The sequence below is a fragment of the Crassostrea angulata genome, chromosome 7, assembly GCF_025612915.1.
Source record: "Crassostrea angulata isolate pt1a10 chromosome 7, ASM2561291v2, whole genome shotgun sequence".
Lineage (NCBI taxonomy): Eukaryota > Metazoa > Mollusca > Bivalvia > Ostreida > Ostreidae > Magallana > Magallana angulata.
Window position 1 is genome coordinate 15,041,041 of NC_069117.1, and position 113,305 is coordinate 15,154,345.

At 33.5% G+C, this 113,305-nt stretch overlaps 10 protein-coding genes across 13 annotated transcripts; 5 read left to right on the forward strand and 5 right to left on the reverse strand.

The window, feature by feature from the left end:
* Positions 1-22,784: 22,784 nt before the first annotated feature.
* On the reverse strand, positions 22,785-25,957 carry LOC128156998 (tripartite motif-containing protein 2-like). 2 transcript variants are annotated; one of them, XM_052819342.1, is made up of 2 exons: positions 25,705-25,957; positions 22,785-24,083 (listed from the first exon to the last, which is right to left on the reverse strand). In XM_052819342.1, exons 1-2 carry the CDS (start codon positions 25,888-25,890, stop codon positions 22,941-22,943), a joined length of 1,329 nt encoding a protein of 442 aa, XP_052675302.1. In that variant the 5' UTR covers positions 25,891-25,957; the 3' UTR covers positions 22,785-22,940. The 2 variants fall into 2 exon arrangements, with proteins under 2 accessions (XP_052675302.1, XP_052675301.1); XM_052819341.1 differs by lacking the exon at positions 25,705-25,957 and adding an exon at positions 24,871-25,018.
* A 159-nt stretch (positions 25,958-26,116) lies between these two features.
* On the forward strand, positions 26,117-31,422 carry LOC128155169 (aminoacyl tRNA synthase complex-interacting multifunctional protein 1-like). Of its 2 annotated transcripts, none has more exons than XM_052816752.1 (7): positions 26,117-26,253; positions 26,454-26,560; positions 28,058-28,171; positions 28,361-28,552; positions 30,189-30,391; positions 30,614-30,782; positions 31,127-31,422. In XM_052816752.1, exons 2-7 carry the CDS (start codon positions 26,455-26,457, stop codon positions 31,291-31,293), a joined length of 951 nt encoding a protein of 316 aa, XP_052672712.1. In that variant the 5' UTR covers positions 26,117-26,253; position 26,454; the 3' UTR covers positions 31,294-31,422. The 2 variants fall into 2 exon arrangements, with proteins under 2 accessions (XP_052672712.1, XP_052672711.1); XM_052816751.1 differs by having other exon boundaries at positions 26,195-26,291.
* LOC128155170 (ganglioside GM2 activator-like) lies at positions 31,408-34,305 on the reverse strand. Its single transcript, XM_052816753.1, has 4 exons — positions 34,113-34,305; positions 32,113-32,274; positions 31,750-31,920; positions 31,408-31,659 (listed from the first exon to the last, which is right to left on the reverse strand). The coding sequence occupies exons 1-4, from the start codon at positions 34,287-34,289 to the stop codon at positions 31,522-31,524; spliced, it is 648 nt and encodes a 215-aa protein (XP_052672713.1). The 5' UTR covers positions 34,290-34,305; the 3' UTR covers positions 31,408-31,521.
* Positions 34,306-34,651: 346 nt separating this feature from the next.
* LOC128155172 (uncharacterized) lies at positions 34,652-42,076 on the reverse strand. Its single transcript, XM_052816754.1, has 8 exons — positions 41,840-42,076; positions 41,256-41,420; positions 40,872-41,042; positions 40,503-40,630; positions 36,829-36,997; positions 35,452-35,622; positions 35,130-35,300; positions 34,652-34,828 (listed from the first exon to the last, which is right to left on the reverse strand). Exons 1-8 carry the CDS (start codon positions 42,011-42,013, stop codon positions 34,691-34,693), a joined length of 1,287 nt encoding a protein of 428 aa, XP_052672714.1. The 5' UTR covers positions 42,014-42,076; the 3' UTR covers positions 34,652-34,690.
* Positions 42,077-43,752: 1,676 nt separating this feature from the next.
* Positions 43,753-51,090, forward strand: LOC128191794 (patched domain-containing protein 3-like). The gene is made up of 4 exons (XM_052864095.1): positions 43,753-44,009; positions 46,287-47,252; positions 47,518-47,724; positions 48,088-51,090. The coding sequence occupies exons 2-4, from the start codon at positions 46,295-46,297 to the stop codon at positions 49,479-49,481; spliced, it is 2,559 nt and encodes an 852-aa protein (XP_052720055.1). The 5' UTR covers positions 43,753-44,009; positions 46,287-46,294; the 3' UTR covers positions 49,482-51,090.
* A 513-nt stretch (positions 51,091-51,603) lies between these two features.
* Positions 51,604-57,195, reverse strand: LOC128191797 (leucine-rich repeat-containing protein 59-like). Its single transcript, XM_052864099.1, has 7 exons — positions 57,037-57,195; positions 56,352-56,411; positions 55,496-55,759; positions 54,935-55,007; positions 53,616-53,759; positions 53,398-53,454; positions 51,604-53,186 (listed from the first exon to the last, which is right to left on the reverse strand). The coding sequence occupies exons 1-7, from the start codon at positions 57,124-57,126 to the stop codon at positions 52,849-52,851; spliced, it is 1,026 nt and encodes a 341-aa protein (XP_052720059.1). The 5' UTR covers positions 57,127-57,195; the 3' UTR covers positions 51,604-52,848.
* Positions 57,196-57,368: 173 nt separating this feature from the next.
* LOC128191799 (mitochondrial import inner membrane translocase subunit Tim16-like) lies at positions 57,369-60,094 on the forward strand. Its single transcript, XM_052864100.1, has 4 exons — positions 57,369-57,510; positions 57,907-58,077; positions 58,416-58,538; positions 59,117-60,094. Exons 1-4 carry the CDS (start codon positions 57,388-57,390, stop codon positions 59,201-59,203), a joined length of 504 nt encoding a protein of 167 aa, XP_052720060.1. The 5' UTR covers positions 57,369-57,387; the 3' UTR covers positions 59,204-60,094.
* A 306-nt stretch (positions 60,095-60,400) lies between these two features.
* LOC128191795 (heat shock 70 kDa protein 12B-like) lies at positions 60,401-65,292 on the reverse strand. The gene is made up of 5 exons (XM_052864096.1): positions 65,153-65,292; positions 64,287-64,603; positions 63,466-63,684; positions 63,176-63,338; positions 60,401-62,009 (listed from the first exon to the last, which is right to left on the reverse strand). Exons 1-5 carry the CDS (start codon positions 65,160-65,162, stop codon positions 60,907-60,909), a joined length of 1,812 nt encoding a protein of 603 aa, XP_052720056.1. The 5' UTR covers positions 65,163-65,292; the 3' UTR covers positions 60,401-60,906.
* LOC128191796 (uncharacterized) lies at positions 65,128-68,247 on the forward strand. Of its 2 annotated transcripts, none has more exons than XM_052864097.1 (7): positions 65,128-65,267; positions 65,476-65,686; positions 65,788-65,876; positions 66,035-66,266; positions 66,440-66,526; positions 66,635-66,721; positions 66,805-68,247. In XM_052864097.1, the coding sequence occupies exons 1-7, from the start codon at positions 65,251-65,253 to the stop codon at positions 67,381-67,383; spliced, it is 1,302 nt and encodes a 433-aa protein (XP_052720057.1). In that variant the 5' UTR covers positions 65,128-65,250; the 3' UTR covers positions 67,384-68,247. The 2 variants fall into 2 exon arrangements, with proteins under 2 accessions (XP_052720057.1, XP_052720058.1); XM_052864098.1 differs by lacking the exon at positions 65,128-65,267 and adding an exon at positions 65,339-65,385.
* Positions 68,248-70,355: 2,108 nt separating this feature from the next.
* On the forward strand, positions 70,356-110,075 carry LOC128192260 (transcriptional regulator ATRX-like). The gene is made up of 31 exons (XM_052864816.1): positions 70,356-70,452; positions 73,990-74,003; positions 74,253-74,341; positions 74,674-74,772; positions 75,462-75,577; positions 75,852-76,035; positions 76,214-77,989; positions 80,469-80,645; positions 80,775-80,896; positions 81,285-81,384; positions 81,493-81,670; positions 82,055-82,259; positions 82,523-82,687; positions 83,448-83,601; positions 87,138-87,247; positions 87,902-88,045; positions 88,638-88,815; positions 89,077-89,214; positions 91,648-91,823; positions 91,969-92,211; positions 92,842-93,047; positions 93,140-93,195; positions 93,601-93,754; positions 94,508-94,676; positions 98,664-98,782; positions 99,048-99,225; positions 99,430-99,612; positions 105,469-105,649; positions 105,774-105,925; positions 106,048-106,152; positions 108,753-110,075. Exons 2-31 carry the CDS (start codon positions 73,990-73,992, stop codon positions 108,960-108,962), a joined length of 6,081 nt encoding a protein of 2,026 aa, XP_052720776.1. The 5' UTR covers positions 70,356-70,452; the 3' UTR covers positions 108,963-110,075.
* The last annotated feature ends 3,230 nt before the right edge of the window (positions 110,076-113,305 follow it).

A 113,305-nucleotide genomic window follows, 5' to 3' on the forward strand; every position in this document is an offset into this window, starting at 1 on the left:
ATTTTTACCTATCATAAACTCTCATTGTAGAGATGTTAAAGACGGAGATTATGAATTCTTGAATAAATTTTGGTGTTATTGTAAAACAAATTTTTATTTTTCACATTGTTATATTTTTGCATGTCAACAGACTTTGTTTGAGCTACTAGACATCCACGATGCAGTGATCGTTGTGATTACAAATTAATGTGCAACATATGGTATTGATTTTTGAAACTTTACCACAATTCTGATTCTAATTCATAATTGACACCCAATGCCTTTTGTAAAATGACTCAATATACCCAAATTATGTTTGATTTACTTTAGTCAAACGAAAGTCAGCCACTCTTTGCATAAAACGTGTGAAAAATAAAATTGTCCTCCAGACAAGCAATATTGATAAATTATTTTTTGGTTGTTTACTATTTAATATGGGAGCTGCATATTTTACTTTAAAATATCTTTTTTCGACAGTAGCTAAGTAACAATTGTTTGTCCTTATTATACAATCTTTTATAACTTTATATATCAATGCGTGCAGTTTTGGTAATGTCATATGCTTAATGTAATTTACCCTTGTTGACATTACAGTAAAGGGATTCCTTTAAATGTAAAAGGACTAGATGCCTTACTATGCGTAGCAGTTCTGTATACAGGGCTATTTTCACTCTGTGTTATTTTCGCTCTTCTACACTTGTGACGGCTTCGCCCCGTCTTGAATTCGCCCGGATGCAGTTGTGTTGAACAAGACATTATTTGCGACAATTGAAATCCCCCAGTCTTAAATTCGTTCTCTGACAGTGAGTACGAATGGGGTGAAAATAACGGGGCGAATATTTCCCTGTATACAGTATTTAAGACATTTCACATTTACAATTTATTTCAAGGGTTTTAAAGTTTTATTTATCTTCTTTTTCTTCTTTTTTGTTTGTAGATTTTGCATCTCTGAAGGCCTATATTCCTCACATACACGTGTTCGATATCATTTATACAATATGTTACTGAAACGATTAGTTGCTTCCTAGCACTTCAGCAGCATATGACAAATTCATGCCGCTAGTGCTTCGTTGGTTTCGCTCTTCCATGAAATTCACAACAATTGAGATCTTTCATTTATGAAGAACACTTTCATAAAAGGCTTATTATGACGTTTTGCCAAATTGAAACATGTTTTCGGCATATACTTTGAGGTGTGAAATGCTACAAATTTATATGTTTGAAAACCACAGTTAAACCATGTTCACTACATCTAAGACACGTTATTTAATTCCTAAAGAACAAAATTTCTAGAATTTACGGGATAAACTTATGTAAAAAACCACCTTAATTTACACAAACATACTAAATATTATCTAGTTTTTGTTATAAAGAGATTAATAAATTTCAAGGTTCAACGGGTTTGAGATGGCATTTGACTTAGTAAATGTTATTTGTCTTTTAAACACATGTATGTTATTTTTTGAAGGTGTGATGTTTCGGACACTTCATAACCTATAAGTAAAAAAAAAATCAAAATATCTTCGATTCAAAATATAAATATTTTCCTATTTCCTCATACAGAGCTCTTCTTCTAAAAGAGATTAATATAGTCTAAAAATGGCCATCCAGTCTTCATACATGTATTGGCATTTCAAAATATATTTGTTTAGACTTTTGGGACACGTGTTGAAATGAAATTGGGCGTCGACTTTTTATTGCAAACAAGTAATATTAGATTCCTCTTATCTCTTTAAACATACATAGTATAAGCATACACGACAGCTCTTCTTAAAATCTAGACACACCCCCAATCTTCCTTGCCAAAATGACTGAGGTTTCCTATGAATGACACATCAACAATTCGTTGTTGTTGTTTTCTTCAGACTCAAAATAAATTAGTTTTTCTTTTTCAGTAGATTAGTTGTTTAAGTGAGGAATTAGTAAAATCTTGATTGATACAGTTGTAAGGGTCAGATAATTTATGCCTCTGGAACTCAGAATGATTACCTTGCACTATTGGCTTACCCACGTGACCACTCTATGTAGACACCGTCTGACTTCCCCGCAGAAGGTCTAAATACTCTCGATTAACTTACATATTCTTAATGTACATTTTGGGGTATTTCTTTTCTTGAGTGATATAAACATGTGGCGTTCATTTTTTTAATGACAAGTTTGTCGGCATATACAACATTCAGGTAGAAAAATTGGTTGTTGATATTGTAGAAACCATTAGGTAGCGTTATTTTTCATGCTAGCTTGATGAACATATCTTGATGCATTTCAACAGGAATCACTCTAATCTCGTGTCATTATTCCTATCGAAAAATCACAGACTTCGTTAGATGCTTGCACGAGGTCAATGTGATTTACGACACTAATTAAATGTAACATTTTTGTCGTTAAAAATACACAGCATCCACGCAGTCCCATCATCAAATACCCAGTCGATTTTTACTCCATAATTGTATCTTTATGACTCTCTTGATTTATGCCGTGTTTCCATGCAAAACTCTTGAAGATGATATAACATATTTAGGGTTTTATAAAATTGGATCAGGACTAATTAAAGCTCTTTGTCAAAGGCTCTTTCATAGCTTAATCAATATTTGCCAACGTGATATCTCCCATGTCTTCTGCTTATCAGCGTTTTGAATTCATGGAGCTGCCTCCATTATCTGTTGATAGCCGAGAACAAGGGATCGACAGCCGAGGGATTCCGACTGAAAGTGGAAAGTTCCGAAGGGGAAAACGGAACCACATCTCGTACTCTGATCACGCACAGAATATCACACATTATTCCGTCCGGACCAAGCTTGGTTTGACTTTTACTGTCAGTTTTAATTTTTGCATCAATTCTTTTTTTGATGTTGAGGTAATTTACATATCTGTGGCAATGAATGTGGGGAATGCAATTTTCTCTACTACGTAAATCCTTTACAGTTTCAGAAAATCATAAACACTTTCATAAAAGAGACTTTTTTTTTTACTTGGAAACAAATAAAATCCGCACTTTGGCATTTTTACGCTGTGATGAAGGAACAACAAAGTTACAGAAGAAAGATCATCATCCCTGCTAGACCTGACAGAGCTGATCGTTTAAATCGATGAGTATAATGAAATACGGGTTCCTGGATACGGTAAAATGCGAGTGCAATCTGTCGGACTCTCACAGATAGATATCAATATCGCACAAACATTTAGAACAGGATGTCCCAACATCAAAGCTGAGTTAAACAATGATTTGTTTTTAATTGAAATAATCAACCTTTCAAATAATTATGTAAGCTGCATATATGTTTTTAATGATTTCAAGATTCCTAAATTGTCAAGAAATATAATTCTTCTATTAAACTCGTATTTTGTAATGTTATTCAGGTTCATACTCATCTCACGAAAACAAAATTGCCTACATATGTACATCTGTATGTAAAAAATTTTCTTCTCATAAAAGTAAAAATATTTTGAGTATAGTTTTAAATTACATATTTTAGTAATTAAATAATATTACTGGCGAAATAAGAAATTTAAGACATGTAAATGACATCTAAAATTAATGCCACACTCTGCACTGCACTTCTCATTGGCGCTATAAAAATGATGTATCAAAATTTTTGTAAGCAAAATTTTAATTCGAATTAAATTTCGTTGAATAATTTAAAAGATACCATACATTTATTGCAGGATTGTGAGGGAAATATGAAGATTTATTTCCCAATGAAAAATCTTATTTCCCTCGGGCGTTGCCCTCGGGAAATATGATTTTTCTGGGGAATAAATCTTCATATTTCCTGAACATTCATGCAATAAATTATTTAATATTCCAAACGACAGGTATTTATATAGAACATCGATTTCTAATCGTTTTTCAATTATTGTAAAGCAATTACGTTGTTTATGTTTACCAGTTTCTTTCTATCAATGACAGCTTTCGGATTAAAAAGAAAAGATTTAAAACGATGTTTTAATAAAATTAATCATCGTATGCTCATCCTCGGGATTTTTCATAAGCAAGGAATGAAACTTTGAGCGGGTGAGATATGATAAAAAATATGACAATGACAGGGAAATATGTAGATTTATTGCCCTGGCACGTGATTGTCTGGAACCAATCAGATGTCGCGTTATATAGATTAATCATATTGAGGTATAAAAATAATTTTTATAATATGATATATACGTCAAATCGCCGCATCATGAATTAACGAGGCCCGAGCTAGTTCGACCTTTGAATCATTGCAGCTCGAATGGTTTCCGGTTGGCGTTTAGCTCTGGCCTTAAAGGTTTATATTTCAGAATAAATGCTTCTGTCATGTTGTAAATTTTAAATTTACTGGGTGGCAGTAAATACAAAATTTACAACATGACAACTTGGTAAATTCAAAATTTACAACATGACTCTTCAATATTTGAAAAAATCCAAAGACTACTCCATCTATCACAAAAAGATTACGTACTTAATAAAAAAAGAAGAAAAAATGTGCGTAGAGCATCATTTATTTAAGGAATTATGAATCATTCCTTGAGTATTATGAGGTGATCAAATACGGTCGGGGTGCATGTTCAAATCCGATAAAGCCCAAAGTGCTTTATGATAGATTTGATGATCCCCAAATGACCCCAATCGTATTAAATTTGATCACCTCATAACATTCGAAGAATGATTTCTTTTTTAAATAGTCATTGATGAAATGTATTGGACTATACATTACAAAATCGATTTGTAGTGTTATCACAGACAAAGACACTGTGACGGGAAAATGTAAATATAAAGGACTAAATTATGAAGTTCTACCAGAACGCAAAGGGCTCAGAAATGACGTCGCTGGCTACATTGTAGCTAGCCTTACCTGTCGCTCTATAAAACATACTATCTTCAGAAGTAATTGTCATAATGCACTAAATTTGTAGATCTAAATCGAAATAGGTGGATATCTCAAAGCGTGAATTTTGTTATTTTAAACCGTTATTTTTCACAATTTTATCGCTTATGGCATTAAGGATCAACCCTCGAATCATCGAAGAACAGTTTTTACACTCAAATATTTACAATGTATGCTCATACCCCCGTCCCAATAACTCTACTGTTTATCTCTGATGACTTAACATTGGAGAGAAAAATTTTCAAGTACCTTTTTAATAATTCAATGATATAGAAAGGTGACAGCATATTTTATTTTACATTTTTAACGCCTGTAGTCTTCTTATCAATTCTTGACTTAAACATTTACATGTATGTGCACGACAAATGTCAAAATAAATAGTTAAGCGTAAAGAATGGTACAGTTTCTTGTGAATCGTAAGCCTGGGGAAAAAACATTCACAAAAAACGACATCATGAAAGGTTTCAGAAAATCAGAATTATTTGTGATTTTTATGATTTAATGCATAGCATTTGATTTTCTTTAATTATAACTTAACATGATGTATTTTGATGCATAATTTAATACATTATGATGTTTCATTGTGTTCAAATTTGGATGCTTAATATTTGGACAATGTGAGCTGAGGCTCACTGTACAGAAAACCAGCGTGTAAAGGTTTTTACTAGTTTAACCCTTTTAGTAAGATTATAAGTTGTTGGATGTCCAAAAAGATCATTTGTTGATTTAAAGCCAAAGAAAAACTTCATTTAAAACTCATTGTCATATACGCATCAATATCCCTTGTTTAAATATCCCTTAGGTAAAACCTCCATAGAGACCCTCTATATACTATTATATCTAAAAATACGTCACTGTATATTTTTTGTGCACTTTTCCATGATTTTCTTTTCATTTTCTTTTGTCTATTGCATTTGTATTGCTTTTTGCGTATTCTCCAGATGACTATAGAGTCCAAGAACATTATTATAAAAAAAAATACCAACATGATTTAATTTTGTGGCAATGCTCTTCTTTTCTTCCTCTTCCTCACAACATAAGAAAAATAATCAGAAATGATTTAGGACTGTGGTTCCACATTATTTCCGACACTTGATCCGCCTCGCATGCAGTTAATTTTAGATACCTTGTGAAAATTTATTGATTGTGATTTTTATGCCGTTTTTCTGCACAACTGCATTGGGTAGTCTGCGATAGAGGAAAAATATTGAAGTGGAAAAAAAACGCAGACCAATTTCGTAAATTTGAACGACATCCTCCAGAGAATGACAAAAATGTTTGCTCATCATTTTTATTAGGGGTTTTTGCATGAAATCAAGCAATGTCACTGTGGGATTTTGATTTACAAAATGCGCATTATTGATTTGTATTGCAGTGATAAATGTCAGTGGTTTGTTCAGTATCCCTATCCTTATTCATCTGATTTTCAGACGAAAAAAACCCCATAAATATGACAGAAAAAACGGCCGCGTATTAATATCATTTTAGCTGAACATTTTGTTAAAATTGAAAGAAATTTGAATCTAGCTAGATTTTTAGATTTAAATCGCTTGCAACAACATGTTGCATTTTTATAGGAATTTGTTGTCATCTGTTAATCCGTGGAATGAACTTTTCCGTAACAACTAAACTACTTTCTACTTATTGCAACAGTTCCAGTTCATAATTCTAATTTTCATTTTATCAACACACATATATATATATATATAGAGAGAGAGAGAGAGAGAGAGAGAGAGAGATCATTATGAAAAAAACTATCTTGGACCAATAAAAGAACACTTGGAATCGGCGCCATGTTTACTTTCAGTGTGTAACACAATATAAAATTGAATTATTAACATCAAATTGTCAAAATCTAAAACTGGAATGGTTTTGATTTGGAGAACCGTGTAGTACAAAATACAAGAGACCTTAAAAGGCAATCTTCCTAATTGATAATAAAAGAAATGAAACACTTATCATTAACACTAACGCGCCGCATTAAAACGTCGTTTCTTCATGGCTTCCGGGATTAGCGTTAATTGTTGCTTTGATTTCTGGTATGTCGCAAACTTACAGCAATCAAATAAAAACCATTCGATGGGATGAATGGATAGCAAATGGTCGTATTGACAAATTCTGCGACCCCTTGATAACGTAGAGGTCTGAGATGGTCTTTGCAGTTTGTGCTTGTGTTGGAAGTGAGGTGATAACATGGAATAATGGGATTTCAAATGTAGAACACGTTTTTATCCGTGATACAACTTTAATACATGAACATAAAACATTTTATTAGTATTATTAAGATAAAACCAAATACCAATTTGTTTAAAATCTAATTTTTCATTACATCATGTGAGATGGATTGGCGTTTTCCATCTTATGGATATTAACGTAATATTACCAAAACATTTTTTAGATTTACATGCACATTGGAAATGGTCTATTTTGAATACAATAAAGGCTGTAAAATGTCATTAAACTATGCACGCGTCCGTTGGCATAATGCGTTTGTTAAGGTCGTACTCAATGTCAGGTTGACACGACAGCAGAATCTCTTTAAAGATACTGGGATAATTTTTTATTTAAATTCCCAATTCCCTCTTTATCTGTGGATATATATTATTTGTTATCTAACTTAAAATCAATTTAAGAGTCGTACAAATGTTGCATCAATGTCACTATATGTACGTTATAAAATACATAATAAACGAAGAGGCCAAAAACTTGTCTCCTCGCTACCAATGCATTATCGATGGCGTAGTAAATTTTCTTCCGGCACAGAGGCACGCGGCTGGCTCCGGACGCCACATTTCTTCAGCCCTGTTTTTGCGTTCCGTTGCAAACGATATCTGACTGTAAAAGCAATTCACAGTTCTGTCGTCCATCATAATTATGTGACACGCCGTTCATACAAAAATGGAGAAGACGGTAGTGAAATGACATTTTGTAGAATTCATTAAATATGACACTAGACAGATCTATCAATCTGCTATAAAGAGTTATTTGACGATATTCACAGCGATGTCGCCATAGCATACGTCTGCAAGCATTAGTGAGATTTTCTATCAATATCTGGTCGATGTTCCAACGAGGTACTGAAATATCACAGTAGTTACTGGGTCGTTGGACGGGTACTCGCTTTAACTTACCATGGGGAATATAGAAGAGTGATAATCAACATTCCAAATACGAGGCCTTGCAGACTAAATTGAAAGAGTAATGAATAAAAGACGCAGTATTTGATCTAAAATTGGAGTGAAAAATGGACAGAATAATGAACATGACCCTTATATCGTCCGTTATTAACAATTATACAATTTTCTTTCCTTAAAACAAAACTAAACGAAGAAATGTGCATAAAAAATGGAAATATTTATCAAAATGGTCATTTTCCTCTCAAGGTATTAAATGAAATTACTAAATTTTCCATTGCAGCACATTTATATGTGACAGTAGCAATTTTTCTTTCATATCATGATATTACATTTATTGTCTGTTGTCGATCCCTGATGATTCCCGACTCAATAATCATGATCACAATGTATATTAAACTTCCAATTTCACACACACAAACACAAAACAAGAGAAGTGTACCTTATCTTTGACTCCCAAGTTCCCACGTTGTCTAATATGGTTCACCGAAACTCACAGAAGAAACATCAAATTCTTCTATATATATGAGATGAAGTATTTTCAAAACATTTATCACGGAAAATTAAACATCCTTCATTTAAATAAACTAGACTTTGACCCGTGCGTGCACGGGTTGACATTGCATAATATGATATCGGACATTTATCATATAGATACATCGACTGTCCGTATTGTTGCCATTTACATAACCAAGCTTTAAGCCTAAAATAATGCTATTAATTTCACTACACTCTGCTTTAGTTAGAAATCACCACAGTTAAAGCTAAGCTTCCCATATACCCGTCATGTAGCAAAAAATTGCAGAATCGCTCCGAAACGATTTTGGAGAAAATTAATGAAGCTGCATTAAAAATAACAGTTCATAACAAATCATTTTGAGGCTGTAAATACCTCTCATCTAAAAATTTCAATTCGAATTTAACATTTTTTTCACCAACGTTTTTGTTACTCCCTTCAATATTGACATTCGGAACTCTCGGGATTTTTCATAATAAATGCACTGAGTTAGAGTTATCTCCCGTATTTTCTTTGATGAACAGAATCTTTCTCTCACCAGAGGTCGTGCTACACAAGCTTCGCTTATAGGGAAAAGAGTACCAATTCATTTCCCATAGGGCTCAATGTTAACCTAAACCCACCTGGCTAGTTTGCTATTATACTTACAGACATATTCTTCGTCACATTTGAAAGTTCATTCCAAACACTAACACAAAATCAATGGAAATACATAGGGTCCCATGGCGTTTATAGGTCAAATTTGAGCTTGTTTACAACTTACAGCGATCCGCAGCAAATAAATCCAAGTCCCCAAATTGACACCTACCCCCTATTTCAATCCCTCTTATTTCTTTACTTTTTGCAGTACTTCTTCAATCCATTATTTATTTGAAACACTGATAAATTTACTTTGAAATAATCATTATTTCAGCAATTAATTCACCAATCACCTTAGCTATACCTTTTTCTGCGCGGCTCAATCTTAACACTTCTCTGATATCAACATCCGGTGCATTGACTCTCATTCCTATTTACACCTCTGTCAACGCCGGAAAAATAGTCTGTCACATGATTGCTAGCGCTCGAGAGCGCTAGCAACTACGTTAGTCTTTTTCACTGGAATACGCATGCTCGACTCCATAGTAGGGGATTCTGGGACTACTACTGTAGATAAACTGTACCATTTGAATTTCGTTTTATCATCTTCACATAAAGTTTTTTGTTTATTGTAAAAGTCAAAAAGTAACAGTATCTTAGGTATTATAATGCAAAGTAATTCTAAATATATTATAATAGATAGCTAGTTTTATCTTAAATTTCCGGCAGGCTCGGAAAACAACCTCGGATATATGTTTACCGAGCATGCCGGAAAGGCCCTAGAAGATGCGATTGTTATAAAACAGCACCAATGCAATGGTTCTTGAAAATTTTCACCTTGAAACTGAAATTACAGTAGATACATAATGATAATAAGGCACAGTCTATGAGCTATGCCATTGCCGATGTGAAGCCCACTCTAGATTCAGAACCCCACTCAAGCCCGACACAATTCTATTACACCACTGTGCCTTCCTATTGTTAATTAATCGATTCAGAAATTTAAACTAATTTTTTTTTAGAAATCTGCTTCTAAGTTTCACGATGGCTACAGCGCTAGCTCACCAATCTTTTTTAAAAGATAAGCTTGTCAAAACAAGCATGGCGAGCACATGGCATTGTTGAATCGCTTCTTCTGTACAATCAGCTTGAAGGGAAGTCATCGACGGGCGATGACTTTGAGGACACGTTTAAAAACATCACAGGAGATGACATTGATGCTGATTTATGTACAATCATCGATGAATCGGTAGCGTACAGAAACTGATTTTTCAAACATCTGTCAAACTAGATCATGTGATCATATTTTAATGTTTACCTCCGCAAAATAGTTCTCCCAGTAACGTTGAAATAAAAATGAATAACGGCGTAAAAGATTTAAATTTAATTATTCATAATCATATTCATAGACACAAGGAACAATTACATAGATTTTAATTACATTTTGTACAAGAATCTTGTACTTCGGGCATTGACAGAGGTGTAAGCGAAGCTTGTGTAGCACGACCTCTGGTGAGAGAATGGAACAGAATACGGTGTATAGCAAATTTTCAATAAAAATTTACAGTACACGTATTTGTATAATCGTTTCTGAGTTTAGCCATGCAAAATGTGATATTGTGGAAACATAAACTAAAGAGCCTCTGGTAATTTAGCGTGAATGTATGTAGATTTCCGGATTTTTGTTTGGAATTTTCGTTGATCATTAATTAGTGAAGATTGATTGAGAAAAAATAAAAACAAATTGGTAATCTTCAGGTATCAATGATGTTTGAAATATATATAAGAAAACACAGTACTCTTCTGATTTGTCGGTATTAAAGCCCAAAAATTCGAGTCTATTATTTTAGCAATATAGATATAGATACAAGTAGAAATTAATGCAGGTTAGTGAACAGAAAGTTCATAGGGAACATGGAAACATCTATATTTAAACTTTTACATATTAAAGTCTTATGGAAGATCAGTTTCTTAGTATCATGAACGCGATACATTAAACTTTTTACATTTTCCCGTGCTTCAGAGATCTATTTGTTATGTACACCTGAAGTGATCTCGGTTTTGAACTAAGATTGGCAACGACCTTCCGGTCCTCAACAGGCAATTTTGAAAATTCTGTTTGTCGCCCTTGTTTTGGAATTTTTTATATAAGGTTATAACTATTTATTCAACATTGATAGGTTATTTGTATTTTCAAAATAATTTTTCGTAAACTTTAAGGTGGCAGGGGATAGTTTCGAAGGAAAGACCCGGTCAAAATTTTGAAATAAAGGGAAAATTTTGAAATAAAGGGAAAACCTGAGGTTTGGCTGGTTATTTGAGGGGTATAAGTTGCTAGAATATTTATTGCATTCATTTTGTGGATAGAAGAGCTCATGTCAATTTCATTAATATATGACACTTTAATACTGGTAGCACTTTTCATCAGATATGGAATGAAAATGCGAAACTGTGGCCAAAATTTTCACTTTCGGTTTTGTGCTTGAAAAGGAGTGGGTTCAGAACACGAAATGTCACTCGAAAAGAAGGTGATTGACCCCCAATCAACTGGTGATTATTTGCATGGGTATACATTGAGCTACCAATCCTATGTTAGTTTATGGCAGTTGCTCGGGACTGGAGCGTGGTGCTGGACTCGTGAAAAAGTGAAAAAAAGGGCAATTTTTCAGAAAATTTTGAGACCGTCCCCGGGTATTCTTATATAGTGCTATATGTAAGTTGTACTTGTTTTATTCTGAAATGATTAAAAATTCTCAAGAGTCGGGACCATGTGTCCCTGCATGCAAACCAATTTTAGCAAATTTAAAAATGCACTGAAAAATTAAATCACATATATGAGCACTACCTGCCTCACATTTCCTCGACCAAAAAAACTATCCCCTGCCGCCTAAGTAAAATAAAGAAAGATAACTCTGTTTTTGAGAAATATTTCTTTAATTTTGTAAAGATGTTAAAGCAACAAACGCAACCAAGAAAACACCGAGTCAGTTTTATTTACAAAATCAAATACATAACTTAACAACACAATCATTTCAGAGAAAGCATGTTTTCCTTAAGCAAGAATTTCTGCTGTTTTTGAATCATTATCTTTTTCTCATTTTTTCTAATTTTAAATCTTATTAGCATAGCAACATGAGTTAATTTTAAATCTTATTAGCATAGCAACAGGAGTTAATTTTCTCATCTAACATGTAAGTTTTAAAAGCAGTTATTAAATTATTATATAATAAATTATATAAACGTTTAAAACGTACTTGAAAGTTGCTAAGATTTATAGTTTTTCTGAGTTTCCGTTACCATGGCAAAAGTTGTTCTTAGAAACAAATATATGGTATCCTGATAATTTTTACATGAATGTGTATCCATGTATGCAATCGACCCCTACACTCCTTTCTTGCAGGGCAAATAAATATACTTTGCCGAATTTTCAGTAAGTAGACGTGTATGAAACAATTGGAGTTATGTCATATTTCACCAAACTATGTCATTTTGCCCTGCAAAAGAGCAGTACCATAGTTACAGTGAAAAGGTCTATAAAAATGGTGATTATGCCTTCAGGAACCATAAACCTACATTGTTTTCTGACACTCAATTCATCAAATGCTATTTTTATTTTGAACTTGCTAATCAGCCGAAGTATGGAAAATTATGAAAATGTTTTGTTTTATTGGTTATCGAAAATCTTTTGACGAAATTTTTAATTCTAATATTTTTTAGTCATCGAGAATGCCAAATGTTGAATAAATCTGTGTCTGTTACCATAAAATCATGTATAAGATATGAAAATCAGATGTCTGGGATTTTTAGCTGTCAAGACGGTTTTATGCAGGGTGAGACTCTGTCACCTTTTTATTTTCACATACTGAACGTAAATGATTTTGAAAAATGAATTTATGAAAAAACAATGTATTCACCAGTTAAAATTAGACATATCGCTGTATTAGTATTTTTGTTAATGTAAGAGGACGACACTGGACATTTTAATCAAGAACAAAGCAAGGTTCATCAGAGAGGTTTGTTCGTTAATCATTATGGCCATCCACATCCAAGTGGAAGTTAAAGCAGAAATAAACTGGTGTTGTATTCAGATAGAGCGAAACGCTAAAAATTATTTTTTTTAGTAGTATGACAATAACTGCAAGTGTGAAAATTTTTATATAGCTTGTTGTAACTTAATTTCAATGAAAATTTTTTAAAAGGGTACTTGCATTACAGAGTAGAAAAGGGCTATCTTGTTTAGTAACCAAAATGAGGATATTGTATTTGAATGTAAACACAAAATTGTTTACAAGTTGAAGTTGAAATACTGGTTGAAATGAAAGAAGTTTAAGCAATATATTACCAGAACTTGTTGAATGTGAAACAGAGTTGTTTCATAATTAACTTTGTGCTGTGACATTTCATCTTGCATTCGTGCAATGATACAACTGGCCTAGAGAGTATATATCCAGTTTTGTTTTTAGTGTGTCTCACCTGACATATTTAACTTTTAAAAATTAATATTCCATTGGAAAATAATATCAACCAGAGAAAAAAAAAATACTACAGGAAATATTGAAAATCATTAAGGGGTTTTAAAAAATCCTAAAGAAATTTTAATTCCTACAGGAGAAAAGTATTTACTACAGGATTTTGATTTAGAGAGGTAGTTTGTCTATAGGAAATAAAGGTTTCCTTTTGGATTATAAAATCCTTGGGGAGTTTTGTTCAAGTTCTTTCGGAATTTAAATTCTTATAGGGAGTATTCCCTTTGGAAATTCCAAATATCCTCTACGAAAGAGTTTATATCTATTGGAAAATTTTGCTGTATGAATTCTTTTAATGGTAATTATCTCACCTGATAGGTACATATTATATTATTTGACAAAACCAATACCTAATGAATACATGTACAGTTTCAGGAATATAAAAAAATACCATGTGTCTTTCCATCAGTCGAGATTTGAACGAGAAATATTTCATAATATTCAAAACAGCAAAAGATTTTGTAAATTATGTTCGCCATCAGAGATTGAAGATGACTTTCATTTCATATTAATCTGTCCATTTTACAAAGAAAAAAAAAAAAGATTTTATTTTCAAAAATAAAACCTATCTGCCTATAAACTTGTTCAATTGTTGTCAACAATTATTGTCAGAGTAATCATGTTTTTGGAGGTAAAAAACTTTTACAAGTAAAAAAAAATATTAAGATATAAAAAAATATTTGTTGGCGATCCTCTTTATTATCATGTTTTTATTACAATTATTGTTCCTTATTTATTTTATCATTACCAGTTTTAAATGGTGTCTGAAAAATATTTTTTTAATTTCTATCCCGCGGTCGTGCGTGATCAAATCTATCATTTAAAATTATACAATACAAATGAAAATTAAGACAATGCTAATGGAAAATTGTAAGATACAAAGAAAAAATTATAAAATACGAATAGAATTTCATGCTTTACAAAATAAAGTTATTTATAATACAATTTGAATAGATCATAATTTGCACCCCTTGACTTGCAATTATAAACAAAACAGTACAATGCTTTTGTTATTAAACATCTCTTTACAACTCATTTGTTTAGTCTGTTTTTTATTGACCAAAGGAGCCATGTGGCTCATAGGCATATAATACATACAATTGACAGGAGAATGGCGGGGGATTCTACATGGTATATATATCAAATGGTGTACAATATTATCAATATATAATAGATATGTAAATATGTGTAAGACAGATAACATTATAAGGAATTAACATATTAATTTTTCTCTCAGCTTCGAAGCTTTCAATAAATATTGGCAAAGTTTCTGAATAGATTTGAAGTTATCATAACTGTATACATTTGAAAAAGGAAGGTTTCTTATAGTAGTAAGGTTTTATGTATTTTTATCGAATATTCGAAAAAGCAGGACAGATCAGAACAAAATATAATTCGTCCTCTATCTCTTGAGAATTACACAAAGTACATTTACAGTCATTTCTAGGTATGTTTTTATACCTTCCGTTTTCAACGTTTAAGGAATGCGCTGATATTCTATATTTACATAACAGAGACTTTTCTTTATATGACAACCGTACGCGTTTCAAAAGATATTTCTGTAAACTAAAATGTGAAGCTATTTCCTTGTACACTATACATTTTGAAGAATTTTCAAAAACACTATAACAGTTCTGTATGAACGCGTCCGTAAGGCGCTGTTCAACTAGTAGAACAAATTGTTTTTACATTAGTAACTTCTTGTTGTTCCCAAAAATTTCTAACTCCCAGACAATAAAGTTCATTTCTAACTAGGCTTACCTTTTTACATTTTTGCTGTTGTTTTTCATATACATATAACAATTCCTTATAACCGTCAGGTCTGAAGTATACAATTAATATTTGTTGTCAGCAAGCTACACCAGTGTTTCAAACTACGAAGTGTTCTTTGTACATACATAGGGTATCTACCAAATTCAAAGTAAACCATAAAATTATTGGTAGATTTTCGAAGCGACATAATTCTTTTCAAAAAATCAGTATGTATTTTTTCAACTTGTGGGGCTTTAGTCTACAAGTTAAAGTTAGGTCTCAGAAGTGTTTATTTGCAATTATTTCATAGTAATGATCATATTATCGATACATGTTTATATTGGTAAAATAAAAAACAAACTTGATTTTTAAATAATACTGATTCATAGGAGGAAGCCAGGATGCTGAGAAGTCTAACAGCATCACGTGACCTTTATGCAAGGTATTAAACATCCACCTGTACATCTACCTGATCATATAACATGCATCACGTGAATAACAACGCACAAATAAAATAAATTTCAAACTGTAGAACATAAAGAAAAATTACCTCACGTGAGTCTATGCCCTGGCTCGCACGTTTTTTGTTTTTTGGTTTTTTTTTATTGTTTTTTTGGTAACTTTTCAACCAAAGAGCCAGATTTATAATATATAAATATAAATTTTAATATTGTTTTAAAAAAAAGCATTCCTAGAGTATGGCATCAGCAATACATGTCCCCAACCGTCACCCCAAATGTCGTTTATAAGCTAAATAAGTTGGGGTTTTGTTTTTGTTTTTTTTTTTTAGAAAAATCCTTGAAAGATTTTTTTGAACAATGCAATTGGAATTGATTTCTTTTTGTCAGCGTGCGTCGTCTGTAGTATGTCGTCTGCTAATAATTATAGATTTTTAACTTCTTCTTGAAAACTACAAGAACAATTTTTACCATTTTTGGTTTGAAGCATCTATAGGACAAAAGGATTCTAAATTAAAAGGATTCTAATTATTATTTGCGTTCTAACAGGCGGGACAAATAGGCAAAAGAAGGCCAAATTAAAAAAATCTTCTTCTCTACTCCCAAAAATGTAAGGTAAAAAACTAAATACATGGTGTAGACGTCCATTAATTCCGCTACCAAAATTGTGAAACTCTTGGCCCCTTAAGTCGGGATTCAGACCCTAGGACGGGGTCAATGTCGCCATTTACTATTAGTGACCACGTATTTAGTCTAAGAATATCATCTTATTCACTCCAATTATGATATATTTGAGAAAAACTAAATGCATAGTTATGATGTTCATGAAGTCATCTACCTTAACTGCGAGTTTCATGGCTCCTGGGTCAGAGGTTAAGCCCTAGGGTGGGGCCAATGTAGCAAATATAGTGAAAATGTTATAAATTCTAAAAAATATTTCTCTTTTCTCCCATGGTTATATATTTTAGAAAAAACAAAAGCATGATAATGCTTTCCATAATGTCCTCTACCAAATGGTAAAATTCATGACCCATGGGCCAAGGGACCAAAATTGCCCTCTAGTGAATATTATTAACCTTTGAAAATTTTGAAAATCTACTTCCATATCAAGGGGATATAAACTGAAAACATGGTGATGGTGTCTATGAAACCCTCTACTTATATAGTAAAGTTCATGACCCCTTAGACAGGGGTTCAGGCCATTAAGTAGGGCCAGTATGGCCGCATGGTGAAAATGTAAAAGAATTCTATAAATATTTTTTTCTGTACTTTTAGGTCCATGATGTCTTCTTAAATCGTAAAATTCACTGCCTCATGGACAAGGGTTCAAACAATACAAATGTGGGTAACCATCAGAGGAATCTATTTAGGGTTTTGATTATAAAACGAAGCTTTTGAAAAACGCAAACATAAGACTCCGTTACAGATCCATCTACGAGATATAGTTTTCAGGTAATCGTCAATTCAAAGGGATCTCCTGTTTACAAAGTTTTTAATAAATTCTAACAAATATGTCAACTTAACAGAAGAAGATTTTTTTTAAATAATAAAATTACAAAACTGCCAATTTTTTTCATCTGAAGAGATATTTTTTAGGATACAGACATTCATTTTGTTTATGATGTAGTTTTAATAGAAAAAAATGTGCAATTTTCTATTTTAGAAATCATAATTCAAAGGCATTAGGCACTGCCACAAATGGTAAGTGAAGATATTTTACGACTGTTTACTCGTTTTTTAAGATTTCTTTTCGAATGATATTCATGTAAAATAATTTTTATAGTATATTTTAATTACTGACCTCAATATTCCTATCGTGCTTTCTTTGCTATTCATAACAATTATTAAAAATGACAGGTCAAAAACCTGCGTATTTTGATACGAGTAACCGGTCAATCGGTCGGAAGGAAATGTGATTAATTGATTAGCAATTGTATCTTGTAACCAAACATTCAAGTAACCGTTGATGGTTGTTGACTACAAAGCTTCCTTAATCTAAATAAACATAGGGCATAACCCTTTATTTTTCAGAATATCATATCTAAATTAAAATTCGAAATGTGTATGAATCTTAAGAATTTGTTGTATAAGTATAACAAATTAAATGCACATTATTATATTGTATATTTTGGGTTACATTTTTGATAGCTCGAAAGAGTATTCCGGGCTAGCAAAGAGGAATCTTTTTCATTCTTATTGTTTGCAGGCACGTAGCATCGTTTTTGAAAGGGGGGCCAGACTCATCCCAAAATATCTTGACAAGCAAAAAAAAAAAAAAAAAAAAAAAAAAAAGGGGGGGGGGGGAATATAAGGAAATATAAACTTTCCCAAAATCTTCAAAATCCTAATCCGTTGGGTGGGGTGGGTTGGGGGGGGGGGGGGGCTGGCGTTGTATATCACTTCAATTTCCTTATTTTCATATCAATTTTTTACATACTCCCAGAAAAGTGGGGGGCCAACTCCATGATTATTCATTTTTTCATATGTAATTTTTACATATTTGTTACTGCGAGAAAAAGTGGGGGGGGGGGGGGGGCTGCCCCCCCCCCCCCCCCCCCCCCGATGCTACGTGCCTGGTTTGTACTTCAGGTGAGACACTTGTTTTTATATTGGTTAGTACGATAATTTATTGAAGATAAAAATATATCTAACATTTAACAAAACTGGTATTTTCCAGACTCATACAATGCGTTGTGGCTCACGTGATATACTCACGTTTACCCATTTACCATACAGATAAGATGTAATAGATTATATAATAAATACCATCTTCATATATTCCACGTGTCTTACTTAGTTAAAAACAAGATCAGTCGAACAAGAGTCACGTTAAATTAATAATATACTATATAGTCTGTTCCTGTCACTTTTTGGCGAATTTGAACGAAAAAACACATAAATATACATGTAAAAGAAGTTCAATTGAAATCATTGACATCTTTTTATACTCGGAGAAATTAACATGAACGAAAACAATAATCGTGCAGAATTGGAAATGTTGACATTCGGAAGTACTTCGGACATCTCACATAGTTTTTCAACGTTATCATTTGGGTGCGTTCCATGTAGTGTGCAAAATCCCCGTAGACTTTATTTTTGGTTGTGGTTTTTCATTCTAGTGTATGAAGCGTAGTTGGAACACAAATGTATTTATGATTATCGTAGTAAGAAAACAACGGTGGAATCAAAAACTTGGGACAGAGTATATGTAATTCTGATCGAGTTAGTACAATATTTCAAATGATTTTTGAAAATTGTCATAACCGAATTTATATTAAAAAGTGTCATGTTGGATTTCAATTTAGGCATCTTATTTCTGTTTAAATACACTGATCAATTATACGTGATATAACCACGTTTCCACGTCATTATGTGCATTGCATAACTGCATGTATACAATATTATAATTACATGTGGTTGAAGTCTATTCTCTGACTTTTTACCACGTGACGTAATGAACGTGGGAACAAAACGTGAATGAAATGGACTCACGTGAGATAAATTCATAGCACGATACGGAGTGTTCACGCATAATAAGCTACTGTAACATGTTTATATAGACCAATAGACGGACGTAGTAGTATCGCATGGACAAGAATTTGATACGAAATTTGGAAAATGTGCTTTTGAATAACTTAAGGATGACGTTTACTCAAAATGAAAAAAAATTCCACTGATGATAATGAAAAGCCAACTATTGTGTGTTATGGACCTTTTATTGTAGTGTTATTTTTCATTTTCAAAAAAGTAGATTGACCTACTTTTTGAGTTAATGGCCATTGTATATTTTTGGAAAATTAAAGGAAAATCACTTAAAATTTTACACTATGATTGAGATTTTCTTAATTGTGAAAATAATACAAATTGCTCAACACTTTTGAAAATGAAATACAATTTATGAATGGCAGTGACACTAAATACATACAAAGCATTAAGTTTTCCTTCACAATTTTTTTAATATTCCAGTCCGAATTTCCTCTATCACTTTTCAAATTCCTACCCATTTTTGATCCAATTTTACAAAAAATTGAATGATGATAATACAAAAACATTTATAGTATTAAACTACTTATATTGATCTTATTCTGTTCGCATATAATTTATATGAGGTCAATGATCAAAATTTTGAGATTGGTGTCTTTTCATGTTTTTAAGTATATTTCAATATTTTTTAAATTCATGCCATAAGGTTATAATAATGAACAAATGAGGTAAAACTACCTGAAAATATGCAAAATTATATAGACTAAAATATAAAATCTTAACTTTTAATATTAGAGTACTTCCAAAATTGTTTTAGCAGAAAACAAAATCTGCAAAATTTAGTCCGAATTTCCTCTGTTTGGCTAAAAGTCTATTTTTGTTTTGGCATAATTCCATAATATAGTAGAAATATCGAATGTTATGTCAATAAGAATTCATTTCGCAGATACCTTTTGTGTTTAGAACAAATTTTACTCATGACACTGAACTTTATAACAATCCGGATTCGAGAACTCAAACCCTGAGTAAACAACACCCTTAAAGATGATTTAGAATGAGTTTTTTCCTTGAATTAGATCACACTTTATGATAGTTACTACCAAAAGGGTGTAGGAAGACACCCCCCCCCCCCATTCCGCAAAAATGGAATCTGGATTGGGTTTTGTGTAAATGGAATCCTATCAGATTTTAATTTTTTTGTGGAGAAAATTGAACCCTTGAGCAAATTTTACGGGTGACAATTTTGAACTATAATAAGCTTATTGACTTTAAAATTTAAGGGGGAAAGTTAAGATCAACCTGAAAGGAGTCTAAACATAAGCGTTCACTGGTTCCGACACATTACACAGAAAAATTATGTAGGCCGTATAATTTGTCCACGTGACAATTTGCATGTACACGGGTGTATTTGTAGAGCGTATGTAAATGATTGCCATAATAGAATTACACGCGTTTCTGGATAAAAAAAAAAGTAATAATACTATAGTTTTACTAATTAACACTACTGTGTTTTAGGTCAATGACTGCAGGACAAGAACATTTGTTGGTTATTACGTAATGTCACGTGTGCATTGCTACATGTAGCTTAATTAGATAAACGTTTGTATCAGTTATATAAGGAAAATGTTTTTCACGTGCACGAAAGTCAATTCCAGAAATAAATGAATGACGGCTGTTTGTATAGAAGCTAATGCTAGAGGATGTATCGGATTAATATGAGATCAATAAAATTATTGTTTGTCTGGTATTGCCTTCCGCCTCATTGAAATGTCCCCTGCAGATAAATTTTCATTATTTATATTACATTTTTTTTTTACCAATTTTTAATTAGTTAGACTTCAAGTTTGAAAAAAAATCCCTCCCTCATTCCTTAGCCTGCAGACCACCTGGCGGAAATTCCAAACAAATATATTTTTAAAGATGGCCTAAGACGTTTTAATGAATCCATAAACACATTTTAATTCAAGATACTATTTAATCTGAAAATGAAATATGTATTGGTAATTTTTGATATCACATGCCGATATGCGTTCAACTATACACGAGGATAGGTGACTAATGCGAGACCAGACACTAGGGTATAGAGGAGCGGTGTTTGTACAAAAACAAATTATGATGAGAGTCTAAAATGCCCTTATTAAAACATCGAGCGTAAGACTGCACAAACACAATATTTTCATCAAAGACGTATAAACATACAGGTGTCCAAGATTCAATGATTACAGTAATAATATGCTTGATCAAAGCTGAGCTCTACGTTTCCCATATAAAAATAAATTTTAACACAAAAATAAGACCAGCAGGTACAAATGCACATGAGGAAAAATTGATAAAAACATGAGTTTTATTATACCTGTCAGCATGTTTGAGTATTGGATATCTAACAAAACTCTTTTTTTTTCAAAGACACAAAGAGAATCAAACCTAACCGATTCATTTCTTAAGAATCCATTACACTTTCCAATAAAGCCGATGGTGCATTGCAGCTCGTGCACTCGTGAGTGGGTGCCTTTATCAACATCTCCCTCCGTGTATAGAAGCTTAAATTGTGTTCAAGCCCTATTTTGACAACGTAGACTCTATATATATATTTCTTGGCAGAACGCTCTTGCTCAAATCAAAAGCGTGGATACAGATCCATGCAGTTTGCAAAAAACAAAGCGTTCTAATGGCATGCGACTATCCATGTACGGGGCCTTCAACTTTGTCGCTGGCAAATAATCTCGAGTGGAACATAAAATGAATTCTTTGCACTCTAAATACATGCATGACTCGCCCAAACATGTTTGTTGCTTTGGACATATAATTGTTTTAGTTGTTGATAAATTAGGATTGGGCGCATGTTTTTTGTTTGTTTTTGTTTTTTTTTTGGGGGGGGGGGACGTCTATACTGGGTACATGAATTTATTGGCCACAGAAAACAATTTTCAATATTCAGCACATTGATAGTTTCATCGATACTGACATGACAAGTTCATTTTTAATCATCTATTGCGGCGATCAAAATTTTTATCAACATAGATTTTTAAATGACATTTTTATTTGTGTGTGTGTGTGTGGGGGGGGGGGGGGGGTAGCGTAGCATACCTAAAACTTCAATCTTCAATATCATTTAATTTCCTTCTTTTCATTACAATTTTTTACATACATGTACTCCCAAAAAAGTAAGGGGGTGCTTTAATTCGGGATACTTCAATTTTTTTTATATGTGAAAAGAAAAACGATGTTTCAAAAATGATGCGAGAAAAAGTGTGGGGGGGGGGGGTCTGACCCCTCCCTGATACTACGTGCCTCATGGTCATGACTAATTTTGCAACCCCCCTCCCCCGTTCCGACGCCTTTGTTAATACATGTATATACATATGTTTCATAAAAATTCTTTTATTGTGTGACAAAATGGGGTGGTTTACATGTCATATCTTTTAAAAACTACATGTACGGTCTTAGACAATTCAAGGTTTACAACCTTACTCTATGACTAACGGCGAAACCTTTGGAATCTTTTTTTTAATTATATTATGTGCTATACATTTTACTCAACAGAAATTAAGTGCCTAGACAATTGTTGCATTATATGTGGTATCACAGCTATGTCTACGTACAGCACCATTAAACGATTTGAATAGTTCGAGTGCTCAGCAGACAACTCAAATATCATCGTACGACAAATTACTGGACAGACACGGACAACAGCACCCCAGCAGTCCGCCGGGCGCTGGCTGTTTTCTACCTGTCTTTGCTGACTGGGAGTACTTTGAGTCGTCCCAGTCGTAGATTTGTAGAAGAGAAACACGAGTCCCGCGTAAAGCGACAACGAGGCGGTTATCTACGACGATTACGTTGGTAGGTTTGACGTCGACGCCGAATTCGTACGTATTCTCCACTGGGGTGGATAGGTATTCCCCTTCCGGTGAGAAAACCTGAACTCTGAAGTTATTCGCGTCTGCCACGTAGATATTGTCGTGTTTGTCTACGAATACACCTTGTGGATAGAAGAACTCTCCACTTTGAGAGCCTTGTTGCCCAATCACGTGAAGAACTGTGCCGTCATTTTTGTGGATTTTGAGCCTATGGTTCCCACTGTCCGAAACAACTATGTCGTCTCGGCTATTGACAGCGACGTAATACGGCAATAAGAAATGATTCGAACCACTACCTCTTGAGCCAAATTTGAACGATGGTTTCTTCCGTTCTGTAAAGATGTGGATATTGTTGTGTTGCAGACTAGAAATAATGACTTTCCCCATTCTGGACACACAGATACCAAACGGGTTCTCGTATTTGTAGAAGGAGCCGTAAGAGGCGATGACGTTGCCCTCGTATCCATACTCCCTCATTATAGCGGAACCAGCGCGGCTGACAGCCAGTAGGATGGATCCGTGAGCAGTGACTGCAATATCACGAATGGAGCAGTCACACACGAACCCTCCACGATAATCCCCAGATTTTGAGTATGCAAGAACTTTGTTCAGACTACAGTCAGCAACCAATATATCCCCTGTCATTGAAGAGTAAGTTAGACCCGAGATGTGAACCAAGCCATCTTGGTCCAAGCCAAAGTGACCAAATGTCTTCAATAACCTTGGGGATCCCGGTTTAGTAAATCGCACAGAGTATTTGTCCGGTTGAAGTAAAGGCAGAGACAAGTCTTCGTTTCTTTGATGATAACTGTATTCAAAACTACCAGATTCGGTGTTTTGGCTACTTGAGTGGGTAACAGTGTCTTGTAAACTGAGGATAAAGTGGTTGTCGGGAAATCCATACACTCCATTTGGAGGGATATACACAAGCTAAGAAAAAAATAAAAAGTACTCAGTTCAACAAAATCGTTTATAAGTAAAAAGTAAACAAAATTAATTTGCAATGAAAGTCAATATATCGGCCTCTCAATGCTGTCAAACTACTACTTATACATTTGATTCTAGTATATTTTGCAGAAAGCAAAGACTTGGTGAAAAGCGGCGCCAGCGAGCATCTTGATTATATTGTAGGCCTATAATTATTTTTGCCTCTTGCATGGGTATAACTACATGTATTTGTACATAAATCAACACTTAAGTACTTGAAAATCTTAAATTTCATTTTCAAGCATTCTAATAAAAATATGTAGACGGATAAATTAAGATTTATACAGAGAAAGTTATATGAATATTCCATTAGTAAAATTGTCATGCATGTCTTACACATGTAAATTACAGGCCCGAAGATTGCAAAAGCGAAATTTTACAGCCCCCTTCCACAAAATAAACCCAATTAAAAAACACTCCAAAAACAAAAACAACAGTTATATTGTTTTAATCAAATCTTAGTAGTAAACAAGTAATTTAAGACTTTTTAATCATTCTCCCATACAAAGATACACACATGGTTTTTTTAATGTAAGTATTTACATGTTTAAAAAATTTACTTACTGTGCCTTACCCTCAGTTAAGCAGCCGGCCCCACCCCAACCAATACGGACCTTTAGATCTAATTCTTATTCACATATTGATCAGATGTATTATCAACAAAGAATGTTCAAATATGTCTCACTCTGAAATATTTAATTAAAAAAGAAAAGAAAAAGAAATTGAATACCTGTCTACAGATGGGACAAGGAAACTGGCCAGCTGACTCAAATCTGCTGACAATATAATCTCTCAGACAATCCTCGCAAAAGGTGTGCAAACATGGCAGAGCCTTTGGCTTTTTGAAATGTTCCATGCATATTGAACAGGATAGAAATGCTGTCAAACTACTACTTATACATTTGATTCTAGTATATTTTGCAGAAAGCAAAGACTTGGTGAAAAGCGGCGCCAGCGAGCATCTTGATTATATTGTAGGCCTATAATTATTTTTGCCTCTTGCATGGGTATAACTACATGTATTTGTACATAAATCAACACTTAAGTACTTGAAAATCTTAAATTTCATTTTCAAGCATTCTAATAAAAATATGTAGACGGATAAATTAAGATTTATACAGAGAAAGTTATATGAATATTCCATTAGTAAAATTGTCATGCATGTCTTACACATGTAAATTACAGGCCCGAAGATTGCAAAAGCGAAATTTTACAGCCCCCTTCCACAAAATAAACCCAATTAAAAAACACTCCAAAAACAAAAACAACAGTTATATTGTTTTAATCAAATCTTAGTAGTAAACAAGTAATTTAAGACTTTTTAATCATTCTCCCATACAAAGATACACACATGGTTTTTTTAATGTAAGTATTTACATGTTTAAAAAATTTACTTACTGTGCCTTACCCTCAGTTAAGCAGCCGGCCCCACCCCAACCAATACGGACCTTTAGATCTAATTCTTATTCACATATTGATCAGATGTATTATCAACAAAGAATGTTCAAATATGTCTCACTCTGAAATATTTAATTAAAAAAGAAAAGAAAAAGAAATTGAATACCTGTCTACAGATGGGACAAGGAAACTGGCCAGCTGACTCAAATCTGCTGACAATATAATCTCTCAGACAATCCTCGCAAAAGGTGTGCAAACATGGCAGAGCCTTTGGCTTTTTGAAATGTTCCATGCATATTGAACAGGATAGAAATGTCGTCTCTATCTGTCCTGCAACTGAAGAGTTTGCCATGTTTTCTGGATATTACGCATTGTACACTGTTTTGTGTACCGTAGAGAATCATAGGCACATGATCAAAGTGTTCTATTTTTAGATGGGTGCGTTGAGTTGGAATATCATATTTTCTACACGGCCTATGGGTCATAAAGGATTGTTGTTGAATTAACTCATATTTTCTATAATTTTGTGAAACGTTTTACCTATAGTTTATAATGTCTAAATATATTTTTGTCCATTACTTTTATTCATTTCAGGATTTTAATATTCCGGATTTATCATACTCATTTTGAGTTTTATAATTAATCGGGGTTTTTTGAGCGTTTTAGACGTGTTACTCCAAATTTCCTCCAACCAGCCGGTAGACATAATAAACGGGTATTGCTACATGTATAGTTACACTCACTGTATACAGTGTATGATAACTTGTCGTAAATTATATTATAAAACTGTAATTTTCGTATTTTATGTAACAACTGCTGTTCTATTATACATAGTATCGCGTTCATATTAATTTAAATTTTTAGATTTATAACCGCTAACGTTTCAACATGTTCAATATGGGTTTTTTATTTTAGAATGGCATCTGCATCTGTGCTGCAGCGTTTGACACAGCGCGCTAAACAGGCAGAATCTATGATAGCTGCCTTGAAGCAGCAAATTGAAAACATCAGACAGAATGCAGGTTTTCATTATTTTTAATTAGACATGAATGTATGTTCAAAAGGGGTTAAACAGCTGTTAAACAGGTTGGGACCAATCTCCCAAATGGGATATAATAGCCTGTTTGGGATATAATAGCTCAAATGGGATATAAATTTAAAGTGCAAAAAATAATTTTTTTTTATTTTAAAATTTTTGATATAAATCCGCATTAATGTGAATCAAATGCAACAACTTTTGGTTAAGAAGTTTTTCTATATGTCTATAGTTTGTAAGATTGATCCCCAAGAAGTATTGGATATACTGAGGGATCAATCTCCGTAATAGTACAGTTACAGAAAAAGTTGTTTACCAAAAGTTGTTGTATTTCATCTATTCTAATGCGGATTTATATCAAAAATTTCAAAATCAAATTTTTTTATTTTTTGCACTTTAAATTTATATCTCATTTGGGCTATTATACCCCAAACGGGCTATTATATCCCATTTTGGAGATTGGTCCCAAACTGTTAAACAAGTTTGGACCAATCGCTTAGATGGGTTGTAACAGCCCATTTTTTATATACGTGTACATTTGTGACACAAATTTGAAGTGCACAACAACAACAAAAACATTTTGTATTTTTTTTTTAAAATCGTTTAAAAATCTTTATAAAAATTATCAAATGCAAGTACTTTTACAAGTTTTCACTGCAAGAAAATCCCTAAGAATTTTTGATCTACTGAAGGATAAATTTACGGAAACTGGTAGCCAGTAAGAGTGTTTTTTTTTATTGTATTTATTGCATAAATAATAATTTCCATTTCTTGCATTGTAACATTGCATCCTGTTTGGTATTTATATCCCAAATGGACTATTAAAACCCAGGTGTCCAAGTAGCATACTGGACAATGCACTCGCTTCTCAGTGCTGTGACCCGAGTTCGATCCCCATGATCGACAGTGGTTGTATGTGATAGGGTATGGCAGTCACCTGCTTGGACATGTGGGTTCTCTCCAGGTACTCCGGCTTCCTCCCACACCAATGACCCTCTTGCGCTAACATTTGTGCCAACAAGAGATATTAATATAAGTTGTAGAACTTGTTTATCAATCATTGTAAAATAAAGAAAGTTCAGGGTTTTTTTAAAACCCAGTTTGGCAATTGGTCCAATCCTGTTGAAGACATACATTTGTTATAAATGATATTTCTACAGTGCTACCATTACAGTAAACACAGACTACTTACTGTCTTTGTCCGTAATAAAATGGATTCATTTGGTGTTTTTTTTTCTTCGAAAAAAATAAACATATCAGAATAATCACTATCAGATTGATTAGAACCCTCTTTAACGATAAAGTTATTTGAATTTTGATTTGTAACTTGATTTCATTGTCTTGACCAAATATACTGGTTAATGTGTCATTGTTTGGATTGTGGAACAATGTAAATATGTACCACGCAATTCACACAGTTCAAGTGAATGTAATATTTATTAATCATGTATACATGTACATTGTATCCTAATTATACTTTCAGCCATCTCTGTATCTAAACCTGAGGAAGGGAGATTAAAGTCAGAAAATCAGAAGTTAAGAGCTGAGGTGGAAACATTGAAATCTCAACTGATTTTGGCTGAAATAAGGAATGGAGGTAAGATCTTATTAAAATGAATAACTTATATCATCAAAGGCAACTAGATTGGTTTTGTTTGGTAAGAGTTCAAAAAATGGAAATTTTGTTACAAGTATGATAAGATTTATATGAGAAGACAACTCAGTTAATATTAAAATGCTTCTTTGCCAGTTCGCTTAGTATTGCACGTAATATTTACATTTTCAGTAAAACAAGTTAACCTACCTACAAATAGGAGTGTTGTCAAGGCAGAACCCCCCAAAAAAGAATCGGCAGCTCCCCCAGAGGTCAAACCAGGGGTCAAACAGGCACCTGCTGCTGGTGACAAACCAGCTCAGAAATCTGAGAAACCCGACAAAAAGGAGAAGAAAGATAAAAAGAAACCTGCAGCTGAAGGGGGTAAAGATTTTTGTAGACTTATTTATTTTTTGGTATTTTTTTTTGTATGGTTTAAAATATTATACCCAGTTTGCCTTGGTAATGTATAGCAGTAGGTTATTTTATTTCCAAGTGTTGAAATTTTAATTCCTTTTTAGCCCACCTGAGCTGAAAGCTCAAATGAGCTTTTCTGATAAAAATTTGTATGTTGTCTGTCGTTGTTATTGTTGGCATTGGCGTTCTTGGAAACTTTTCACATTTTCATCTTCTTCTCCTGAACCACTGGGCAGATTTCAACCAACCTTGGCACAAAGCATCACTTGGTGAAGGGGATTCAAGTTTGTCCAAATGAAGGGCCACACCCTTTTTAAAGGGGAGATAATTTAGAATTATTGGAAAATTTGTAGGTATTTTTCAAAAATCTACGTCTCAAAAACTATTAGGCAAGAAAAGCTGTACGTAACTTTTATTGAAGCATCCTCAGGTAGTGTAGATTCAAGTTTGTTCAAATCATGGTCCCCGGGGGTAGGGGGGGGCCACAATGGGGATGAATTTTTACATAGGAATATACAGAGAAAATCTTTAAAAATCTTCTTCTTAAAAACTATTTGGCCAGAAAAGCTCAAACTTGTGTGGAAGCATCCTCAGATAGTGTAGATTCATGTTTGTTTAAATCATGGTCCCTGTGGGTAGGGTGGGGCCACAATGGGGGGATGAATTTTTACATAGGAATATATAGAGAAAATCTTTAAAATATTCTGGGAAAGTTTTCAGTCCAAAAAGCAGTACCATAACTTATGTGAAAGCATAGGTTGTGCAGATTAAAGTTTGATCAAACCATGATTCCCTAGAGAAAAGTTGGGCCAGAAAAGGGGGGGGGTGGGTTATATAGAAATAGAAAAAAATCTTCTTACAGATACAACAACAAAACAAAAGGGGCTTGGTATTTACCATAACAATATGTGGATAAAAATCGGCAGATGAGCAAGATCTACAGTACTTAGTTGTATTTATATATATATAAATATTTTGATATTGATACTGTAATGCTAATTTGATGACAGTTAAGGCTATTGTTGCTCTGGTGAGCGATGTGGGCCTCTTGTCTCTTTTTGTTCTTTGAATTTTCTGATCAACATGCCCATGATTGCTGTTTTTAAGATTTTGATTTTTACAATGATTATTCTATCAAGATGAATCATACATGTATTATCAAGTTAAAAATAAATGTGTTCTTCTGCTTCTTTTATTTACTTAATTCTATCCATTTATAATGAAGATTTTTAAAAATTACTATCATACCTATTACATGTAACCGTGTAGTTATCAATAACTGTATTTTCGACTTGTTTAGAATGGGACACCTCCAGTTTGTAATGTGCTTTCCTTCAATATAAATGCTGAAATTGACCATAACTTTACATTCTTTATTGTCAATAATTTCTTTGTCCAGCAGTGATGCACGGTTGGTTTTAAAGCATCTGCTTGTGATCTTTGAGTCACGAGTTGGAGTGTAAATAATGTAAATTTTAGGATGGAGATTACATTTAAGATTTGAAATATGTCTTCCATATTAACAACTGTCAGTCCCATTCAATCTACTGGTATAAAAAACCACATGTAATGTTAAAGAATCCTTTCCTTTTTTTTTGTGTAGAGCCAAAAGCCAAGAAAGGTAAGAATGAGCCTGTGGGTGAGGAGAAGCTAGACGTGTCCCGCCTGGACTTCAGGGTGGGGCAGATAGTGGACGTGAAGAAGCACCCCGACGCTGACACCCTGTATGTGGAGGAGGTGAACCTTGGGGAGGGGAGGAACCGCACAGTGGTGTCTGGCCTGGTTAATCACATACCTATAGAGCAGGTAATGGTATGACTAATGGCAGAGAAAGCAGATACACATACCTTAGAATTATCTTCATTGCTAGTGTGTTGATTAGAGTAATCAAATATTTTTAAATAAAAGGGGGGGGGGGGGGGGGTTACTGTAACTATGAACAGCCATTCATTGGTATTTTGAACTATTATTATCATTATAATTTTTGTAATAGTTTATCTATAATATAAACATTATTTTTGTTGCCAGATGCAAAACAAGATAGCAGTATTCATGTGTAATTTGAAACCAGCCAAAATGAGGGGGATCCTTTCGGAAGCTATGATCATGTGTGCTAGTACCCCCGAGAAAGTGGAGATTCTGAATGTGCCTGCAGGTTCTGTGATAGGGGACCGGGTCACCTGCAAAGCTTATCCAGGTACATGTAGATCTTCATTTGAAACTCTAGATAATAGTGTTGATGATTAAGGGACGTAACCTCTTTCTACATTAATGAATTTATTCAGGATCTACAAATCGAACTGTGATAGTTATCTCTCATATCAAAGGAAGGTTGTTGTTTGTTTTTTTTTTATTGAATTGCATCATCTTTCCATTCAGTAAAGTACTAATTTTGGAATCCTTTATGAATTAACTTTAAGAAAAGTGCATTTTAATATTCATTGTGTTCTAATAAATCAATGAATAATCCATTCAACCGCATTGTCAGTCACATATTAAAGTCTTAGTTTTGTACATAACAATCCAATATTTAATTCCTAGGAAATCCTGATGCTCAGCTGAACCCCAAGAAAAAAGTGTGGGAAACCCTGGCACCTGACCTGAAGGTCAACAAAGAAAAGGTGGCCGAGTTCAGAGGGGAACCGTTACAGATCGAGGGCAAGGGTGTGCTGACATCGACTACTCTGAGTGGCGTAAAAATTAAATGACTTCTACATCTAGCTATGATATAATCATTGTCAGTCTTTAAGTCAGAAACATCTCTGATAATTTATGACAATTTTGAGAGGATCATGCGCAATCAGAAATACACACAATAAATGTTCTGAGTTTTGAAATTTTTATTTCTTTTTTTTTTTACTCATGGAATAGATGGTAAATTATCAGTAAAATGTATGCTAAACTCTTATGAGTCTATCATTTCAAAAAACAGCGCTTTATGAGGCAATGGTCAGTATGACCTCAAGACATGCTACGTATTTCCCCTGGTAATGTAGAGTGCCCGTTAGGTTGTAGTCTCCTGTTGGAAATCCAAACGATCCATACATATTGATGTTGGGAATGCTGTAGTTACCCTGTGTATAGTAAAATCAAATCATTAAATCATGACTGAAAAGCCACAGGTATTTTCTGTTTAAAAAAGTTTTATTTGCCCTCTTTTATACCTGTTTAAATGGACACTGACAACCAAGTCCTGATGTTTTGATTGGTTGGGGACAGTCCGGTGCCATATCAAGGATTTGACAGAAATCATCATAATCACAAGAACCAAAGTCGCCAATACACGGTATTTTGACCCAAATGCCAGCTGCCTTTTTATGGATCAAGAGTGATGCCTGGAGAGAAAGTAAAACTAGCTTTGGTTAAGATCAGCTAAAGTGGCTTTAGTTCAGTTATTTCGAATGTTCTCAACACATTGAATTGCTTGTGAAAAAGTTGTTTGAGATTATACAAGTGCAACATTTTTTCTAGCTCGGGGTTTTTTCAGAGTGTTTCAGATTTGAAAAATGATAACATTGTGGGATAACCTGTAATGGAGAATCAAGAGCTTCCTTGATGTATCCCACAGCTGATACGTTGATGTTTCCCGGCAGCTTCAGGGGGTCGGGAATTACTTGAAGTTTTGTCAGCCCTGCAAAATCTCCACCACAGTTCTTGAAGCTAAATGCTTGCACTTTAATTGTTTTACCCTTTTATAGATAAAAAAAAAAGTCTCCTTTAAAGGGGCATGGTCACGATTTTGGTCAAAAATTATTTTCCCGAATTTAATGTTTACAATGCTTTAGTAAGGCATTTTTAATAGGCAACCAAAGTTTAAGTGTTATTCGTTGAGTTATAAGTGAGTTACAGAGCTTACAATTCTTTGCTATGTAAACAAAGCATTTGTTTACATTTTATACGTTGAAGTGAAAACTCCAGTTTTAGACCGAAATGAATGTGGTAAACGTTAAGATCTGTTTGTTTATGCTTAAAATGAATAATATGATGGAAAAATCAGCTTGGGAAAAAACTTTTACCGGTATATTGAACTAATGTAAACAATAACAGGGCACAAGCCTTGTTTACATGACAAAGAATTGTGAGTCCTGTATCTTGCTTATAACTTCACTACTGGCTCTCCAATTTCATTTGATCATTGGAAATGCATTCCTAAAGCATTGTAAATAATAAAAACAGGAAATAGAATTTGACCAAAATCGTGACCATGTCCCTTTAACACCTTTTTGTATAGTCTGCTCTATTAGTAACACACCTTTGATCATTCTTTTACAAGTACTCTCAAAATCATAACAAAATTTCTGGGAAGGTTCAAGCCTTTTTTATTAGCTCACCTGAGCTAAAAGCTCAAGTGAGCTTTTCTGATCACATTTAGTCTGTCATCTATCTGTATGTCTGCCTGTAAACTTTTCACATTTTCGACATCTTCTCAAGATCTACTGGGCCAATTTCAACAATACTTTACACATAAAGCATCTTACACATAGGGGATTTAAAGTTGTGAAAATTAAGGAACATGCACATTTTCAAGGGGAGTTAATTAGGAGTTATTGAACATTTTTGAGAAATTTTCAAAAATCTTCTTCTCAAGAGCCATTTTGCCAGGAAAGCTGAAACTTGTATGGAAGCATCCCTGTGTAGTGTGAAAATCATGACCCTCGGGGGTAGAGTTGGGCCAACTTGGGGGGGGGGGGGGGTCAAATATATAGAGTAAATCTTTAAAAACTTTTTCTCAGAAACTTATTTGCCAAGAAAGCTGTAACTTGTGTGGAAGCATTTTCAGGTAATGTAAATTTAAAGTTGGGAAAATCATGACCCCTGGGGGTAGGGTGGGGTTACAACGGGGGTCGAAATTTTTACACAGGAAATATATAGAGTAAATCTTTTAAAATCTTCATAGAAACTAATTAGCCAGGAAAGCTGAAACTTGTGTGGAAGCATCTTCAGGTAATTATAATGTACATTCAAAATTGTGAAAATCATTACCCCTGGGGGTGGGGCCACAATGGGGGGTCAAATTTTTACAGAGGATTATATAGAGTAAATCTTTAAATATGTTCTTCTCAGAAACTTATCAGCCAAAATTGTGCAGACTTTGGCCCCTGGACAATTCTTAGGCCTCACAAGAAGGTTAAGATTTTGATGCAGATTTATATCCCATATACATAAACAATTGTTTAGGGTCTTTTTGAGAGCTGCAATGCTCAACATGTGTTATGACTATAAAATTATCCTGTTAGAAATACGACTAATGATACTAAGAATAAGAATATCCAAGTGGAAAATGGATTTTTATTTATACAGGATCTACATTTATTATACAACATAGTCCAGATAGTTTGTATTATGATTCCATTAAGCTGACTTTATCATACCTATTGTTCCTCTGGTGAGCGATGTGGCCCATTGGCCTCTTGTTTTCATCTTTTTTGGTATTTGATATCCGTTTCAAGTGTCTAGATTCAGCGTAATATAGTACTAATTTCTAGTGCGACCTACCTAATTTGAAGAGCACCTTACTCCTACTTACAATTTTCTTGAAGTACTCCGGTCCGCGATAGCGTTCCGGTAGAACATCGTTTCTCAGAAAGTTTAAGAATAACTCGGTGTCATCCACGATTGGTTTTCTAAGATTTGCAGAACCTCGGATTGCTAGAGCAGCAATTAGAACGATAGCTACGCCCGTGACCAAGCGCAGTCCCTGCATTTTGTCAATTGATAACAGTATTGTTGGTGTATGCTTTTAATATCTACTCGATCGACATCTCTTCAAACAGATAGGGTAGGCAAGTTTGTCTGATATTAAGGTCCGATACATCTTACTAAAGAAAAGGCCAATCGCAGTGATTATAACGTTGAATAAATACTATGTTTGATGGGAATATTCGTTAAAGATCCGATATTTAAGGATACAATAATACAAATCGACTGAAGTTCAAAATACATGTTTTAGAAATTCGTAATTTGTTTTCCTTATTGTATAATTGATACATGTACGTGTATAGACTTTACATTTTTAACACATGCAGTTGGTTAGAAGACCATGATAAAAACCAGCCAAACAAACAATACTTTATAAATCAAGTTTATTATATAAATGAAATGATATTAACTGATGGTAATGATAATCTCGACACAGGCTGCCTCTTTTCCTGCTGTCGTCAAAGATCCCCTGATTTTGTAATCTCCGGACGGGAAGGCAGAAGCATCCACATCAAAAGACACGCCATTTACATCAAAGGTTCCCTGGAATAAAAACAAATTATTCTTTTTTTTATCGTGTTCAGGATAAAAATGAATGGTACCTTAATCAACATTTTAAAAAAAACCAGATCACGCCGCAATTAGGCTTTATTTTACGTGATTTCGCGCCTGGTTTTTTGTGTTTTCATAAATAATGCAGGTAACGAGTAGAAACCACCAAGTAATATTTCAAATTTATTCCGCGAGCCATCAAATTACTCGAACCATCAAACCGCGCGAGCCATGAAGCATGGAAATCCATCCCGTTTGCGTTTAGTACTAGTAAGTGATGCGGTATACTCACGGATTTGAAGGGGCATTGGCATCCCAGACCAGAGGAAGTAATCGGATCAGGACAGTCGCCTACGCTACTCAAGATCTGACACAGGTCGGGGTAGTCACATGACCCAAAGTTGTCTATACAGGGGAGCTTGATCCAAACTCCGGCGGCTTTTTTGGATATCACGAGACTAGCCTACATTAAAATACTTTTTAAATACTTTCTAAATTGTGGAAAATATAAATAAAGAAAGATATGTAATTCTTTAATCTCATTTGGTAATCTTGTAAGAATAAAGAGTAAATATGTAAGAATTATCCAGCGTTATGGCGTAGTAACATCTTACCGGAAGTGGTGCTGCAAACGACGAGTTGAACTGGAGCTTGCCAGCGATGTTGACAGTGCCAGGGAACTGTAAGGGGTCAGGGGTCACGGATAGGCTCATCACAGTGGCGGGGTCGTTATTGCCACAGTTCTGCCACTGAAAAGCCTCCACCCGGGATGACTTCTTTATACCCTGAAACACATAACTGGCGTGAGGAATAACCTCTAACGTTTACCTATAATAGCTATCAAAAAATAGGAGCACCGTTGATTGAACAATCAGTATATATATACGATAATATATATCTATAGACGATAATATGAGGAATCGCAAGAAATATTTTAAAATTAACATCTATTTAGATAATACCATACTGCAACATTTCATTCTTCATGGTTTTTTTTTTTTTTTTTTTTTTTTTTGGTTCAAAGTTTTGGTTTTTAACTGCAACTATCCTGACGTTTACTCAGAATGAAAAAAAATTCCACTGATGATAATGAAAAACCAACTATTGTGCGTTATAGACTTTACATGGTAGAGTTATTCTCCACTTTCCAAAAAGTAGGTCAATGACCTAATTTTTTAGTTAATGGCCATTGAATATATTTTGAAAATTTTAGAAAAATCCAGAAAAATTTTACACTATGATTGAGATTTTCTTAATTGTGAAAATAATTCAAATTGCTTAACTCTTTAACAAACGAAATACAGCAAATGAATGGTAGTGACATTAAATAGATACAAAGCATTAAGTTTTCATTCACAATTTTTATAGATATTCTAATCCGAATTTCCTCTATCAGTTCTCAAATTACTACCCATTTTTGATTCAATATAACAAAAAACTGAATGATGATAATGCTAAAACATTTATAGTATTAAACTAAGTATATTGATCTTTCTCTGCTGGCATAAAATTCATATAAGGTCAATGATCAAAATTTTGAGATATGGTGTCTTTTATCATTTTTAAGCATTTATCAATATTTTTGTAGTGTGTGCCATACGATTATCTGAACAAAAAATTAAGATAAAACCAACAGAAAATATGCAAAATTATGTTGACTAAAAAATAAAATCTTAACTTTAAATATTATAGTACTACCAAAAATATTTCAGTGGAAAACAAAATATGAAAAATTTAGTCCAAATTTCCTCTGTTAATCTAAAAGTCAAACTTCGTCAGAGCCTAATTCCATAATTTAGTGAGAATATCGATTGTTATGTCAATAATAATTCATTTCATAAATACTTTTTGTATTTAAAATCAATTTTACTCATGAAATTTAACTTTTCAACAATCCGGATTTGAGAACTCAAACCCTGAGTAAACAACGTCCTTAATTAAGCATACATAAAATCAACTAAAACGTTGCCAAGAAAGCACTTTATACATACAACTGTTTTGAAATAATCTTCTCCCCTGAATCTCTCGGGGAGGGCATTGCGGAAGAGAAGGTCCATTAGGAGTTCAGACTCATCGTTTAATTTCATCTGATGCTCGTCTACCAGATAGGCATCATGTTCCTCGGGCTCCACGATGGGAAATTCATGTTCCAACTCTTCACTAAATGCCCCAACAATTAAGGCAAGAACTATCAAAAATTTCATGATTGTTTATATTATCAACAAATGTGAAATGGACCTTTCTTCGAACTTGCTCAAAAACACAATGACGAAAGGGGGCAAAGATTGCGATGGTCAGGCCTTTATCGGTCAATAATCCAATCAACCGTTATCAGTTGTTTATCACTTGAAGGGGGTAAAGGGTTGGAAATGTTTCAAAACGCGATTCATATAACATAGTTACGTAATCATAGCAAATTTAATTAGTTAACAATTCTATGTATTTTTGTAAGTTTTTGGTAAATGAATAAAAAATTGTATTCCGTTAAAAATTGTTTTTCTGCTCGTTATCCTGTGTGGTTTTTTTTTTGGTCTTTGTGAAACGAAGTAAACCAAAAAAACCTCGGTGAATATGTTTTTAAACAGAGAAATTTAAAGAAAATTTTTATCCTATGACCATATCTATTGTTCAAAACGTTTGTTAACATCGTCAAAATTAACAAAACAAATCTCCATATGTTTGTTCTCTCATGCAAGTGTCGCATATTTTATCGGGCATCTGTATTTATGGGTACACACGGGACGTCGTGGATTAAAAATTTGCTCCGACATGTACTAGAGATGATAACAATTCTAAAGTACTTGGTACATATAGTACGTACTGTTGTACTGTCCACTTGAACGATCAACGGGTACTCTTGCTATGTATAAACATATTTACACAGCCCGGTCATATTTTCATCAAGAAATCATACATGTATATTTTCCCTATATACTTAAAAAAAAATACACTTTATTTTTCCGTTGGAGTTGTTATACTGCTATTTACCATAAAAAGTTTCTTCCTTGAGTGACTAAATATACAATGAATCGTGATCAACGATGCTGTTTTCAGGCAAAATATCCTTGTTTCAATTACATTTTGTAGTTCAAAATTGCATTCGTTTTCCTAGTTTTTTTTTTTTACATCTTCAGCTTGGTTTATATCGACGATGATTATCATTATGAAGAGTTGAGAGAATATGTGGCACTCCCAGTGCCGCTTGGCGAGCATGCAAGGGAAATAAATATAATATATTAAAACACAATTTTAAAAGTGAATATAAAAAACTCCAAATGATTATCATAAATTAAACATATCAAATTTACGGGTCTTATGCATGTTACACATTTAAGTAACGATATTCACTCAACAAGGATATAATCAACATCAATGAACCATTGTAATATATTTAGGTGACAAAATAACCACAACAACCATCAACTTCCTGTTTAACAGGAATACAAGGGGTATGTGTCTGATCATTAATTTACCCGCAATAAGACTTCATGTATAGATTATGTAGAGATGGACCCCTACCTTACGAAAAGCTGACTATAGAGTGTAACTTCTCTCCGGAAAAGTTACTCTGGATATTGGTTTTCTTCACGGAGTAGAACTAGTCGCTCCATAGTTTGCCTTTCGGGGGGGGGGGGGGGGTCTTCCCTAGCTCTATATACATACTCTAAATGCCATCTTTAGCTCTTTATAGAAAGTATTCCTATAGTTGTATGTAGATAATATCATCCCTAGCATTTGCAGCAAAATTGTTAACATTTGGAGTTTCATGGAAAGATTTTTACGATAAGAAAACCATTCATTCATTTACGACAATTTTGATTTTATTACAATTTTATCTGGCATTACATTGAATTTTTGATTGGTTTGTAATTATTATTAATTCAGTCATTTGGTCGATTATTCTTTCGTGAAGAATTATTAAGAATTATTTATTCATCAGCTATAAAAAGTTTTAAAATAAACCAGTATCAAAATTCCTAGGGCAATTGAAATTTTTTGTTAAAATTTCAATAAAAGGATTTGTACAAATTACCATTCTATGTGACTTTGTAAATAGATAGGCCTATAGGAATATAGAAAGACTTTCCTCATTGTGAAACTAAAGTGCACGGTGGTGGGATTCTCGTTTTAATTGGCGGAAGAACAAGAAGACTTACATAGCGAGTCTACCCCTTAAAGACTGACTACAAAGAGTCTCGCCATTCGCGCTATCGTCAAGTGTAACCACACATCACCTGTTTGGTCATACAAGTCTCTAAAAACTGGTTAATACTTTGTAAGTTCTGTACTTGATTTGCAATGGCATCAAACAACAATTCACTCAATATTGTTTCATTAATGTATTGGTTGAACCAACCCGTGTGTCTCTCTAAAGTACCTCACAATGGATCGACGGAAGTGTTTTAAAACATGAGGATATAATTTAGTAGAATACAGCAAGATCCTTGTTTCCAGTCAAAACAGTTTAATGAGCCTAATTAATATAAAAAGAACCCAAACACCCATGTCGTTTTGGTTAGTATTTTAATTTCCAAACGACTTTATAAAGAAAGACAGTGCAGAAAATCACTATTGTTTTTGTGAAGCTAATATAGAAATCATTTAATATCAAACAAACAGTACAGATCTATAATAATAAGTGAGACTCAATTTCTGGTAGAAAGACATAATAATAAAACATCTTCAATGAATTACTACGAATGTTAAAAAAAAAAGCACTAGTAAGTTCCGATAGATTGCACCAACAATGAAAATGGTAAATGTTGAAATCTGAAGGAACCAGAATGTCACAATTTATGTTGCATAAATCAGCTGCTTCTGATGAATAGAAACATTCTGATATTTCAACTCTCAAATACAAAACATGATTACATCACACCAAAAATCACTCTGACAAATAAGCAAAGATATACATGTATACATGTACATTGTTGAATAAATATGCGGCAGAAATAAAGACCATTTATAAAAACAGATCTAAAAATAACTTTGAAAAGAAGTGTCAAGAATAAAAAAATTAGCTTTGTACAAAACAATTAAGTTTAGCAAAAAGAGATTTCTAAGGCTCAGCATATCAAAGCAACATATTTCATAAGTATTTCCTTTTCAATTTTCAAATGGAAAAAAAAATATGCAAGAATGTTTTAGAAGGAAAAGTCCCTCTTTTATACATAAATGTAAAATTACTTCCAAAAGCTGTTTCTGTAAATGAAAAAAAATAATTCTTGAAATAAAAAAGAAACCTTGTAGTAACAAATTTTGAAATGAAGCCATCATATGTTATATTCTTCATCTCTTCACCAAATAATGTCAGGAATGTATACGTTACCTGCTGCAAGTAAATGTATGTAAATTTCAATTTCATCTCATTTCACATCCAAAACTAATTTTTTTCAACCAAACATCTTTACATGAAAAAAAGAGATACAAGTCACTTTAAGAAGTTTGGCTTCTCTAAGTAATTTCAGTTTTAAAATATTTTTTACTTTTTTATTTTTGTGTATCATATCATCTATCTTTTACATAGATTTCAAATAGAACAGACAATATTTAATAAGTTCGAAATATTTTTAGTGTTGAGTGCAACTTAAGAAAATCTCTCCCATGTAGTTTCTCAACTTTGAGTATATCAACTACCATATTGATGGTTTCCTAGGCAACGGACAATTGGACCTCCAGACAGGCCGCCACTTTCCCGTCCTTGTCAGTCACCGTACCAGTGACCTCGTAGTCTCCCGATGGAAACGCTTCCGCCCCAATGTCCTGGCTCATACTTGGTAAGGTATACTTGCCCTATATTAAAAAAAATACACATTAAATCAAATAAAGAAGAAGAAAAAATATCTTCAATTGGTAAATTTGATTTGAAGAAATATAAATACAATGCCTGAAATTAACTGAGAAAGATTATTGGATCATTATTTTTCTACTATCAAAATAAATGAAATTTATAGAGTACAGGTACACATGTAATGTCTTTATTTAAATCATGCCTATGATGATCAGTTACCGTAGGGACACAATCTAAACTTACTGCTTTAATGGGACATTTACAATCAATGCCGATAGCAGTGAGCTGAGGGGGACACTGGGTAATCTGCTCCAGCAACTGACAAATATCACCATAACTGCATGAACCGATCTGGTCAATGCATGGAAGTGGAACCCAAATTCCAGCAGCTTTCTTCTTCAGTTCTATTTTAGCCTGCAAAATTAAATGTCAATCCTTAAATCCATTTATCTACAATGATACATGTATTGTTTTTTCAATGCAGTATACCTTGGATATTCTTTTATGTCCCTCATGCTACCAGTATGAAATGAGTCTACAGTATCTTTGATATAAATTGTTACCATATTGTTCATTTTTATTGCAGATTGCAAGATACAAAATTCAAAATGAATTATAAATATTTACATTGAGGGGAGCTGAGAGAGTGGTGTTGAGGGCAGCACTAGCGCTGAAAGTGATGGTTCCAGGGAACTGGAGGGGGTCAGGCTGCACTGACAGGCTTCTTACATCTATCATTCCTCCACAGTTCTTGAAGGAGAAAGCTGTCAACCTCTTGCTGTGGTCCAAACCCTAAAATAATTCAAATCAAAAATAGAATGCAAATGCATGTACATGTACCCGCAGTTACATATTTCAAAACTCTTTAGACAACCATTTTTTTTTTTGTCAAATAAGTCGCGGTGCTGTAGAAATCAATAAAATAGAAATCAAAGGGATAATTTTTTGGTTTGAATTATAGATGATTCTGTTGTTCTTTCGTTAACTCCATTTCATCTCGTCGTGACCGACATGTGCATGTTGCATAGTAGGCTAATCAGCTCCAAAGCGCTGTCCATTATCATTTTTTTTAAATGCAAAAAAGCAACAACAAAAACCACATCTATATAAATGAATGATTTCATTCGGCCCTACATTGCATTGACACACATGTATTTGCATATCCCTAAAATCATTTATATTTGCATGTATAAACAGATAACACAAATTACCGCTTTCTGAAAGAACTCCAGTGTCTTGAAACGCTCTGGTAAGAAAGGCTTCTTCAGAAAGTTGATGAATTCATACACGTCATCTTCGTAATGTTTGGTAAACTTTAGGTACTCTGCTTGGGTAATGGAAAATGCACAAAGCAAAGCTGACAGGGTAACAAAAATCCGCTCCATTCTTAACTGTTCAAAGCTGCACAAAGTTATCTTGCCGGGATCACAAGACAAATCACATGACAACAACAGGAAATAAAATAGGGCGCGTTTGATTGAATCGCAACTTCTCGGGCGTTTGGTGTTCTTTGTGGTCTATGAACGACAACTCTGTGTGTTCTACATGTGTACATATGTGGATGAATACCCCCCCCCCCCCCCACTCCAAATTAAAATAGATACAGGCCTTTAGCCTTAAGGTATGGAAATTATTATGCTCTGTCTTCATTTTTCATCTCAAACATTAAATTCTGGACCAAAACTGTAAAAGATACAAACTTCTTGTGCCTCTTCACATTATATGTTTACAACCATCCATTTCAAATTGTACAAAGGACAGTGTCTATCTATAAGAAAGGTTGAAAATCGAACAAATCGGTGGTGAGAAAATGATTTCGATGTGCCAGCATTTAAAAAATAAAGGAGATAGGTAAAAAGAAATGATATGCTTTTACTATTTAAATTGTTTTACATGTATAAATATTTGATGAAAAAGGTCACAAACTTGCACTGCGTGGGTATTGACAAGATTGACATTTGAACGTCCCTGATTGAACAAACCATGTATATACAATCTGTGTACGGCATAAAAATGTATATATGCACTCGAGAATTATTTTAATTCGAAGATAGGCGCTGTATGAGTAGATACCATTAGTAGCAGTAGTACATGGCTATTGGGGGGGGGGGGGAGGGGGGAGGGGAGGGAGGTGTTAATAAAAATTGATATAAAATGAAATATATAGTCAGTATCAAGCGTAATTTTTCGCCCCATACAAAACGTACATATATTTTATGGTGCAATGAAATCTGAAATGGTCTTATCTAAAGTTGATATTCTGAGTACTAGTATCCAGTTTTAATTTTCCCCAAGTATGTTGTATATCCCATTGTGAAGAAAAAAATCTTGTCAATTTCACGATAAGCGCAAAGATGTGTATATTGCTGAAAAGTGATATCCCCAATATTACATGTAGCACGTTAACATACAATTTTTCTTATATCTATGTATTGAGAGAACATTAATTGGTGAATTCAAAAAGGGCGTCGCCCCTTAAAATTCTTCTTTTTTGATCAAAATTTTGAAGAAAAAAAACCCAGATTAGTGCAACTACAGAAAAAAAATGTAAATCAGTTTTTGCTGTTATTCATTGATCTAATAATATGTCGATCAAGTAATACATATCTGTAGCGAGAATAGCTCACATTAAAAAAAAACTCATAACATGTGAGCGTCTAATAACGTTTGATCTTTAAATGCAATGCATCAATGGTAATGCACGCACAGTCGGGGGGGGGGGGGGGTTACAAGAAGTTCCTTATCATTTACCTATCGTGACAATGATTTCAAAACAAATAATATATGTATAAACATGTAAAGACAACTATCTCCGGTAGGGTATTATTCATCACATTAATTTTTTCTTCCAATAAAAACAACCAATAATTAAATTCAATCGAGTTCATTGATGAAATGCAAAGTCATCTGCTGGAAAGATCAACGTTTTGTAATAGACGATCATTTGTGACCGAAACTCTGTATGACCCCCCCCCCCCCCTTTCCACTCCCCCCTGCTGCAATGGGAGCATTCGTTCAACTAAAGGGTTAACTGTCTATAAATACAATACACTGTTTTTCGATGTGATTTAAAAATATCATTGTTGAATTATACGTCCTTGATTGTCTTTTAAGATCGTCGGGGAAAGACCCTGTAATAGAATGAACTCTTGCCCGTAATTACGGACGGCACTTCTGATCGATAAGCTCTAAATACTCAGCAATATATGCAGAAATCGGCTTATTCTGTGTATATAAACGTCACGAATTTAAAAGACCATGTTTCAAAACAATTTTAGAGCGTTAGTGTACGGAGATCCGGAACCTAGTTGCATTATATTCATGTACTATTAAGCCGCCATGGAATACACGTTCTGACAGGTGCATATGTACTAGCTTAAGGTAAGCACAATTACTGATATAAATCGTACTACCCTTCCTCTTTGTATATAAATATATCTTTCTCTCTCTTTCTCTTTCTCCCTCTCTCTTTAACTTTCTCCATCTCTTTTAATTTTTTGTACTATTTGTTCTATTATTAGAACATTATTAGCCATTACTGAAGAAATAAACAAAAACTGATGCACGTCTATCAAAGAATCGATATTTCACACAATTCGCAGTGAAGGAAAAAAATGGCGGAGATGGTAGATGAAACAAAGAGGATACAAATCAATATATTAACATTTGTATATAATAAGGAGGTTTGTTGTTATTTTTAGAATATGCCAGTATATTTTTACATATGTTTTTTTAGGAAGTACAACTTTGGGCAAAACAGCCCATCAATATACAATAAGTATGTAATAATGATGATAATAAGTTAGTACCAAATTTAGTCTCCTAGCTGCTCCCCCGGACACTTTGAGTATGACTTTGTCCAATAATTTTAATTCAACAAAGATGTAATGTTTTTAATTTACTTCTCTCATTGTGCAAGCAAGAAATTATCATTGAAATGTATCCTATCAAACAATGAAATTACTATCTAAACATTGAAAAACACTTTCCCGGTAAAGAAGAAAATTAACTGCATCTTTATGTGATAAATCCGGTAACGGGCGATGAATTACACGTACAAATTCTTGAAATAAAACAAAGCTCCTTAACATCCGTTACCAGTACCAAAAAAAATATTTCAAGTTATTGCATAGTTTAACCAAAAAATATACACAGCTACTAATCAGTGTCGATATTATGATTCGTATACATGTACTCAAGTATGTATATAATCAAAAAAGACAATCATATATAAATTATATGATCGATAATATATATATATATATATATATATATATATATATATATATATATATATATATATATATATATATATATATATATAGTAAGATATAAGTTTTAAATAAAAAATGTTATGACTTTAAAAAAATGCTTCAATCGTAATAAATTCGTTCTTTGCTTGTAAATTTATTGGAGATATATATATATATATATATATATATATATATATATATATATATATATATATATATATATATATATATATATATCAAACTTCCCGTTTAGTAAAATCCGTTTCAGAAAAAATAATAATACCTAACTCTTTTTAACGATAACGCTTGTTAACAAAAAGGCATATATTCTATTGTTTTACTCACATAATTACCTTAATTAGTTTGAAAATTGCTTATACCTATAGTTAATTAGTTATACAACATCATGTATCCAGTAATATATATGTATATAGAGTGGGATTATTCAAAATATTGCTTATGCAGAAAAAAAGCGGTAGCGCTTGTTAATCCTTAATTATAAAACAGTGAAAAGAATCCCACTGATCGTAAGATTTTGAACAATTAATGCAAATTTCATATAGCAAGAATGGATGAGTATACCAACAACACAGATATATTCAGCTGAAAACTTATTCAAATAAAATAGTTTTAGCTTAGTTCCTATGGGAGGGCAAATTTTGCTAACGCTTATTAATGCTAATATTGCGACAAGCTTTATCAATCATTGAATCGAAAAAAAAATTGACGCGTGGCAAATACTTTAGTCATTAAAATCTTGTGGTTGAAGTATATCAAAAATCTATAAAGTTGGTTTTATTTTTCTTTCCCGACTTCGATAGCAGAAAAAACGGACAACTATTGTCTGCCATCTATATTCTACATAGCAACATATGGAAACCACTGTGACATCTTTAATTCGGCTGCAATAAATAATGCATTTAAGAAATAAACGGCGATTTATTGTACATAAATTGGGTATAACCCTTTAAAATCATTTGTTGTAAAACATGTTTAGTTTTATCCTGTTCTTTAGAAAAAAAACAATCTTAACTTGAGTGGCAGAGATATTTCAAATTGGAGTCATTTTAACAAGAATGACTGATAAAATGAATATCTATATGAATATTCTTATCATAAAATGATTTGATAGATCGATATATCGAATGCTGCGAATTAAATACGTTAACATACATTTGGTTATTGACTGGTTGTCGTGATGGACAATTAACTCACTGTATATGCGGGTATATATACATGTATGAAGGACCAATATACTCACTAAAGTTGACTAAACCATAGTTTACATCCGTTTGGCGTAGGGTTATAACGCTCGACGAGCGTATTATTATATATATAGTATGTATTTACTTATGTCATAACATTTTGTACACATACAACATAGGTTTAGTTGAACTACTTTCAGGGACGACCATGGGTGACTGCTATGTCCGACATGAGGATCGGATCGCCCGGATCTTTGGGATGTACGGGAGATTCCTGGAGCGCTACCCCGTGAAGATCCTAGTCATCTCCATCACCGTTAACTGTCTCCTGGGCCTCGGAATGCTGCGACTTGAGGTGGAGAGTGGGGCGGAAAGACTGTACACACCGGTCAATAGCCAAGCCTCCAAAGACAGGTCCTTCTTAGAGAACATATATCCAAGTTCCTCCGAATTTTATGCCCACAAAGAAACAGCCGACTTTGCGGAAGTGTTGATTCTTACAAAAGACAGGGGAAATATGTTAACATCTACGTTCTTGGACGATGTTACTTCTGTTGACGAATTTGTACGAAACTCCATCTCTATTACCCAATCAGGAACGGTGTACAAATTCAGTGATGTGTGCGCCAAACAGAGCAGTGCATGCGTTGTATCGGGGGATATCGTCCTGTCCAGCGAATTTAAGCAAATGATGTTGGCAAACAATATAACCTATCCAGAATTCAACCAAACCTCCATTTCTTCTCTTTTCGCAAGTCCGTCCGCTTCCAATAGCGTTCTGACGTCTGCTATCGGATTGAAACTCACGTATTACCTCCGCAGCTCTTATTCTGAACAATGGGAAAAAGAGTTTGTTAAAACTATACCCAACGCTGTCGTGAATATTTCAGAACTAGCTTACTCCTATTCCGATGCACTTGATAATGAATTGGAGGAAAACATTGGAGGAGACATTTTGTTTTACTCTTTGACGATGACGTTCATGATGACGTATGCTTGCATTGCCACATCGAGGCTAAACGGTAACTGCATTGCCGACAGGAGCCTTCTGGGACAAGCAGGGGTTCTAGCAGCAGTTCTCTCTATCCTGTCCTCTTTTGGTTTTGTTAGTCTTATAGGAGTAAAGTTCATGAGCATTGTGGGAGTAATGCCATTTCTTATAATTGGTAAGCACAAATACATGTACATTGTAACTAGTATAATAGTCACTTCTTATCATCGGTAAGAACATATAACTAGTTTTAAATCTAGTTAATTAATATTAAAATCAATTATTCAAACATCCAAAAGCAAACAATAAGAATGAAAACTTCATATTGTTATTTTAAATTAGTTTTTCTTTTTTAGAAGTCAATTGTTTCACTTTAATAACAATAAACTAAATGTTTCGGGTTTTCTTGAAATTGATTTAATTTTTTTAAATTTTTTTAGGAATTGGAATAGATGATGTTTTCATTTTAATGTCTGGAATAGCTGATGCCGAGTCCATAGAAAAATCGAGTGTTTCTGACCGAATCAGTTTCATGATGAGGACCAGTGGTATCGCTATTACCATTACTTCAATTACGGATTTTCTGGCATTTTCAATTGGAGCAAGTTCGGTTTTCATCAGTGTCAGAAACTTCTGCATATATACTGGTAACCTCTAACTATTTAATGAACTTTTAAAAATAAGATTTTATCAGTTTATCTACCCGGCTCAAGCTGATCGCATGTGCCGATTGAATGTTAAAATGGGTTCAATCTCCGGATAAGACCGTAAAATACTAGTATACCATTGATCCCATGTTCTTTAAATCAATGACAACTCTTTTAATATAAACACCGCGGTCAAAAAACTTTAAAAGGAAAACAATTATCCTCAAAGGATAAAATCTTAACTTATCATAATGAATATTAATATTCCGATAACTTTTTTGGGCCGGTTACTTTGGTCGCTTTTGCCAGAGAGATAAATAACAAGTACAATGTACTGAGTAATTGTTTTTCTATTCGTTACAGGTGTTGCGGTACTTTTTTGCTACATCAACCAAATAACTATCTTCTCCTCATGCATTGTCATAAATGAAAAAAGAATCAAGGATAATCGCCACTGCGTTGCTTGTTGGACGAGAACAAAAGACAAGGAATCTCTTCAGATGGATGGCAAGACAGGGTGTTCGCTGTACGCATGCGCAGGATACCCACCGAAAGATCGCAGTGATGTCGATAGCCCTCTAGAGAAATACCCAAAACGCCTGATTCAATTCGTTATGAAATATCTAGTTTTGAAAATAGCAATTTTAGTAATTTTTGCGATTTATTTAGGATTTTCAATATATGGCGTGGTCCATCTTGATCAAGGACTCTCTCTGCAAAACCTCGTCACAGAAGATTCTTTCTTTTACAAGTACAGCATGTGGAGAGAGAATTACTTTCGAAGTGAAGTTGTTATGTCCTTTAACGTAAAAACAACTCAGACATATTCTTCTTCGTGGACTCAAGGGGTCATAGCATCGATCTTAACAACTGCAAAACAAGACAAGGACATCGACCCTTCGTTTGAGTTGAACTGGTTAACGGCCTTTAAACAGTCTGCTTTGTATGTGGATACCTCGGAATCTGCATTCATCACAGCCCTCCAGACATTCCTAACAAATGTGCCATTATATGCTAGTGATGTGGTTATTGATTCGTCTGGACCGAGTATCACTTCGTCTCGATTTTATCTAAAAACCAACAACATACCATCCACATATGACCAAGGTCAGATGATGTTGCGCATGCGAGAAGTGACGGCGAATTCTGCCATTCCGATGATTGTTTATTCTCCCCCTTTTATTTTCTTTGAGCAGTTTGTTGAGATTCTTCCAAGTACCTTACAGACTGTTGGCATCGCTATAGTGGTCATCATAATTGTCACCATTCTCTTCATGCCCCACCCGACCCTGATCATCATTGTAGGGGTCACTCTCTTCACCATTCTCCTTGGGGTGTTTGGGTTCATGTTCTTCTGGGACATATCCCTCAGTTCCATCTCCATGATACACCTCGTCATGACCGTAGGCTTCTCTGTAGATTTCAGCGCCCACATCTGTCATGCCTATCTTGCCGTAGACGCAGACGACAGGGCTACGAAGGTCGATCTTTCCTTGGACCGATCAGGAGGACCGATCTTTAACGCTGCGTTTTCAACTCTTCTGGGAGTCTCGATTTTAGGCTTTGCAAATAGCTATATATTTAAGACCTTTGGAAAGATGATGTTCTTGGTGATATTTTTTGGTCTTGCCCACTCAGTTCTTCTGATTCCAACAGTGCTATCGTTTATAGGACCATTAAAAGCGAGAAAAGTTAAACCTGACGAGAAGGCGCAATTGGAACGCGAAAACTCTAAATCTAGTTCAAGTCCAATTTGAATTATCCTTCTCAGTAGTGTTATAACATATGTTTATTTATATCAAGTGTTCTAACGGATAACAACTGAATTGTAATGAATTCAAATCATTGATATATACCTTAACTTCTATCGTAGATATCAAATTATGAAGATCGAAACAATTCAACTTTTGTTGAATCTTAACTTTAAAAATATAGAACAGCTAGATGTGAAACAGTTAAAATACTAAAAGTATGATGAACGCAATCGCGCAGGATCATGCACTTTTATTTATATTCATTCCTTTTATGCCGCAAGATAGCATTGCTGAGAATTGTTGAACTTGTTTTAATTTCCCAGTAATGAAATGCTATACTTCTGTCATGATGTAAATTTTGTATTTATACACACCCACTAAATTCAAAACTTTTGAAGCTACTTACTTGTATGCAATTTTCACTATTCATTTCGATATCAAATCATGTATTTTAAACATTTTGTTAGTAGAAGTATTAAATTTCAATATTATAAATATTTTCCAGCAATTAATATACCTTCTATTTTATAGAACTTGAACTGGGTTTAAAATGGTGCTTATTTATTTTCTTTAGTACATTCTTACATGTAGGATATCTCTTGCATAATAAATGTGGTTAAAATAACTAGGTAATCTAATAGAAAAAAACCTTGTTTGGCATGTTCTCATAGCAGCTGCTACATTTTAAATCTATAACCTGTTACATTAAAGTTTAAATCAAAGATTTCTAAACTTAACTATAATAATCTCTCTCACAACCTTAATAAATTTTGTATTTACACCCACCCAGTAAATTCAAAACTTACAACATGACACTTCCTTTTACCAATGCCAATTTATACCTCTATTAAAATCAAATTGTGATATATTATTCACAATATTGAATACATCTTTCAAAAATATGCAAACCTCATTTGTGCCCCAACCACGTGCGTCATTTTTTCGTGTTTTAAAAAAGAGACACCTATTACATATGATCACGTGATGCTGTTAAAACGCCCGTTTCTTGCGACGTGTCAATGATCGATGTAATAAACTATACAACAAAATTTGATCTGCACTAAAGTTACAGTCGGGCACGTGTCATGAAGCCCTTCGGCCTTTATGATATATTTGATCACGTACCGAACGTAATGATCACCCCCCCCCCCCCCCCAAACTTACCTAAAAGTCAAAGAATGGTTTCTTATTACTTATATTTCATCATTTTTCAATTATTGTAAGAACAGCTAATGATATTTTTACATTGATTTTAATTATCATACAAACCCGTTTGTGCCCAAACAGCACACGTTGACACATATCGATTTTCAAAGTGTGCATTACCACGCGGCGCAAAGCAACTATGTACTTATGTTATACACGCACATTTTAGGCAATATGTCAATGATTTATTGAATACTAAGACCGAAATGTATTTGGCCTTTTTCAAAGGTAGATATTTCGTCTTTCACGAATCTTGAAGTTTATTTTGTTACTCGTCTCTGTCCTTACTGAAGAAGAAATCAAATAAATTGTACATTTGCTTATTGATATTTACATCCTACTGAGTATGATTCCCTCTACTATATTGTATTTCTTACGGAAACTTATAGTTAATTCATAGCTCTATTGAAACCTACAAGCCCCGTTTAATATATATACATGTATATCGATTGGTTAAAACCTACAGCTACCCCAAGAACAAATCACAGACTGCACGAAATAATCATGATATGAGACTCTCATTCCCATAGGAGACGACTTGGTTGTTTCTTTTAGCTAACGCGCTGATGTACATCAACAGTAAAATAGTGAATTTTACTTACTTTCTTCAATCATTTCATTCATTTGTTAAAAGAAAGATGTAAATGTAAAACAACAAAACGCTGTCTTTAAAGATCCACGCGGGTTATGAAGGTAGCGATCTTTGCATTTTTTTTTACATAAACCGCTGACGCTGTTTATGTATTTTATTCTGCGATATCGCCACCTTCATATTCCGCATGAACCCCCCCCCCCCCAAAAAAAAGCATGTTATTGTTTAAATGATATATACATGTACTTGCACTTTAGTTTATCAGGCATAAACATATTTTCCATGTTATCCGTTTGCTGTTTATTTCAAAGAAAAATAAACATAACAGAGAAGCAATGACTTTTTTATTTCTTCATCCTTTCACCCTACTAACCGACACAGTTTTCTGCTAAAATAAGAACTTCATTGAAAGTAAGTATTTAAGTGTAGTATTTTACTGCAAAAGAGTCTACAAAAACATATGGTGATATTTACCAGTAATACAGCATGTACTGCGAATAGTATATACAGATTTTGAAGTATTTTTCTGGAGTTTAACTTGCACATTACATTGAAAAAGAACTTGATTATAGGCACTATTGCTTTAATTCCCCTCTTAATCCAGGTTGTAATAAATAAATATATTGCATGGGTTAAGAAGTAATGCAGACACTGCTTCAAACACATGTCGAGTACCTTAATATAACATGTACTAGTCTACCAACCTAAAGTGTTCATCCATACATGGCCCAATTACAACAATTACTCAGTACATATAAATCATGCATTTGCAAATTAAAAAAAACTTCTCTGCAACATTTTTAACAGTGAAATACTGTTACAATGACTCATTATAAATATAGAGTACACATAATCATTTAAAGATGTAAATTTACATTATTTTATAGCTTGTAAAGCTATAATTATTCAAATGGAACTTCATATATACATTGCAATAAAAAAACAACAACACTGTCTCCAATATTACTTATAAAAGGAATGATCAAAGATTCTATATTTTAAGATAATAACGAAAAAGGGTGAAATGAAGTCTGAAATGGCAAATTCACCTTACATTGAACTTGTCACATGTAATAAGAAACTTAACCATGGCAAAACTATGGAAAATAATGGCTTGTTTGCATGTGTGAAAGTTGTGATTTGAGGAAAGAACAAATTGTCATGAAAGGTATTCATGAATCCCAAAAATGAAACCTGCATATCAAAATTCAATAAATGGAATGAATCTGTCATGAAATGTGGTAGTAGATAACATGACAAGAAATTAATTGCAAAATACTCCCATTTTAAAAGACAGTTTTTTGTTTGTACATGAATTTTTTTATTAACATTGATGATAACATTATCATTTTGATGTCAGATAAACGGATGTATAGGTGAACAAATTATAACAACAAAAAATACCATTTATCCCTATTCCTTCAGACAAAAGGATTTATTTGAGCCAACATTTAGCAAGAGAAAATATAGAAATTATTTAAGACTTCTATTTTGATGTCAAAAAAATTGATCGATGATTTCTGTGCACAGACTCATGGACATGTATTCTGCCGATTAACATACATGTATAAATCAAGTATGAGCTCTCTCCTTCTTTCCTGGTTTTTCCGTGTTCTCTGTGGTCTTGGTCCCGCTGTCTTCCTGACTCTTCTTTTGCTCTGTAGTTTTCTTACCCATGTATTTATCGTAATAGCCAGACAGTGTCTCACTTGACCTTTTCATCAGTTCTTGAGAGTTGGTTTTCATATTAGCAAGGAAAACTCTGGTCTCTGTCTCTGCTGGCTTCCAGTATTGTTCACAGAGTTCATTTTTGTTTTCTTGACAAACTGTGTACAAGCTACCAATTATGATCCCAAACACAGCAAAGAACAGTGCAAGAATGGAAAACCAGGACATTCCTGACTTAGTACCTGAGACACATAAAAATGTAATATTAAAATCTATCAATCATTTGCTCATCTGACAAAGATTACAGTCTAAAGAGAGTCATAATATTCAATGTAAATGGATTACAAAACCAAATAATTCATGCACATTATTTGATAAAAAGCTAGCTATCAAAAGTTTAATCTTCAAAAGTTTTATTATACATATACATGTACTAGTATATAAACTATCTACCTGTGTTTTTTGGTCTTGTTGCCGATTTTCCATTGCCATTTGATATGGTTTTAGTTTCTACATATCATAAAAGAAAATCAGTTGTGAATCATTTAAAACATATAGATGTATTCTGATTTGAGGATCCATGCTTTCAGCAACAATGTGAACTTCAATATGACAGATTTAATTCAAAATCAAGTATTGCTTTTATGTATGTTCAAAACATATATATCTACCAGGTTTTTTAACTGGAGAATAAACATCCTCTTTGGCTGTAGTATCATCTTTCTTTTTCTTGTTTGCATTCTTTTTCTGTTTTCGTTCTTGGCGAACTTTTTCTTTTTCTGCCTCTTCTTGAGCTTGCAGTCTTTTTTTCTCCTCTGCCAAATCAACATAATTTTCTAATATACTTACAGATAGAAATGTGTACAACTGTACATGCATTTACATTTAATTAATTTTGTACAATTTTATTGTTCTTATTACGGAAAACATCAAGATGTAGCATTTTTGTGTCTATGCACTTTGCAAAGGGCTTGAATAATTGATGGCCTAATGGGATGGTACTAGTAAGAAAGAATAATCTGTGACCAGGATACACTCAGGTCACGTTAAGATTAGGTTAAAACAGGTCCATAAGGACATCTGTAATATTGACGATAGAATATTCTATTTAGGGACCAGTTATCAGTGTTTTGCGAAGAGGACATTTTTCCTTTGGTGCAGTTATATATTTAAGTCTTTTTGATAATATTGGACAGTAAAAACTTGCAAATGTCCTGCAAAGATTTTGAATTAAAAGCCCAAATAACCTGTGGAAATTTTTTTTTTTAATTTAGCCTTGTATGCAGTATTTGTATTCTTTATATAAAGTAAGAAAACAAATACAAGTTAAAGCTTGACTAAAATTCCATAAGTTTTCACATTATTGTTAAGGTGGAATAACACATCATCACAAAAAGGCTGACCTCTGATCGAAACAACATTTCGTTTTATTAAAAAGGATTTTATCGACGGCAACATGTAACGGTAATTTACTCCATAGCCGAGTGGATAAAGTGTCGAGCTTGTGATCTGTACTTCCCAAGTTTGAATTCTGCAAGGGGTTTTGTTGTTACTTTCTGAATTAAATTTTTTAGATATTCATTTTTTATCACCAAACTGCATTTTTCTTTTCCTTATTTAACATATGTACAGTTTATTTATCATTACTAGTATATCTTTCATAATCAAATAATTTACTGTTAATTTGAGTGATTTTTTCCAGGTGTGTTATTCGACCTTAAAATGTAAATAATTTATCAATTTATTATAAAGCAACTTTTTTAAAATAAAAATTGTACATTACTGCATACAAGTATACTGAATACAATTTCACAAATTCATTATTTCCAAAACAAGGGTTTATTTTCCTTAAAAAAATATACAAACCTGTATATATGCTCATTCCAACATGCCCTAAAGTCACCCCCCCCCAAACCTTTAAATCATTCAGTTATATAAAAAAGATGGTCAGTTATTTGGTTATACAATGTATAGACATCAAATCTTTTACCTCTCTCCTCCTTTAGCTTCTTCTGTTTTAATCTTTCAAGCTCTGAATTACAATCCCTGAGATACTTCAAAACCTGAGAATCATAAAGCATATAATTAAAAATATTATTTTCAGTGCAACTTAACTTGTTGTTAATACAATGATGCTATATGTAATACATTTAGACAAACTATTTGAGGGTCATTAAGGAACTTAACCATATATTGTTATGTCAGAAACATGTGCTCATAATTGTTCATCTCAGAGTATTGTCGTTTTCAGACTCTCCTTTTCTAAACCTTGTCTTTCACCATCAGAAAAATGTTTGTAGCCCTAAGTATCATGAGCCCAATATCGCTACCATGGCCTATTGATATTACACCTTGGTTTTACCTTTACAGCTCCAAAAAGTGTGCAATTAAACGATAAAGACTTTTTGGTCTTCACATATACAGCACAACCCTCCCCCACCAATATTAATACCAAGTAAACTTAAAAGTTGTAAACATATTTTAGATTTCATGTTATATTGCAAGACTAGGTCTAGTTTACATGACCTATGATTTCAACTTCTATACCTACTTGAGTAGCACACTTTTTGCACTGGTTTTCATCCAAACAATCTCCTGCTATTTTCCGTAGATCAGCCTGTAGTGGATTGTCCTTTAAATCAAGCCATTTCAGTTTGGTCAGTTTGTAAAAACTGATGGGTAAAAGAACAAGCTGATTTCCAAGCAGATCTAGATGCTGAAGATTCTGCAGGTTTCCAAAGTTCTCTGGTAGCTCTGTTAGCCTGTTCTTACTGAGGTCAATTTTTACTAGATGAGTCAGTGAGGGAAAGTTGTCCTGAACACACAAAACAAAATATACATACACTTTTCATCTGACATCCATTTAAATACTTTATCAAAATCAGAGACATAAATAACATAGATTGGCAACTGATCAAAATCTTGTGGTCCCTATTGTAAAGTGTTCCCAATTTATATCAGTATATCTTACTAATAAACAATTATATTGAAATATAAACAGCTGAAAAATATTACCAAACATTCAAAATATTATATTTTCATGAGTTTATGTCATATAAACAATATTAAATGAGGAGTTTTAGGAGGCAGTTGGCTACCCGTTGTCCGAGATTTCGCCAATGTTTTATGGCCAATATATTTTCTATTTATTAATGTTATTTTTCAATTTTTTGTCTCAAAATGTCTAAAACCTATGCACGCTTTTCATTAAAACAATATACTTTTGGTTTAAGATCATTATCTCAGTTTACTAAAATGTAGTTCTCAAAGTAAGGTTGATCCCATACCATTTTTCAACAACAAACCTTGCTAATGGTGGAGTTGCCAATCTCTGTTGTTTATGCCTCTGATCAAAATCAATATACAGGTGGCTTTTAAAAAAAAAAAATCAAAAAAACTAAACTCACTGGTAGAGAGGTCAATTGGTTGCAAGACAAATCCAGACGAGTTGCTTTTGGGATTGCAGCCTACAAATTGAAATGTTATTGTCAAATGTATTGGGTTTTTTAAAATTAATTATCATGTCAACTTGAGTACCTATCGGTAACTAAAAATCTAATCTAATCAAGAAGACTTTATCTGAAAACCCTGATTTCATAATTTACCTGTACGAATCATGTTTAAAGATTAGCCAGATAGTTATCAGAGATAAAACATAGACTGATATATTGAAAGTGAAAGCAGTATTAATCAAGGGTTGTTATCAAAACTATAAGTTTCATTACATAAATATCATAAACAGATATGTTACAAAGTTCTTGATAAAGAATACCATACAGAGGATAGTAATAAACACACTGTAACGTTATATGACAGCTGTATCATGTATGATAAACTTCAAAACTTGTTTTTTAGTTGTTTTTTTTAAGATGTAATCCAATTTACATTGCTATTTCAAATTAACCTTTACTGAATAGATCCATTAAACCGAACTCAGGTTTTGGACTCTTAAAATCACGTGCTTTGACTTTCGTTCTCATAATCTTACCTTAAATTTTGAAAACTCTACATATGGTATCAGTAGTCTACACATTTGAACAATACAGTACAGTATGTTTTACATATAGATTTAACAATTTTAAATAAACATACCAGATCTTTGACAGGAACTGTGTCCAAATTATTGAGGCTTAAGTCAAGTTCATTGCCTTCAAGCTTGTCTTTTAAACTTTCTTTCGGCATTTTAGGGTTTAAAGTGAAAGTTCAAAGAAGACCGGAACCTGCTGTCATACAGAAGCAGCAAAATGTTTTATTGAGATCGATCCCGATCATAAAATGATTAAAAGTATAATTGATTTCTCTTCTTACCAAACAGCTAAACGTTTAATTTTATTTCGTTATCATTTAAAATAAAAACACTAATAAATACCACCAAATAGTAAACGAATGTTTTAATTCTAAGAAAATCTTTAAATAGATTATTTGATCGGGTTAGGAGTGGTGATGAAAATTCAAACGCTAAAATTACACGGATTTTTTTTTCTCGCATGGTTTGGATGTCCTTCCGAATCCAACCCCAGGAGAATATTTCATAATATTTCGTTTGTCCAGCAAATACCAGGCATGGTAAGAAAAGATGAACGACTTCGTTTTGAAGATATTCCACTTCACGATATATATAAATTTAATGCATTTTACTTGTATGTCTATAAAAATTAATCGTTTTGACGTGACGCAATCCAAAACAAATGTACCCGAGTGCAAGAATATGCAATGGATACATGTTGTGTCAATGAAATTCTTACTTCAAAGACAATTCCATCATATTATAGAAAATAAATCAGCCGGCTTGAAATATCTTGACGGAAATCTGATTCCGATATTTTCCCCTTTTGACAGATTTTTCTAGAAAAGTACTTATTTGTCTTAACAATGAATGTCATTGGGTGTTTTTTTTTATCTAAGTTGATGAAAACTTCTTGTCTTGTGACATATAATGACATTGTATTGATCTTTTTCTAGAAACCTTTGCTAGAACTAATCATAGGTGGTGCTCAGATTGTGGGTCGTGCCTTTACAAGGGCAGTGAGGGAGGAATTCCGCACCAGTCAACAAGCAGCTGAGAGAGCAGGTGGGGGGAGGCAGGGTGCTAGACGAGTTGCCAATGATTCAATAACTGGAATGACACTGCAGGTACATTTTATGTTGTAAAGTTACAAAAATCCAAATCAAATTCTGTAATTGTTCAATGTTGTGTAAATCTATAAATGCCAACATGTGAATGACATCTGAATTTTGAATTAATAATTTTATTTTAACTTACTTGAAGCATATTCATTGATGCAAGCTACTTGTAGAAACATTTGGTGGAATACAATTTGAAGTTTTTAAATTGCTAAGTTACAATGTTTTTCTGATATTTTAGACATTTTTTACAAAACAGTTGATTTTGACAAACACAATCTTCAATTATAAAGCCAGCTAGACAGATATGGAAGCAGTTTCATTTTTGTGTTTTCCATCTTCTTTAGGAAGCCAAGCAGATTTTAAATGTGACAGAGCCACATGATATAGAAACCATTGAGAAAAACTACAAACATTTATTTGAAGTCAATGACAAAGCCAAAGGTGGTTCCTTATATTTACAATCAAAGGTAATTAAGTGCACATTGTGCAAGTCTTATAAAAGAATTTACTAAGTTTATCAACAGTCTTATATTTTACTTTTTATATTAGTTAGTAATATATTATTTTAGTAATTGTATATTATACATGTACTGGTGTATACGTGTATCATTTTGTATTGTTTTATGAATTTTCTGAATGCATATATCTGAATAACCTAATATTCAATAGAAACATTAATTTATATGTACTGATATACATTCACCCATTAAACTATAATTGTCCCAATTCCTGTTTCTGTCCCTGTTTCCATTAATTTTTGGCACTTTTTTAAATAAATATACACACCATATCTGTGAAAAAATGTTGAAATTTAAGTTAAAAACAAAATTTATGAACTTTTTTTTTCTAATGAATGCATGTAGTTCAGAAACAAAGATATTTGATTTATGAATATTGAAATACAATTTATGAAGCAAACATTATCATTTATGGAAACAGGGACTACATATAATAAAACAGTGGCGTTTCTTTTGATCAATTTTAAATTGTTATGAAATGTTAAATATGTAATTGTGGAAACTGTATCAGTCGATATTTATTTCAGGTATATCGTGCAAAAGAAAGAATAGACATGGAACTACAAAAGTCAGAACAATCAGGATCAAGTGAGCCTAAAGAACCTAAAACATAACATAAAACAATTAGTTGCTGTGTTTTCATCTAAAGTCCAGTCTGTGATTTAATCCTCATGTACACGAGATGTGGAAAAAAAGACTATGTGGGCATTTCATGATCAAGACTCATTCCTACATGTAGCTGGGAATTATGGGCTGAATGTAATGAACCACTTTAAGGTCTTCATTGGTGACTGTTTAGAAAGTGTGTCATATGGGTGGATGTCTTTCATCATTGCATGCATGATCCTCATCAGATGAGGATTTTTATTAGTATTATTCTTGAGTACAGGACTTTGCATGTTATAATAAAATTAAACAACAATGTTGATACCCTATAGAAACAGTATCTCAGGAAAATATCAGTAATTGAATAATGAATAACAAATAACATGTATATTTGTCTGATTTTAAAGGTTAGAGTCCAAAGTTTAAATTTAATGGAAATACTTTTTTGCCATCTTTTATTTTCATCTGGAGTTGGTTTTGTTGATAAGAAAAATAGAAAATATTTGTACATTTCTTTACTAGCATTTGAAAGACCAACAAAAAATTTCGTTTCACCCTATCCCAGTTATATGACAGACAAAGCATATCTGCTTCATTTGCATTTTTATGAACAGAAAAATCAACTATCTTTCTTCTGTATCCAGCAGTTATATTTTCTTGCAACTTTGAAAATAAAAATTGTTTCCCAAAGGTCCAAATTAGTAACAAGCAAATAATTTTTTAAGGTAGCTCTAAAGCAAATAAAATTAATCAGTATTTTTTATTGAGGAATTCAAGAATGATTTAAAACACCACATACGTAAAATATATCAAACACGTTTTCTGTTTATATCTGATTTATTGTTGATTTGATTAAATGAACATACATTTTATACATGTACAATGTATAAGAAAAAGAACATTGTGTGTTATTATTTTCCTTCATCAGAGTAAGTTTGTTTGAGGTAACACTTGGACAAAAATTGTGGAGCACTTTTAATTTACAAATGATCAAATGAAAACTTCAACATCAAGGTGGATGATTTGATTCTTTTAGCTATACCAAACAACATGTCATGCATATGGGAAACACTTTGAAATCATGAGTATACACTGCCAAAAGCAAAATTCTCTCTGCGTTTGATTTCAACTGTAATAGTACAGCGCTTTAGGAGAAATCATTATACATACAAAGATATGTTACAGGGTGTTTCTTTTTTGGGGGGTGGGGGGTGGGGAGGGTATGAGTAACTTCAGCTCATCAGGAGTCCAATGGTTTTTAAAGTTCAGTAATATGGACGGAGGAGTGGAAACCTTTTGATATATAATATAAAATGTAATATGTACTACGATGGAATAATACAGCTGGAAAAAGTAACTCAAATTAACAGTAAATTATTTGATTATGAAGATACCGGTAATTTTTATGATAAATAAAAATTACATATGTTGCCCCCTTGCATGTACGTACTCTGTGCCTGAATTTTGATAATAAGGTAATTCGGTGTTACATGTAATAAATTTTTAAAGATTGAAAAAATATCGAAATTGTAATCGCATAATGAATTCTTTCGTTTGTAAAGGTTAAGTTTACAAACGAAAGAATTCATTATGCGATTTTCAATAATATAAAATAAACTTCTTTACCTAGTCTAACTACTTTAATTATTTAAACATATTGCGTTTGGTTTTTGCAATGAACCATAACCCAGACTTTCGAAAACTCAGCAGCTTATACTAGTGTTGATCGAGTCCTAGAGTTAAAAGTTAAAAAGTCGAACTGTGTACTGTAAACCGTCTGTGGGGACTGTTCGTCAGTTGCATGGACCTCGAACTCTGTTCCTCCAAATTTCATAGAGACTTTTATTTTCGCATCCTTTTTCCAACCGCCCTCTGGTGGTTGGATCGTTATGCTTCCCAACATCTCGCACTTTTCGTCGGTCGTGAAGGCTGGGTTTTTCTCGGTGGTCGCAAATATGTTCAGAGCCATTGGAGCGTTTGGTTCCGTTACGTCATATGTTTTGTCCACGCTACTATTAACACTGACACTTTGGCCAGCCTCAATAAACTTGTTGAAAATATCTTTGCACAAGACTTCTGTCTTGGTCTCTAATCTTTTTTCAGGCGGATGTACGCCTTCTTTGAAAGTGTCATAGACAGCCACGCCGTAGGTGTACTTGCAAACTCTAGACGCTATTGTCAGAGGAGCGTGGCCATATAACACAGCCCCTTTAACAACGGCTAGACCGGGTTCTGGGGGAACCACAACCCGAAGGTCAGGAAATGCCTCCTTTATGGCGTCTACTATGATATTTGATGTCGAAAACCCTCCCACCATCAGTATCGCGGATATTCTGTTCTCTGAGTCTTGGTTCTCCAGGATTTCTCTGACGTGTTGTACGATCTGTTCTTTTGTCGTCTGAAACAGCGTCTCCATTAATTCCCTAGCAAAGGCAAACTTGTTTCCCGGTTTCAGTTTTATTTTATCCGCGTATTCTGAATTGGAAATGGCGTTTTCCAGTGACCACCCTTTCATTTCTCTCACGTACTCTGAGAGACACGCTGGTATGGAGATCACTACTGGCCGAATGTTTTGACCCATCCTGTCTCTGATGGTCCTCTTTTTCATCTCAAAATCTCGCTGGAACTCTAACATGTCTGTTCGTCTCTCCGTTTTGAACCTCTTGATAACGTCCTCTCCAAATATCGATATCAGCAATTCCATGTACGCTCTGTCTACATTCGTTCCTCCCCACGCTCCACCGCTAGCTACATTGAGTTCCTTCAATGTGTTCTCGTCGATGACTTCGTGGACTGTGACGTCACCAGTTCCACCTGAAAAATGAAATATTTTAGCAATGGTTTTCTTGCTGTGGTAATTTGCAACACGTACGTCTTTGTGGTCATGATCTCAATAAGTATGAATTCAGTAAAAGACTTTTTTTAGTTTAAACTTTGCACCCCTCTTGATGCCATTACTTTACGCTTTAGGACATCGTCGGAAACTCGCAGCCAATTTCGCATGTACGCATATGTGAGACCGGCGGTGGGTTTCCGACGATAAATTCAAACGAACTTAAATGGTAAAACCTTAAACTGTAACTTTAATACCCTTGTACACTGTAGTTACTGATAGGCATGGTTTCAAAGATTTTTTCCAGATGTTTAAAACGGAAACGTTTCACCCTTCCGGGGTTCTCAGAATGGAACCAGATGATACTGGTTTATTTTTATTTAAATTTATTCTGCACTTAAAATCGAGATGCTTGCATACAATTGCACAAAATATACTGTTTCTTTATTAGAAGTAATCAATAATATAGGTAAGCTTAAAAGTATGAAATCCATGTATGCTTGTATAACTGCTTAAGTTTAAAAATCACATTGTTAACTTTAGTGGGGAAAATACAGTTTCTAGTAAATTTGAAAGATATCATTACTTCATCTTTAAAGTACTTGAACCGTTGACGTCCTTTCACATTTCAATATTCTTCATTCAGAGGTGAACAAATAATATTTATCATACCTCGATTTGATTAAAAAAACTTCATATTTCCCTATCATCATCATATTCTTTATCATATTTCACCCCCTCGAATTTTCATTCCATCTTATAAATAATCCCGAGGATGAGCATACGATGCAAATAAATGATTAATTCTATTAAAAAATTGTTTTAAATCTTTATTTCTGATCTGTCATAGAAAAAAACCCCAGTTAACACTAACCACGTTATTGCTTTACAGAGAAAAGATTAGAAACTGATGTATTCTAAATTATCACCTGCCGTTCGGTATAATAAACAATTTATTGCATGATTGTGAGGGAAATATGAAGATTTAATCCCATAGGAAAATCATATTTCCCTCGGGCGTTACCCTCGGGAAATATGATTTTTCCTGGGGAAATAAATCTTCATATTTCCCTCACAATCATGCAATAAATGTATAATATTCAACATAAGCAACAGTTATTTTTTCATATGAGCGGAATTAACGTACCACCGAGATCAAGAATCATGTACCGAGTCCCCGCACAGAACGGAACCAGTTTTATATTCTGTCCATCTTCGTTCGTCTGTTTCTCTGTGGGGATGTATTTACAGAACAGCGAAGCGGCCTCAGGCTCCAATGCTAACTGCAGATTCTTTGATGGTATCCCAGCCTGCAAAGGAATTAGAACAATAATATAAATTTAATTGAAATATAACTTGTAACTTACTTAAAAATTAATTACTGCCAATTTTAATACGTTTACAGTAATTATAGTAATATATTGCATACAAACTTGCCTCAACAGCGGCCTCTCTCATAAATTGTTTCGCAGGTTCGTTCCATATAGCTGGCACAGTGAGGACCCAGGTGATGTCTTCAGGCTCTAACCCCAGGGAGCGATCTTCTATGGTTTTGAAAAAATGATCTTTAAGATAGGCGATGGAGTGTTGGAAGACAGATCGAGCGGGGTACTTTCTTCCACCCGAATCTTCGATGGTGACGTTCCTATCCATGATCTTAAGGTTTAACAATGTGCAAGATTAGTACAAGGCATGTGAATTTAGGTTTATCGATCCTATGATATGGGTTTTCTAAAGATATATATTTTAAAAATCATCTTCAAAGCAATATATACTAGTGTTATATGAGTTTGAAGAGGGTTTATGAAGTCAGTGACATACAATTTGATTGCACAACCGAAGCCTCCCTGTACCATTCCCCCAAATGGATATAAAATTTAAAATATAATTATGTTCATTTTGGAAAAAAAGATTTTAATATTGTTATTAAACTAAAAATAATAACCTTGGATCCCTTAGAATACAACTTTCATTCAAATGAACTGCTCGGGAAGGAAATGGCGTATGTTTTAACTTTGAAACTTGTTATTGGTGTGAACATATATGGGGACATTATTGACATTTCCAAGCATGCGCCGATCGGAGGGGGGGGGGGGGTCCAGAATTTCTACAATTTACATAGTAAAATTACTAAAAATATGCCTCAAACCACTCTGACTTACTTAAATATCTCTTAAAAAAAACCTTTGCCAGATTCCCATCTTGAACCTTACGCCTCTAACAGACCAGCAGAATCAAAATTATTACAGTACATGTACCATTTTGTCATGCAACATCATCTTGAAGCGGCGGAAGTAGTGGTAGTCATGGTGTTCATCGTTTTCTATCAAATCATTGTATTCTTCTTCTGCCTCGTAACCAAAAGAGTTGAACGAGTCGTCTGTATTGAGAAGCAAGGTGGTCGGGGTTTTCCATGACATCAAGCCGTCCCCGCCTGCTACCCAAGACGTGTTCGCAAATATGCTTCTGATTCCGTCTGACTCATAGTCATGTCGGAACTGAAAAGCATACCCGGAGAACGTTGTTCCAAAGTCGATGGCCACAACCAGAAAGGAGCTTGAACTCGGGTCTTGATCTGTAAAATGCACAAAAGATACATTACATAGGTCAGTTTTGGAAAACGAGAGCTTTTAAACAAACTAAAGGTATACTTTTCATCAAATTGTATGCAGGATTCATATATTCTAGCATTTTTCTCTCTATCTGTTTTAAAGCATAGTTTAAACGGATATCAATTTATGTAACATTTTCCGTGTTTAAGCTTTGCCTTCAAATTCCTTAATTGTACACTTCAAGCACCGGGAAATTTAGCGTTAATTATAGTAAACATATAACACAAGCTCAGAGGGATTGTGGCCTGAGAACAAACTTTATTTTGGTGAGTTTCAAATTCATATATATTACGCGCCTTTAAATCTTGAAAAATCGTCCCTTAAATCGTATTAATGTGTATGAGAAAGTAAACAATAATTGATTGGTTGTTTACAAGAGATAAGAAAATAGCCCATATCCTGTCAGTGAACATAAAATTTACAACTCTCTATATATCTTTCAAAACGAAAGTACCTGAAAAATATAGCTAATTTGTTGTTATGGATTTTGATGCAAATGCTGACCAACTTACCTCGTGACATTATGTAACAGAGTTGATCTGGACACGCTCAACAAGCATAACGGCTGAGACTGACCAGTTCGTCAACACCCCATCATTTTGACTTACAAATGGCGAGGAGTTCCAGGTATACTGTGTAATTTAATCAAACCAAATTCCAGGTACCAGCTCTTATTGGGGGTTTAAATCAAACCGAAAGTACATGTCTATTTTGTAGTTAGTAATGAATTGTAGTCTTGTTAATGGTAATAGGGAGATTTTTACTGATCTGTTGAATACACTGCCATGTATATGCTTAATTAGTTTATCCATAACTATCGGATTTAATTTACAAGCACATTCGGGAAGCACCAGAGTATGGGCACCGGTTCTTCTATGAATGATCCACATCAGGCCACGGTGAAATATACACCTACCCCCTCACCCACGGCCGGACGGACATTGACTGACGTCCTGAGAGAATATCAGAATGGCAGGAACACTCTCAATACGGAAGACGTTCAAGCTTTGGAAAACTTTATACAGAACAACTCGAAATATGTAAAGGTATTTATTCTTCCGTGTTCTATTGAATAACGCATTTATTCACATTCTCTATGAAAACTCGTATGTAATAAATATATTTTGGCATTTTTTTCTTATGATAGGGCACAGATATTCATTCGACGCTAGGTGTCGCAAAATCAAAACAGACACTGGTCGGTCTTCAACAGGAACGTAAAGATATACTGAATAAGTAAGTAAATATTGTCGCAAACAATGTTGTAAATAATAATTCAGTATTTATATTCATGTAAATTTACAATATTTCCCCCCACTTAAATAAATTCAACATTTACATTAATTGCACACATACGCTGCATTTATAAATAAGATATTTCTTGGTTTGTGTAGGATATCTGAAATAGCAGGTGCTCGTTTAAAGTCCAATAACCCTGCTATAGCCGACCTCAGCGATCAAAATCGGCCTAGTAAGTTGGCAGAAAAGTTCTCGGAGCTGTATGACAACGAATGGACAGATGCTACCGAAGAATTGAAAGAAAGAAAGAAGAAAGAAAAATCTACGGAGAAATCGGAAGAGGAAATGGAGATCACTGTCATCAAATTGTTCTATGAAATCACCAAGGTGGTACATCAGAGTTATTTTCATGTATAATTAAATATATCAAATTTAGAACTTGCCGCTGTATGTATGTGTGAATAATCCGTGCATTTTTTTTTCAAAATTGGTAATTTTTTCAGGAATAGTTTGAACATGATTTAGAAAGTAAAAATTGTATGGTTCTCTCGTTTTAAAAGGATATCTATAAACGCTGCAAAAAGACGTCAGAGAAACAACTAGAGGAAGTAAAGACGGCCGTTTGTTTGGACGAGAATAGCGAAGTGGCAAGTATACAAATTCATTTCGTACAACGTGCATTCTTGCTGTATGTCATCATATTCGCTTAATTAATACAAACACAAATTTAATTGTAAGCATTTAACTTTGATCAGCATCAGAAAATGACAGTCGAACTTGAAAGAAAATGCAGAGAATTTATTAGAACTCACGGTGAAGTAAGGCTACGTCAAATTATAGAGGTAAATTCATCATACATTCAATTTTTTTTTAAGTGCAATCGGTGTATTGTTATTTCTTGATCAAAATTATATTGAAATTCCAGAAACTTCCAGATGAAGTCTTACAAGAAATCGAGAATGCTGAGGCCAATGAATTAAAAATAAGCTGTGACATACTTAAAAGCTGTAAACGCGTTATGGATTTCATAAAATCGTGCATTCGACTTTGTTGGTACATGAATCTACAGGAACCTCCCGTATACATGGTCACAGACGTGGATCCCAACTCACTGCACATGTTTCGAGCATATACAAGGTCTGGTGACGTCATTGATTATGTAGTGTGGCCCAGTCTATTGCTAAAAGAGGATGGGCCTCTTCTTTACAAAGGAGTTGCGCAGATGAAGAAAACTGTCACGAGAACGCAGAGTAACAAACGAGAACCTGTTCCTGACCATAATGGTGCCGATAAAGATAGCATCAAGGAAGGTGAAGGAACTAATCAACAAGATCCGTCACCGCTGTATGAAAATGTACAATTTTCAGAACAGAGGAAAAATAAAGCTTGGAATGGTATGGTTGATAAAAGTGAAAAGCAAGAAGAGAATGTGTCAAATATGCCTCCCAGACGTTTTGTAACGAAAGTTGATGTTAGTCGTACGCCTAAAAATGAGGATGTATAGGAGACCCGTTGAAAAAATAACAATATCGGTAATCAGTGAAAAAAAATTATTGACTTGGTTTGAGGGCGTGATGAAAACTGTTTTGACAATTATAGCAATAAGGTCAAAGCCAAAAACCCACAGATGAAAGGCATACAGTGAGTGTCGGATGGCCCATCTTCGCTAGCCTGTAGGGGTTTTCGGTCCATTTTGTTCCTCATAAACATTTACGGGGTGCAAAGTGGACCGAAAACCCTTGGCCAGCGAAGATGCGGATGGCCAAATCAAGGAACGAAGAATGAGTTCTGGCGTTATACTGGAAGCCTTGTTTAAAACTAAAAGTATTGTTCTCTTACTCATGTAAAGTATTACATTGTATTTATAATTGAAAATCATATAAACATATATATGGCTTTATTGGTTATTTTTCTATTGATCTGTATATACAACATATTCGGGTAAAATTATAATTGCTGACTACTACTTGTTTGTTTCGTTGACAAACGTATGTGCCAATCAAGTTCCCGTTTTGTTATATAGAGTTTATGTAGGCAGATCGAGAATGTTTTACTATGCATGTTGTGTATTTTTCACACCACTGTGATACATGATACATATCATATGTATCGGAACATCAATGTGATACGTGATACATATTATTGTAATTTTTACAATTCTTTTTGCAGGTCTTGATTTTCTTTTGTTCAGTGATCATGATTTATAGATCGTGATTATGATTTTAAAAAACCCCAATGCAGTTTGATACATGGTTGTGTAACTCGTTTTCATGGCTCTCTGATATGTGATACAAAAATATGCCTATATCATATCATATCATATTAAATGTAATTTCAAAACACAAATAAAATATTGATATAAAAATAAGATACGTTTTGTCTTAATACCTGAAGAATTGTACCAGTATGCGATAAAAAATGGACATTCATATTTTCAAAATACATGTACGCTATGCCGCTGGCTTGACGACAGGTAAACAAGTGTAAAAGAGGTTCACATGTACATGCATACACTGTCGGCTTTATAGCCAAAAGTATCAGACAAGTTCGATATTGAATTTAATTTCATTTGCATAGTAGGAAGTAAAATTTAGAAATGAATACGTCAAAGATTTATGGCATCAGGGCCATGTATGGTTCTCTTTTGCGGGTTTTTAGAAGGTTAATTACATTAGTATGGTGGAAATCAAAAGCCTTATTTATGATGACGGAACTACATAAAACGTGTGTGATGGTTAATTATAGATATTTCCAGGATAAACGATTTTCATACGTTAGATCATGTATTTCTTTTTTTATCACTAGAAAACTTATACAAACATTACAAGACATACATACATATCCGAAGTATCCAGGCTTTTATAACGATTTTTTAAAATTATTTTACTTGCCATGCAGTAAAATAAAATATCAAAATCGTTAAAAACAGTCCCGGAAAACGTCAGATATTTTGGACTACGTTGACACTGATAGCCTGACAGTTTCTGCATTCCTTTGAATGGGAGGAGGAATAAAAATCAACATGGAGAAAAGTTGTGCAAAACAATGGCAACCTGACAATATGGTGTTTGAGCTGCATGTATTTAAATGGCTTCCGTTCTCAGGAAACCACAATATAGTAAAATGTCTGGTCTATTGGTTGGAGAACTGCGGGTAAAGCGGATCTACTTCTGATTATAATTTGTATAAACTATAATAGTAAGACGACGTTTTCGATATAGAATTAACAATAATAATAATAAATAACAATAACAATAATTTTTATAGCGCCCTATATAATAAAATTATCACTCTAAGGCGCTTTCCATAAAATGGACATTACAAAACATAGAATGCATAGCTATAAAACAAAAGGAAAAGTAAATAATATAGGCCGGCATATTACAATCATCTATGGTTAACTATTGGATGTAATAAAAATTTTGCGCACGCATTAATATTTATCTTGAAAATTAAACAAAAGCCAGTTAATAAAATAAGTTTTCAATTGTTTTTTAAAACATTGAACAGATTTGGCTTGACGGATACGCACTGGAAGGCTGTTCCATAAATAGGGAGCAGCATAGCTAAATTGTCTTTCACCCTATGTTCCAGTGCACCCTAGGTAAAATCAGTGACAAGCTCCCGCCGGATCGTAGAGTCCGGTTTATTGTATCCGGATTGTAGCTAATTCCTGTAAGTATTCTGGAGCGAATCCATGAATTGTCAAGGATTTTATATTTCGGACGGAATTCTACCGGAAGCCAATGTAAGTCAGCAAGAATAGGGGTGATATGATCTCGTTTTCTTGTTTTGGTCACAAGTCGAGCTGCGGTATTTTGGATTTTTTGTAATATATCCATGGAACATTTGTTTATGTTAAAAAGTAAACTATTTCCAAAGTCGAGTCTTGAAGTTACTAAGGAATTTACCAGTGTCTTACAAGCGTCTGTTGAGATAAATTCCCTGATTCTTTCAATGTTTGAAACTTTCTGAGATGATAGTTACAAGTAAATGTAAAAAAATGCGCGACTTCACTTTTTTTTTACTTTAGCTGTCGTTTGTTAATGCAAAAGCTCGGGTAAATGAAAACACAGAATGTGTGTATAGGATAAAAAAAAAAAACTACTCACAACTCGATGATTGTATGAAAAAAAAAATACTTTAAGCAAAGGCACTTGTTTCTAAGTTAAATTTTATCCAATAAAATGATAATTACACTCTCAAATTAATCGCAATGTAACGTTAAGTGCCTTTGCAAAAAAATTGCAAAAAAAAGTGAAGTTACGTTTTTCTTTCTATCGTCTCGGGATCGGCGAAATGGAGTTTCGAAGGCGGAAAATTCAAACTTCCAGTGGGAAAAAAATTGCTTTTTTGAGGTAAAATAATTTTTTCATCAGGTAACATTATTACATAATTATGCAAATAATATGTAAATTAGAAGTTTGACATCATGAATAAATTATGCAAATTAAGGTCAACTCGAGGTCAGTCACGTGACACAGTACGTCACTCCAGTTCTCCGCCATTTGCAGATCAAAATGGATCGGGTTTGATATATTGGACAGACAACAATTTTATATGATCTTCAGAGGTAAGTACATTTACTTGTTTTTATGTATGATTTATCAAGCTTTTAACTCAAGACGAAGAACAATTTCAGGCTGTTCTTGCTGCATGCGTGGGAAACCGTATTTAGCGCCATTTTGAGATAAACAGATACTCTCACGTTAATTTGATGATACAATGGAGGATATAATATAAAACTATCTAGAAAATATTTACGCAGTGTGTGTAACATTTCATTTTATCATTTATATCATGCAGTATCATCTTTGCAGTTGGGTTTAATGCCGGTGATTAGAGTAACGTCCCTTTGATTATTTACTTTCACATTGTCGTAACACTAAAACATAAATATGTAGGTATTGTTTATTTCAATCATATCAGTTGCAGAATGCGAAATGAAAGCCCATAGTTTACACATGCGACTTTTCTGAATTGGTTTAAATGGCAAGGTTATTATAATTAATTTAGTGTACCGTCTCAATTTCTTAAGTCTTAATAGATGATCGAGGATGATCTTAGTTTGAAGTCTAATTTTCATAAAATCTGTGTTCAGTGTTTCTACATAATATGCTTTATGTGGCGACTGTTGGGGCAAGCACAGCATGAACACTGGTTGTTGATAAGAAATTAAAGCATGGTTTACCAAATGGATGCATGAATGTGAATAAGAATAAAATATTTTACCCTCCAGTATCTCCCGAATAGTACCAAAGTCAGTAACAACAATCAAAATTTCACTATCAGATTCATTGGAAACATGCAGTTGGATCCGCCTATCTATTTATTCAGGCTCCAGGATCATGAAGCAATCTTAAAGACTTGATGTCAAAAATTGTACACAGTGTCTTAATGTCTCTTGAGAAAATGCAAATACTGGCAAAATTGAAATGCTTTTAAAAGTGTCTCGATATAAAGTTTTTTATTACAAATTTCAATCGTCATATTATGATAAACAGTAATGTTTTGACTGACTGAAATTTTGATCTAAGTCTGAAATTGCTTCATGATTCTGATCGAGGCTAAATCTACACATTCTGACGTCATGTTTGTGCACGATAATAAAGCAGACCTCATTCAACAATTTCTATGAAAGTAACTATGGTAACAATGCTCTGAACAATATGCAAAGAAAATTGTTAAGAACAATAATAATGCTCTGAACAATATGCAAAAAAAAGTTGTGAAGAACAACTAGTACGTTGTAAACCATTTTTGTAGAATCAGCAGAATGTTCTATTCATCTTTTAAATAAAATGTATGACATTCTTAAAGTGCATTTTACATGTTCTCACTCTCACATTGGTAGCCATTTGCAATTTACACAGAATTGTGGGTACAAATCCAATGATAGAATTTTCAGTATGTCAAAGGTAGCAGTAGTCTGAAATTTCTCTTTGCCCAAGTGTTGTCGTTGGAGCTTGCAGTGCTTGCCGGTGCTTTGTGCCGGCGAGCTATGCTTGCTGTTACAAAGCAAACTGACTAAAGCATTGAATGACATTGTCACATGCCATTGCTATTCAACAAACCCAAGTATCAATGAGTTCAGGATTTTTTTCTGTTACACAGTATGATAAATTTAAAAAGCAGTAAATGGAGAAATGTTCAAGTGTTGATTAAAAAAACCAATATTTTATTCTCATTGAACACTCTTTATGTTGGAAGCTACACTTTACAAAATTTCTCGTAAATAGTCATACCCCTTTGTCATGTAAGTTAGAAACACCAAACAAATAAAATGTGTGGCTTAATTAACTTGCTAGATTTCAATGGCTGCTTTATCAGTATAATATGACTCCTTCATCTCTAGCCAGGTGCTTCAGCCTTCTGGTATTCAGATTAGCATCAAACATTTATATAAGGATTAAGGAAGTTAAAGAGTTTTATATGTACATGTACCCCTTCATTTAAAGCTGCTTGGTCCGATTTATTCATTATTACAGTATCAAAATTTTTTCCATGCAAACCATTTATCTTAGAAAGTTATGGACTTTCTCTTATTTACACCAGCAGAATCAGTCTCCTTTCAAAGTTAGAAATATTCAAAGTAAATAAAAATAATTTCTTTTTGGGCAAACGAAAACACAAACCAAAATGCATCACAGGAATGTTTAGAAAAAGAAACCGTTTGGTTTCGTCTCTCGAATGATTGAGGTCATTCAACCCGCATGCTATGCATCAATTGTAAAGAAAGCAAACTTCAGAAATATTAGCGAACAAAACGTACACTTGTTTATTTGTAATTTGTCTGATCATTTCAACCTTTATTCAAAGCGATGACAAAGTCCTAATACAGCCATACCCGTCTCCTCGTCAGGGATGAAATTTAACATGAGGCGAAATAAAGCGGTACTCTTTTATGTCGTTTGTTTTGTTAGCAAATTTTGTACGGATTTTTCTTCATTGAAATTTGGCTTAATTGACTGGGAAAACTACTGCAATGTCTATTATTATACATATACTTAGCATAACTATCGTTTAAAAGCGTGCATCGTTTAAAAGCGTGCATAAAATCGGACCACGCAGCTTTAACTTGGACTCAGCTCAGTAACAAGCCACTTGCATTTTCAAGAAAGATGGAAACAATAACCTTATCCATGGTAGATCAATTAGATCAGCCCAGATAGATGTAGCTGCAGGTCTGTAGCTCTTGGTCTGAAAAATTTTGAATGGACTACGTGGTACCTACAGTTCCTAACGTGTTAAAAATTTGCAATTTAAGGCACACACACTTAATACACTAGTTTTAGATCGATTAAATGTATTTCCACATAAGTGCCATGGAAAAAATTAGTTCCATTAAATTTTTCCACCGATGTACTACTTCAAGCTTTTGAATCTTATGCTCAGTGTTCTGTTTCTTTCAATATTATACAAATATTGACTGGGGTGGGTTGAGGGCAACATTGATTATATTAGCCCCCGAGGGACGAAATATTGCCCGACGCGAAGCGGAGGGCAATGATTTTCGTTCCAAGGGGGCTAATATAATCAATGTTGCCCGAAAACTCAGTCAACATTTGTTTTGTTATATGAAGAAACAAACCAAAATTTAAGAAAGTAATTGAAAACAGATCGCTGTAATTTTCTCAGCTCAACAAAGAATTCAGGAATTCAATTTTGTGCAAAGTTCATTTCCAAATTATCCTCAGCATCAAACAGTCACTAGTGATATTCCTACGCCCGTAAGAATTAACATACAGATGTTCTACCTGATTTTACTTCACAATAATTCGCAAATCTTTATATCCGTTATGATAGCAAACCGTCGCATTGCGCGTCCGTTGTTTACTTGCCTTGACTGACTGTCTATTATGATGTCACCTTGATTTGGAGTCGCGAAGAGTTATTTACGTCATCGTTTACGAATCAACAAATCAAAAGCGATTAATTGAAATAGAGGGAATATTCTCTCGGTATTATTCCTAGCCGGTCAATATTAAAAAAATAGTCACCGGTCAATATTTTTCGGACGAGCTAATATTACAATTATTGACTATTTGTCTATATAGAGTTATATAGTAAGAATATACTACTGAATATAACAAATTTCAATATTTTACAGATGGCTTCCAAAAGGTAATTTAGTATTCACATTATTACATATTCGTATTATTACATTATCTTAATTAACAGTTTCATTAAAGTTAGCTTAAAGATCAATATGAACTATAAAACTCAAAAGCCACATGTTTTTAAAAATATTTCAATTTCATTGGTAGTCACTTTCAAAGTAGAACAACCCAAAATAGTGAAATGAATGGTTATTTTTGTTGGTAAATGTATTTGTAGTGTCGAAAGATTAACTGTGTTTCAAATGTTTTTAAGGAAAGCTGCAAGTTCTAAGGGAGCTGAATCAGACGAAGAAGCAAATGGTGTTGATAATTCAGATGCGGACCTGGATTCCCTGCCAGAAGGTTGGAATAAAAATATCTACTTCAATTGAAATGATAATCTAATGGCAGTGTCTGTATTTTTCTAACATTTTTGTCATGCTAAAACACTGGCATTAGACTACAATTATTTTTATTTAACATCAATTAAAAAACTTTCAGTTGTTTGTGAACAGCAATAAAACCAGATAGTACATTTGTAAACAAAGAGTGAAAAAAGATTTTAAAAGTGTTGATAAAATTTTTATAGTAGACTTGAATGTAAGAATAATTGAACACATCGGTGAAGACTACTGATGAATGCTAATGTATGTAGGGTAATGAGTACAATATGGTGCAATTTTTCACTTCTTAAGGTACAGTTGTTGTGCATCCTGAACCAGTAAAAAAGAAAGGATCATTCAGAGGACCTGAATTTCGATCAAAGAAAAAAGAAAAGAGAGACTCAAATACAGGTTGATTGTTGTTTATATTAGAAACATTTAGTGAAGGATTTCCATCTGACATGTATAAATAAGATAAAAGTATTGACTACTGTAGCTCTAGGTCTAGCTCCTGGTCTGAAAAAATTCAGATGGATGACCTGGGGGCTGCAGTTCCATACATGTTAAAATGTTGCAATTTACATTGCACAAAAAAATTGTCCTACTTTTGGATTGATTGAACACAATCTATACAAATATTCAATTCCCCAAAATTCCTGGGACATTTTACTACAGATATCCTCACTTTACCTGCCTCTGATATTTTTTTTAAGTGAAAAGACTCAATTGCTAAAATTAATCCCCACAAATTAGTTCATCACTGATGTATTTTGATTTTAAGTCGGCTCACTTTTAAACGTTGGTTTACACCACATGTGCATTTTCTTGGGGTTATATTTTATATTGGATCTAAGAATCTAATGAATATGTCTAGATGCACATGAAATACTTTTTTATTAAATACATGCACCAATCATTAATAGCTATTTATTAAAACAAACTCTAGAAACTTGAAAATAATAATAAAAAAAATAAATAAATAAATGCACACACATGTAGATTTATACCAATATTTGTATTTCTCGGAGAAGAATATAAATTCTATTCATTTTATACAACTTATAATTCTTCCAGATTAAAAATATTGATAAACTTTATAGATTTCAGTTCTGGAAGTTTAGGTAGAGTGTCCTGTACAGCATGCGGAGAACAAATTAACATCCATAAGACTGGCAGTGTCAGAAAGCACCCGGAGCTCCGGGTCTTGGTCTGTAAGGTCAGTGACCAATTGTAACTTGTTTGTTAAATACAAGTAGATTAGAGCTTATTTATATAATATACATGTAAATGGAAGTTTTTAGGAGTAGAAGATATGCAATCTAAATAAAATTTACTTTTACATGCAGTATTATGGTTTGTGCTATAAATGTACCTACATGTACATAGTATTGAAGTGTTTTGGGTGCAAAAAGGAAAATTGAATTCTGTTTTATATTGAAATAAATACACATACCTTGTTTGTGTTAATCAACTGCAGGAATTTTTTTCAGAGTTGCCACAAGTACCACACCAGTGGTCCTATATCTCGGGATGCGGATGGTCTAGATGAACAGTGTAGATGGTGCAGTGAAGGGGGAAAGCTGTTTGGCTGTGATTTCTGTCACAATGCATTCTGCAAAACTTGTATCATAAGGAACTTGGGAAGATCTGAAATTAGCAACGTGACAGAGGATGGTATTGTTATTATTCAAAATGCATATTTTATTTCGATCCTTATGAACTATTTTTATTATACATATTTATCAAAGTCCATCAAATGATAACCAAGAACTATAAAGTTTACGAAGTATTCATTCTCCTAACATTTACTAATTATTATTACAGTAATGTACATTGAATATATTTTTTCAAGGAAAAGAGTGGAAGTGTTATGTATGTGATAATACTCTTCTGAAACCTCTGCGGGCAGAGTGTAGGAAAGTTCTAGATCACATTGAGGCAGAGAACCAAAAGGTTAAAGAGAAAGCCAAGACCCCAACCAATGCCACACCTAAATCAAGCAATCCCAAGGAGTCCAATGATTCCAAAAAAGCTGCAGCTGAAAAACAGCAAGACAACAAACCTAAAGAAGGCAAACAGTTGTTGAAGGTACTAACGAGTAGCAATCCATCCTCTAGATCCTCCTCTCCCAGCGAGTTCCAGAAAGCCATTGTTACCAAGCCCCATGCTGGCACTACAATCAATACAGAGAGAGTTGTAATAGATCCCAAGACTGGTAATACAACTAAGTTTGAGATGGTATATCCGAATGCCAATATTGTACAAACACAATATAAGCCTCCCTTAAGACCAACTATAGGTAGTACTACAACAGAGAGTGGTTTGTCCCTTTCGTTTACTGGACTCTTGCCAGGAAATATCCACAGTATCATCTCAAATTTGTTATCTATGACAGACAATCTACAAGAGCTCTTGAAAAATATTCAAGAAAATGTTATACCCGAGTCTAATTTAGATAAACTTCCTTTTGAGATTTCTCTTAGGTCTTTAAGTAAAGAGCAACTGCAGGCAAGGTTGACTGCTGCAAATCTAGTGAAAAGTGGTGTAAACTTGTTTTTACAAGAAATGGCAATGAAAACTTCTGCAGCAGGAGTAAAAGCTATGAATCTTAGCCAACAAGGATCTCAGCCCAAAATGACCTCTTTGCTAGCTGGAAAGCCTTTGGACAGAAATGGTGGTGCTATGACGATAGATACTCCTCAAAAATTTGATAAACCGGGTGGTGCCAACTCTCCTTTAGTGACAAGTACTCCAAAACCCAAGTCCGCTGAGGATGATTCTGAGGTTTTAGTGCTCAGTTCATCTCCCGAGAAGAGTGTTTCTCAAAAATCTGACATTTGCTCTGAATCACAGGATGATGGTGATGACACAATGGTGAATGAGAATGAAATAGCTGAAAAGGAGCTTTTGAAGGATGCAGCTGAGGAATTGGGAAGTGAAGATGATGATTCAGATAGTCAAAACAATGTATCCACAGGAAAGACGGAACTAAAAGGAAAGGGGAAATTAGTTGTTAAATTAGTGGACATATCAAATTCTACAGAGAAAGACCAAGAAAAGGCATCAAGTGTAACCTCAACCACAAATGAAGACAGTGATAATTCACGGAAAAGAACCAGAAATAAAACAAGAGATGAAACAAATGAGAAAGACAAGGAATGCAAACCAGTGAGGAAAACTAGAAGTCAGTCCCAGGATAATGATAGTGATTCAGACCAAAGCCAATCCAGAAGTCAAGGGTCTGACAGAGTAGCACAGAAAGGAAACAAATCCAATACAACCAGTCAAAATGACAAAAAAGCCTCTAAAACAAACAGCAAGGGAAAGTCTGAAAGCAAAGGAAAACCTAAAGAAAGTGATGATATGGAAGAGGATAGTAGTGAAAAAGAGGGAAAGTCCAGCAAAAACTTTGCTGATAAAAAGATTGAGAAGGCAGCCAAAAAATTAGAGAAGAATGAAAATATAAAGACTAGTGTAAATACTAAGTCAGCGGATGATGATTCAAGTCATTCAACAGAGGATAGTGATAGTGATGACCCAAAGGAAGAGATTGATGATGAAACTGATACTACTGAGGATGAAGACTTTGAAGAGTCAAAGTCCCGACGATCTTCAAAAAGAAAGTCAGGTACTCTGCCAAAAGTTAATGTTGTGTGTTGTCCATTTGTTACACTTTTCATGAACTTGATAGAGTAAAATTAAAATCTATTCTAAAACTTATATTTACTAATACAGTTGAACTTTGATATCTCGAACACTGATATCTCGAATACAATGGATAAGTCGAAGTAATATGTAAGTCCCAACCCCCTTTTTTTGGGAGTTGATTTTAATCAACTCTCCTATGCAGTTACTCAGACAAACCGAAAGTGAAACAGTGTTTGGACCTCAGCACAAATCATTCCTGCTGATAAGACTTAGTTCTTGAAAATAATTGATGAATTCGATGTAATGTATGCTACAGGATTGTTTTTCAAGGAAACTTATTTATAAATACCTTGAAAATAGTCAGATTTTAAATGGTACAAACAATTTAAATATTTTTTGTAGTCGTATGTATTCCTACGCCAGAGTTAAATATAGTCTCGTTCAACTCGATGCTCGACTGTCTCCGTAAATCTTGTCGGAGATTTACGGTGTCAGCCGAGCGTTTGGTTGAACGAGACTAGAGTTCAATATTGCTTGGATCCATACAATTTTCGAGAAATATTTCTATCACTAATACTATGATACATAGTTTGAATGAATTAATTTTATCTTACAATATTATTTAACATTATTCATACGGGGGTTTCTCGACATTCTTATCGAAAAAGTCCAAAAATTCATATTATAAAAATGTACCTACTTCAAATTAGAAAATACATGTACTTGTCATGCAAAATAACATATCATTGATTTTAAAATAAATAAACATCGACAAAATCAACTCCCGTCAGTTCTTCAGTACTTTGATTTTTATAGGTATTTTGCTCTCAATATCTCGAATACTTGGATATAAGTTTTTTTTAACAGTTTCATCTATTTTAAGATCACGAAGTTTGACTGTAGTTATCATTTTGATCTTGCACTGAAAAGCTAGTTTTTTAGCTCACCTGAGCTGAAAGCTCAAGTGAGCTTTTCTGATCACTTTTTGTCTAGCGTCTGTCTGTCCGTCTGATATTTTTTAGAAATCTTCTTCTCAAAAACCATTTGGCCAGAAAAGCTGAAACTTGTGTGGAAGTATCCTCAGTTAGTGTAGATTCAAGTTTGTTCAAATCATGGTCCCCTGGGTAAGATGTGGCCACAATGGGGAGGTCGAAGTTTTACATAGGAGTTTAAAGAGTTAAAGTTTTAAAATTTACTTTTTAAAAACCAATAGGACAGAAAAGCTGAAATTTGTGTGGAAGCATCCTCAGATAGTGTAGATTCAAGTTTGTTCAAATCGTGGTCCCCAGGGGTAAGATGTGGCCACAATGGGGGAAGGGGGGGAACTTTACATAAGGGTTTATAGCATTTAACTTTGAAAATTTACTTCTCAAAAACCAATAGGACAGAAAAGCTGAAATTTGTGTTGAAGCATCCTCAGATAGTGTTGATTCAAGTTTGTTCAAATCTTGGCCTCGGGGTAAGGTAGGGCAACAATGGGGGGGTCGAAGTTTTACATGGAAATATATAGAGTTAATCTTTGAAAATCTACTAAAAAACCATTAGGCCAGAAAAGCTAAAACTTGCAAGGAAGCATCCTCAGATAGTGCAGATTCAAGGTTACCCAAATAATGGTCCCTGGGGGTAAGGTGGGGACACAATAGGGGGGTCTACTTTTTACATAGGAATATAAAGAGAAATTTTATTTTAAATATTCTACTTGGAACACGACTGGCCGGAAAAGCTGTAACTTGTGTTAAGTATCATCAGGTAGGGTAGATTTAAGTTTGGTCAAATTATGATCTCAGGGGTTAGGGTAGGGGCATAATGGGGACTGGTTAAATCTTTACAAAGGAATATATTGAGAATTTTTATTTTTTTAAAAACTTTTTCTTACAAAAGGTGCAACATTAGTGAAAGCAACCTTAGTTAGTGTAGATTCAAATTTGTCAAAATCATATTTTTCAGGACTAGGATGGAGCCACATGGGGTGAGGGGTCCAAATTTACATTTTAAATTCACCAAAACTCAAATGTTATAATATATGGTTTTACTTATATGCAAGTATTTTGACATATTTTTGATTCTTTGAAATTGTTTGGACTTTGGCTTTTGGACAATTCTTGGGCTTCACAAGTTTGATGTAGGTTTATATCCCATTTGATTTAAATCTTCTTGAGAATTGTAATGCTCAATATGTAAAATGACTATACTGTGACAAAAAGGGATCAATGATGAACAGAATATCCAGGAAAAAAATTGATTTTTTAAACTACAGGATCAGTTAGACTACATTGTCCATAATTATTTTGGGGTATATTACTCCGTAAAGCTGATTTTATAATGTCTACTGTTGCTCTGATGAGCAATGTGGCCCATGTGCCTCTTGTAATTGGTTACCAGGGATATGATTTATAAATATGTATATGATGTGATATACTATACATTCACAGTAACAATGCATTTGTATTGTTGAATAGTTTCCAAGAAAAAAGAAACCGAAAAGAAGAAAAGGGATGATGAATCCTCTGACTTTGATTCAGACCTGGAGAAAGACATTGACAAATTATCCAAGACTCCTGTTAAGTCTTCAAAGTCAAGATCAACCAGAAGCAGTGCCAAAATAAACAATTCCTCAAAGAAATCAGAAACATCTGGTAGTCTATCATAAGTTTAATATAACTAATAATTATTTATAATCCAAATTACTATCTTTTATAATACATAGATACCATGTATTTCTAAAGTGAATTGTATTGAAATTTGATATGTTATTTTTGCTGAAGGTAAAAAGGAGAAATCTGGCAAAAAGAAGGCTGCATCTGGAGAAGAGAGTCCTTCAGATGATTCTACAGAGGAAGATTCAGACAACACAGAAGTCGAGGACCCAGAGGGGGAAATTGATATGGTGATATACACATTTGTATCAAACATAAAATAAATTTTTTACATATGTGAACAAAGTTGCATTTAGTTTGAGATAAGATATTTTAACTTGGTATTAAGTTCAAAATTGAATTGATCAGGCCACACTCTGAGGAATCATGTTAGGAAAATAACATACCAGGATTTATTAATAATTATGGGTATCAATTTTTAGGGGGAAAAAATAAGATTAAGATCTTAAAAGTTGATTTCTTTGACAAAATACTAATGAATATTGGTGTCATTCCTATGTTAAAGAACATTTGGAATCATGGATCAGCTTGACAACATTATTTACGAAAAATAGTGTTTTAAGAAAATGATGATACAACAGTATATTGCTTATCTTAATTATTCAATTTATTTTAAAGGATTGCTCAGAAAATGCGAAAGCTAAAAAGGAGTTGCTAAAGGAAATGGAAGAAGAAATGAGTGGCGAGGAAGAAGATGTCCAAGACAGCAGTGACTCAGGTCTTTAAAATGTGCTATAAGTTAATTCTTAACAGATTTTAATAGAACATTGTGTGTTATTGCTATTTACACAATTGAAAAAAGTGAATAAAAAGTTTTTCTTTCCAGAGGTCGTAATTTCACCAAAAAAGAAGAAAATTGCTGCCAAAAAATCAAAAGGAAAACTGTCCATTGACTCTGATAGTGTAACAGAGGAAGATGTGCCTAAAAGGAAGAAGAAGCGAGATGAGTTGTTGGATGCCTCACTCTCAAGCAGTGACTCTGATGTTCTGCCTAAAATCAAGCGGTAATGTGGAATCTTTGTAAAGAAAATTTCAGGTTTTTGATGTTTTCTTAGAAAATAGCTCCTGTTTGTGAATGTCAATTCAAGATGAATGGGCCTTCATGACAAAGCAGAAATTCTGTTGCTGTAAAAGTTATTGTAAAGTCATGTAATGTTACAAACTCTGGTCAGGTCGTCAGTGCTAAATCCAATGTTGTTCATTGTTCAGAACAAACATTACTAAATTAGTGGTAAAGTAAGTCTGTAGTTTTGTGCAGGTATGCCATTCTCAAGGTGAAACACCATAAAATGGTCTTTGATGAATTGTTCATTTTTGATTAAGTACAGTATAATTACACATTTTTCACTGAATTTATGGAAGATTTATAAACCATCTTTGATTTTCAGCCAAAAGAGAAAAGCAAAATCATCTAGCAGTAATGAGGACAGTGAAAGCAACAGTGAGGAAGAATTCATCAAACTTGGGAAGAAAAAGTTGAAAGGTAAAGGTGGTAAAAAGAAGGCGGGGACAGGGAAGGCCAGAAAGAGGAGGAGAATAAAAGCTCCCAGCAGCTCAGACGATGAGGAGGTCAGTAAGGATGAAGACGATGAGGTGAGTTCATTACGCATTACATAATATACACTCTATCTTATATCCTTAAACAGGCTTGTGAAAAATTAATTTCATGAAATGAAAGTTTCCATCATAGTCACAGGTGCTCTTTAGTTCTCTTGTTAAGCTATTTCAATTCATCAAAGATTGTTGAGTAAGGAAGTGTTATGGCTTTTATGCATGGCATGATAGATTTTACCTTTTCCCTGATTTACTTTCCTCTAAAACTATTAAGTATTAGGTTATGCTTAATATACATACAGGATGGAAGTGGATCTTCAGATGATGGTGATCCAGATACACCAAAAAGACTCAAACGAAAGAAAATTAGGAAAATCAAATCTGAAAAGAAGCTTACCTCTCAGACCAAATCAGCTGTGAAGGCAGAGGAGGAGAGAAGGAAAAGGATTGCTGAAAAGCAGAAAATAGTAAGATTCGGAAAACTGTCATCATTAGTATTTATAAATATTTGATGGAATACCCTTTTCAAGAACCGTATTTTTCGGGGCATATGTCGATGTGGGGCATAGGTCGAATTGCTCATTTTCAGACAAAATTCAGGAAAAATTCTTAGACTAGCGAAACACAAGACACCAGAATACTGTTATTTCATCCAACACAAAATTAATTGTAACGACACAAAGCATTTGATTTATTCTACACCCAAGACCAGTGATTCCCACGAACGCAGACATGAAGAATTCACAAAAATTCCGTCATATTACATTCTACCCGGTTTCGTTTTCTTTTTTACTATGCAATAATAGTTTCTAGGGTTCATACACGAACGTGGGAAAAAATTCTTTTGATTGGGGTAAAGAAATTACTCGTACAGCACTGAACATTTTATTACTCACAATGTCATTACAAAAATTATCAACGGGACAACTATTGAACAATAGTTCAAACGGATGAAAAAACCTAACCCTCATAATAAACTGCTACAACAGTACAATGGATAAAAACAGTGGATTTTATATTTTACTGTTTAATTTTTTCAACTTCGAGCCTACGATAAGCCGATCCTAGGGGATAAGCCGGGGCTCGCGCATTGGAGAAAAAAATACCGGCCTATGCCCCGAAAAATACAGTATACATTATTATGATGTTATATGAGTTTAACTACCATGCATTATTTACATTTAAACAAAAATACAGGGTAATGTACTACTGATTATCCCTTTTTAGTTCAATGGCATCGTGCAAGAAGTGGATGAGTCCTCCCCTACAAAGTGCCCCATAACAAAACAGCTGGTTCTGGATTTTGAAGAAGAGACTAAAAAGCCAATCATAGAAGTAGATAAAGGACTGGTTGTCAAGTTAAAACCCCATCAAGTTGAAGGTAAGTCAATTTTTGAGAGTTCAGCTAAGGTTAAATCAATACCGTATTTTTGGGAAATTAGGTCGATACGGTTTATTGGTCGAAGGAGGCCGTTTTTAGCCATAAAATAAAAAAAGTATAAATAGGTCGACTTTGAAGAATTGGTCAAAAATTACCGCTAGTTCTAATGAATAAATGGTTTAAACTAATAGCGTTATCATATAGTAGCCTTTAATCTTATTTCACAGTTTTAAACAAAAGGGAAACGAAATGTATTTCTTGAAAACATCGTAAGAAAATGTCTGAAATTGCATCAAAATTTTCAAACCAAATAATTTAGTACGGCCGGTTTTAATTTAAGATCGTTTTTAGCTCACCTGAGCTGAAAGCTCAAGTGAGCTATTCTGATCACATTTTGTCTGTCGTCCGTCTGTCCGTCCGTCTGTCCGTAAAGTTTTCTCATTTTCAACATCTTCTCAAGAACTACTAGGCCAATTTCAACCAAACTTGGCACAAATCATCCTTAGGCAAAGGGGATTCAAAGTTGTGAAAATTAAGGGCCACACCCATTTTCAAGGGGAGATAATTAGAAATTAATGAAAAATTTCGAGATATTTTCAAAAATCTTCTTCTCAAGAACCAGAAAGCCAGGAAAGCTGAAACTTGTGTGGAAGCATCCTCAGGTAGTGTAGATTCAAAGTTGTGAAATTCATGACCCCAGGGGGTAGGGTGGGGCCACAATGGGGGGTTGAAGTTTTACATAGGAATATATAGAGTAAATCTTTAAAAATCTTCTTCTCAGAAACTAATCAGCCAGGAAAGCTGAAACTTGTGTTGAAGCATCCTCAGGTAGTGTAAATTCAAAGTTGTGAAATTCATGACCCCCGGGGGTAGGGTGGGGCCACATTGGGGGGTCGAAGTTTTACATAGGAATATATAGAGTAAATCTTTAAAAATCTTCTTCTCAGAAACTAAACAGCCAGGAAAGCTGAAACTTGTGTGGAAGCATCCTCAGGTAGTGTAGATTCAAAGTTGTGAAATTCATGACCCCAGGGGGTAGGGTGGGGCCACAATGGGGGGTCGAAGTTTTACATAGGAATATATAGAGTAAATCTTTAAAAATCTTCTTCTCAAAAACTAAACAGCCAGGAAAGCTGAAACTTGTGTGGAAGCATCCTCAGGTATCGAGATTCAAAGTTGTGAAATTCATGACCCCCGGGGGTAGGGTGGGGCCACAATTGGGGGTCGAAGTTTTACATAGGAATATATAGCGTAAATCTTTAAAAATCTTCTTCTCAGAAACTAAACAGCCAGGAAAGCTGAAACTTGTGTTGAAGCATCCTCAGGTAGTGTAGATTCAAAGTTGTGAAATTCATGACCCCCGGGGCTAGGGTGGGGCCACAATGGGGGGTCGAAGTTTTACATAGGAAAATATAGAGTAAATCTTTAAAAATCTTCTTCTCAGAAACTAATCAGCCAGGAAAGCTGAAACTTGTGTTGAAGCATCCTCAGGTAGTGTAGATTCAAAGTTGTGAAAACCATGATCCCTTGGGGTAGGGTGAGGCCACATGGGGGGGGGGGTGTTAAAATTTTTCATAGAAGTATATAGAGTAAATCTTTAAAAATCTTCTTCTCAGAAACTAATCAGCAAGATGATTCTTTATAATTGTTAAGACTTTGGCTCCAGGACAATTCTTTGGCCTCACAAGAAGGTTCAGAGTTTGATGCAGCTGAATATCCCATATATAAACAATTGTAAAGGATCTTTTTGAGAACTGCAATACTCAACATGTGATATGACTATAAAATTGAAACAGGCAGCTATTTTTTCATTAGACTCTTTTTGTATTACTGTATTGAGTTTTTGCCCTTGATTTATTGATTCTTGATTATTTTAATTAATGCATCCACTGTTAACCAATTATTGTGATGATTATTTTTATACAATAATGAATATTCAATGTATATAAGTTGTTCTGCATAAGTAGTTTTGGGTAAGGCCGGATTAGTTTGTTTATTTTTGATTTCCAATTTTTAGATACTATGAATTATTTTAGGTCGGCACATATATAGGGACAGTGTCTCTTTCATTACGATTATTGACTGTTTGGGGTTAAACTTGAACAGGTATGGATAGATTGAGTGGGTGGACACCCCTGCACTATCTAATTTTCGTGGTTTCTAACCTATGATACAGAGTGTGCGGTCATTCCTACCCTGTATCGCATTAATACAAGTGTGCGGTCATACCTGCTTGTGGTGGTTGGGGCGGAGCACTAGTGTATGGTCATCCCTGCTGGTGTTCTGGCCTTTCTGGCGCAAGTGTGCGGCACTCCCTGCTTGCGTTAGGTTGAGCTGTTGGCGCAAGTGTGTGGTTATCCCTACTTGTGTTAACATTGGTACCTGTTGAGTTGTTTATCCCTACTTGCATTAAAGTTGGTACTTGTTGAGTTGTGTAGGTGTGCGGTCATCCCTGCCTGCGTAATGTTGAGTCCCTATATATGTGCAGAAGCGGTGATTAAAGTCTGCTCTTGTAAATATTGGCAGCAATCAGGGCTATCCGAGTTCCAAGGGGGAAAAATGGATTTTATTTATACAGGATCTACATGTATTATTGTACATTATCCAGATTGTTTGTATTATGACTCCATTAAGCTGACTTTATCATACCTATTGTTCCTCAGGTGAGCGATGTGGCCTATGGGCCTCTTGTTTATTACTTCCCTGCCATGTGTACAAACTGGTGTTAACCGGGGGATAGTTACCTAGCCTGGAGGCATGACTACGGTAGCACATGCCACCCTGTGTCTCTGTGTGACTTTTTACTGTGTATATACACACGAGTCAACCTCTGATCTTATTGAAGCCTGCAGGCATGAGTAGCACTTGCCGAGAGTTCAACTGTGTATAAACAAAGTAAGCGCTACCCAGACTGATTTCAGAGACACCTGGCTAAAATTTCATCGAAAGTTTTATGTTGAATATACAGAAAAAAACTTGTTCATGTATTCTATTATGAAAACAAATTGTTTTTTTTTAATTTCTACTCGACGATATTTCCCCCCGTAATTACCCTTTGTACGGTTGTCATTTTACTTTTACCGCGCGAAATCGATTTCCTGTTTATCGTAAGCACACGATCAAAATACATGACAGCATATAATGATTCAGTCAGTGATCTAAGTAAGAAATGTAAGAAGAAATAAATCTATTTACATTTAATTTTGTTTAAATGATAAATTTCTACAGTATATTGATTAAAATCCATACGATTTTTAAACAGAAATTCAAGCAGTATTATAGTAAACGCTCATGATTTTATTGGAGGGTTGCATAAATTTTTGCAAAATTTCATATCAAATTTTCCAACCAAAAAAAAAAAACAACATAAATTGGGCGAAGCGATGAATAGGGCGAGGTCCACATGTCAGGGGAAAAAAGTATCGACCTAATTTCCAAAAAATACGGTATTTGTAATACATTCATTGAAATTTTGCAAAGTAGAGAATAGCAGTAAAATAAAATGCAATTCTACATGTGTATTGATTTTCTTGTAGCTGTTCAATTTGTCTGGGATTGCACATTTGAGTCTGTCAAAAGGTCCAAGACAGAAGAAGGATCTGGCTGCATTTTAGCCCACTGTATGGGTCTTGGAAAAACTTTGTCAGTAAGTGTAATATAAAATTTGAAAGCACGTGTATTGTCATTTTATACATGTCTTTGGAATGACCTGAACACTATAGCATTGAATGATTTTTTTTTTGATGTCGTCGAATCAATAACTGCCATCAGTTGAGCAGACAAATTGAATAACGCACATTAGCGTGTTATGATAATTTGTAAGCTCAACTGACGGCAATTATTGACACGGTGACATCAAAAATCAATCATTTAATGCTTATACTTACATTCCCTTAATGATGAAATCAATTACTTAAATAAATCGATATAAATTGCAGATCATGGAGGAAGTAAATTAGTAACAGCAAAAACAGCTGTTTTATAAAACCAGTTTAAACTGGTTATCCCATAGACTGTAGAGCTGAGATCGGCGAGAATGAAAATATAATCCATGAAAAATAACTCTTGAAATTTTGCTTTTAACTATAAAGTCAACTTTTTTGTTGAATAATTGTAAAACATGGTGTTTTAACAACATTTATGAAATATATATTTTAACCGATAACATAGAAATCAATATTTGAGAACTGCTTATATAAATTACATGTAAATTCATATGCAGTGATTAATTGTTGCATTTAGAGACATTTAAAGATCACAGAATTTAATGGAAAAATAAATATATTGATTTGCTTTTCAGCTGATAGCATTTATCCATACTGTGCTTGTCAACAGTAAGAAGACTAAAGTTCACACTTGTATGGTAGTTTCTCCTCTCAACACCATTCTGAACTGGCAGTATGAGTTTGAAATGTGGCAAGAATTCACCAAAAAGGAGGTTGATGTAAGAAAATTACAATATTTGGTGCTGGGACCAATATACATTATCAATTTTATTAAGAATATTTTTTTAACACACGTATATTTCTGTGATATATATCTTATGTTTCATCATAAGTACACTTCCTTGGAAAAAAGCTGTTTTCACAAGACTTTCGATGGGATGTAACTATCAGTATGCTCATTAAAACAAGCTACACATGCACCAATGACATGCATTGACTTTCTTCTAATTTGTTAGAAAAAGCTCATCAATATTCATGGATTGTCACAATCTGAAAGGTTTTTTTTCAAGATATGCTCTGTTAAATGAAATTGATTCTGTTTCAACTGAAATATATAGCCCTGGATAAAGTCGTGCAAGTGTCATTGCGTTCAATGTATTTCTTTCTGTTAGCCAATGACTGGTCAGTTAAAAATTAATAGACACTACCTTCATCAAATTATAGTTTTACATGTACTGCCCAAAGGCCTAGCTCTTGTTAAAACGGCTCTAGTTTTCTGAAGTTTTTACCTTCTTCATGTAATTGCCGAAATTAATGATCTTTAAAAATCCTATTAGCACTTAGTGAGATTCAATGCCTGTCTGTTTGAAGGTGTACGAGTTATCCTCAGTGAAACAGAATGCTGATAGAGCAGCAGTGCTGAAAAACTGGCATAGTAATGGAGGGGTGATGATTATAGGCTACGACATGTTCAGGAATCTTACCCAGGGCAGCCACTGCAAGAATAAAAACCAGAAGAAGATATTTTCAGAAAGCCTTGTGGATCCAGGTAATACACAAATGTAAAGGAGTTGTAATTATAAACACTCGATAAGAATATTATTTGTTTGGTAACAGTACTTTATACAAGAGAAATATTTTTCTTAAACATCAACATTTACATGTACAGTATATGCATAATTCTGAAAATTATGGTGGAAGTTAACAAGCATTGGTAGTCCCTGTAAAATATTAATACATATACAAGTAATTATTTGTTGTATGATTTTTTGGGGTCCAATTTTCCTTACATATTTTTGATTTCCTGTAGGTCCTGACATAATAGTATGTGATGAGGGCCATATTCTGAAGAATGACCAATCAGCCATCTCCAAGGCTATGAACAAGATCAAGTCCTTCCGCAGAGTGGTACTCACTGGAACTCCATTACAAAACAACCTCATGGAATGTGAGTAGCACTGATTGCTCTGAATAACATTTAAGGGTTTTGATAAATGACAAAATGATATCGCACAAGTTTTTTCTGTGTGTGTTAAGATTACATGTGCATATGAAAATTTCAAAGATTTTTTATACAAAATTTGAAACTAACACGGAAAAAAAAATACTTTTTAAAGAAATATACTTTATCTAAGTGTTAACTGTGGTGTAGAGATGATAGATATTGTTTAAAGACTTCATCTTTTTAATACTCTGCAGCAGGGACCAACCTAGAGCAAAATTTTAGGGAGACTTCACTTCTCCCTAACAGAAAAATAGAGAGAAGTTTGAGAAATCCGGGAGACTTCCATTACTTGACAACAGCATAACGCTTATGAATCAATTTTTAATAATCTAAATTAGATTAGAAGTCAATAAAAAATAAATCAACTTCTAAAAATTAAAAAAAAACCTTTTCAATTTATCAAATTTAATTTACTTGATGTATTCATGCATTTTATATATAAAATGTGTTGTAATTGTGTTAGCTAAATGACAAATAAAATCAGTCGCTGTATTTCTGTGTATTTTGGAGGTATTAGTCTAACCCTTTGACCCAATTACAACCGTTATATGTAGATGATCTTATTTTTATAGATAACTGTAAACAAACGGTTTTATGATTGTTTTAGCATTACTTTGGCAGAGTTATTAACTAATTACAAGTTACCAACTAATTGTAACATCAACACTTAAAGAAATAAACATCGGTTGCACAGTATGTGGTTGCATCACCCGTATTTTAACGGCTTGGGGTAAAATGCTGACGATGGACCCTCCACTTTGGAGGGTCCATAGTGGAAGGGGTGGAGCTTGGTGTGTCATTCTTAATTCAGAGTCTGTTTGATCTGTCATTCCAATTTCATCATGCACCTAATAGCTAAAACATATGGGTTGTTTATTAGAAAAAAAAGAAGGAGAGGGAGGTCCTAACATTTAATGAATTTAGCAACTTCAAATGAACTTTATCAGGATACATAAATTACTCTATGTTTGTGTAACAATTATTCTGAGTCCAGTGAGACTGTGATACACGTTGAGAGAGATTTATCTTTTTTCCCCAGTAACAAATGTTAATATATTAATATTAATATATTAATAGTAAAAAAAAATGCTATGGATGTGGACAAGTATTTACAGAAAAATTAAGAAAACCACCCAATGATCTTGTTCTCAAACAGTATGATTATCGGAAATATCCGAGTCCGAATTCCAAGTCACCAAGAGTGTCAGCTTTGTTGCAAAATACTTATTAACAATGCGGATTGTTGTCGGAGACAATGTCCGGTGTTTGAAATGTCTCGCCATTTCAAAGTACATTTAGAAATTTCAGCACAATTATTTTCAGGACATATGAACATTTAAAGGAAATGTAATATAAAATCAATTATTTTTACAAGACTTACACTTTTGTAGAATAAAATTCATAAGCTGTTATAAATTTAAAATTTTTTGTCCATTTCAGCAATAATGCAACTGTAATATTTTTACTATATAATTCTTGTGTAGAACTAATGGACAATATGTACTTTTAAAACACCCAGCACCTAAATGAAAGGGCCACCATTCTTCATCGTCAATTAGGGGAGAGAAGTTTTATGTGCTTGCGCTTAAAAGTCATATAAATAAAACAATGTGCCCCATTCTGTTTCTGATAACATAATTGGAATGACAGATCAAAGGACTCTGAATTAAGACTGACACACCAAGCTCCACCTCCTCCACTATGGACCCTCCAAAATGGAGGGTCCATTGTCAGCATTTTACCCCAAGCCTATTTTAACCCCTCAAAGATAAGATAGTCTTGAGTAAATAATCACAACAGGGGTTAAATGAGTCTGTGAAAACGTCTTTAGAATTAGTTAATTATCATTTTATTGCCTTTTGGGTTAATTTACACGATTGTGAACTCATAATACAGGGCAACTTCAACTTCTCTTTCGGAGGAAATTCCGGCGAAGTTACCGATCAAAAAGCGACTATTTCGCCCAAGTCGCCCCCTAGGTTGGTCCTTGCTCTGCAGCCTTTCAGCCTTTTATTTCTTAGAACATTAAGGTGGCTCACAACATTTTGAAATAGTTTCTCAAGTCAGCAGAAAATTGCTTGATTATGAAAGATAGAATGATGCAAAAGAAGTATGTAAGTTAAATAGGACAAAAAATTGGCATTTTCGGAAAACATGATTTTCCAAAAATTGAATTAAGTAAATGCAGTTCTATGCAACCAAACCCAAATCAACTAATACTAACAATTTAAAAAAACATCTAATCTTGTCACATTGTGTCTTGAAAAGTATTTGATGTAGTGAGCTACTTTAAGATGTGAAGTATTCATTTACTGTATCTTTACTTATACATGTATCTGTACATTAATTGTTTAAACATGCACATTTATGTTTTAGATCATTGTATGGTGAGTTTTGTGAAACCCAATTTGTTGGGAACTAGCAAGGAGTTTCGTAACAGATTTGTTAATCCAATAACCAATGGCCAGTGTGCAGATTCCACAGCCCACGATGTGAAAATTATGAAAAGACGTGCACATATATTGCACGAAAAACTCAATGGTTGTGTGCAGGTACAGTTCACAGTTCAATTATATTGTTCTAAAGAAATAATATACTCTTCACATTCAGTACTCGCTCTATTTAAAAAAAAGTAAAATAAATGATTTCATTAAATCTGTGTATCATTAATTCCATAATTATTTTATTCTTAAACAGAGGAAAGACTACAGCTCACTAACCAAGTATTTACCTCCAAAACATGAGTATGTTATTGCTGTCCGCTTATCACCAATGCAGATGAGTTTGTATGAGAAATACTTGAGTCTAGCAGGCTTTGGAACAGATGCTGCCCCAAGGGCCAATCGAGGAGCCAGGCTCTTTGCAGATTATCAAGCCTTGATGCGAATCTGGACACATCCATGGGTCATGAAGATGGATGAAATCCGACAAGCTGATAAGGTATGGAACAGTCATTTTAATATTAATCATTTGCAGATATTTGTTTACTCTTACATATACAAAATGTGCTTGTAAATGTATTAACTTTATATACTAGAGAAGAAAAAGGACAGAAAATGATATAGAGAAGGTTTATTTTCATTTGATTGAAGTTGGATTATTTTATGTTCACTTTTGGTTCTACATTTACAGTTCTGTTTATATGTATTATTTGATTGCATGAATTATACATTTTATTTCTTGTATCAAATAATTGTCCAAATTCATGATAACTTTTCATGTACTGAACATGCAGTCCAACAATGATTTATGTACTGAATGTTCAATAAGGGTTAAAAATAAAAGAGATAAGTAAATTACTACTTGTAGGTGGATGTAATTGTTCTTTTGATTTCAGCAGTGTAAATTCCCTGCTAAAAGCAAAGTCTTGAGATATCAGAATTATCACAGTGCTGCCCTATGAAGAAAATATTTCATCCATTCTACTAATGTTTAGTTTATTTTTTACTCATGTTTGTTTTTGCTCACTTAGGCCAAAGTGAGCTGTTCCAGTCGAAAATTTTCTGATACCTGCCTTGTTTATTTTGATATTCTAAGTGGCATCATCTAATTCTTACTCTTTTAATTCAGAGGGCAATCAATGATGAGTCCGATTTTTTAGATGACTCGGCAGGTTCTGATTTGGAGGACGACAAGTCTGATTCTAGTTCTGATTCATCAAGTCCCTCAGAGGTATCAGCAGTGTCCGACTTGTCTGGAGACGACAGGAAAACTCGCAGTAAAAAGAAGAAGAAAGAGGGTGATTCTGATGACAGTGACTCAGACAGTGGTAAACAGTAAGTAGGATTTAACATCGGGAAATGTTTCCACTTATTTTTGTAGACTTGCGTGGACATTTTTAAGTTTACCTACTTATTCTGTATTTCAGGAAAAAGGGTGAAGTTGTGAAAAAGTGGATCACAAGACGACGAGCAGGACAAATAAGTAAGCTTACTGTTTGATGAGGTCATTTGAGTTATTCAGGTGATTTATTGCTGTCCAGTGTTGTATGTCATTGACCATCATTTGTAAATGTTTCGAAATTCTTAACTTCTTATCTGAACCTACTGAGCTAATCTAGATTTGATTGTTAGGGGAAGGGAATAAAATTCTTGAATCATCAGTTTTTCAACATAAAGTTTGAAATTATTTCATTGAGTAAATATTTATGTGATGCACAGATGTTTGATTCAATAGTATTGCTTTATCATTATTTTTGGCTATTAATTTTAAAGCGACAGTATTTTGGAAGTGCAAAAGTGTACATGTATATCCATCATTTATGTGCAAGCTTGATATTTTAGCTATGGGGTACTAGTTTTGTTTACTGTGAAAAAATTGTGTACACAGGTGAGTCAGATGAAGACGTTGGTCCCCAGCCTGTGTCCAGCGAGTGGTGGGCTGAGTACGTCAAACCAGAGGATGAGGAGAAAATAGAACTCAGTGGGAAACTGGTGCTGTTGTTTGAGATTCTCAGGATGAGTGAAGAAATAGGAGACAAAGTGTAAGATTCCATGTGTTTTGAACAGCAGAAGTTCATGTACTTAATATGAACATTCATTCACACTTTCGAAAATCTTTGATACTCAAATGTGAATTTCAATGTAAAAGAAATATTTTTATTGTCCTCACATGTATTTGCAGTCTGAATTATGCAGCAGAACATTAGTTTCATGTAAATGTATTTCAAATAAAAGTAACGGTATCCATGTATATTATTCTACATAAAAATAAATATATTACGAGGATGTTACAAAGTTGTAACCAATATACATACATGTGTATTATTCTACATACATATAAATATATTACAAGGAAGTTGTAACCAATATACATATAATATGATATCATCAAATACACACACACTCATGATATATGTACTTGAATTTCCAAGTCATAAATTAAAATGTGAAATATAGTGTATGTAATCTCTGTGTTAAGTATTTGGATGCAGAAATAAGATAATAAATTTCTCATCTTAATGACAGCATATGCAGATTATTATTATTTAATGATCACTTTTCAAAAGTACATGTCAAACTGGTAATGCAAGTTTGAACGATTCATTTAATTTAACACTTACTATAATAAAACTATTCAAAGTGCATGAGTCATGAGTGATATTGATTTGTTATCATTATTTTTTCAATGCACCATTTGACTGAGGAAAAATAAATTACCAGTATACAAAATGAATTCAAGTTTTCCTATCAGTGAAATTGTAAATTAAAACCAATTTTGAATTTATATTTTACAGGTTAGTTTTCAGTCAAAGTTTGTTATCACTGGATTTGATCGAAAGATTTTTGGATAGAGTTGATAAAAAGCATCAAGAAGATTTGGACAAAGAGAAAGAAAAGAAGAGTGATGAGAAGGAAGGAGATGATGAGAAATCTGACGAGAAGAAAGAGGGTCTGAATGAGGAGGTACAGTACCCGCAACGTTATTTTTTACAATCCTATCCTATCGTATCGTGTATCAATCCTATCGTATCGTGCGTGTATACTGTTCTATCGTGCGTTAATCTTATCCTATCGTGCGTGTATACTGTTCTATCGTGCGTTAATCCTATCCTATCGTGCGTGAATCCTATCAGGTTTATCGTTTAATTTCAACAATTCTTCTGTTTAGCCTATCGTGTTAATCGTTTCGTGCCTTTTCATAAGCAAGTAAATTTATTACTAAGTTGCAACTCGTTCGGTGCGCCGTATACGAATATTTATCGAAGAAGAATTGTAAAATCCTATCGAACATTCCGTCAGGATACTAATTTTTTAGATCAAAATTAACCAATATTACATGTAAATCATATCTGTTAACATTGAAAATGAAAAACGAAGTTCTTTGGAACAAGGTAACATATTTACCTGTAAATCGAATATATTAAATCGTACGCAGAGTGTATACCTACGTAAACATTAACTTGTATGCAATATAATTTTGTTGCATCATATTTTACAGAAACAAAACTATTTATGATATAATTTATATTTAAGTCAAACCCGAGTTGTATTTTGAACCCGTTATTTTCCGTGTGATATTTGATTTCAGGCTGAAATGTTCTCGGCAATCAGCTAGGGTGTGTGGAAATGAAATCAATGTTTTTTTGGTTTTTTTTTTATTTATTATTTTTTCATATGCATACAAACATTTTAATAATATAATTCAAAGCCATTTTTTATTCATCCACTCACACATTCGTGCTCACATTCATCCAGATTTGGCAGTGGTTGCTTATTTAACAAAGGCAAACGGTTAATATTAATAATAAACAAAGAAGTTCTAAACAAAAAATAAAAAATTACTGAATTGTATCAAATATATGTTTCCATACATGCCAGTTGTTGTCCCCCGCCGCAACGCGGTGCGGGGACATAGAAATGCCGGGCGTCCGTCCGTGCGTCCGTGTGTCCGTGCGTCCGTGTGTCCGTCCGTCACACTTTTTTGTAAGCGCTCTCATGCCTACAAATTTTGACGGATTTTCATTAAATTTATACCAAATGTATATACCACTATTACCTTGGTCAAGTTTGAAAATCAGCATTGGTCGATACTTTTTGTTGGAGTTATGAGACTTTGACCGCAATAATGACTCTGTTTTATCCAAAAATTGACCTTGTAAGCGCTCTCATGCCTACAAATTTTGATGGATTTTCATTAGATTTATACCAAATGTTTATACCTCTATTACCTTGGTCAAGTTCGAAAATCAGCATTGGTCGATACTTTTTGTTGGAGTTATGGGACTTTGACCGCAATAATGACTCTGTTTTATCCAAAAATTGACCTTGTAAGCGCTCTCATGCCTACAAATTTTGACGGATTTTCATTAAATTTATACCAAATGTACATACTACTATTACCTTGGTCAAGTTTGAAAATCAGCATTGGTCGATACTTTTTGTTGGAGTTATGAGACTTTGACCGCAATAATGACTCTGTTTTATCCAAAAATTGACCTTGTAAGCGCTCTCATGCCTACAAATTTTGACGGATTTTCATTAGATTTATACCAAATGTTTATACCACTATTACCTTGGTCAAGTTCGAAAATCAGCATTGGTCGATACTTTTTGTTGGAGTTATGGGACTTTGACCGCCATAATGACTCTGTTTTATCCAAAAATTGACCTTGTAAGCGCTCTCATGCCTACAAATTTTGACGGATTTTCATTAAATTTATACTAAATGTTTATACCACTAATACCTTGGTCAAGTTCCAAAATCAGCCTTGGTCGATGGACTCGATACTAGACAGCTTGACCGGCGGGGGACCCAGGAATTCTATTCTTGTTAGTAAACTTTTGCATTTGAAATTTCTGACATGAAATATATTTTTCAACTTTGTATTTGTTATATAGATAAAATAGCAGCCCTAGTAGACTAGGCAGTATATCTTTTTTAAGACAGCAAAATAAATATTGTTTTGTGTACAAAATTATAAAGTTTACAACTTTATTGTCTTTTGACAATGGGAGTTCACCCAATAAAATATTGATAACATTGAAACCAATTCGTATAGAAGTATATTGGTAAATATGCATGCTTAGGTTGCTCCAAATTGTTGATATTTTTTCACAGCTCACAAAAACATGTTGGATTGTCTCAACATCACGTTCACAGAAGGAACAGCATTCAGAAGATACAACATTGATTTTTTTCAAATAGTAATTTACAGGAAGAATTCTATGAAGTAATCTGTATTGTAACCATGAATAGATGAGTCATTGGTTGTCTTAAAACATACATTAAAAGCATCAGAAACACAAATTTCTACCCCATATTGTACCAATTCTGAATTCCACTTTGGTATTGCAGTTGGGGTTATTTTACAGGCAATTAACTGTTTATAAATTGGTTTTGTACATTTATCTTGCAAAAGAAAAGGTTTGTAATATAATGGAATATATGGAGTAAAGGATCTCTTAAATAAACATTTGATATGTACTGGAAGAGAGGATCTTAGATATGTTGATATAGCACTAACTATACTGTTGTATTGCATTGTACAAATATGCAAATCAATTTTTTTTTGAAAACTTACATGTGACAAAAAATTTCCATTATCATCTAGAAAGTCATTGATGACCTTTACACCTTTTTTGTACCGACTTTTTATAAACAATGTTTTCATACCAACTCTAATATGACTATTATACCAAATAGGCATAAATAAAAAATTATTATTTTTCGGAATAACACATTCAGTAATAAATGCATCACCAAAATCTAGTAACAAGTTGACAAAGTCTTCACCATTAATGGCCTTCAATATGGAAGTCCATGAGCTATGTCCAACAATTAATCTTTTAATCCATGAACATTTTAATGACATAATAAACTTGTTAATATCCAACATTTTTAAACATTTTTAAACCACCTTTTCGATACTCTTGAATAACTACTGCACGTTTTATTTTATCACATTTGGCATTCCAAAAAAATTCAAAAATGTCTTTGTTCAATGTGGTGATTACCTCTTTAGGAGTAGGTAAAGACATAAATAAATGGTTTTTTGGAATAACTAGAGATTTTACTACCATCACACGTCCAATTGGTGTAAGGTTTCTTCTTTTCAAATGAAATCAATGTTAACAAATCGTACGCGGAATGTGTATCTTCGTAAATATTTATTTAACCTGTCTGTAATAATTCGTTTTTAATGTATTATTTTCTAATACAGAAAGAAATGTAGTTATGATAGATTTTATATTTACTCTATACAAGAGTTGGATTTATATAATAATTAAACCCGCTATTTTCCGAGTGATTTAATCTCGGGCTGAAATATTCGCGGCGATCGGCTATAGGGTGTTCGGTAATGAAAACAATTTTTACAAAACAGAAAATTTATTGATCATTAAAGCTCATAATTTTAGTTGAAAAAAAAATAACTGGTCATTTTTATACATTCTATAAATGATGCAGCGATGATTAACAACTCGGCAATTGTTACCAAAAATAAATTCCACGTATATCTTTATTTGTACGTGTTCTCTCTCAAATTCTGTCATTATCAGTTTGTTTGTAAATATCGTTTAAAGCGATCATACGTTTATCATGAACATCGTTTATCCTTTCCTATCATGTATCAATCCTATCATATCGTGCGTGTATACTGTTCTATCGTGCGTTAATCCTATCCTTTCGTGCGTGTATACTGTTCTATCGTGCGTTAATCCTATCCTTTCGTGCGTGAATCCTATCCTATCGTTTATCTTGTAAAAAATAACGTTGCGGGTACTGTAGATGACTTATCAGTTTTTCCTTATCACTGTGTGTATAATTTAACGTGTGCCAGATTTAAAGTTAACCTGCAACTGTTTGAAAATTTTAGCTGACATAGTGGCAGACAGGAAAATGCATATTCATCTGACTGATGATGTTTGATGTTTTATCTGTTTGATGTTTAGGGCGAATCGTTTGGAAAACACTGGACGTTGGGAGAGGATTACTTCAGAATGGATGGATCTCACAGTGCTCAAGCCAGGAAGGACATGGCTACTAAGTTCAACGACCCTGACAATTACCAGTAAGCTCAGACAGGAATTCATTGACTCTGAAATATAATTCATTTTAATCTTCATCTTCAAATATTTAGATTCTCAGAAATGATCCATTTATGAATGATTTAAATGAGTTTCGCAACAAAATCTTTGCATGCAAGATGTTTTATGCACTTCTTCATAGTAGATAAACTAATTTGATTCAATTTTAATGATATAATTTTGATTGATATTGTTACATTTATTATTGTTATTGCAATTATGCTGATTTTAATGATTTCATCATTTCAGATGTAGACTTTTCCTGATTTCAACAAAAGCAGGGGGACTAGGAATCAATCTGGTGGCAGCTAACCGTGTCATCATATTTGATGCATCGTGGAACCCTTCTCATGATGTTCAGTCCATATTCCGAGTGTACAGATTTGGACAGGAAAAACCAGTTTATGTCTACAGATTTCTTGCTCAGGTATAATTTTTATTCAGACTTTCTTGTAATGTACGATAACAGCATGTTTGATATTTTCTCAAGTTTCACGAACCACTGGAGTATGATTTTGTGAATTTATATGAAGGAAAAATGTGTTTGTTTTTGCAATTTTGTCATCAATGGAGACTTTCTCAGTACTGTTGCTATGCATAAGTTTGACATTGGGTCTTGTTGTGCCTGTAGGGAACCATGGAAGAAAAGATCTACGAGCGACAGGTAACCAAGCAGTCACTGTCCCAGAGAGTGGTTGACGAACACCAGATAGACAGGCACTTCAATGCCAATGAACTTCAAGAGTTATACAACTTCAAACCTGATAGACTCGATGACCCAAATAGAGTCGAAAAGACACCTATGCTACCAAAGGTATGTATAATCTCTTCTACATTTTGTGCACAATAACAAGGTCAAAGAACAGGGGCATACAAGGCGTTGCATTCCCCCCACTCGGAGCAATGAAGACAAAAGAATTTCAATTTAAGTTAGAATATTAATTTTTGACTTGTACAGTATGGATTGTTTTCATTATAAATTTCACGATGGAAGTCAATATTGTGCTTTCATTCTATAAACACGACAGGTATTGGTTTCCAAATTAAGCTGCACATCGTTTTTTGCCTTAATCTTGGATCATTCACTGTTCTTAAAGGGGCATGGTCACGATTTTGGTCAAATTCTATTTTTATGTTTTTACTATTTACAATGCTTTAGAAATGCATTTCTAATGATCAAATAAAATTTGAGAGTCACTCGTAGAGTTATAAGCAAGATACTGGGCTCACAATTCTTTGTCATGTAAACAAAGCTCATGCCCTGTTTTTGTTTACATAGGTTCAATATACCTGTAAAAAATCTTTTTCCAGTTTATTTGTCTATCTTTTTATTTATGTTAAGCATAGATAAACAGTTCCGAATGTTTAATACATTCGTTTTAGGTTTAAAACTGAAATTTTTACTTCAACGTTCAAAATGTAAACAAACGCTTTGTTTACATAACAAAGAATTTCAAGCTCTGTAACTTGCTTATAACTCAACAAATGACACTCAAATTTCGGTTGCCTATTAAAAATGCCTTTCTGAAGCATTGTAAATATTAAAATCGGAAAAATAATTTTTGACCAAAATCGTGACCATGCCCCTTTAATTGCAAAATTAGGTATGAATGGGTCCTGACTCCATCTTAAAAGTACTTTTATTTAAAGAATAACGTTATTTTAATTTTAATTATTGATTTATTAAAATGGAGTCTAGACCTATAATGGGTCAAATTTGTGATTTTCACCAAAAAGGTTTTACTTTATTAATTATTGTCAAAAAAGTTAAATTTATTCACCTGTACTCTAATGGGTCAACGTAGCTCACTGTGATATGCGGAGGCTCGTAGTCCATCCTTCTCCATGGAGAGGGTGTTCGAATCGTATAGACGGCGTTTTATTTTTAATTCATTTGCCTTTAAGTAAAATGTGTTTTGCTTTTAAACTCACCGGTGTCTGCGTTAAACCTGGTTAAAGTTTATGTTGCAGGTCCTGTATCTAAGTCATTACTTTTCCCATCTTCACCAAACTTGCATGGATGATGCATCTGGACCTATTTATGGACTTGATAGACTTTGATGCTTAATCTGAATCCTGAATTTCAGATGGAGGAGGTTAAGGTTTTTGGAGCAGGTTGAAGTTTTTGGTGCTGGTGCCCTTTGATAGCAATATCTAAGTTACTACTGGTCCTAACTTCACCAAACTTGCATGGATGGTGTGACTTATGATACTGATGCACCAGACAGGATTGAATGCTGAATCTGAGCCATAGGTTTCGGATGCTGGAGGAGGTTAAGGTTTTTAGAGCTGGTTAAAGTTTTTGGAGCAGGTGCCCTGTGATGAATATATCTTAGTTATTACTGGTCCTTACATCACCAAACGTGCATGGATGGTGCATCTTATGATACTGATGCACCAGACAGGATTGAATGCTGAATCTGAGCCATAGGTTTCGGATGCTGGAGGAGGTTAAGGTTTTTAGAGCTGGTTAAAGTTTTTGGAGCAGGTGCCCTGTGATGAATATATCTTAGTTATTACTGGTCCTTACATCACCAAATGTGCATGAATGGTGCATCTTATGATACTGATGCACCAGACAGGATTGAATGCTGAATCTGAGTCATAGGTTTCGGATGCTGGAGGAGGTTAAGGTTTTTGGAGATGGTTAAATAAAGTTTTAGAAGTAGGTGCCCTCTGATGATTATATCTTAGTTACTACTGGTCCTAGATTCACCAAACTTGCATGGATTGTGCATCTTATGATCTGATGCAACAGACAGGCATGAATGCTGAATCTGAGCTATAGGTTTCGGATGCTGGAGGAGGTTAAGGTTTTTAGAGCTGGTTAAAGTTTTTGGAACAGGTGCCCTCTGGTGATGATATCTTGGTTCTTACTGGTCCTTACTTCACCGAACTTGCATGGATGGTGTGTCTTGTGATACTGATGCACCAGACAGGCTTGAATGCTGAATCTGAGCCATAGGTTTTGGATGCTGGATTAGGTTAAGTTTTGTGGAACAGGTCACATGTTTTATAGATAATAGTACTATTTTAAACTTGCATGGTTGATTAAACTATAATATAAATGAATAACAGGTGTAGCCTCAGATACAGAGCCTGATCTTCATTATCAAGGATGCTAAAAATATGTCTTAGTTATTATTGGTCCTTACTTCACCAAACTTGCATGGATGGTGTGTCTTGTGATACTGATGCACCTGACAGGCTTGAATGCTGAATCTGAGCCATAGATGAGGTTTAGTTTTTGGAACAGGTCACATGTTTTATAGATAATAGCTTGCATAGTTGATTAACCATAATATAAATGAATTGAGGGGTAGCATCAGATGCAGAGCCTGATCTTCATTATCAAGGACGCTAAAAAAATCTCCTACCTCACTCAAACCTGCTTGATAGATGTATTTGTTGTTAAATGATATGACATGATTCCTGAGATTTAGTTTTGTATGATATGATACAGTATTGTTTAATATGATACAATATTATATCATATGTATATCGTAAAAAATTATATGATATGATATAAAATGTATGAATTTTTTGATATTTTATGATATGATATTGTTTCATTAATATATTATTTTATCACATGATACTGTTACATATGATATAGCAATATATAATATTGTATCATATGATACAATATTGGATATATACTATTGTAGCATAGAATATTATATATTATGAAATTGGTTTATATAATATATTATAATATCATTTTCATGCATTGTAACAAAGTATATCATTGGTTCTTTTGACATCACGTGTCAAAGTATAAAAATGCAGATTGACCTGTACTTTCTAAAAATAAGCTTTAAAAACTTAGATTGACCTGTACTTTCTAAATATAGAAATAATTTTGTTTTAATCTTGCCAATTCTTCTTTGGAAAATAATATAACGAATGTAGCCCTTTCACTTCGTGCTCGGTCGATATGCTTTTCTGTGAAGTCGATATATCTATGGATCGACCTCATGAAAGGGCTATATTTGTATAATATAACATTTTTGAATAAGTTTTCTCGTTATGTCACAAATGAGATAATTTTATTACTATGCCCTGAAAATTGCTGAATCACACCGGAAACAGTTATATTGCCCTCCCGGAAACAGTTATATTTCACAGGAAATAGTTATATTGCCCTCCCGAAACTGTAATATCACCATCGCGTGCAAGAATTCTGCATATTAATTACGTCGGGTTCGAAATTCAACAAGTCAGTTGCTAAGCAAACGTAAACAGATCCGCGAATTTTAAACATGTCAGGCCAACGTCTGCGGTTTGTTCATCTAAATTCAGATGTACTCGATAGTTTAATTGATGAAAAAAATTCGGCAAATACGACAAAAGAGAAAAACTCAAGCATTAGTGTTTTAAAAAAATTTCCTCTGCCTTGTGAATTAAATAATATGTTGATAACCCGAGTTTGATTTGTTTAAAAATGTTATATAACATATATCACATGTCTTCTCGGGCGACAATACCAGAATATTTGTCCCTCGGTGACAGGAAAGCCCTGGAGTGTTATGTCGCCCTCTGCCTTCGGCATCGGGCGACATAACACTCCAGGGCTTTCCTGTCACCTCGGGTCAAATATTCTGGTATGTCGCCCTCGAAGCCATGTAATATATGTATAATATCACATAATATAGTATAATATGATCTAATGATATATAATATTGTATCATATGATACAATATGAATAATATGATATTGTATCTTATAATATTTTTACTTGTATCATATGATATGATACAATGTTGTATCAAATTATATTGTATCATATGATATATCATATTATGTATCAAAAATGATACAGTATTATACAATAAAACATAATACTATATTATACAAAAAAAATATGATATCATGATATACAATATTGCAGGGATGGGGTAATTGAAAAAAGTATTTGTAATTGAGTGTAATTAATTACATTTTTCAAAGTAATTGAAAGTAATTTGTAATTGAGTCTGTCTTCAATTACAAGTAATTGAATGTATTTAAATACATTCCAAAAATATGGTGTATTTTCAATTACTTTTCAATTACATCTCAATTACTTTTTTTCCAAATTTAAAATATAAAAAAAGGTGTCTTATAATGATAAATAGATTTTATACATGTTTGGCATGGACTTTTGTTTATACAATAATTAAATGTCCCATAATGTTTCATATGTTTATACAGCATGACAGACTGCCCAGGGCGATAGGTAAAGATCTAATTTTGTGGAGGTGTGAACTCCTCTTATACCCAAGAACCCCGATTGATTTTAGACTTAAGGGAGTCAAAATATCTCATTCTTGTGAATTATAGCAATTATTATTTATATACTGATATGCTGTACTGCCAACAGTTTTATTTTCTGAATAAACATAGTTTTAATATGTGAATAAAAATTAATTCACTATAGAGAAAATATTATTCAGAACCAGAAATGAACTCAATGGTACTTAATGAATTTAATGTTAAAGAAAATTTTTCTAGAAATTTTCAAAAAATCTGATATGAACTGAACTATACAACCTTTAAAAACATAACCGTACATAAAGCTCTGTATATCTTAATGCTGTTAATATATGTATATGTTATCAAGATTTAAAAAAATAAAACTAAAGTATTTGAAATGTAATTAATAACATTTATCAAAGTAATTGAAAGTAATTAATTACATTTTAAAAAATCAATGTAATTGTAATTGCAAGTAATTGATAAAATTATTAATGTATTTGAAAGTAATTAATTACTTTTCAAAGTAATTGACCCCAACTCTGCAATATTGTGATGTATTATGTGATATGATATTGTATTTATAATTATATAATTATATATTGTATCATATATTATGTATTGTGATATTGTTTTATGTGATCAAATACAATAATGTAAAAAAAAACACAATACAATGTCATTTCATGTGTTACAATATCATATCTCATCATTATTTATTACGGTATTTTATTGTATTAAATGATTGTAAGAATGATAGGATGCAATATGGTATTTTATATTATTGTATTGATTAACATTGTATCTTATAATACCGTATGAAATGAACATATGATTATCATACAATTTTTTAACAGATGATATATGATATTGTGTCAAAACAGTATCCATGAGTATCCAAATCATGAAGTATGATTTTCATATACCGGTAATGTGATAAAGGTGGTCTCAGAAAGGTGATGCCTCATAAAGGTGATGCCTCGTCTTGGTGAGCTTTGTAATCTGTGATTACCTATGTTTTATTGATTATGAGAAAAATATCAAATACCATTTATATAATGACAACAATTACGTAATGTTCATGTTCTGTACATACAATGTCGGATAAAAATAGCGCTAGCACAGATATGAAATCATGTTGTAATGCTTAGAAAGCATCAAATAAAACAAAGGAGGAAAGTACCAAGTACATGTATTATTGTATATTATGTATTTGTCAGAGAATACAGTTCTATATGATACATGTACATGTACTGATGCACAGTTTCAAATGTAAAGATTTTTTTATATGTTCATATGCTATTTCAAAATCCTGGGTACAGGAGGATTTGTCAGGCCTTGTATGCTCTTGTCCTTTCAACAAGTTAAAACTATAGGTGTGTCAAATATCATTCTATATTTTAAAGAATTGTTTTATAAACATCCATTGCTATAGGACTTTATGCTTGCTGAGCTTATGAAGTCACAGAAAGACTGGTTTGTCAATTACCATGAGCATGACTCACTGCTGGAGAATAAGATCGGGGAAGAATTGGACGAGGAGGAAAGGAAGGCAGCTTGGGAGGAATTTGAAAATGAAAGGAAAGGTGTTATACAGATGAGGCAGAACTTTATGGGTATGTATTGTTCAAACTTGAATCCCTCAGTCTTGTTAAAGTATTTACGCAATTAAATTTAAAATGCTGATTAACCATTCACCTGTATTAAATGTGTGTGATGGTTGAACTATTTCTTTTAAAGCAAACATGCCTAACATGGGATTCAACAACATGCTCCAGCAAATGCAGCAACAGCAACAAATGGGAATGCCATATATGTACAACCAAGGGTATAATCTCCAGTCATTTTCACAACAGCACCTTTTACAGTTGGTTCAGGACATGAAACAGAGGGTAAGGGAATAGTGCAACCTATTCTGTTGAGAAATTTAATGTATTGTTGAATTATTGTTCTACTCATTTGCGGATATGCTGGCAGAAATGTTTTAAAGCTTTCTATTTTTTTTTATTTAAAGTATCCTCACTTGCCCCAGGAACAACTAACACAGCAAGTACAGGCAGTCATCCGTCAAATGATTTCTCGACAAATTGCAGCACAACAAGAAGCACAGAAAAGACAGGTACAGTTGGTCAATCACTTGATAAGATCACATGCTTGAATTTACTACTCTAGGCCATGAAAATTAATTTCTTGCTTCTCAGGCTAACATTTTCAAAAAAAGATGTGGTCGGGCGGTGATAATTTTTTCTTTTATTTCATAAAAAAAGGATGCTCATTTTTTTTATATATATTTAACAGTGTGCAATTTTTATTCAAATCCAGAAAAAGCGATGTTTTAAAGCCAGTAAATAGTTACCTTGAAATACCTTGAAATAAGAAAGCAGTGTGTTGAAGCATAATGGGATATTTACTATAGTACACGCTGCAGGAATTCTCCCCTTATATGCATTTAAGGTTCATAAAATCATTGCTGTCCCGATCGTAACTTAAACACAGTGTCTTGTAACTAGATTAGGCGGCCATCTGCAATTGTTATAATAAAATCTGAATCATAGCTATATTCTTCATTAAGTCAAGCGTTTTACTGACATTGTTAAATTTCACGTACTTAAACATTAAAATGCTTTTTTTGGTGATTCATTCGGGATATGAAGGTAGCGACATTGCAAAAAAAATACATAACCCACGTTAGCAGGTTATGTAAATTTTTTCTGCAATGATCGTTACCTTCATAACCCGCATGAGTCATTAAAGAAAGCATTTTATTGTTTATATTAACATCTTTTAACTAATTAATAAATTGATTGTAAAAAGTAAGTAATATGCACCAAATTACTGTTGATGTAAATAAGTAGGATAGCTAATAGAAACAGCCAAATCGTCTCCTGTGAGACTTTGAGTCTGACATCATCATGATTATTTCGTGTAGTCCGTGATTTTTCTTAGATAGTTGTCGGTCTTGACCAATCGATAAACAGGGCATGTCAATTTCAGTTATGTCACTTTCTTGTCAGTTTCAGCTGCTGTAGATTTCGACCTATCGATAAACGGGGCGTGTAGATTTCAGTCTGGCTGTTTCTATAGAGCTATGAATAATATATAAGTTTCCGTAAGAAATAGAGGGAATAATACTTGGTAGATGTAAATATATGTATTTGCATGTATACACATGTAGATAGATACAGATAGATACTTTCAGGAATGTGCTTATAATTAAAGTGGATCTCTACACCAAATAAGTGTAGGAGATTTTTATTGCATGCATTTGTTACTAATACTCGGCACAATGTTCAACAATAATAGACCTCAAAATACAATACTCTATTTTCTAGAGAATTTTTAAAATATCAGTCTGGTTCCAGATAACCCCTTATTTATCATATTTTTAAACGTTTCTGTTCTAAAATTCTTATGAAAGTGAAATGTCATTAAGTTTAGAAATAAAAGACATAATCATCATGAATGAAGTGTGTATGATTTTTATTGGAATCCACATAAATATGAAATTTATATATAAAAAAAATTCTTTTAAGGCAAACTGCTGGACAAAATCCCACAAAAATCTAAAAATATAAACAATATTTATTGGTTAATAGGATGAAAAAAAGAAATTGAATGAAATTGAAAAATTAAAGAAAATACTGAATTATTGCAAAAATCTTGGTATGAAAGATCCTGTTTAAGAGTTGTCTTTCTTTATTTTACATGGTCTCAAATATCTTGGGACCATTTTTTAATTAATAAAATTCACGAAGAAAAATTTAAAAAAAAAGGAACAAGTCTATGCTAACTATGTACATGTGTATATATAAGATTTGTAGTGATTATGATAATATTTGAAGATGAAAAGTTATATTTTTGATGAACGCAGTATATATATTTATATATATATAACTATTCAAAACAAAATTTTAGTAGTGAAATTGTCTTTTACTTTTTTATATACAATAGCAATTATAAACAATAACCATACGCATATTTATACATACATTAGATGTCCATAGTGATACACATGTACGTGTGGAAATGAAAAACTGGCTTGCAAATACGGGCTTCCACTGCTATTGCTACATGTACCTAGCTTTATCTATTTAAATCAAAATACATTAGTTTAATGTCTAAGTTTCAATGCATGTAGTTTACTGCAAATGTTTTACATTTGGGAAATTGGGATCAATTCAAGAGATCGTACTTCGGTACTTTCGTTTTATATTCATCATACATATATATATATATATATATAGTTTAAGTGAAAATATGATATCTGCTTACCTATATCGATAATCCGTCACAAATATATGATCGTCTGTTGCAGATGACAAGACTAAAATGTATTGCCAATAGCGGTGAAACAGTAAATTATTTAAATTCCACGTTTTCCGTACAAAGCAGCTGATAATCAATGTTAGTTGAAAGCTTTAAACAGGAAGAAAATTGACGTACTTATAAGCGTTTTGGTGACTATTCCTATATCATCTCCCTCGTTAGAAGAGTTCAATTTAACGGTCTATAGCTATTTTGTACCACGACAAAATATTATCAATCCGGAACAAAATGGCGTTTCGAACGGATGTCAGACATGTTGTGACGATGTAGCCTTCCACCTTAAATCAAATGTATGGTAACATGTCAAAAAAAAGAAAAATTTGGCCAAATATCCTACAAATTTAATATCATTTGTAAACAGTATTTTATGTATGACATATTGGTCTATGGTAGATTGAACAGAAAGAGCTCCATCACCAGCGAGAGCTTCAGAGAATCCAGGACCAGATCCGACAGCAGCAGATGCAGTTGATGCAGGCAGCCATGTCTGGTGCCAGCCCTGGGACCTCGGGGTTCCAAGGGGGTGCCTCTGCTATGCAGTCATTGATGAACAAGCAGGGCAATGAGGCATTAATGCAGCAGTTAAGAGGGGCCAAAAAGTGACTGTTAAAAGAATGCTGGGAAGGACTTTGCATTTATTTGATACAATGAATTAACTTTACCTTCAGTACAGTTGTGATGTACATATACCGGTACTTGTATGTGTCACACATATAACAACCACAAATATACTGTACAATGTGCCACAGTGACTGTTGTTTATTTTTGTATGATTGCAAACTGATTTGGATGAATTTTAATGTCTTACATTGTATGTGTGATGTTGAACATTTCTGCAGTATTTAATATCATTAATTAAATGTTTGTGTACTGTAGCTTTTTAATTGCTCTTGAGAAAAATCATCTTTTTGAAGAATAGTGAATTTTAAAAATGATTATATTTGGCCTAAAGCAAAATGATATCAATTATTTTTTATTGTTTACAATTTCTCTAGAAACTTTGAAAAATATCAATAAAATGCAAGATTAATTAAAATCCATAGATATTTACTGTGCACTGTATATCAGCTTAATAATGTATACAGTTTTCATTTTGTGGAAATCAAGTTTTCAAAGTAGCAGTTATTAAGCAATTAAGTGAAAAATAATGTGTCAAGTTGGCATAAGTTGATGGTTCATTTACAACTATATTTTTAACAAGTAGACTGACATTCATGTAAAGAGAGGATCTTTGATGAATATTTTGCAGAATTTAGTCATTTTATTGGGTAATATTTGTGGGCTTGTAGTATAGCTTTTTCTTTTATTTTATATAATGTTATAATTTATAACAATTGATTTTAGTGGTCCTATTTATTTGCTATATGAAAACCAGTTTTAGATTGGAGAAGTTCTCTCCCCTTTTCTCTTGTTTTTGAGATCTCAAATTTGAAGATATTGAGTACATTACAGATCTTCTGATCTGCAGAGAAACAATTCAATTGGAGTTAGCATGTTCAATCAATTATTGACTTCAGTATAGGTAGTGGTCTACCTTAGTTCATAGGGAAACATTGTTTCGGAATGACAATATAATTTTTCATATTGTCAGGTACAGTCAGTGGAAATTATCTGAAACTAGTCTATTTTGCAACTGAATTAATTTTGAAATGGTTCAGTTTGCAATTCATTGTAAAAGTCTTGATGTTTAATGTGAAATAAAACATTGAAGAGAAATCTTTCTTCCATTTCTTCTTAATTTTGTACTGAGAAATTTAAACTGCAAATGCGAGGTTAATCAAATTTAAATGTAATTTACCATTACCCACAACCAAACTTTTTTTTTGGGGGGGGGGGGGGGGGTGTTGGGTGTTACATTGGAATCGCCTTGTCCATCTGTCTGTGCAGTTGCGTTCGGTCCATTAATATGGAGGAACATTCGAGTTCTTACTTCCCACACAGATTGCTTATAACCAGAGTATGTGTCTTGATAAAGACCCAAGATCATTTTGGCAGTTGAAGGTCACTGGAAGGAACAGAGCAAAATTTCTGTCTGGACCATGTCTTTCTTTTGGGGAAACATGGAAGATTTTATGTACACAAAGATTGCTTATGATCTGATCGAGGTTGTGTTATGATTTTGACTTAAGGTCATTTGGGCAAGTTCAAGGTCATTGAAAGAAAATGTTGATGATGTGTGTCTACCTTATAATTTTGTAATGGAGAAACATTGGGAGTTTCTACTTCACATAAAATTGCTTATGACCCGAGGTTGTGTCATGAATTTGACCCAGGGTCAGTTGTGCAAGTTCAAGGTCATTGTTAAAAAAATGCATAATTCATGTATAGGCCAAATTTTGTAATGGTAAATGATTTGTAGCTAAAATTTGAAACAAAGATTGCTTGTGACCTGTAAATATGTCCTAACTTTGTGTTTTGGTCACATGTGCAAGTTCAATTTAAGGTCACTTTAAAAAAAGTGTATCAATTATAAGTATCCCCGAGTACCCAAACTCCGTCAGCTCCCGACCCTGGCGGCCGGGGGCGATCCGCTCTGAAGACCGTGTCAGGCGGGGAGTTTGACTGGGGCGGTACATCTGTCAAACGGTAACGCAGGTGTCCTAAGGTGAGCTCACCCGCACTGGGTAGATGGCCCGAATCAAGAGGAAACATTCCGCGTTTCTCTGTAAATTATTTTTTGCTGTTTTTATCATTTGCAGCCACTAAATATAACCTGAAACGTTATAATTTATAAAATTATTAACAAACATATTTTTATTATTATTCAAATAAGCCCTTATCAAACGTGCTATCATAACTTATGAACCTAACTCCGTCACCCACATGATGTATGATACGCCAGGGAATGAAGACACATTAACAATTTAGTTTAAACTGAACTTGTATCTAGGCCAAGTTTTAATAAGTTAAATCGGTGTATTCAATTTAAATTGTATTTAATATCATCAAAGTGAAATGATCGCCAGAATAAAAAAATGGGTCGTTGTAACAACTATCACAATGGCCTTTTCAGAATGTGTGAGTGCCGTTTGATTTCTGTCCTTACATATTTCAAATAAATCATGATATCCAAAAATGAATATATTAAAGCTGCTTGGTCCGATTTTATATCAAATTTTATACTCGCTTTTAAACGATGGCTATGCCTAGTATATGTATAAAAATAGACATTACAGTAGTTTTACCCGTCAATTATGCCAAATTTCAATGAAGAAAAATACGTACAAAATTTGCTAAAAAAACAAAACGACATTAAAAGGTACCGCGTTATTTCGCCTCATGTTAAATTTCACCCCTGACTACGAGACGGGTATGGTTGTATTACGAATTTGACATCGCTTTAAATAAAGGTCGAAATAATCAGACAAATTACAAATAAACATGTGTACGTTTTGTTAGCCAATATTTCTAAAGTCTGCTTTCTTTACAATCGATGCATAGCATGTGGGTCGAAGAGCCCCAATCATTCGGGGGACGAAATAATGCAGTTTCCTTTTCTAAACATTCCCGTGATGCATTTTGGTTTGTTTTTTCGTTTGCCCAAAGAGAAATTATTTTTATTTACTTTGAGTATTTCTAACTTTGAAAGGAGACTGATTCTGCTGGTGTAAATAGGGGAAAGTCCATAACTTTCGAAGATAAATGATTTGTATGAAAAAAATGTTGATACTGTAATTACAAAGAAATCGGACCAAGCAGCTTTAATGATTATATTATTTATTACATTTTAAATAAATGTAGCATATTCTAAATACCGACATACCGGATATATCTGTAACCCTGTATTAGGCAAATATTACGGCATGAGTGATTTGACGTTATCATCAAGTGTAGTGCATAAACGCTACTGCGGACAAAAAAAATGTATCAATAACCTTAATAAAAAATAAAATACATGTGAAATGTTTCATCTTGACCTCTCTTAAAATGACTGACCACCGTAAATAATCAAATGGGCCCGCATTTCAGAAATATCGTTATTTTAGTGCACCTGTGAAAAAGTGTCAGCTGATTCCACGCAATTATTGTTGCATAAAATGAACAAGATGTAATTTTGTTAAGTTTGAACACATTCTTAAAGAACTATATACGATATTAGTCAAAGGACCAAGTGCGTTTGGGGTCAATTTCGGCCTCATGTCCAACTTAGATAATGTTCCTCAAAATACTTTTACAGAGGGTTTATTTTCATAAAATCACCAATTTATAACTGTTTAAAGCTTTGTTTATGTTTTACTGAAATGTAAATGCAGTATACTTTGCGATAACGTAGCATCATTTTGACGTTGCTCTATGCAACGTCATGAGCAAGAAGACTACGTCAGATTTTCAAATAATTCATTTTTTCATGTTATTTTTTATATTAATTATTTACATTTTTCAGTGTCGTTGCCTGTGATAACACTGCGTATCTATTTTTTACTATTCAGCCATATAAATTCAAATAAAAACTAATTGAGGCGCATGCGGGGTTTCCTTATTTATATTCAGATATTTAATTGTTTAATTGCTTAAAATTATATAAATGTTATTAAAACCGATTTGGCTGACTTTTTTCGATGGCGTCGCGTTCAATTCTAACAGCTACTTCGTGCATAAAAAATACCCGCGCCTTAACCACAAACTTTTTTATCGGTGGATTCTGCTTAATGCTTGGTTGGCTGCTGGTTCAGACTAAATTATGCACGACAAATTATCAGAGAATGAAAAATTCACCGGGTTACTCGTGACCGTCGAACTGGGGTATTTTTCGAAAGTGTTCATACTTGTAACAAAACATACATACGGTACATATGGCTGAAGCTCTACGAAGAAAATATGGGGAGGTAAATATAAAGCTACAGTGCATATGATACTTACGAATAAAATTGCAATTTACAGCACAAAAAATACGCTGGTTTTAAAAAAATTTACATAATCACATTTTTTGCAAATAATTTATTTTA

Coding starts and splice junctions, on each gene's coding strand:
- LOC128156998 (XM_052819342.1), bottom strand. CDS start 25,890: ATGGCAAACTCTTCAGTTGCAGGACAGATAGAGACGACATTTCTATCC. Junction 24,084..25,704: donor CTTGTCCCATCTGTAGACAG/GTATTCAATTTC, acceptor TTTTTTTCTTAG/CTTGTGTATATCCCTCCAAA.
- LOC128155169 (XM_052816752.1), top strand. CDS start 26,455: ATGGCATCTGCATCTGTGCTGCAGCGTTTGACACAGCGCGCTAAACAG. Junction 28,172..28,360: donor GGCTGAAATAAGGAATGGAG/GTAAGATCTTAT, acceptor TTACATTTTCAG/TAAAACAAGTTAACCTACCT. Junction 30,783..31,126: donor CACCTGCAAAGCTTATCCAG/GTACATGTAGAT, acceptor TTTAATTCCTAG/GAAATCCTGATGCTCAGCTG.
- LOC128191796 (XM_052864097.1), top strand. Junction 65,877..66,034: donor CGTAAAGATATACTGAATAA/GTAAGTAAATAT, acceptor TGGTTTGTGTAG/GATATCTGAAATAGCAGGTG. Junction 66,722..66,804: donor GGCTACGTCAAATTATAGAG/GTAAATTCATCA, acceptor TTGAAATTCCAG/AAACTTCCAGATGAAGTCTT.
- LOC128155172 (XM_052816754.1), bottom strand. CDS start 42,013: ATGGAGCGGATTTTTGTTACCCTGTCAGCTTTGCTTTGTGCATTTTCC. Junction 41,043..41,255: donor CTCTCTCAGCTCCCCTCAAT/GTAAATATTTAT, acceptor TTAATTTTGCAG/GCTAAAATAGAACTGAAGAA. Junction 40,631..40,871: donor GTAAATGTCCCATTAAAGCA/GTAAGTTTAGAT, acceptor TTTTTAATATAG/GGCAAGTATACCTTACCAAG.
- LOC128191794 (XM_052864095.1), top strand. CDS start 46,295: ATGGGTGACTGCTATGTCCGACATGAGGATCGGATCGCCCGGATCTTT. Junction 47,253..47,517: donor AATGCCATTTCTTATAATTG/GTAAGCACAAAT, acceptor AAATTTTTTTAG/GAATTGGAATAGATGATGTT. Junction 47,725..48,087: donor AAACTTCTGCATATATACTG/GTAACCTCTAAC, acceptor TATTCGTTACAG/GTGTTGCGGTACTTTTTTGC.
- LOC128192260 (XM_052864816.1), top strand. Junction 80,897..81,284: donor CAGAGGGGGAAATTGATATG/GTGATATACACA, acceptor TTTATTTTAAAG/GATTGCTCAGAAAATGCGAA. Junction 82,260..82,522: donor GTAAGGATGAAGACGATGAG/GTGAGTTCATTA, acceptor ATATACATACAG/GATGGAAGTGGATCTTCAGA.
- LOC128191799 (XM_052864100.1), top strand. CDS start 57,388: ATGAAAATTCAAACGCTAAAATTACACGGATTTTTTTTTCTCGCATGG. Junction 57,511..57,906: donor TCCAGCAAATACCAGGCATG/GTAAGAAAAGAT, acceptor ATCTTTTTCTAG/AAACCTTTGCTAGAACTAAT. Junction 58,539..59,116: donor CCTTATATTTACAATCAAAG/GTAATTAAGTGC, acceptor TATTTATTTCAG/GTATATCGTGCAAAAGAAAG.
- LOC128191797 (XM_052864099.1), bottom strand. CDS start 57,126: ATGCCGAAAGAAAGTTTAAAAGACAAGCTTGAAGGCAATGAACTTGAC. Junction 55,760..56,351: donor ACCAATTGACCTCTCTACCA/GTGAGTTTAGTT, acceptor TTGTGTGTTCAG/GACAACTTTCCCTCACTGAC. Junction 53,455..53,615: donor TTCTCCAGTTAAAAAACCTG/GTAGATATATAT, acceptor TATGATATGTAG/AAACTAAAACCATATCAAAT.
- LOC128155170 (XM_052816753.1), bottom strand. CDS start 34,289: ATGCAGGGACTGCGCTTGGTCACGGGCGTAGCTATCGTTCTAATTGCT. Junction 32,275..34,112: donor CGGAGTACTTCAAGAAAATT/GTAAGTAGGAGT, acceptor TATCTATAAAAG/GGTAAAACAATTAAAGTGCA. Junction 31,660..31,749: donor GTCAGTGTCCATTTAAACAG/GTATAAAAGAGG, acceptor TACTATACACAG/GGTAACTACAGCATTCCCAA.
- LOC128191795 (XM_052864096.1), bottom strand. Junction 63,685..64,286: donor TGATGTTGCATGACAAAATG/GTACATGTACTG, acceptor TTAAACCTTAAG/ATCATGGATAGGAACGTCAC. Junction 63,339..63,465: donor TGAGAGAGGCCGCTGTTGAG/GCAAGTTTGTAT, acceptor ATTCCTTTGCAG/GCTGGGATACCATCAAAGAA.